Below are 136,405 nucleotides of genomic sequence, written 5' to 3'. Positions count from 1 at the left end.
CTGTTGTTGTAGTTCTTCCTGTAGTTGACACAGTTGCAGACAGTGCTGCTGTAGTTTGTGTAGCTGTTGTTGTAGTTCTTCCTGTAGTTGACACAGTTGCAGACAGTGTTGCTGTAGTTTGTGTAGCTGTTGTTGTAGTTCTTCCTATAGTTGACACAGTTGCAGACAGTGCTGCTGTAGTTTGTGTAGCTGTTGTTGTAGTTCTTCCTGTAGTTGACACAGTTGCAGACAGTGTTGCTGTAGTTTGTGTAGCTGTTGTTGTAGTTCTGTAGTTGTGTGCTAGTTTTTGTGACAGTGTTTGTCGTTTCTCGTCCACAGGGTCTGTGGAGAGTCCGTTTGAGCAGGGCGTCTCTCCAAACAATGTTCCCTACTACATCAAGTGAGTTTAGACCGGTTCTTCTCACGGTTCTGATCCGGTTCCTCTTCAAGCCTTTGGGATCCATTTTGTCAAAACAAACATTCAGAATTCTTCCCTACCTGTAAACGTTGCCCTCCAAACGGAGAGATGGCGTGAAATTGTGTCTTCCATTTTGGACTCGATGACATGATCAATAGTCGCCGGTCAGCTACGTTAGCAACTGCTAGCGCTCGTAAAATACATAACAACATCGTTTGTAAGAATTTAAAATGTTCATGCTAAGACAAAAAGGCCTGACTGACATTTAGACGTAAACTTCTGTGCATCACAGCACACCCACATGAAGAAAACGCGTCTCCCCACGGTGCATCCCTCCACCGTGGGGGTTAGTCCTTAAAAAACTATTTCCCCTCCAAATGCCCCCACCATTGGACAGATTTGGCCTTTGAGTTGATCTTGTATTATTTTCTCAGTAAATCCTAAAGTTTCTGCGGTGTGTATGGGTCAGAATTACAGACTCTTATTGTGAAAAGCTTAGGTCACATTAAAGTTAACTTCCTCTGATCCGGTCTCTGTCTGAACATGGGAGACGTTGTGCTCTCTGGGGGGCCACTGAGGGTCCCACAGTCCTCAGACCCCCGTGTGGATCTGTGTGGGGGAGCTTTGGGAGGTTTCTGACCCCCTCCTCCAGGAGGATCTTCATTCCAGGTTTTGCTGAGGCAGCAGCTCGTCCACCAATCAAAGCTGTCCGTCTGATTTACAAAGGGGGGAGGCCCCTCTCCAGACAGAAAACCGACTCCCCCCCTCTCTCCTCGGTGGAGTTGAGTGTAGGAATGCATCCTCCTTTTTCAGGGAGGGTGTTCTTTGAGCTTTCCTTCAAACAGGAGAAAGGAGGAGGAGGGGAGGAGGGGGATCTCTTTGGAAAGGAGGGACAGGAAACTGGGTCTGTGTCCTTTCAAAATAAGAGACACCTCTGAAATCCAAACCAACAAATAAATGAAGGTTTTGTTTTCTTTTTAAGCATCGACCCTTTGGAAATGAAGATGGTCAAATGTTAGAACAAAACCACAAAGGCCACGCCCCCTTTTGAATGAAAATTTTTGACCAAAGATCCCACCCACAGAAATCGGTAAAAAAAACGTTTGTCTCTGATCAGGGACATCAAAGAGAACAAAACGTTTTGGGACGCGCTCCCTGGTGACGTCACAGTCCTGTTTCCGGTGGATGAGCTCTGAGGTTAGAGGTTCTCATTCCCTAACCTACTCGATAGTGAGGTTCTAGAAGAACATGATGATGACATGAAGACCACCACGCCAGACGGCGGTCACGTGGGTCCGCTCCAAGCCTCCTCCATCGTCTGCGCACAGACGAGCTCTTATTTTGAAGGGGCAGCCGGAAGCCTCTTCCTCAGTTTCTGAAGGACAGAACTGATCCCGGTCTTCCTCTGCGGCCGTCTCGGCTCCCGGTGCACGGACACACGCGCCGTTGGTCGGTGAGGTTGCGCGCGCGCGCCGCTCCTCGTTGCAGAGGACAGCGGCAGCCCCGGAACGGCCGCTCCCACCCCCAGCCCACCCCACCCCGGACTCGACGCCCCCGGTGCGGGCTGAGCGCCGCCGCGATGCGGGAGCAGCTTCGGAAGTAAGTGGAGCGCTGCTACGCGCGCGCGTGCACGCGGGGGAAGCGGAGGATGCTGCTGTCAGGGCTGGAGCGAAGCCCCCCCTCTGCAGCGCGGACGGGGGTGGGGGGCACGCGTGCGTGTTTGGACACGCACATGCGTGGTGCTACATTCCTTCACAGCCCGACCTGGTGGGGTGCACGCGCTCACCATCTTCCCGGTCGGTGTAGCCACGTAAACACGGGGGGGGGGGGGTGTCTGTGCGTGCACGCGCCTGTTTTGGAAACGCGGTGGTGTGAGGCAAAGGTTGTGCGCGTGTGAACTTAAAGCGCAAGAACGTGACGTCATAACGAGCTGATCTTGAAGAGGTGACGCCACGAGGCCGAAAGGGTTCTGACGTCACGAGCTGAACGGACTCAGAGGACCGCGCTGGTCCTGACAGTGGCGTGGGTCAGGATGAGGACCTGGACCGAGCTGGTCCTGAGCCAGAATCTCTGAGTCTGTCCTGATGGACACCTGGGACAGGTGAACCCCCCAGGGGCCTCCTGGTGTTTCTGGTCCCTTAACCCCCCATGTTTATTCAAATGTAGCTTTATTCATCTCCTCCAGAACAGACAACAGGCTGGAGGGGGTGTCAGCGCGTGGAGGACCTGAACCCCCGTGGTGGTGGTGGGGGGGGGACTATTGCTCATCTACCCCTGAACCTCTGACGCTAACGTCCACACTGTGATCCAGACATACAGCAAAGGTTTTTTGTTGTAGTCAGAACTAACATAGCACGGCGGCTGGCTGGGGTGTAGTCACATGACCCGTCCAGGCTGTGGGGGCTTCTGGGTCCGTGGAGGGTCACAAAGACCTTTAGGGAGGTTCTTGCAGTTCCCGTGAAGCCTCCTCAGTGGACGTCATGAAATGGAACGTACCATTGAATGGACGTGTGACGTGAGGGGGACGCTGGCGTACGGCACCCGTTTGCCACTGCCGCCGCTACCACGGTGTGAGTACGGGCTGTTAGGGACCGCACACACATGCTGCACGTGCACGGGACATGGACGTGGCCGTAGGACGCCTGTGTCTGCCCCGCGTCCCGCCGGCTCCCCCTTATGTGTTGTAGAAGTATGACCTGGCCCCCCCAGCATGAACGTACAACATTTTCTCTCTGCGGGGTCTACCCCCCGACATTTGGTGGGGGTCACCTGCGTACACCGCTTGTCCCCTGCAGATGCCGTATCACAGTGAGGACGGTCACTACGGCGCCGTAACGCTCCTCTGTGATCTCGCCGTCGGGACTGTCCTGCAGACGTATCCGAGTCACATGACGGTGCATGTGATGACATGCCTTACTGAGCATGCTCAGAGGTGAAAGCTGTCAGCTTCAGGGGGAAGGGGTGGAGTCTGAGGCGGGCTCCTCTCCCATTGGTCAGGCGTTGTTGGAGGTTACCGATGGTGGATTAACGGCGGTGTTTCTCTGCAGCCATCAGACCCAGACCACATGCTGGGACCACCCCAGGATGGCGGAGCTGTACCAGTCTCTGGGTGAGTCAGACTCCTCCCCCTGCATGACGCCGTGGCCTTTAGAAGGATGGAGGGGGCGACCAGAGACCCCGCGGCGTAGCGAGACCGCCACCGGAGCCACCGGTGCCGGTCCAGCAGGAAGTGGGTTCCACCGACTGTAACGTTGTTCTGCTTTGTTCTCCAGCCGACCTAAACAACGTTCGGTTCTCGGCGTACCGCACGGCCATGAAGCTGCGGCGTCTGCAGAAGGCCCTGTGCCGTAAGTATGTCCCGTCTGCGGTCGGCGCCGGTGTCAGTGCGGTGCGCTCACCCGTCCGTGTGTGCGTGCAGTGGACCTGCTCAGCATGCAGGCGGCGTGCGAGCTGTTCGAGCAGCAGGCGCTGAAGCAGAACGAGCAGCTGCTGGACGTCCCCCAGCTGCTGTCCTGCCTGAGCGGCCTGTACCAGCGGCTGGAGCAAAGCCACGCCCACCTGGTCAACGTGCCGCTCTGCGTGGACATGTGCCTGAACTGGCTGCTGAACGTCTACGACACGTACGTGCGCACGCTCAGACCCGCAGAGCGGCGCGCCGCGGCCACTCTGACCCGGGCCTCCTCTGTTTCAGCGGGCGCTCCGGAAAGATCCGGACCCTGTCCTTCAAGACCGGAATCGTGTCTCTCTGCAAGGCCCACCTGGAGGACAAGTACCGATGTGAGTCGCTGCTCCTCACCTGAAGCCGCTCCCGCGTCTCGCCCTCCCCTCACCCTCCCCCTCCCCCGCAGTCTTGTTCCGGCAGGTCGCCAGCGCCACAGGCTTCTGCGACCAGCGGCGCCTTGGCCTCCTGCTCCACGACTCCATCCAGATTCCCCGGCAGCTCGGGGAGGTGGCGTCCTTCGGCGGCTCCAACATTGAACCGTCGGTGCGCAGCTGCTTCCAGTTTGTACGTGACGCCCCGACATGCCCCGCCCACTCAGTCTAGAGCTGCAGGTTCAGTGAGGCTGGTGGGGGTTTGTCCGCTGAAAGTCTCTCCTCCCCCTGAAGGCCAACAACAAGCCGGAGCTGGACGCCGCCATGTTCCTGGACTGGATGCGCCTGGAGCCCCAGTCCATGGTGTGGCTGCCCGTCCTCCACCGCGTGGCCGCCGCAGAGACCGCCAAGCACCAGGCCAAGTGCAACATCTGCAAGGAATGTCCCATCATCGGCTTCAGGTGAGGCCAAACTCTGCCTGCGGCGAGGAGGACGGCGCCGGTGTGGGGGGGTTCTGTGGGAAGCTGTCCTGCAGGGAGTTAATGTTCCTCCAGCAGGAAAACACAAACATAAATCCTCCTCCCCTCTAAGAGCTCCTCCATCCGCCCCCTCCCCCCACCCCCGTCTCCTTTGTAGGGTCCAGCTCCTAAATTACCCCTCTGTCTTTGCCCCCCCCACAGGTACCGGAGCCTGAAACACTTCAACTACGACATTTGCCAAAGCTGCTTCTTCTCCGGTCGGGTCGCCAAGGGTCACAAGATGCAATACCCCATGGTGGAGTACTGCACGCCGGTAGGAGGCTCCGCCCCATCCGGGCGCATCAGTTTGTGAATGAATGTTTCCATGGCGATCTGAGACGCAGAGGAAAGATCCGGCCGCCTGAGCGGAGGATTGCAGTGATCAGACGAGACAGAGGGTCCATCTTTAATGACGACCCTCCTTAAGCCTTTAACAACTGAGCTGTCAGCGGTGACGGCTAAATGACAAACGCTCTCTGAGCTCTTTTACTCAACCAGCACTAACCAGCTGATTCTGACATGGAGAAAAGCATCATGGGATGGTTTGGGTTGATTTACACTGGGAAAATCTTCCCTCTACGCGAGCACTGTTGCATAGCGACGCAGACCTGCTGAGTCAGAGTTAGCGGTTTGAGTGTGAATGCTAAACTACCGTAAAGAAAGATTTGCTCAGCCACAGAATCAGCTGGCTTACGTTGACGGTGTAAGGGCTTAAGGCTGTCAGGTATTGTCGGTGCAGAGCAGCTTTTGTCATGTTCAGAGTCCCTGTGATTTACGTAGATGACGTGAAAACGTCACGACTGTGGCGTAGCGTGTCGGTGTAAAGCTGCTCTTTTCTGCGTTAGAATCCGTTCAACCTGGTTACCTGTTCAGAGCTAGTTAACCCTTCAGGAATGGGTAACTGTTCAGGTCCATACCGGGAACCGGTCCCGACTAACCCTTCAGAGCCGTGTGGACCTGCCGACAGCTTCAGTGGGTCAGGGTTGGGTTCTGGTCAGGAAGGTTCTCAGGTTTTCCGGATCTTTCTCCAGACCACGTCAGGAGAAGACGTCCGGGATTTCGCCAAGGTGCTGAAGAACAAGTTCAGGACCAAACGCTACTTTGCCAAACACCCGCGCATGGGCTACCTGCCGGTGCAGACCATTCTGGAGGGAGACAACATGGAGACGTGAGGCTCCCACCCCCACTGACTGCACACCTCATTACCCACAATGCATTGTGCTAGGCTGTCACTCTGAAGTACAAATGTCATCCTCCATGGGGGTCTTCATCCAAACCTCCTCTGTCTTACAGTCCCATCACCCTCATCAACTTCTGGCCTGTAGACCACGCGTGAGTACACACACACACACACACACACACAATCATGCATGCACACACACATAATCATACATACACACACAATCATGCACACACGCACACAATCATCCACACACACACACACAATCATGCATGCACACACACAATCATGCACACACACACACAATTAAGCATACACACACACACATACCAAATGCACACACACACAATCATGCATGCACACACACACACCATAAACACACACACATACCACACACACACAATCATGCATGCACACACATAACATACATGCACACACACAAATCACATGCACACACACACCAGTGCGTGCACATACCCTGGGATCCCGTGGAAGATGTGCGTGCACATGCACTAACGCGGTGCCTATATGTGCCCCCCTCCCCCCAGGCCTGGCTCCTCCCCCCAGCTCTCCCACGATGACACCCACACCCGGATAGAGCACTACGCCAGCAGGTAACTCCGCCTCCACCGTGACTTCATGGTTTAATGAGGGAGGCATCTCCCCCCTCTGATATATAGGGGGCGCTGTGACCACACGGCTGCAGGACCACCATGCCCCCCCCCCCAGCTGACTGTGTGTGTTTCTGCATTAATCTGGTCGTTGTTGACTTTTCCCTGAGAACACGTGTGTACCGTCCCTCTCTAGCGAGTGCCTCCCCAGGGAAAAACTATTGGTTCCCCCCACTTTGGGGGTCCAGACCATCACAGACGTCCAGCAGCAGAGGCATGATGTGGGGGGGTTCTGCTTTGCACTAACCTCTGTGTTTCCCCCCTTCCAGGTTGGCAGAAATGGAGAACCGTAACGGCTCTTATCTGAATGACAGTGTCTCACCCAATGAGAGCATGTGAGCCACGCCCCCTGACTCACTGATTGGCTGACTGCGTGTCCTCTTTGTTCCCATTGACTGCTTGTAATTCATCTCCTTCTTCAGTCATTTCCTGTTCTTGAATCAGACCTTGTTGAGCGTCCTGACACCTGCTCCAGAACCCTCTTGGTCCTGCAGAGGTTGTTCTGGCCTTCATGGTCTTAGAACAGCAGCTGGTTCTTCTCAGAGCACCAACAGAACACCGAGGAGCCTCTGCTGTCAGAGTAGACTCACCTGGTGGATACCTGCAGTGTCATTTAGATAACATCAGAGCAGGTTTTGAGGACCAACCCCTCATTTTGAGAGCTTTGAAGTTCATTCACAGAAGCACCAAAGGTTCTCTGATTAGAACTTCAAGGCTAGTATCTCAGGAAAGATCCTCAGCTGTAAAACCTGTATTGTCGTGATGTGAGTCGAAGATCAGGAACAGGTTTTGGGCACAGGTGTGCTGCAGGTGTCCATAGAGGGTTAGGGTTAGTGACATGGGTGGGATAAAAGCATAGACACAGGTGTAAAGTTGTAACACATGCTAGACAGGTGTTTCAATAAATACACACAGGTGTGGAAAGGCTTTGATGTAGCACAGGTGTGACACCTGTGTCTATCTAAATACACACAGGTGTGGAAAGGCTGTGATATAACACAGGTGTGACACCTGTGTCTATCTAAATACACACAGGTGTGGAAAGGCTGTGATATAGCACAGGTGTGACACCTGTGTCTATCTAAATACACACAGGTGTGGAAAGGCTGTGATATAGCACAGGTGTGACACCTGTGTCTATCTAAATACACACAGGTGTGGAAAGGCTGTGATATAGCACAGGTGTGACACCTGTGTCTATCTAAATACACACAGGTGTGGAAAGGCTGTGATATAGCACAGGGGTGACACCTATGTCTATCTAAATACACACAGGTGTGGAAAGGCTGTGATATAGCACAGGTGTTATCCAGGTGAGACTAAACTGAAATCCTGCAGCTGAGGATTCACTACTGCAGCTCCTCAATGTTTCTTCTTTTTTCTTCCATCTGCCTGTTGGTTTTTCTTTTCCTCCATCTTGTGCATGTGACCATCTTCTGTTTGGCGTGCACGCACACACACACAGGTGTCTCTGCCTTCAGCCATGGGGCGTGCTTGATGTGTGTGTGTTGTGTGTCTACAGCGATGACGAGCACATGTTGATCCAGCACTACTGCCAATCTCTGAACCAAGGCTCTCCTCTCAGTCAGCCCCGCAGCCCCGCCCAGATCCTCATCTCCATGGAAACTGAGGAGAAGGGGGAGCTAGAGAGGGTCCTGGGTGACCTGGAGCAGGAGAACAGGTGAGGCTGGACAGCATCAGAGAGCACAGGTGATCAGCGTGCAGCCACGCGCTCATCCTCTGCTCCTCTGCAGGAAGTTACAGGCCGAGTACGAGCGCCTGAAAAGAGCCCACGACAGGAAGGGCCTGTCCCCGCTGCCGTCGCCCCCCGAGATGCTCCCCATGTCGCCGCAGAGCACGCGAGACGCCGAGCTCATCGCAGAGGCCAAGCTGCTGCGGCAGCACAAAGGCCGCCTGGAGGCGCGCATGCAGATCCTGGAGGACCACAACAAGCAGCTGGAGTCGCAGCTGCACCGCCTGAGGCAGCTGCTGGAGCAGGTGAGTTCAGACACCTGCAGGAGGGGCACACACACACCTGCAGCGGGTACACTCACACACCTGCAGGAGGGGTACACACACACCTGCAGGAGGGGTACACACACACCTGCAGGAGGGGTACACACACACCTGCAGGAGGGGTACACACACACATGGACCGGGTACACACACACACCTGCAGGAGGGGTACACACACACATGGACCGGGTACACACACACACCTGCAGGAGGGGTACACACACACATGGACCGGGTACACACACACACACACCTGCAGGAGGGGTACACACACACCTGCAGCGGGTACACTCACACACCTGCATGAGGGGTACACACACACCTGCAGCGGGTACTCACACACCTGGTGTTCCGTGTTGTGCGTCCGACATGGGTTCTCTGCACTGACCGTCTGTGGGGACAGAGTCTAGGCAACCACGCCCCCTGCTGGGTAAAGTGTGACTGTGCACACCGCTCTCATTTTTTCACCCTTAATTCAAAGTGCTAATAAATTCTTAATTGACATCTATTAGAAATATGATTGTTTAGTTAGAAAAAGCTTTTTGCAAATGACAATTGAATATTAGAATCATGTCAACAGCGCCCTCTCCTGGTGAAAAGCTACTTCATTTGCAGTCTCAGACTCATCAGGGCGGCGTCCAGTTAAGTCCCGCCTCCAAACCCTTACATCGATTTTTCAAGGGGAGTGGTCGCTTCAACGCGCGTTTCTGAGCCCGGTGTGAACGCACGGTGAAAACCACGCCCCATGAGGTTTACTGTTGTCATGGCGACAACAGAAGCGTCTGAAAGTGTCACCAAAACCACCAGATTGATGAACATCAACAACTCTGTGTGTGTTAGACGGACTCCAAGGTGAACGGTACGGCCCTGTCCTCGCCCTCCACCTCCTCCCAGCGCTCTGACTCCTCCCTGCCCGTCCTACGAGTGGCCGCCAGCCAGACCACCGACACCATGGGTGAGTGCCGCCATGGCGCAGCGGCGTTGTCACGATCAGCCGCCGGGAAAACGCCAAACATCTGTTGATGCTTTGCAGGTGATGATGATCTGTCCAGCCCTTCCCAGGATGCATCTGGTCTAAAAGAAGTGATGGAGCAGCTCAACAATACCTTTCCTCACAGCCAGGGTGCGCTGTCTCCACTCTCCTTACTGCTGAGGTGTTGGGTGTTTGATCAGCTGACGTTGTCTGGACGTTGAGTCGTGGCGTCTGGGCTGACTGATGACGCTAAGTCCAGACGCCACGACTCAACCTGTGGACTTTTAGGAACTTTTAAGCTACAAGAATTAGAAATGTAGCGTCAGAGGATCTTTGTTTTCAGTTCTGTTTCCTGCTGTGAACTCGTGTCAGCTGAGACTTTAACGGTGGAGCTCTAGCTGCATGTTGACGTTCTTTGAAATGTTTTAACCCTTTGACTGTCTACAGCAGGGGTCGGGAACCTTTTTGGCCAAGAGAGCCATAAATGCCACATAATGCCATACAATAATGTAGCGTCCCTTTCCCACACTGAGGCACAGAGACTTAACTTCTTTTGAGGTTCTTTATTCTGGTTACTGCAGACCGCAACAAACGCCGTACAATTAATTCAGCAACTCCTTATTCTCTCCCGCCTAGACGAGAGCGTAGGTGTAGATGTGAGACAGACATAGAGCCAAACACACACTCACACTGCAGTGAGTGACGGGCAGCGGGTTTACGTTTTTACCATCCCTGCTGCCTGTACCCAGGCACGGCAATTCAAAGGTTTCCAGTTGGTACAAACTCTGTGAAATAATAGATAATAGTAACTGATAGCGCTGGCGCAGATTTTTCTCTCCAAGCACCGCTACTACTGCGCGCCTCTGGCATGGCATCAAACCCGAGATGGACTGGTCTAATGAAAAAAAAAGTATAATTAAAGATTTGTCTGCGAGCAACATGTGACCATCAAAAGAGCCATATATGGCTCGCCAGCCATAGCTTCCTGACCCCTGGTCTACACGGTTAACTGAAGCAGAGAGAAACAGCTTTGTGCTGACAAACACAGCTGTTGTATATCTTTATGAATGACATAAACAATCATAGAGCTACAATGACTCTGTAAGTCTGATACGATTCTGTCAATCACCTAGACCTCCGTAGAGTTACAGTAATTCTGTGATAATCTGATCCTAACTATGATAGTTAATGTAACAGAATACCAACAGATAGTGATGCTAAGAACGGCAGCTTGGCTCTTTTTTCCTTTTGACTCATCAGCCCAAAGCCGTTTTCTTTGAATTAATCTAAAATGATCATAATGTTACGGTGAGTGAAAGGGTGTGTGATATTTAGGCGTAGCCGCTGACATCGCTGGAGCTAAAAGCTTAACTCTGGAAAACTGCCCAAAGTTACCCACTAGTTAAGCCTCAGGTTAGCTCAGTTAAAAGGCACATCTGTTTTATTGGGGTGGGTGTGGGGGGTTCTCTGTTCATCCTAGCACTGCTCTGATCTTCTTTCTTGCGCCTGCTCTTCCATGGTCCAGGAGGGAGAAGGGGACATCATCTTTGAGCGGTCAGTGCCTCACTCCCCATCATCCATTTTTATTGCAGTGTGTCCTCCTGACAGACAGGGGGCAGCACAGGAGCAGGCTCATTCATGAGAACGTGACATCGCTAACGTCTGCTCTCCTCCCCGTCAGGTCCCAGCACCCCCAGCCATCATGGAGTCGGCGGTCATCGCCATGACAGACGCGCAGGACGCCATGGGACAGCCCTTTTGAACTCTAGCCCCGCCCCCTACATAAAGCATGCTTTTCTAGTCGAAACAACTGGATTGAAGAGTTTACAAAGAAATTCTAACATCTATTTTTGTGAATGATGGTTGTTGTAACTTAGACTGAGTAGTTTCTTAACGCGTCCTGACGTCATTCTCTGGTTTTTAAACTTCTATGCAAAACTGTAAAAAAACGGAGAGGGACAGACCGGATCTCTTTCTATTGACGAGCAGCCCGAGCATTTCACACATTTCTATCAAAAAATGATTGTAATAATACGTTTTCTAAGAGGACGCCGCTTCTGACTGATGTGTGTTTGTGTGTGACTACTGCATACCAAGGGTAACTGGGCAGGTAGAGCCACGCCCCTTTGTTTGAATGGCTGTTGGAGCCAAACTATAGGTGTTTGTCACCATCGTGGTAACCTGACATGCTAAGTACAGGTGCAGTCTGTAACTAGAGGGCGGGGTTGGACTTACAGGTGCAGTTTGGTTCCTACACCCGCTGTCCTCGGTCTCTGCCGTACTGATGTTGGTTTACAGACCAGACTGACAGAAGAAGGAAAATAGAAACCAATGCAATACAAAAACAGCTAAAGTATCAGACCCAACCAGGAGGATCCAAGTCCACGACCTGAAACAAGAACAACCCGTCCAAAAACGCAGCCCAAAACGATTTGACTCATCCGGCCCAAGCTGAACAAGAGCCAGACCAGACTCCGCCCCTTCCTGGTCTGGAGGTGTGTGTTGTGTGGAAGTGAACATCCTCAGCAGCAGCATGACCCGATGGTTTGTGCGTGAATCAACAAACGTCTGTTCTTCACGACATATCAGACTCCACCAAATGTATGCCTTACTACTGTATTACGAAATGCTTTACTATGTATCAATAAAGCACGCAGTTATGTCCAGCTGCTGGCGCCGTGGTGTTTGTGAGGCTGACGACCAGGTCCACAGGTTGACGGCTGGACTCTGGACTTGGTCCTCTTTGGTACATTTGGACAAAAAGCTCCATTTCTCTGCTCATCAAAGCAGCCTGAAGCCAAGAACCGTCTGACTGTTCAGAAACAACTATTGAAGTAAACCTGGATGTTTGAAAAGACTGAAGATGATGAGGGGAGGGACCCGCCTAACCCCTTCAGAGTCACAGGAGCCGACCTGGTTCCTGTTAAGTGAGGTTAGAGTTCACCATGGATGGGTTACCAGTGGACAGACACACTGGGGCTTTGGGGCTGTTTGGGGTCCAATGGACCCAGGATGCATGTTGTTGTAGACCAGAGGACATGTCCTCCACACAGGTGTTGATGCATAGATCCTTGATGAGTTCTTCTGTTTTTGCCATTTCTGCTCACATCTCTAACAAACTGTTGTAACGTTTACCCCCCCTGCACTCACATGAAAGAAGGGGGTGGGGCTAACCTTCGATCTGACCCTTTGTGTCTGATCTCCAAGGACATTTGGACCTCTTTTGGGCTTCGGTACCAGGAGAAGGAGCTGCTGTGGGCCTGCAGGACCCTTTAAGGCTGTCTGGGAGAAGAGGTGCTGCACAAAGAGTCAGCAGATGATGGTTTCCATAGCAACAGGCTGTGGTTGCCAGGAAGGCACTCACAGGCCTGTCTTTTGTTGTTCAGAGCTGCTCGTCATCAGCATCCTCTTCATCACAGACTCACAGAGATGATGTTCTAAGTTGAAGGAAGGATGAGAAAGTCCTTCCTCTTTGCTGCTGCTTCATTTCCACCAAGAGTTCTTGATGCTTTCTTGTTTGATGGTTCCTGCTTTGGGACGCGCTTTGGATCCGGTTCTGGAACCTGTTCAGTTTGGTGTTCTATGTGCTGTTCCAGATCCTGCTCTGGATTCTGGTTCTTCTCTTTGCTTTTCAAAGATCATTGCCTGGTATTCTGAAGCCAAAATCTGCTTCAACTTGGTTTTTGTAGAAATCTGAGTGGACTCTGTCAGAACCAAGGGGTTCTGGTTAGCAGCAGGTCTGGAACCAAAAGATGAACCAGAACGCCACAGGGATAAGAAGGAGTAGAGGAAAAGGAGGTGGGACACAGAGACACAAAGAGGACTCTGAGCTGGTCTTCAATAAGCTAAAAGAACATTTGTGTCTATCTGCACCTGTCCAAACGAACCTCCACTTCTCTTTCCATATTTGACACAAACCTGGATGTAGCACATACTGCAGTTCCTCTGAAGACCTCTGGAGGCAGTGTCAGAGGGAGAACGTTCCCATTGACTATGTTAGTGCTACAAGAAAAGTGTTTAAAATAATCCAGAAACCAACTCATGGATAGACTTGGAACAGGCGTTATGTGGAAAGATCAACCTGTCAGATCTACCATTTATTAGCCAAACAGTTAAAAAACAGTATTCTTTCAAAAGTATTAATATAAACGCCATTGTAACCCTTGTGCTATCCTAGATGACCCCACCCTCACATTGACATGTTCTCCCTACCATGACAAAGGTGGATAAAGGTGGAAAGATTTCATGTAATCCATGGACACCAGTGAAGATCACAAATCATTGAAGAAAAAAGGTTCAGAGCACTGTCTAGTGGGTCTAGATGACCCAACTCCCAATGGTAAAGTGCCTAGGATAGAACAAGGGTTAACAGCCTGGTGGGAATTTCTCAAAATATCAAAATCATCAATTCCTTTTGTTTTTTTCTAACTTTTCCTGTCCAACAGCTGGGCAGGCAGATGAGAGCTGAGGGCCTCTTGTGTTGGACTTATTTTACTTTAACAAGAGGGGTTATTAATCTACAGACAAACCAAAGGTATGTCTGAATAAACTCCTTTTGGAATTGAGGCCAAACTTTATCAATTTCATTTATGATGGCTGTGTTTGGTTTTAATTCCTTTAATGCTCTCATTCTGTCTTATTGCTGCAGCTAGAGGCTCAATAAATATAGCAAAAAGAGAAGGAGAGAGTGGCCAACCCTGTCTGGTTCCTCTTCTGAGAAAAAGTTAGTTTATTAGTTCTCACTGACCGTCAGCTTCAGATCAACACAGCTGCTCCTAAAGCTCAAAGTCAGACTGTCCTGAAAATGGAACCAAGCTGGCCTGTTGGCTGAAAATAGCAGTCATGGAAAAACATGTGGTTCTCATTTCATTCAATATGGTTGTAGACAGACACTGACATCTGTCCAGAAACAGGCCTGAAGTTAGTCTGAAGCTGGTCTGAAGTTAGCCTGAAGCTGTTCTGAAGTCAGTCTGAAGCTGATCTGAAGTTAGTCTGAAGTTAGACTGAAGTTAGTCTGAAGTTAGTCTGAAGTTGGCCTGAAGCTGGTCTGAAGTTATCCTGAAGTTAGTGTGAAGTTAGCCTGAAGCTGGTCTGAAGTTAGTCTGAAGCTGGTCTGAAGTTAGCCTGAAGCTGTTCTGAAGTCAGTCTGAAGCTGATCTGAAGTTAGTCTGAAGTTAGACTGAAGTTAGTCTGAAGTTAGTCTGAAGTTGGCCTGAAGCTGGTCTGAAGTTATCCTGAAGTTAGTGTGAAGTTAGCCTGAAGCTGGTCTGAAGTTAGTCTGAAGCTGGTCTGAAGTTAGCCTGAAGCTGTTCTGAAGTCAGTCTGAAGCTGATCTGAAGTTAGTCTGAAGTTAGCCTGAAGTTAGTCTGAAATTAGCCTGAAGTTAGTCTGAAGTTGGCCTGAAGCTGGTCTGAAGTTATCCTGAAGTTAGTGTGAAGTTAACCTGAAGCAGATCTGAAGTTAGCCTGAAGCTGATCTGAAATTAGCCTGCAGCTGGTCTGAAGTTAGTCTGAAGCTGGTTTGAAGTTAGTCTGAAGTTAGCCTGAAGTTTGCCTGAAGCTGATCTTAAGTTAGCCTGATGTTAGGCTGAAGTTAACGTGAAGTTAGCCTGAAGCTGGTCTTTAGTTAGCCTGAAGATGATCTGAAGTTAGCCGAAGCTGGTCTGAAGTTAGCCTGAAGTTAGCGTGAAGTTAGCCTGAAGCTGGTCTGAAGTTAGCCTGAAGTTAGCCTGAAGCTGATCTGAAGTTAGCCTGAAGTTAGACTGAAATTAGCGTGAAGTTAGCCTGAAGTTGGTCTGAAGTTAGCCTGAAGTTAGTGTGAAGTTTGCCTGAAGATGATCTGAAGTTAGCCGAAGCTGGTCTGAAGTTAGCCTGAAGTTGGTCTGAAGTTAGCCTGAAGTTGATCTGAAGTTAGCCTGAAGCTGATCTGAAGTTAACCTGAAGTTAGCGTGAAGTTAGCCTGAAGCTGGTCTGAAGTTAGCCTGAAGTTAGTGTGAAGTTTGCCTGAAGATGATCTGAAGTTAGCCGAAGCTGGTCTGAAGTTAGCCTGAAGTTAGTGTGAAGTTAGCCTGAAGCTGATCTGAAGTAAGCCTGAAGTTAGCGTGAAGTTAGCTTGAAGCTGGTCTGAAGTTAGCCTGAAGTTAGTGTGAAGTTGGCCTGAAGCTGATCTAAAGTTAGCCTGAAGTTAGCATGAAGTTAGCCTGAAGCGGGTCTGAAGTTAGCCTGAAGTTAGTGTGAAGTTTGCCTGAAGATGATCTGAAGTTAGTCTGAAGTTTGCCTGAAGCTGATCTTAAGTTAGCCTGAAGTTAGTGTGAAGTTAGCCTGAAGCTGGTCTTTAGTTAGCCTGAAGATGATCTGAAGTTAGCCGAAGCTGGTCTGAAGTTAGCCTGAAGTTAGTGTGAAGTTAGCCTGAAGCTGGTCTGAGGTTAGCCTGAAGTTAGCCTGAAGCTGATCTGAAGTTAGCCTGAAGTTAGACTGAAGTTAGCGTGAAGTTAGCCTGAAGTTGGTCTGAAGTTAGCCTGAAGTTAGTGTGAAGTTAGCCTGAAGCTGATCTGAAGTTAGCCTGAAGCTAGTGTGAAGTTTGCCTGAAGATGATCTGAAGTTAGCTTGAAGCTGGTCTGAGTTTAGCCTGAAGTTAGCCTGAAGCTGATCTGAAGTTAGCCTGAAGTTAGACTGAAGTTAGCGTGAAGTTAGCCTGAAGTTGGTCTGAAGTTAGCCTGAAGTTAGTGTGAAGTTAGCCTGAAGCTGATCTGAAGTTAGCCTGAAGTTAGCGTGAAGTTAGCCTGAAGCTGATCTGAAGCTGAAGTTAGTGTGAAGTTAGCCTGAAGCTGATCTGAAGTTAGCCTGAAGCTAGTGTGAAGTTTGCCTGAAGATGATCTGAAGTTAGCCGAAGCTGGTCTGAAGTTAGTGTGAAGTTAGCCTGAAGCTGATCTGAAGTTAGCCTGAAGTTAGCGTGAAGTTAGCTTGAAGCTGGTCTGAAGTTAGCCTGAAGTTAGTGTGAAGTTAGCCTGAAGCTGATCTGAAGTTAGCCTGAAGTTAGTGTGAAGTTAGCCTGAAGCTGATCTGAAGTTAGCCTGAAGCTGGTCTGAAGTTAGCCTGAAGCTGGTCTGAAGTTAGCCTGAAGTTAGTGTGAAGTTAGCCTGAAGCTGATCTAAAGTTAGCCTGAAGTTAGCCTGTGCATTTGTTGAACAAAATATTTGCATTTTTTTTTCATGTTTGTATAACATTACAGTTGTGAAACAGTTTGTGTGTGTTTCTGATTATTGAGACTGAATTAACTCCATAGAAGCTGGACTGAATTGGATCTGAACTTAGCCTGAAGCTGATCTGAAGTTAGCCTGAAGTTAGCGTGAAGTTAGCCTGAAGCTGATCTGAAGCTGAAGTTAGTGTGAAGTTAGCCTGAAGCTGATCTGAAGTTAGCCTGAAGCTGGTCTGAAGTTAGCCTGAAGTTAGTGTGAAGTTAGCCTGAAGCTGATCTGAAGTTAGCCTGAAGTTAGCCTGTGCATTTGTTGAACAAAATATTTGCATTTTTTTCATGTTTGTATAACATTACAGTTGTGAAACAGTTTGTGTGCGTTTCTGATTATTGAGACTGAATTAACTCCATAGAAGCTGGACTGAATTGGATCTGAACTTAGCCTGAAGCTGGTCTGAAGTTAGCCTGAAGTTAGCGTGAAGTTAGCCTGAAGCTGGTCCGAAGCTCGTCTGAAGGCAGGACTGGGCGGAACGCCGCAAAGCAGAGGCGAACTTCTGCCAGCGGCGCTGATTGGGCGAGATCCGCTCACACACAGGAAGGCCCCGCCCACCCATCCTCATCCTCCTCGGCTCTGATGAAAACATCGGTCTGAGGCTGAAACGGAAGCCGCGGTCCCTCCCGCTCGCCGTCCGTGGATCAGATTCGGTGTTTCTCGCGTGTTTTCGGGGAGAACGGACCCCCCCCCCCCTCTATCAGCTCCGCCGGAGCTCATGCAGACGGAGCGGGGCGACGCCGGGCTGTGGCGGGGCTGCGGAGCCGCATATCCGGCCGGGAAGCTCAGGAAGGACCGGTGATGAGGATGAGGCCTCGCTGGAGATGAAAGCAGCGCGTGAACGCGCGCGTGGAGACGGTGAGAGGTGTTTCCTTGGGCGCGCAGGGTGGGGGGCATGCTCATGTTATGCTGTAACTTATGAGGCCCGAGGAGGTTCCTCTGGAGAACACCGACCCCCTCCGTGCATCCCAGAACCGGAAGTTCTGGATCTGTGGGTTGGATACCTGTGGTTCTGTGGGATTTTGGGGTGTAGGTTCTGGTTCCGGGTCAGTGCTGTGGATGCCCATCCTGACCCGCCTTCACCTCAGAGGTCTGGAGAAAACCGTCTGATGTACCGAGGACGGCGTTCATCAGATCACACCTGCAGCAGCGGTTGCAGGTTTGAAAGCCCTCATCCCTGCGTCCAGCTCCTGGTTGCCATGGTGATGGGGATTCTGGGAGAGGTGTTGTGAGGCCAGGACCTTCCCCAGGTTTCAGGGCGGGGTCACATGAACAGCTCCATCTGTACCAATGGATTTCCTTTGGGTTCTGGTCCACGCCGCTGACTGACTGAGTGACTCCGCCCCTCTGGCATTTCCAAACAGGAAGTGGCTTCAGCCAGAATCCCATAGACTTCTGTAGAGAAATAACCAGCTGTTGGTCATTCTATTGGTCAGAGTCTGGATGTGGAACCTTTTTCTGGATGATCCTATTTTTTTCTGTAGTTCAAGTTATTCAAGTTAGAAACCGACCAATCAGATGCCTCAGTAAAAGTAGGAGGAGCCTGCTGGCCCCCCAGTGCAGCATTCAAACCGATTGGCTGACAGATTTTGCAGAGCGTGCTTTGAAGGGGTAGGGGTGGGCCTTCCTACAAGCTCACTCCTGATTCGTCAGCCAGTCCAGTTCTCTGACAGTGAGCGGTTCGCACCGACAACAGGAGACCTGGATCAAAGCAGGTTTGATGAACTAGAACCAGAACCTTCTCTAAACGTTTCTTCTGCTGGACGGACTGTAGTCTGTGACAGACTGAGGAAGAGGAGAGGACGAAGAGGCCTCCTCAGAGGAATGTGAGCGTGTGGGGGGCAGGAAACTGTCTCCACCCCCTCATTGTTCTATTCCTGGATCAGCAGGAGCAGACCTGTGGCTGACCCCTCGGACAGGACATTCAGACCATGTGGGAACAAAACGGCATCATCTGCATAGCGGTTATGTCCGGTCTGAGGGCTGCTCCAGTGTGTCTCCAGTCTAAGCTTTACTGGGAGGGGTGGGGGGTGCTGGTCCCAGCAGCTCTTAAACTCTAGTACCATCGGTTGTTTATGGTTTTCTTCATTTAAAACAAACTGCACTTCATATTTCGTGCAGAGAAATAGAAATGATGTCGTCTTAAATCAATTTTTCTGGAAGATCAACCTTAAAAAAGTTTTCTTTTTAGGTTATTTTTTGTTTTGTTTGACTCAGGGGTCTGTGATTGGTTGTCTTGTCTTTTCTATTGACTGAAGGGTCTGTGATTGGTTGTCTTGTCTTTTCTATTGACTGAAGGGTCTGTGATTGGTTGTCTTGTCTTTTCTATTGACCCTAGGGTCTCTGATTGGTTGTTTTGTATTTCTATTGACTGAAGTCTCATTGGTTGTTTTATCTTTTGGTTTGACTGAAGGGTCTCTCATTGGTTGTCTTGTCTTTTCTATTGACCCTAGGGTCTGTGATTGGTTGTCTTGTCTTTTCTATTGACCCTAGGGTCTGTGATTGGTTGTCTTGTCTTTTCTATTGACTGAAGTCTCATTGGTTGTTTTATCTTTTGGTTTGACTGAAGGGTCTCTCATTGGTTGTTTTGTCTTTTCTATTGACTGAAGGGTCTCTGATTGGTTGTTCCATCTCTTGTGTTTCACAGTTGGAGGATGACCGTGGTCTCGGCCGCACATCTCCTCTTCCGTCTGGACTGATGCTGGTCCGGCACACCTGTCCCTCCGTAACCTCCTGCTCCGTTCGGCTGCAGACACGCCTCTGTTGGTGGAAGCTCGGTTGATGGGCGGACGGATGATGAACACTGCCTCGCTCAAGCGATGAGGACGCATGAGTACCGGCAGAGCTGCTCCATCTTTGTTCTAGTTCCTTTTCTGCTGGAGGACTGAAGACTTTCTTCCTCCATCATTTGCTGTTTCTTTCTTCTGCCCCCGTTTCACACCACCACTGCCAATACCCCCACCTGACAAAAAGTTTCCTCCCTTCAGCCATGGCAGCAGCTGCTATGGCTTCCTCCTCGGCCCCCCCATTATCATCTTCTCACAGTGATGGAGGTCGGGATCCCGTCCTGACGGAGCGCCGACGCGGCCTTCCCTCCCGGCCGTACACGATTGGCCCTGACGGCCTCCACACCCTGTCGGAACAGGAGGCCCCTTCCTCCTCCATGACAGCAGAAGGAATGGGGGCGGGGCTCCAGCGGGCCAACAGCGACACAGACCTGTTGACCTCGGAGGGCCGCTCATCGCTGACGGCGTCCACGTACCAGTTGACTCTGGGCCACGGGCAGCTGGTCATATCCTGGGACATCAAGGAGGAGGTGGACGCCACCGACTGGATTGGACTCTACCACATTGGTGAGCCCTTCCAGAACCTGCTGTGGGTTCACGCCCCTGTGATTATGTCAGCATGCCTGAATAGACCTAAGTTGGGTGTTGGGGGGTGGGAAGGGTTGTAGATGACCCGATTCATATGGACTATATAGTAGAGATGCATAAATCAAACCAAACACTGATCAGTCCGCCCAGACCTGGCCCCTGATAGGATCTGTCCTCTGAGAGGTCACTGACCCACTTTCTGATCAGCTCCTGACTGGCCCCCTGTTCTGCCCCCTAACCGTCCCATGACCTGCCGACAGTTGGTGGTCGATACGTCAATGGTTGAGTTGGGGTTGATACTCTCTTATGTATGGAAGTAGCGCCATGCTAACATGAAAAGCAGCAGAGGAAACATGAATTTGACAGCATTTCTATCAGCAAAGGCCAAACTGACACAATATTTCCATCAGACATTCCCGCTAAATATGACGTTCATACACAGAAATTAGGACATGTAAGTACACAGGTCGAGGTTTTAAGTAAACTGAAACGACACAGGGAATAAGTGTCGAACACAAGAGGATAAGAAGGCCCAAAATCCAGGAGATCCCTCTAATGTGTCAGTATTGAGAACCCCGCCCCGCGGCAGTGGCTCAGGCGGTTTAGTGGGTCGTCCAATGATCGAAGGGTCGGTGGTTCGATCCCCGCTCCCCCCAGCCAACTGTCGTTGTGTCCTTGGGCCAGACATTTCACCCTCCTTGCCTCCAGTGTGGCTCCACTGGTGTGTGAATGTGCATGAATGTCCCGGTGATGGTCAGAGGGGCTGTAGGCGCCAACTGCCAGCCACGCCTCTGTCAGTCTGCCCCAGGGCAGCTGTGGCTACAACCGTAGCTACCATCACCAAGTATGAATGAGGAGTGAATGAATAATGGACACAATGTAAGTGCTTTGAGCGTCTGGAAAAGCACAGATAAATCCAATCCATGATTATTATTATTATTATTAGTACTAATTGATTTCAGCTCCTTTAATCCTGATTGATGGATTTGTCATTTCTACTTAATAAGAATGCAAAGAACTCTCCCAAAATCTCTGTAATCTTATCGTTAGGGCACATCCTGATGGATGGTTAGAGACGTATTTCCTGAATGCTATATGGGCCGTAAGCTAGAAAAACCAAGAAAACCAATTTCACCTAAGGCTAGGGATGGCGAGTTTAGCTCAGGCTGTGTAGTTTAGCAAGTACCTCTGGTATTTTATGACTGATTCCCTGTACTTGTACAACAACTGGTATAAGCCCCATTTAGATGGCTATTGGGCTATAGAAATAAAATTGAACTGCAAACACAACAAACTGTAAGATCCGTGTCCGAGGAGTCCAAAGAATAGTTCTCCAAGAGCCAAGAATCCCTTCGGCAGACCTTGTGTCAGCAGGTGCCATATTTTAAGGTGCATTAAGGGAGACACAAGAGCAAAAGATAAGTCCGTCAGTTTGGAACACGCTACATGTTAGCCACGTTAGAGTATTCACATGACCTGTAACCTCCAATCTTCTTAGTAATACGTAACAAAAACACGGATTCACGTTAGTACTACAAAAAGCAGGTTGAGGCTCAGTTAAAGTTTGGACGATCATTTGGAGAAGTTTCTGGATTACTGGGAGACCAGAGGATGGTTACATGACTGACAGTCTACACACCATGTTTAGAGAAGAAATGGCACCCCCCACCCCATAACAGCATTCCAACAGTTAAGTTTGGGGGTGGAAGCATGGTGGTTTGGGGTTGCTTTCCAGTAAGGGGCACTTGCAGACTTCATGATGTTGAAGGAGAAATGTACCATGAAACCAGTGAATGGGTTCTACCCGAGCTTCTTCTCTGAACGGGTTATACTGTAGATTGTCGACATCTTTGTGTGACTGTAAGCTCTGACCAGGAGTCTTTGGTGAAACACTGTTGACGTTTGACAGACGAGACGTGTGTGGCAAACATGTGGGACTCCAAGAACCGCGGCGTCAACGGCACCCAGACAGGACACATCGTATGGAGGCTGGAGCCAGAACCCTACTTTACAGAACGTGAGTCTGTAATCTGCCAAAGGACCCCACACGCCTAATGTGGGTTTAAAACCAAGAGGGGAGGGGCTTCAGATGAGAAGGGACAGCCTAAAGTTGGTCTGTTGGTGATCCGGTATTGATCTGCCTGACGGTGGTCTGTAGGGACTAGTTTGTGTACAGCTGGGTTTCCTAATCAGACGATAGAAAGCTAACCTATGTTTGTCTCCGACAGCGGAAACAAAGATCTGCTTCAGGTACTACCACGGACTGAGTGGAGCTCTACGAGCGTCTACACCCTGCATCACCGTCCAGAATCCTGGAGTTCTGGTACGTATGTCTGCGGGCTGCTGTGTGTTTTTTTTGTTGTGTGTGTACATGTGTTTTCTGCTGTGTGTGTACATGTGTGTGTACACGCGTTGGATTCATCCATGTGTCAGAGGCCTCACTAACAGGCCAGTCGATACCAACCACTAGGGTTTGGTGAGAGGAGCTCTGCTGACGTTTATCAATCGTTCCAACATCCCAGCGTTTGGTTCGGTTCGTCTCCAGGTGAGGAGTGAAGGTGAACGGGAGGAGCCGTCGGGCGGGGAGCTCTGTCAGAGGCTGGTCACCTTCACCATTTCAGGTAAGGGGAAGCAGAAGACCGTGGAGTCTCTGAGGAACGACTCCTGAGGTTCTCCCTTTCAGACGTCAGAGCCGTGGGACTGAAGAAGGGGATGTTCTTCAACCCCGACCCCTACCTGAAGATGTCCATCCAGCCCGGCAGGAGGACTGGCCTCCCCAAGTTCACCCACCAGGGTCAGGAGAGGCGCTCCTCCATCGTCCTCAACACCACCAACCCCGCGTGGCACGGAGAGGTCAGTGTGGGTTCTGTGGCTCCGCCATGGTGGTGCCAAACCACCATGACGATGAAGAGTGTGTCTGTGCCGCAGAAGTTCACCTTCGTGGCGCTCCTGAGCGACGTGCTGGAGGTTGAGGTGAAGGACAAGTTCGCCAAGAGCCGGCCAATCATTAAGCGCTTCCTGGGTCAGCTGGTTGTTCCTGTTCAGAGACTCCTGGAAGGACAAACGCGCACGTGAGGGTCTGCGTGCACGTGTGTGTGTGTGCATGTGTGCTTACGTGAGGGTCTGCGTGCACGTGTGTGTGTGTGCATGTGTGCTTATGTGAGGGTCTGCGTGCACGTGTGTGCATGTGTGCTTATGTGAGGGTCTGCGTGCACGTGTGACCCGTTGGATCAGTGTGCGTTTTAGTGTTTGTGCATGTTAGTGAATATCTACAGTCAGGACCATCAATATTTGGACAGACACACATTCTGTCTAATGTAGTTTCTGTCCATTACCACAGTGAATTTGAAATAAAACAACTCAGATGCCATTGAAGTGCAGACTTTCAGCTTTTATTCCACGGGTTGAACAAAAAGATTGTATAAAAATGTGAAAAACTAAAACATTTTTTAAACACAATCCCTTCATTTCATGGGCTGGTAAGTCATTGGACAAATGAAGTAACTGCAAACCAAATGGTCATTCCTAATATTTGGTTGAAAAGCCTTTGTTGTCAATGACAGCCTGAAGTCTTGAACTCATGGACATCAGCAGATGCTGGTTTTCTCCTTCTGAATGCTCTGCCAGGCCTTTACTGCAGCAGCAAACAGTTGCTGTTTGTTTGTGGGCCTTTCTGTCTGAAGTTTAGTCTTCAACAAGTGAAATGCTGCTCAATGGGTTCAGATCAGGTGACTGACTTGGACATTCAAGAATATTCTACTTCTTTGCTTTAATAAACTCCTGAGTTGCTTTGGCTGCATTCACCTGGATATGCGCAGACAGTCTGTCTCTGAACACCTCAGAATTCATTGGGCTGCTTCTGTCCTGTGTCACGTCATCAATGAACACTAGTGTTCCAGTGCCACTAGCAGCCATGCAGGCCCAGACCATCACACTGCCTCCACCGTGTTTTACTGATGATGTAGTGTGCTTTGGATCAGGAGCTTCTCCACGCCTTCTCCATACTTTTCTCTTGCCATCATTCTGGTAGAGGTTGATTATGGTTTCATCTGTCCATAGAATGTTTTTCCAGAACTTTTTTAGATGCTTTTTATCAAAGTCCAGTCTAGCCTTCCTATTCTTGAGGCTTCTGAGTGGCTTGCATCTTGCAGTGTTCCCTCTGGATCTTCTTTCATGCAGTCTTCTTTTATGGTAGACTTGGATATTGATCCGCCTACCTCCTGGAGAGTGTTGTTCACTTGGTTGGCTGTTGTGAATGGGTTCCTCTTCACCATGAAATGATTCTGCCATCATCCACCACTGTTGTCTTCCGTGGACGTCCAGGTCTTTTGGCGTTGCTGAGTTCACCAGTGTTTTCTTTCTTTCTCAGCATGGACCACACTGTTGATTTAGCCACTCCTAATACTGTAGCAGTTTCTGGCATGTTTTTTTTTTCTGTTTTCTCAGCTTAATGATGGCTCCTTTCACCTGCATGGAGAGCTCCTTTGAACACATGTTGTCTGTTCACAGCAAAATCTTCCAAATGCAGCACGAGTCCTCTAACCAACTCCAGGCCTTTTATCTGCTTCACCCATAATGACATAACAAGGGAATTGCCCACACCTGCCCATGCAATAGCATGAAGTCAATTATCCAATTACTTACCAGCCCATGAAATGAAGGGATTGTGTTAAAAACGCTTTAGTTTTTCACATTTTTCTGCAATCTTTTTGTTCATCCCATGGAATAAGAGCTGAAAGTCTGCACTTCAATGGCATCTGAGTTGTTTTATTTCAAATTCACTGTGGTAATGTACAGAAACTAAAATAGAAAGGATGTCTCTCTGTCCAAATATTGATGGTCCTGACTGTATATGCATGTCTACAGTGAGGTCAATAAGTATTTGATGACTTGGGTTAAACAACTTGAATATTTGGTCCAAAAACCTTTGTTACCAGTTCCAGAGGTCAAACGGTTTCTGTAGTTCTTCTCTAGGTTTCTACACACTGCAGCAGGGATTTTGGCCCATTCCTCCATACAGATCTTCTCTAGATCAGTCAGGGTTCAGGGCTGTCACTGAGCAACACAGAGTTTCAGCTCCCTCCAAAGATTCTCTTGTGTGTGTGACTTTGTGTGTGTTTCTTAATGTCACTATGTGTATCTTTTTCTGTGTGTGTGTGTGTGTGTATCAGGGGTTGTGTTCCACAAAGCTCTCTCTCTTTGTCGTCTGCACAGCGACCACGAGCTCAGCTTCGGGCTGAGCCGCCGCCTCCCCACCGACCACGTGAGCGGCCAGCTCAGCTTCAGAGTCAGCCTCACCTCTCCTGGTTCTGAAGGTGGGTGGTCCTGAGCAGAACCTGCTGCAGAACCGTCTGCAGAACTCTGTGTCCGTGTTGTAGAGGAACGCTTACAATGCTTTCAGCAACACAAACACACACACCCCAACAGTCATGGCCAATCAGCTGAAGCTCTGGTGGTGGTTTCCATGGTGACGCCACGACTCGTTTACAAACGCTCCCTCCTTCTGCCGCCCGGCGCTGACCCGTCTTCATCATAAAGCCGTGACTCGTGATGATTCTGACGGGTCTGATGGTTCTGATGATTTTGACGTTCTCTGAGAACTCCTGGTCTCTCCGGGAGAACGATGTAGGTCAAAGTTCATCAGAGACCGACCCCGCCCCTCTCCCCTTACTGTGCAGAAGCAGCCGTGGATCTTGGAGCGACCGCGCTGGGGGGCGCTGAAACGCCGTCAGATGATGAAGACCTGCCGCACTCTTCCTCCCCTCATTGCGTGTTCGAGCCATCCCTGTCCGGTCCGGAAGTGGGCCGCCTGAACGGTTTCTACGGCGACGGCACCCTGTGGTGTGAAGCCAGAGAGAGGGGAGGGGCTTCAGGGCCCCACTGCCAGAGGCAGGTGTCCCTCAACGACTACCTGGACGCCATCGAAGCCCCTCCCAGCATGGGGGGGCGAGCGGCGCCTCTGCCAAGGCTCCGCTCCAGTTTCCCCACGGACACCCGGCTCAGCGCCATGCTGCACATCGACTCGGACGAGGAGGAGGACGCGGCGGGTCGGCGGCAGGAGGCGGAGCCACAGCAGAGCGCAGCCGCCGGGTCTGACGACCCTGAAGCCGGACCGGAGGCCGGTGTCTCAGGGACGGGCGGGTCTGCCGCAGAGCTGTCACAGGTCCAAACAGAACCGGGCTGTTGTGAGAATGATGGGGCCTCTGGCTCCTCCCACGGACCGCTGTCACCCATCCAGGTGGGTCCCTGCTTCCTCCTGTCTTTCAGGGGGGGCATCCGTGTCACGGATCTTCTCCCTTTCAGGAGGTGGATGCTGGGAAAGAAACGGCTCCAAAGGCAGAGGAAGAGGGGGCGGAGTCATCCAGCAGCGAGGCCACCGGGCCAGCCGGAGCGGCCCCCACCCCCAGCAGCAGCGCAGGGGTCACTGTGGGGGGTTCTGAGCCTGGTAAGGGGGCGGGGTTAGACTCCTGCCGGAAACCCCGACCGGACTGACAAACGTTTACATGCAGGAGCTGAGGGGGGCGGAGCCCCGGAGAAGGGAGGAGCCGTGTGGAGGAGGCTGTCTGAGGGGTTGGAGCAGAACCAGGACAAATCCAGAACCAGGAAGGATGAAGCCCGGACCAGGCCTGGGGAAGGAGAGACAGGTGAGTCCTACAGATGCCCCCTTCCTTTGGGGTACCAGCCCCCCTGGATGTCCCGCCCATCAAAAGAGGGACGCTCATACTCTGTAGTGAACACCACGGCCCAGGGAAGGTGCGGTCGACCTCTGGCCACAGGGTTACAGGTTTGAATCCCTGAGCCCCTCATTGCTCTCTGTGGCTTGGTTAGCACCTCAGATGGGAGCTGTGGCAGCATTGGTGCCGGCACAGGGGGGGTTTGTTTAAGTAAATAACAAGTATACATAGTCTGAACTACAAGTGTGTAAAGTCTTACTGTAGTTATTATATATTTTAAACCTAAAATGATTTAGTCTAAAGAAGTAATGAGTCAGTTTACTCCCTACACTACACGTACATAGTCTATATTATAGTTTCTGTATTTATACTCAAGTATACTTAATCTAATATGTATACTTTTATGGATTAAAAGAGATTTCATTTGCTCAAAAGTCACACTTTGTGTGCGCGCGTGTGTGTGGATGTGTGTGTGTGTGCGTGCGTGCATTTGTGTGTGCGTGTGCGTTTGGATGTGTGTGTGCGTGCATGTGTGTGTGGATGTGTGTGCGTGCGTGGATGTGTGTGTGTGTACGTGCGTGCATGTGCGTTTGGATGTGTGTGTGGATGTGTGTGTGTGGATGTGTGTGCGTGCGTGGATGTGTGTGTGTGTGCGTGCGTGCATTTGTGCATGTGCGTTTGGATGTGTGTGTGCGTGCGTGCATTTGTGCGTGCATGTGCGTTTGGGTGTGTGTGTGTGTGCGTGTGCCTGTGTGCATGTGTGTGTGTGTGCGTGCATTTGTGCGTGCATGTGCGTTTGGATATGTGTGTTTGTGCGTGCGTGTACCTGTGTGTGTGGATGTGTGTGTGCGTGCGTGCATTTGTGCGTGCATGTGTGTGGATGTGTGTGTGTGTGCGTGCATGTGCGTTTGGGTGTGTGCGTGTGTGTGTGGATGTGTGTGTGTGTGCGTGCGTGCATTTGTGCGTGCATGTGCGTTTGGATGTGTGCGTGTGCCCGCGTGTGTGTGGATGTGTGTGTGAATGTGTGTGTGCGTGCGTGCATGTGCGTTTGGATGTGTGCGTGTGCCCGCCTGTGTGTGGATGTGTGTGTGGATGTGTGTGTGTGGATGTGTGTGTGTGCGTGCGTGCATTTGTGCGTGCATGTGCGTTTGGATGTGTGTGTGTGTGCGTGCAGGCGCTGTGGCTGCCGGCGGCGGCCATCAGTCCGTCCGTTCTCTGCCATCGGTCCGTAATGATATCAGCCGCTACCAACGGGTGGATGAAGCGCTGCCTCCGGGTGAGTTGGGCTGCTTTCCTTGGTGTGTCTGCGTCACGCTCACTTTAACTGTGGCGCACGGAGGTGGGAGTATTATTTCACATAAGGGTGATCTGGCTAGAAGGGCTGATCAGACAAAGACAACCAAAGACAGAAAATGAGGCGGGAAGACATCCTGACCGTTGGTGACCCGGCGGTTCTGGACCGTCTCATCTGCTGCTTCCAGACTGGGAGGCTCGGGTCGACAGCCACGGCCGCATCTTCTACGTGGACCATGTCAACAGAACCACCACGTGGCAGCGGCCCACGGCGCCCCCCGCCCCACAGACCTTTCAGAGGTCCAGCTCCACCCAGCAGATGGAGCAGCTGATCCGCAGGTGAGAAGAACCAGAGTCCCGGTCCCAGCGGTGAGGTCTGTCAGGTGTGTCCTGAAGCAGAACTTCCCTTTGGTCAGGTACCAGAACATCCACAGGACCATGACCAACCACTGCAGAGCCGAGGAGCAGCCGGCAGCTGAGCTGCAGGGAGACGAGGTGGAGGCTCCGCCCCTCGTTTCAGGTTACACATGCAAACTACACATGCGTGTTATCAGTCCTGCTGTGTGCGTCCTTCACGCTCTGCTTCTGCCTCCAGACCTGCGCAGGGACAGTGGTCAGTCTGGGTCCAGGTCTCGAGTGTCCCTCCTCCAGTCCCCCAGCTGCAGGTTCCTCAGTAGTCCAGACTTTTTCACTGTGCTGCATTCAAACCCCGTAAGAAATGGTAGCTTCTCTCTGCTTGTGGTGTGAATGATCCATGTGGGACTGGTCTACATGTGTGGGGGTTCTCCTGGACTGAGGTCACACTGATGCTGAGTGATGGTTGCCTTACAAACGTGATGGTGTTGAGGAGCTGAAACGTTGGTCAGACCTGACTGAACGCTGCTCCAGTGGAAGGTGGTGGCATTTCTGTTCTAAGATGGAACCTTATCTCCTCAGAGTGCCTACCGCATGTTCTCCACCAACACGTGTCTGAAGCACATGGTCAGTAAGGTCCGCCGGGACGCACACCACTTTGAGCGGTACCAGCACAACCGCGACCTGGTGGCCTTCCTCAACATGTTTGCCAACAAGCAGCTGGAGCTGCCCAGAGGCTGGGAGATGAAGCACGACCACACGGGCAAGGTGGGTCCACACGCCAGCCAATCACAGCGAAGCAACGTCTGCTAGCATGAACGGGCATGAGTTCAGATACATGGGGTCCTCTCTAGGAGGATCAGCATTTACGCAACGACAGTCCTCGTTTAAGGCACCGTCCAAACCAGGAACCAGTGGCATCTCTTCATACCAGCAGGACTTTTGGCACAACACTGTTTTTGGTCTGCTGTCATAAAACTGACCACAGAAGAAAAACAAAATGGAGACCACCTCCTAAAATCTCCATGTTTCTTATCAGAAAGTCATGTGACCTGTGCCAACCTGCAGTGAAAAACCACAGTCCAAGATGGCGGTTTGCCTCCAAACAACCAAAACTATGGTTACGAAACTTCACAGCTATAGCTCTTGTTCTGCTGGTCACACACAGGGTTGTAAAGTGCGGGCTCCGCCTACTGTTGACCCCGACAACAATGTCCCAAACAAGCCATTATCATGAACCTCCCTTCACCATGCTGGCTGGCTCTGTCAAACGGTTGAACGAAAACCGGTTAACTGTGTTCCGTCTCCGTGTGTAGTCTTTCTTTGTAGATCACAACTGCCGCGCCACCACCTTCATCGACCCCCGCCTGCCAGTCCAGAGCGCCCGGCCCCCCAGTGTGCTGGCTCACCACCAACACTTGACACGGCAGCGCAGCCACAGCGCCGGAGAGGTTAGCCCCCGCAGACGGGTAAGACTCCACGGGGTCACCGTGCCTCGGGCTGCTGTTCAGAGGGGGGGTGTTGGTGTAGATGCTCACTGGACCTTCCTTTGCAGTGGAGGGAGGACTCCCGGCACGCCGGGCCGGCAGTGCTGCCGCGACCTTCAAGCACCTTGACCTCAGCCGGGCGGGGTCAGGTCCAGGAGGCGGTGCCAGCAGGTGAGTGGACACCTGCAGAAGAGATTTTCTCCATGCTGCAATGACCCCAGGGGCATTTGAAAATACCCTGCATGTTTTAAAAATGGCCTCCTCAGGGAATGACTTACAAACCAGCCACCCCCACAACTGCCCCCCTCAGGGGCAGATTTGAAACATCTCCCCTGTAGGGGCAAACATTTCAAAAGACGCCCCACTGTCCGGGGCATGTTTCAACCCCGCTTGCGGTGGATTGGGGCTGGACTCAAACTTTCGAGTCCTTCCACCAAAGATCACACTGGTTCCTCAGGGGGGGGGGGGGGGGGGGGGGGGGGGGACAGGGACCCCCTTATTATCAGGCCAGTCCAGGAGGACGGTCCTGGACCTGAGCCCCCACACCCACCCTAACCGCAGGCCTTCTCCAACCAACCAGGACGTTCTTGTGTCTGCAGCTTACAACGAGAAGATCGTGGCGTTCCTGCGTCAGGGGAACATCTGCGAGATTCTGCAGGAGAGACAACCCGACCTGAGCCGGAACCAGCTTCTCAGGTATGTGCACGGACACACCTGCAGGACCAGAGGAGCAGGGTTTGGAGTCATTCCTGCAGTGTTCCTGTCCCTTTTTGTCTCCTCGTTGCCATGACAACAGGGAAAAGGTCCAGCTGATCCGCTCAGACGGCGTGCCGGCCCTGAACCGGCTGTCCGGAGACGCAGACCTGGTCATGCTGCTCAGGTAAGCTCTTCATGACGTCACAGGAGCGTCCGTGTTGGACTCCGACCCTGTCTGTGTCTCTGCAGCTTGTTTGACGAGGACATCATGTCCTACGTGCCCCCCCACGCCTTACTGCACCCCAGCCACTGCCAGTCCCCCTGGGGGTCGCCTGCGTCCTCCCCCCAGAACTCGCCGGGTAGGGCCGACAGTCCTGATGAAGCCGCAGTGTCGACGAGTGGAACCTGACTGAAAATATGTGCCCCCCCCCCCACAGGCACTCAGAGGGCCAACGCCAGAGCCCCCGCCCCCTACAAAAGAGACTTTGAAGCCAAGCTACGCAACTTCTACCGAAAGCTGGAAACCAAAGGTTACGGCCAGGGTCCCGGGAAGCTGAAGTGAGTCCCCCCGCCCCGCCTGTGCTGTGGTGGAGTGTCCAGCATAGAGCTGTGACGGTGTCGGATTTTTGATCACCGCGGTGATGAACCACCAGGGGGCGCGGTTAACTGCAGCCCCCCCCCTAGGAAAAAAGAAATCCCCCGGTGGCTGCATTGGAGATAAACACAATTACAGCGTAGTATTCTTCATTAACAAATAACAGTAACAACTAACTACGGTACTACCTATCTAACTAATGAACTAACTATGTAGGTGTTGTAGATTGACTGTGACTGTGTGAGCGTGCTGCGTCTTGTGTGGGACTGGGAGGGAGGTGTGCACACGTCTGTTGGGGGTGTGTGTTGATTCTTCTGCTCTCTAGATGCACAGGAGTTTCACCTGTGCTCTCTGGTACAGAGATCTTCTCAGAATATTAAATGTTGTCCAGTAATAAACAGACTGTGGACACCTCGTCACCTTTCTGGTAGCCTTGAAGAAGGCGGGGCAGGAGGCTCCGCCTTTGTTTATACAGACATGTAACGTCACGCTGAACAAAATAGTTCCCAAACGAAACATGTAGTGATATTCATGGAAATCTAACAGCTAGGGTTGTGCCGATGGACGATATCATCGTCCATCGTGATGGGTGACTGACATCCCGATGGAGAGACCACCATCGTGATGCCACGCCCCCGCCACGTTGCGAGTCGACACCATAAGCCGCGGTTACATGTACAAAATATCTTGATGGGATCAATGGTCGGATTAGAATCCAACCGTGTTCATGGGCCCAGAAAAATGTTTTCAGAATATAAAAACGTTCACTAAGGTCACACTTTCCGTCGGAATAAATCATTCGCACATGCGCAGTAGGGTTTGAAAACCGGAAGGATATAGATTCCGCCGAGCGGCTTTTTTTTTCAAACTTTATTGAATGTAACAATTCAATACAAAACAATGTTAAACATATTGACATGTCAGCTCGGTAAAATACGAGACGATCTTCTAAACGTGCCTTTAATAATGTTACGGTTATTATGAAACACCTGTTCGCTCATCATTTGAATTTTAATCCGTGTGGTCAGTGCTTTTTCTGAACGAAGCCAGGATTAGCAGTATGCTAACACGGGCTAACAACATTAGCTTTGGGTGGTGCTGCTTGCTGGCTGCACGTAAACATGTAAGAATAACATCAGCCTTTATTTAGTCGGGACACGACTGGAAACACAAATCCGCGTGATTGTTTGACTGTTTTCTAAGGACTGAGCGACATTTCTGCTTTGAAGCTCAAACCGCTGTGTGTGCTGACGATCCGAGCTGTGCTCAGACACACACTTTTAGACCCGGTCCTGAGTTCGGTAGCTAGTACCCCTAGAGCTGCGGGACGGGTCGCAGTCTTAAATCTCCCACACATAACACTCATGTAAACCCCCCCCCCCCTTCCCATCAAACACAAAGCTGTAAGTCCGCACTCCGCCGGTCCACTTCACTAGTGAAGTGCGGGAGCGGACTACTTCTTTTCTATTTTGTTACTTTTTTTGTTAAAGTCACTTCCCTCCGTTTATACTGGATCATCGCGGATTAGTCATTAGTTGGGAAATAAAATGAAAAAAGCAAAAAAGCGAATAGCAGTTATATAAGAACGAAAAATGTAAAAATACCCCCACCCCCCACCCCCGACGATGCCATCGTCCATCCCGATGGTTGACGGCAAACATCGTCAACGGCCAATTTAAGGGACATCGCCCAACCCTACTAACAGCGCGCGTTCATGACTGAGAACAGGTGAATACCCCCCCCCCCCCCCCCCAACACAAAATCCTCCGGCGGGGGGCCGTGTCACGCACTTAAGAACCCACGCAGGTTGTAACGGAAATGAATAGGTAGAACGCAGTAAATTTGTCGTATTTCCTCACAAGACAGAAACCTATTTTGGTGGAATGAGGACGTGTGTGTGTTTGTTTCTGAAACAGCGCACGTGTGTGTGTGTGTGTAAGTGAAGTGAGCATGTGCCGCGTGCTTCTCTGAGACAGTGACAGCAGAGAGAAGGAGAAGAGTGATAAAAGGTTTCCCATAGAAACCCTTGAAGTCTGAACACAGGACTAGCAGACAAAGTAAATTATCAGCAAAGATGAACATGTTTAATGTGTTTATTATAGTTCCAATCACGCAGCATATGCAGAACTTTCAAAAAAAAAGTGCGGTCATCACTGCAGTGATGCAGTTATCGTCACAGCCCTAGTCCAGCATGCTCACCTTCCTGTGTGTCCCTCAGGCTCAGCATCCGGAGGGACCACCTGCTGGAAGACGCCTTCAACCAGATCATGTGCTACTCCAGGAAGGACCTGCAGCGCAGCAAGTTCTACGTCAGCTTTGTGGGGGAGGAGGGGTGAGTATTTGAGCAGGGGGGGTTGGGACACGAAGCTACTCAACCTAAGCCTTGACCCGTACGGTTTGGGGTTGTCCGGATCCCTGGAGGGTCATTTAGGGGAGCGCCGGTGTGGCGACCAGGTCTCATGAGGCTCGTACCACCACCTCAACATGACAGTGGAACGTACCATTGTCCAGAGTGTGGATGAGCAGTGGAACAGACCATTGTCTGGTGTGTGGATGAGCAGTGGAATGTACCATTGTCTGGTGTGTATGAGCAGTGGAACGTACCATTGCCTGGTGTGTGGAGGAGCAGTGGAACGTACCATTGTCTGGTGTGTATGAGCAGTGGAACGTACCATTGCCTGGTGTGTGGAGGAGCAGTGGAACGTACCATTGTCTGGTGTGTGGATGAGCAGTGGAATGTACCATTGTCTGGTGTGTGGATGAGCAGTGGAATGTACCATTGTCTGGTGTGTATGAGCAGTGGAACGTACCATTGCCTGGTGTGTGGAGGAGCAGTGGAATGTACCATTGTCCAGAGTGTGGATGAGCAGTGGAACGTACCATTGTCTGGTGTGTATGAGCAGTGGAACATACCATTGTCCAGTGTGTGGATGAGCAGTGGAACATACCATTGTCCAGTGTGTGGATGAGCAGTGGAACGTACCATTGTCCAGTGTGTGGATGAGCAGTGGAACGTACCATTGTCCAGAGTGTGGATGAGCAGTGGAACGTACCATTGTCTGGTGCGTGAATGAGCAGTGGAACGTACCATTGTCCAGAGTGTGAATGAGCAGTGGAACGTACCACTGTCCAGAGTGTGGATGAGCAGTGGAACGTACCATTGTCTGGTGCGTGAATGAGGAGTGGAACGTACCATTGTCCAGAGTGTGGATGAGCAGTGGAACGTACCATTGTCCAGAGTGTGGATGAGCAGTGGAACGTACCATTGTCCAGAGTGTGGATGAGCAGTGGAACGTACCATTGCCTGATGTGGAGGAGCAGTGGAACGTACCATTGTCCAGAGTGTGGATGAGCAGTGGAACGTACCATTGTCCAGAGTGTGGATGAGCAGTGGTACGTACCATTGTCCAGAGTGTGGATGAGCAGTGGAACGTACCATTGTGTGTGTGGATGAGCAGTGGAACGTACCATTGTCTGGTGCGTGAATGAGCAGTGGAACGTACCATTGTCCAGAGTGTGGATGAGCAGTGGAACGTACCATTGTCCAGAGTGTGGATGAGCAGTGGAACGTACCATTGTCCAGAGTGTGGATGAGCAGTGGAACGTACCATTGTCCAGAGTGTGAATGAGCAGTGGAACGTACCATTGTCTGGTGTGTGGATGAGCAGTGGAACGTACCATTGTCTGGTGTGTGGATGAGCAGTGGAACGTACCATTGTTTGGTGTGTGGATGAGCAGTGGAACGTAGCACCAAAGTGGAACAGTGGAACGTACCATTGTCTGGTGTGTGGATGAGCAGTGGAACGTAGCACCAAAGTGGAACAGTGGAACGTACCATTGTCCAGAGTGTGGATGAGCAGTGGAACGTACCATTGTCCAGAGTGTGGATGAGCAGTGGAATGTACCATTGTCTGGTGTGTGGATGAGCAGTGGAACGTACCATTGTCCAGAGTGTGGATGAGCAGTGGAACGTACCATTGTCTGGTGTGTGGATGAGCAGTGGAACGTACCATTGTCTGGTGTGTGGATGAGCAGTGGAACGTACCATTGTCTGGTGTGTGGATGAGCAGTGGAACGTACCATTGTCTGGTGTGTGGATGAGCAGTGGAACGTACCATTGTCCAGAGTGTGGATGAGCAGTGGAACGTACCATTGTCTGGTGTGTGGATGAGCAGTGGAACGTACCATTGTCTGGTGTGTGGATGAGCAGTGGAACGTACCATTGTCTGGTGTGTGGATGAGCAGTGGAACGTACCATTGTCCAGAGTGTGGATGAGCAGTGGAACGTACCATTGTCTGGTGTGTGGATGAGCAGTGGAACGTACCATTGTCTGGTGTGTGGATGAGCAGTGGAACGTAGCACCAAAGTGGAACAGTGGAACGTACCACCAACTACGTTTTTGTGCCAAAGGCTCCCATAGACATGGGGACATGTCCCATGGAGGTGTGTTTATGACACGTTCTGGTTTAGTTCATCTATTTCCAACAACAGATGAACGTCTCAGTGAGAACTAGACTCATTCTTTCCCAGTTTCACTGTTTTCTACGTCAGTGTTCTCCTTTGGGAACATTTGTTTGTCTAGAGGGCTCAGAGAACACACCTGCATTCATGTAGATACACAATCTGAGGGTCAAAGGTCACCATTGTCACACACTGGGTCTCCTGAAACACCTTTGTGTGTTTCCTTGTCTGTGTTACAGACTGGACTACAGCGGGCCTTCCAGGGAGTTCTTCTTCCTGGTTTCGAGGGAGCTCTTCAACCCTTATTATGGTCTGTTTGAGTACTCGGCCAACGACACCTACACGGTTCAGATCAGCCCCATGTCAGCCTTTGTGGACAACCATTATGAATGGTAATACACTCAGACACACACAGACTCACACAGACACGCTCACACACCACACACACACACGTGTCCTGGTTCTCTGGGTTCAGGTTCCGGTTCAGCGGCCGGATTCTGGGTCTGGCTCTCATCCATCAGTACCTGCTGGACGCCTTCTTCACCAGACCCTTCTACAAGGGTCTCCTGCGCATGTGAGTGCACGGGTGGTCAGAGGGCCTCCTGGGGTGGGACAGGAAGTAAGGTGTGTTCCTCCTGCAGCCCGTGCGACCTGACCGACCTGGAGTACCTGGACGAGGAGTTCCACCAGTCGCTGCAGTGGATGAAGGACAACGACATCGAGGGCATCCTGGAGCTGACCTTCACCGTCAACGAGGAGGTCTTCGGACAGGTACCCGTGCTCGCGGCGGGCCCCTGGGTGGGCCCATGGGGGGGCCCGCCTTCACCGGCTTCTGCTTGTAGATCACAGAGCGGGAGCTCAAGCCCGGAGGGGGGAACATCCCGGTGTCGGAGAGGAACAAGAAGGAGTACATCGAGCGGATGGTGAAATGGAGGATCGAAAGAGGAGTGGTCCAGCAGACCGAAAGCCTGGTCCGAGGGTTCTACGAGGTAAACGGCCATCCAGCCCCATCGCCACGGCGTGCTGGCACCGTCCTGACTCTCACGGCTCTCTGCAGGTGGTGGACGCCAGGCTGGTGTCCGTGTTCGATGCCAGAGAGCTGGAGCTGGTGATCGCTGGGACGGCAGAGATAGACCTGTCCGACTGGAGGAGCAACACGGAGTACCGAGGAGGTAAGCAGGGGGGCACAGTGGGGGGCCAAAGGCCAAGCTGCAGTGACCGTGTCGTCTTCAGGTTACCATGACAACCACATCGTGATCCGCTGGTTCTGGGCGGCGGTGGAGAGGTTCAACAACGAGCAGAGACTGCGGCTGCTGCAGGTGAGCTTGTTCTGATGGACCCTCGGCGGGCACGGTCAGGTGACTGACGGCTCCGCCCCCCCTCCCTCAGTTTGTGACCGGGACGTCCAGCATCCCGTACGAGGGCTTTGCCGCTCTGCGCGGCAGCAACGGACCCCGCAAGTTCTGCGTGGAGAAGTGGGGGAAGGTCACCTCCCTGCCGAGGTGAGGTCACGGTCCCCACCTTCAGCTGGAGCCCCCCCTGCAGGGCCCAGAGAGGGCTCCCCCATGGAGCACCAGCTGACACTCCTTTATTAGCACCTGAAGTCCTCCCTCTCTGTGGCCCCTCCCCCTCTCTCCCCTGCAGGGCCCACACCTGCTTCAACCGTCTGGACCTGCCCCCCTACCAGTCCTTCTCCATGCTGTTCGAGAAACTGCTGACGGCGGTGGAGGAGACCAGCACCTTCGGGCTGGAGTGAAGCAGACCTTCCTGGTCTTTTTGTAACAGGTGAACCACTTCCTGTCCGAGGAACCGACCCCGTGCAGGTGAACCACTTCCTGTCCGAGGAACCGACCCCGTGCAGGTGAACCACTTCCTGTCCGAGGAACCGACACCGTGCAAGTGAAACTCACCTGGGCCTTTTACTGCTCATCGTTTTTTGTATTTTGGAGCAAGAACAATCAAATAAAAGTCGCACACCAAACCTCCACAGAGTCCGGATGAGTTTCTGGTTCTGACCTGGGGGTTACATAACACAGAGTCCCACCTGTTCCTGGTGCAGAGGTAGAGCGGTCCACCCCTGGTGGGGAGATCGCAGGTTCGATTCCAGCCTTGTCTGCCTGAGCTGTGATCGGTAACACGTGTTCAAGCCACCACTTCCCACCTTTCGGGCTTCCGTGTTCCAAACTGGCGTACACTCTTTGCTACTGAAGTTTCTACCTCACTTTTTGGGCTTCACGTCCAAGAAAAGCATCCATCAAACACTGGTTGAAGGCTAAACATTAGAACATGCTACCGCCCCAGTGAATAAGAAACAGCTTAGAACAGGGGTCAGGAACCTTTTTTGCCGAGAGAGCCATAAACGCCACATATTTTTAAATGTAATTTCGAAAGAGCCATACAATAATGTAGTGTCCCTTCCCCACACTGAGGCACGGAGACTTAACATCATTTAAGGTTCTTTATTCTGGTTAATGTAGACCACAGCAAACGCCGTACAACTAATTCATCAACTCCTGAATCTCTCCCGTCGACACGAGAGCGCTTCTCCCAACTTTATATTCCCCCCCTCCCGCTCCAGCCCTCCCATTTCCCTTATTCGGCCCATAGCTGAACCCCATTGGTCCAAACTACCTAACAACAGGCTGAGCGACAGAACTGAGAGCCAATCAGATCTCTGCTTGATGCGTTCAATGAACTCCAGAACTTTAACGCGGCCCAACAGCTGCCCAGTTAAACTCAGTCCGCGACAATATGTTTAAAACTAAATATACAAGTGAATGTGTGCATTTGATGTAATTTCAACATTTCTAAAGTACAATAAGTCTGTGGATTCTTTTTAATAACATTGTTATGCTGTTGCTAATAAATGATGAGTATTTCTCGTGGTAGTTTTGCTGATGGTCTAGTCTGGTTGATCCGTGGTGAGTTTCTGCTTCATGCAGGCGTTGAGACTTTAAACGTGATCTTAGGTCTGAATGTTCTGTAGATGTGAGAAAAACTGCTCACATGCAGACATGGAACCAAACACACACTCACACGCCGCAGTGAGTGACGGGCAGTGGGTTTTACGTTTTTACAATCCCTGCGCGATTCACCTGCTGCCTGTCCCCACAACACCTCACCCCCCCCCCCCCCCCTGCTTTCTTCTTCTAACATCCCGTCCCCGCAACCGCGCGCTCTTTCTCAGAGACGGGGGCGCGCAGTTTTAGGCACGGCAATTCACAGGTTTCCGGGTGGTACAAACTCTTTGAAATAATAGATAATAGTAACTGATAGTGCTGGTGTAGATTTTTTTCTCCAAGCACCGCTACTACTGCGCGCCTCTGGCATCGCATCGCGCCCGAGAAGGACTGGTCTAATGAAAAAAAAAAAAAAAGTTAAAAAAATTAAAAGATTTGTCTGCGAGCCACATGTGACCATCAAAAGAGACATATATGGCTCGCGAGCCATAGCTTCCCGACCCCTGGCTTAGAAGAACCTTAACTGACCGTTCTGTGTCTGAGTTTAAACACACAGTTCAGCCAGTACTTAGTGATATTCTGAGAAAATACTCTGAGACCAGCTCCCATAGTATCAGTCCTAGTATAAATGACCACTTTGTTAATGATGCCTTACAAGCCCTCAGGAGTACACTCCATGTTGTTGCCCCCTTGAAACCTAAGTTCGTCAGACAAAACCGAGTAGCACCGTGGTTTAACGCTGAAACTCGTTCTCTTAAACAAGAAACCCGTAAGTTGGAAAGAGAATGGCGCCGCTCCGGTTCAGAGCAGTCTCTGGATATCTGGAAACATAGCCTATTAAATTATAAAAAAGCTCTGCGTAGAGCTAGAAGCCAGTACTATTCAACCTTAATATCAGAGAATGGAAATAATCCAAGATTTCTTTTTAGCACTATAGCTAAATTAACTCGCAGTCAGAGCTCAGTAGAACCACATGTTCCTGTTTCTCTCAGCTCTGATGATTTTCTTACATTTTTCGATAGTAAAATCTCAAATATTAGACATAAGTTAAATCAAGTTATTCCTACTATCAGCCCAGAACAGGCTGAAGCGGTAGAAGTGGAGGCATCCATAGAAACCTCTGTAACATTGGACTGCTTCACTGCTGTGGATCAAGTGGAAATAACATCAATTATTACATCCTCCAAATCCTCAACGTGTCTGTTAGACCAAATTCCCACTAGACTTTTTAAAGAAACTTTTCCCCTAATTAATGATCCCATATTAACAATGATAAATACCTCTCTGGAAACGGGTTACGTGCCACAGTCTTTTAAATATGCAGTTGTTAAACCTCTTCTGAAAAAGCCCAGTTTGGATCCTAGCATCTTGGCCAACTATAGACCGATATCAAACCTGCCCTTTATTTCTAAAATCCTAGAAAGAGTTGTAGTTAAGCAGCTTTACTGCCACCTACAGGACAACAGCCACTTTGAAGACTTTCAGTCGGGGTTTAGACCTCACCACAGTACGGAAACTGCACTAGTTAGAGTCTCTAATGACTTGTTATTGGCCTCAGAAAAGGATCTACTTTCTATTCTGGTCCTGTTGGACCTCAGTGCAGCCTTTGACATTATGCCTTTGACAACGCCTGCATCAGAGACATCAAGACCTGGACGACAATTAATGACCTCCTCTTGAACCCAGAAAAAACTGAGGTCATTATACTTGGTCCTAAAAACCTCAGAGATACTCTGTCTGCTCAGATAGTCTCCCTGGATGGCATAAGTATAGCCCCCAATTCCACAGTTAGAAACCTTGGGGTTTTACTTGACCAGGATTTATCATTTAAGGCTCACATATCTCAGGCGTGTAGAACTGCCTTTTTTCACCTGCGGAATATTGCTAAGATCAGAAATCTACTTTCTAAGAGTGATGCTGAAAAACTCCTCCATGCATTTGTTACGTCGAGGCTGGATTACTGTAACTCCTTGTTAGCAGCGTGTCCTAAGAGTTCCTTAAGAAGTCTCCACCTTGTTCAGAACGCAGCAGCTAGATTGTTAGCTGGAACTAGCAGAAGAGATCACATCACTCCTGTGTTAGTTTCACTTCACTGGATCCCAGTTGATCCTAGAATCAAGTTCAAGATCCTCCTGTTAACCTATAAGGCCTTACATGGAATGGCCCCGTCCTATATTAAGGACCTCATAGTCCCTTACCATCCAATCAGAACACTTCACTCACTAAATGCAGGACTGCTTGTGGTTCCTAGAATTAGTAAAAGTACGGTTGGAGGTAGAGCGTTTAGCCACCAAGCCCCTGTCTTATGGAATAAACTCCCAGCTCATATAAGAGAGGCCGACTCAGTTTCTACATTCAAAGCTAGACTGAAAACATTCCTCTGTGGACAGGCTTATTGTCAGACTAGTTAGTATTCAGAGACTATTTAACTTAATGTTAATGTGTTTAAATTAAACTTAATAATAACTATTTCTTTTAAAAGGCTGCTAGAAGTTGAAGCTGGGGTAACTATGGTGCTCCGGGGTTCTGTCCTCTTTTCTCTTCTACTTCTATCCTTCCTCTCCTCTATTCTTGATCATTATTCATCATTTAGTTCTCCATGCCTCTGTTTGGTGCAGTGATTCATGTATTGTCCCTCTTTTCCTCTCCCCTCCTGGGGAGTGGGAGTGCTTCCAGACTCCAGTTGGTTCATCCGTGCTCCAGTTCCTGACCGTTTACCTCGCCTTTGCTCCTGCTCCTACACCTGGCTGTGGTTCCTGTCTCCGGCTCGACTCGCCCCCCTGACTGTCCCCACAACCACGGCTGGATGAAGCTCGTCAGCTGGACTTTATATATGTAGTTGTAGATTTAGATAAGTTAATTCTTCTCTAAGAGTTCTGGTAAATCGCCTGTCCGTCCTGGGGGAGGATCCCTCCTTCATGTGGGCACCCCTGAGGTTTCTTCGTTTTTTCCGGAATCCGTTTTTTTGGGAGTTTTTCCTTACCGCGAAGGGGGGTCTAAGGGCAGGGATGCCAGTATAGTTTAGTCAGTTTGTTAGTTCATTTTAGTATTTTCCTATTGAACTCTTTGTATTCGTGATCCTTTTGATTTCATGTTTTACTTCGAAGCCCATCGAGACGACTGTTGTTGTGATTTTGGGCTATACAAATACAATTGAAGTGAATTGAATTAAACCAGGTGAACTTTGACCGATGAACTGATCGGTGGGTGACGTGTGGATGTTGGTGACGTGTTGATGAACCAACACGGACGGCCGTCGGTGCTCGACCTGAGCTTCATAGCTTCAGAAACTAAATGTATTTAGACTCCACCGTCCGTGTGGAGGCGGAGTCACAACACTCTCCGTTTGCAGGCTGTTTGGGGTCTGCAGAGACGCCATGTTGATGACATCACTCATGTTGATGACATCACTCACTGACACGTCACAACAGGACGCCAACCACAAGTGATGGAATCATCTGTCAAACTCTCAAAGAAAGATTTTCTGTTGTAGCAAAGCCTGAAAGGGTCCAATTCAAAATAAGAAACTTTATTGATCACAGACATCAAAGAGCGTCTTCTGATTGGTTCCCAGGCGTCAGTCAGCAGCTTCAGCTGGACCAGGGGTTCGTATGGACTCCGTCATGGGGGGTTCCGTTCTGAGGAACGGGGCTGAGAAACATCAGGGATGTGAGGAACCGTGACTAAGCTCCGCCCACCAGCATCTGAACATCTGCAGACGGTTCACCAACCAGGAGCGTCTGCTTGAAGGTCCATTTATCTAAAACCCACGGAGCCTGTGGTAAAATGTCAGGGCGAGGGTCCCCGTCAGCTGTGGGTCCCTACAGCCCCACCAGCTGGCAGCTCTTCTTCCACAGCTGCTCCTGCAGCTCGGGGTCGTAGGACGACTCAGAGGATCGGGTCTTCCGGCCGTTGTAGAGGTAGCAGCCGCCCACCCCCTCCATTTCTGCGGCTGCAGCGGCGTAGACGGAGATGGAGGCGCCCTCTGCTGGCGTCTAAGGGAAATTCAACTGAGATGAGTCAACACACAGACGTTGGACCTCTGAACCCAGGGAAACTTACCCTGAACAGAATCTTAGCCACCGGCCTCTTCAGCATCTGCGCCAGGGTCCACAGGTTGTCGTAGAGCGCCGTGTCCACCATGCCGGGGTCCACGGCGATGGCGGTGACGGGGAAGCCACCGGCACTGAGCTGCTCCTGCAGGTAGTAGGTGAAGAGGACCAGAGCCAGCTTGCTCTGGGCGTAAGCTCCATGGGAACTGTAGCAGATCCTGGAGGACAACCACAGCAGTTACTGGGTTTCCCGCCAAAGAACAACTAGATCCAAAGTCTTCCTCCAGAGACAGACGGCAGCACGCCGTCACTTCCTGTGCTGCTGAACGCCACTGTCATGGAGGGAAAACAGAGAACTGTGGAACGTGGAGAAGATCTCACAGGTTCTGACCTCGAAAACCGGATCTGACCTGCAAACCGGTTCTGACCTGTTAACTGGTTCTGACCTCCAAACTGGTTCAGACGTGCAAACCGGTTCTGATCTCCAAACTGGTTCTGACCATTGTAACTGGATCTGACCTCCAAAGTGGATCTGATCTCCAAACTGGTTCTGACCATCGAAACCGGATCTGACCTATATGTCCGACCATGGATGGACCATGTGACCGTTAGGTGGCGGGGTATTAACGAGGGTAGAAAATGTCGTAGACGTTCACACTGATGTGAAGCAGACCCACAAAAGTCTCTTAGGAACCACAAGGGTGGAGCTTAAGGACTGAAAATGCTGAATGTTGTTTCTCTTTTGGCTTTTCCCATCAGGGGTCGCCACAGCGAACGAGTCGCATGGTAAACTTGGCAATGTTTTACGCCGGATGCCCTTCCTGACGCAACCCTCTCAAAGCAACCGGGCTTGGGACCGGCATAGAAGTAGAGAAGGGAACAGGGAGAAGGCCGGAGTTGAACCTGGGTTTCATGGACGGAAGGCACCGCAAACCAGCACAAGCTAAACTGTCTCCCCACTGAAAATGCTGAATGTAATGACCTAAAACCAGAGGAGCCAATCGGAGCCCTTCCCCATGAGACGCAGACACGGCGACCGTCTGTCTGTAGCCGCTCAGTTTCTTTCAGGCCAGAGATGAACCCAAAACCAGCCAATCACAAACACCCGAGGACGTTCAGCTGCTTGGGGAGGAGCTACAGAGGACCTGGCTCAGAGCCAAAGACCAAAGTCCAGTACCTCCTGTTCAGGTCGTCCAGGTGGAGCTCCCCGGCGTAGTGCGTGGCGGAGGACATGTTGATGATCCGGGAGCAGCAGCCCCGCCCCCCTGAGCTCTTCAGCAGGTCCAGCAGCAGGTTGGTCAGCAGGAAGTGGCCGAGGTAGTTGAGGCTCCAGTGGAACTCAAAGCCGTCCTCCGTCCGTCTCTCTGGAACCAGCATGGTTCCGGCTGCAGAACAGATGAGGAAGGGGAGCTGAAGGTTGGTTGCTCACACGTGACGAAGGGGGAGGAGCCTACCTACCGTTATTGACCAGCACGTGGAGAGGTAGACCCGTGTCCCTGAAGGCCTGCGCGAAATGTCTCACCGACTTCAGAGACGTCAGGTCCACAAACATGAACTCAGCTGCAAGAACAGAACACATTAGAACCCGGTCAACAGAACCAGAATGGTGGACGTCACGCCGTCCAGAAAACCAAGAGGACAGCTGAGGGGAAGGTCAGGGGAGATGAGGCAGACGGGACGGGTAGACGGACGACCTTGTCCTTCACCGCTCTCCGCATTGATCGTCCTGATGGCCGCCGACCCCTCTTCTCTCTCGTTTCCAGCTGCAGGGGATTAAGAGAAAAGGTTGCTGACTCCGCCCCCTGGATGTGGCACGCCGTCACATTCCTCTGACGACGTTCTTTACAAACATTTGTGGTCAGAACCTTCAGGTTCAGGCGTGGAGCTGCTCAAAGTTCTCCAGACACATGAAGGTTCTTGAAGCTCCACCTACCGATGATCACACGCATGCCCAGACCTGCCAGGTGTCTCGCCGTCTCAAGGCCCATCCCTCTGGTGCCCCCCGTCACAATGGCCACCCTCCCCTTTTGTTGTGGCAGGACTGTGGGGGAGGAGGACAGACCAGAACGTCAGACTGTGCAGGTACCAGGCTGGAAAAGGCTCCAGACCCAGAGCGAACAACCGGACCTTTGTTCCAGGATCTGTCTGGAAATCCCAACCCCCCCCCCCCTTTTAGAAAGAGCCTTACCACCCCCACCCCAAGGCGGTGCATCACATGCCGAGGCTTACTGGATGAAAGGTCCCTCAGACACGCGTCCAACCAGACCAGAACTGAAATCTGGAGTTAAAGGAACATTTCACGACTTTGAGTCACATTTCAAGGATTTTACCCACAAAATTTCAATGAACCGCCCACCCATCCGGGCCGCCCGCTCAACCAGCCGCCCGCCCCGCGGGCCGCCCGCTCAACCAGCCAGGTTTCAGCCCAGAACCAGTTTAGACTGTTCCGGTTGAAAGAGGAGGTCCTTTAGGATGGTCTGGACTCAAACCCGGATCTCCTGGTTCTTCTGTCGGGCCGTGTGGAGCTGAAATTGGCGCACCAGGCCGTTCTGAAGAAGACGTGTGGAAAGGACGAGGTCTGTTCCACAAACACGGACCTGCAGAGGAATGTTAGCGTCGCTCATAAGAGTTCAAAACACGGACGGCGGTCATCCATGAGAACTTTGACGACCCCCCCTGAGTAGAACAAAGGAACTCTGAGTTTTGTTTGAGAACTTCAGGAAGACCTTCAGACCCCATATAGACCACAATGCATTGCATTTGGACAACATTTATTATATTTTATTTGTTATAATGTACCCACAGTCCTCATCAGTGGAACCGTCTTCATGAAATGTTCACATTTATTAGGTTTGTACTTTGGTAAATAGGTGACGTCATACCTTACGTGAAAAAAATAAAATAAAATAGAGAATATTTGAGAACGAGCGAGCCTGGTTGGTAACATTTAAATGAATATTTGTCTGGATTTGTCCGAACCAGACTCGAACGCATCCTCCAGGTCCAGCGCGCTGACAGGCTGACACTTTCCCCAGAAAACCGCTATTTATGCAGCTCTTTTTGTCCCTCTATGGCCTCCGTACCAGACCTTAACGCTTCAGCTGTCACCGCAGAGATGACGGCGCGAGGACAACACGGGAGACCTTTGATCCTCGAAAGCCGCGCCGAACGAAAAGCCCAGTTCTTACGGTCCAGCAGCGAAAAGGATCCCTTCCGAACCGCCGTCTGTGCAGTGTAAACCACGGAACCGCGTACAAATGCCGTTTTTACGGCGGAGGTTCCGGACGGAGGACCCACCCGGCAGCCGGAAGGAGCGGTGCCTCATCTGGTACCAGAGGACCTTCATCCCGCACAGGTACAGCCGCAACAGCGGAACCAGAACCGCCAGCAGCCACATAGTCCCGCTTCTCCAAAAGCGGTCCGGATCCGGAGCCGGGCCGCTTAAAGACCAACCGTGGCTCCGCCCCGTCATGGCGCGGAGCCGCCCCCCGGAAGTACCGCTGCGCGGGAAAATAAATAAATACACGTAATTAAAAAAAAAAGAATCTAAACATTATGGAGCAATAACTATTTTAAAGTTGGCTTCAAAACTATAAATGATTTACCTTTCAGCACGAAACACAATTTGTGTTTAGCAACAAGATTTGTGTTCATGTGTCCAAAACACACAAAAGAAGTGTAACCGAGAACATCATGGAGGCCAGAGGAGAAACCAGCCTGGATCCAGACTGTTTGCTGATTTCAATCCTTCATTTGCCTTTTTTTTTCAGGTTCCGGGTTCCGGTTCTAAGGTTCTGCTTGTGAACACCATGACGGACTTGGAGAAGTGTTTGATCACAGACGTCTGAACCAACATGCAGTGATAAACCAAAGAGCCAAATCATTTCTAGAAATATGACGCCTGGATTCATCACAGCAAAGCTCTGACCTGCAGACAACTTGACCTCAACTCTGAGGCGCCGCTGATATCAGCTGAAGAAGGATGTGGACCTGAATCTAATGTCTGCAGACATATTTCTTTATTTATTACACATTTTAAGAACATAGCCAGACTCCGCCCATTTCTCTGTCTTGCCAGCACAGAGGTGCTAATGATGCTTTTATTTCCAGCAGACTAGATTACTGTAATGCTCTGCTCTCTGGTCTCCCAAGAAGAACGGTATCAAACCTTCAACTGCTGCAAAATTCAGCAGCCCGCGTGTGGACGAGGACCAGCAATCCTAAAATGGCTGCATTGGCTCCCTGTGCCATTCAGAAATGATTTGAGTTCTTCTATTGGTTTACAAATGTTTTTATGGTCTCCGGCCTTCTGATTTATCACGGTTTGTCTTCTCATCTTGTTTTTAAATTTGATTGTATTTTATGCACAGCACTTTGAGTGACATATGTTGTTGTAAAAGTGCTATATAAATAAAGATTGATTTGATTTGATAATAAAAAATAAAATAAAAGATTAATCACTTATTGAAAATGGTTAAATTGATTGATTTCTAATGTTATTTCTTCACTTGCTCCAAAAATGGATAAATTGATTCATCATTTTTTCCTAATGTAACATTATTTTGCACATTTTTTTAACTTTTAATTCTTGATCAAGTTTTTTATACTATGAAGATTTTTTAAACAGTATTATGTCTATTCTACTGATATATTATTTTTTAATCTTAAGGATTTTTCTAAGTAACATAATCTGCAGATATTTTAGATAACTGATCTTCATTTGTCATGTTGATTTCTATAAGTTAATCTTTACATAATAATTTAAGTAATTCATCTTTGTCATGTGCTTTATTGATATTTCAGGATTCTTAATTCTGTCTGATAAAAGCTAGAAACCAGATATTGATAAATCATGTAATAAAACGGTTACGGTATAAAAGGGGGGGGGGGGATTATAGAAGTTCACTTCCTTCCACTCCCCTTCAAGCAATATTTATTACCCTTGTTCTATCCTAGTCACTTTATCATTGGGAGTTGGGTCATCTAGACCCACTAGACCAGGGGTCAAGCTATGGCTGGCGAGCCATATATGTCTCTTTTGATGGTCACATGTGGCTCGCAGACAAATCCTTAATTATACTTTTTTTTTTCATTAAACCAGTCCTTCTCGGGCGCAATGTGGGTGTGTGTTTGACTCCCCGTCTGCATGTGATCAGTCTGTCTCATCTACAGAACATTCAGACCTAAGATCACGTTAAAGTCTCAACGCCTGCATGAAGCAGAAACTCACCACATATAAACCAGACTAGACCATCAGCAAAACTACCACGAGAAATACTCATCATTTATTAGCAACAGAATAACAATGTTATTAAAAAGAATCCACAGACTTATTGTACTTTAAAAATGTTGAAATTAAATCAAATGCACACATTCACTTGTATATTTAGTTTTAAACATATTGTCGCGGACTGAGTTTAACTGGGCAGCTGTTGGGCCGCGTTAAAAGTTCTGGAGTTCATTGAACGCATCGATCATGCAGAGATCTGATTGGCCCTCAGTTCTGTCGCCCAGCCTGTTGTTAGGTAGTTCTTTTTGTCAGGAGTTGCTGAATTAATTGTACGGCGTTTGTTGTGGTCTGCAGTAACCAGAATAAAGAACCTTAAAAGAGGTAAAGTCTCAGTGTGGGAAAGGGACACTACATTATTGGATGGCTCTTTTGAAATTACATTTAAAAATATAGAGAGATACATAGATGACTTTATTAATATAAATTTAAAAAAATATACAGTATAAACTTTATAAATATGTGGTAAATATGTTCACTGGTGTCCATGGATTACATGCAATCTTTCCACCTTTATCCACCTTTGTCATGGTAGGGAGAACACCTCAATGGAAGGGGGGGGGGGGGGGGGGGGGTCATCTGGATCCCATAGGATAGCACAAGGGTTAACATGTCTAATTATCCTCAGTTTGATTAGTCATTGTATGAATGTATAACTGATGATTGTATTGCTTTTGTGTATTATTCTTATTTGATTACTTGAAATAAACCACTTCAAATCAAATCAAATCAAATCCAGTTTTTCTGCATCTCACAGCCAGCTGATGGTGTTTGGGTCTCTGATGGTCTCTGATATCAACATTATATCCAGGATGTTCCATAATACAGCTCATGATGAAGTGATGAGGCCCGAGGAGGCGTCTGTTATCAGAGATGAGTCCTGGTCGTTGTCCTGCTTATACCACAGTCGCTACTGAAAAAAGAAATAGTTCATCAAAACCAGAACTTTAAGTCACTAGAGCAGACTATTTGAAACATGTTGTCATGGTGACGGCTACTGACCCTGCGCTCACCTCGCTCCACAGCAGCAGAGATCTGCTGAATGTCATCATTTCAGAGGAAAGTTCACCTCTTCACGCGGGTTTGAGTCCGGATGATGAAGATAAAAGTTTGTGTCAGTAGTTTCTAGACTGAAGAAACATCCAGCCTGAACTCTCATGAAACAAACCGTTTCTGTCGTTAATTCATACTAAAATGGTTTATGAAGACATATTTACTCTGCATCCATCAATAAGGTAGAGAAGACAGAAAGAGAGCACTTCAGAGTCAAGTCCTCATTGGTGTTGGTAGTCAAAGGGACAGAGATCCGGTCATAGACACATTTTCTACTGTGGAATGACATCTGTCCACCTATGTTTCTGTTGCTACGGTTACCAACTGCTGCCTAGGCCAGAGCAGGAATATAGAACAATCAGGACTCCTGTTTTAGGTGTTCATTATCAGTGTTGAAGGGACACCCTACAGCCCATCAGAATGCAGTATTCAGCCAGAGTCTGTCAAATGTTCTGTACCGTCCTCCTTCTAAACCGCCTCAGGGTCTTTGGAACCTGTGGAAACACGGCTCCTGTTTTCAGGACACTCAGACTGAACTTTTCCGTCATTTCACGGTTTCGTTTTGATGATGAAGTGCTTTCACACTTGGATCTCTCCGCCTTCATCTGGAACAAGGACCGGCCTGTACTCCCCCCTCCAGGAAGAAGAAGACCATCCTTGTTCCATGAAATGGTTCCTCAGATTCAGAGGAGCAGCTGGAACATGACATTTGTTCTGTGGTTATCAGGCCTGGGGGGGGGGTTCAGAGTCACATGGAGCTCAGTCAGACTATTGGGGTTTGGGTCGTCTTTGGGGGGAATCTAGAGACCAGCTTCTACCTGGTGAAGCAGGAGGACCTGCAAGCCCCCTGGTTCTGGTTCTGGTTTGATCCAAACCAATCCAGATGAATAGTGCATGTAGTCATGGTGACTGCTTCTAGACCCTTGTCATCAACAAAATATGCTCTTTGTGTTTGAACAATGTTGTCTAATAGCTCCCATAGTCTCTGCACCTTCTTAGTCTTTTTATTTCTGTACTATTTCAGTTGGGTCATACCGTGGTCTAGCTGTGTTCTTGATTCTGATTGGCTGCAGGGATAATGCCCTGCCTGGTGTCTATCATCAGAAACTGAAGAACGGCGTGGTGGCGTAAACTGTCGGACGATTAGCATGACTTGGAGCTCTGCTCAGTCACCCTTGACCTTTGTTTTCTTTTTAAGGTGCATTTGTAAACCACTAGTTAACCAGGAACATCTGGCACTTTGTTCTCTAATGAAGGATTACATTACAATGAAAAAGTACTTTATTGATCCTGCAGTGAATGAAGGATCTTCAGTACAACCTAGAACAAGACACACAACACAGATACACACACAGCTGATGGTGACTACCCAACGAGGCGCTCCTCTCTTAGCATGGTGTGTAGATGGGTTACACACAAACAGTACATGAGGTGCACAGATGGGTAGGATGATGGGGGGGGCAGCCTTGGATTCATCCAGAGGGACATCTAAATGCACTCATGGTTGGACATAAACTCCTACTGTACATTTGCTGATTCACATTGATCGCGTTAACAAGTACGGTATGTCAGAGTGTGTGACATTTAGACGACTCTGGCCTTAAAGGGTTAAATGATCGGTAGTTTCTACAGCTAGGTCAGACATGAACTTCACAGTCGTGTTTGATAGTATGAAGAACGTTTGTATCAGACCCTGACCTTTCTCTTGGCTGTGAGTGAACGTGTCAGATGTTCATTGGTTGCTAACCAGGCTAGCATCTTCTGATACCAGGTTCTACCTCGGTTACCTGTGGGTGGATCCCTGCTGTGTCAGCGATGCATTGAACCCACCTGGCAGCCAGCATTTGGCTTCACGTAGACATCAATCTGTTGGTCAGTCGTGGTGTACACGTCTCTGATGTTTAGCGTGGTGCGCCGTGGTCAGCTGTGTTGCCGCGGTCACAACCAGAACTGTGCTGGCTTTCAAGGACTTTCCAGGAAGCATGACTTTGTCATTGATTCCTGGAGATTCTGCAGCGCTGATGTCATCTCTGATGTCATCTCTGATGCATCAGCAGATCAGACAAAGAGCTAATGACCATGAGCTCATGGCGAGGGAGGTTCTCCTCATCATCTGAGTCCAGTTCCAGTTTAGCAGCGGTTCTATCCTGTCACATGATGAGCTTCCTAAAACCTCAATGGACTGCTGGGCTCTGAGGTTCATTTGGAATGCTGAGGTCAAAGTTCAGGATGGTTCAAGAGAACCTCATTAATGAGGTCACACATGGAAACGGTGACTTTCTAACCACAGGGAGCAAAGCGGTTCTTCTACGCTGTAGAACGTTTGGTCTGCAGGTTAGAAAACGTTCCCGTCAGAACCTCGGCTCTGGTTCTGCTTTCACTGAGACCAACCTTCCTGCTGTCAGACACTGGTGTAGGAACACATCAGCACTGTACTGCCACCTGGTGGTTTGCAGCTGTACTGCGTCTGGAGGGCGTGGCAATAACCTTAACTGACACGCCCCCAGACGCAGTACATGTTAGAGACCGTCCCCCCCCCCATCTGGGATTGTGCAGACATGTGTCCTCAAGTCACCAGCTGGCCTTGGATCAGTGGAAACAAGAACCTTCAGACATGAACTTCCTGTTTCTGAGCACACAGTTGTGTGTCAGTGCTGCATTCACACGCAATCGGTGACTGGTATGCAGCGCTGACACACAACTACAGACACACAACCACAGAGCAGCAGTAACTGCAGCGTTCACACGCATGCAGAGGCTGGAATACTGCTGGTCATCACTAGAGGGCAGCACTGATTCTGGAAAACACTGCTGTGGTTGTGGGTCTGCAAAAATGAGTCTACATTTGTGTGTCAGCAGTTGTGTGTTTGTGTGTCTGCAATAAAGAATGTGTCCTTGTGAATCTTCTTTATATTTTTGTCACCATGATTGTATAAATGTGACATGAATGTTTGAGCCAACATGCGTTGTATTCTCCAGATCAAAGACACTGGTGACTCAGGAATGGGGGGGGGGGGGGGGGGGTCATCATCCTGTCCCACACTCTAACTCATGGTGCAGAAAGAAAGAGACACAAATGTTCAAACAGCTAGACAACACAACACATGGACAAAAACTGTCCAGATGGGCACAGAAAATGGTTTCCCAGAATTCCTTGCGCTGCCTTACGTTATGACGTCATGATGCATTGACCGCTTCACCAAAGTTACACCAACTTCATTGAATGAAGGCGATTGAAAGTAAAATAACTGTCAGACAACTACAGGTTATTCTGAAGTAGAATGAACTAAAAAAGGATTTATTTTCACCAAACTGAATAAATCAGTTAGATCAACGAAAAAAAGTTTACAGCCCAAAGACGCATTTTAGAGTCTGAGGTTGTGTGTCTGCAGTTGTGAGTCTGAGGTTGTGTGTCTGCAGTTGTGAGTCTGAGGTTGTGTGTCTGCAGTTGTGAGTCTGAGGTTGTGTGTCTGCAGTTGTGAGTCTGAGGTTGTGTGTCTGCAGTTGTGTGTCTGCAGTTGTGTCTCTAGTTGCGTGTCTTAGGTTGTGTGTCTCCAGTTGTGTAGTTGTGAATCTGTAGTTGTGTCTCCTCGTTGCTGCTGCAGTGACTCAGGCCGCCTCCACGCGCCCCCCCCCCGGTACCACACCCAGGCCGCTCCCCAGATGAGTCAGTCTGATACCGGACACCCGCAGAGGAACGCCCTCCCCGCCCCCAAACGCTCCGCGCGCAGATCCCGCAGGTCCCGCAGGTCCCGCAGAGCAGGAGCCGCCATGAAGAGCCTCCTGATCACCGCCTCGCTGCTGCTGCTCATCTCCGGAACCAGGACCCAAGGCGGTGAGTCCGACTGCGCTCAGTCCGGGCGGCGTGCTGGCCGCGTCAGGCCCGCTGGAGTTCGGACCGGAACCGGATCTGGGTTGGATCTGGTTCTGGACCCTGTCTGCGGTTCTGGACGGTCGGAATTCTTTAAGAAGGGTCCGTTCTTTAAAAACTAAATCAGAAAGTTTCCGTCACGTGACCAAACTTTACACAACAGACCGAGTGCGCAGGAGCAGCAGACGGGCCGACGCCCCGCCCTCTGGGTGGAAGCATGAGACTTTCCAGAACCGAGTCAGAACTCTGTGTTCCAGATGTCCGAACTGGTTCTGGTTCTGAGAGTCAATGGAGGTGTCTGAATGATGGTCTCAGATGTTTGCTTTAAAGCCAGAAGTGGTTCTGGTTCTGTTTGGTTGCTTCTGACCCAGAACATGAGTCCAGTGTGAGGCCCGTCAGCATGAAGGGTGGAGTTTCCTCAGGATCATCAGAACTCCCTCCTGACCCGTGAGCTGCAGAACCTTTCCTGTTCTGCAGTGAAGGTTCTGTCAGACTGTTGTCAGACGGGTCAGGACCCCAGAACTGTTCAGGTCAGAACCCCAGAACTGTTGTCAGACGGGTCAGAACCCCAGAACCGTTGTCAGACGGGTCAGAACCCCACAGAGCTGCAGAAGTCAGAACACAGTCAGAGCTGGAATCAGCTCCAGCTGCTGCTGCATGATTCAGACGTTAGTCATGGCGTGCGGCGCCGCAGCTCGCCTGCTTTGCCTGTGCGGTTTTGGTGAGGACCCAGAAGTTCTGGTCTTTGTTCCGTGGACTTGGGTTTCAGGAGTGGTTCTGGTTCCATCAGAAATGGTTCTGGTTGTAGACATTCCTGTGGAGTGACTCATCCCCTGCCTCACCTATCTCTGCAGGGTTCCACACGTTCTGGGTGCAGGAGGCGGGTTCTAATGTGTTCTGCCCTGTGGTTAGAGGACCTTAGAACGGTCCATCAGGGACCAGAACCAGAACCTGAGATCGGCCCGCTTGGTGAAAGCCGAGCGGCGCCACAGCTGCTGGCATGCCTTCACTTCCTGTTCAAAAGGAGAACATGCCGTTCGCTACGCCGTACCGGTTCTGTGGTTTTCTGCGAGTTGGCTGAAGAAGCTCCGCCCTTTCCTCTGTTGCCATGGCAGCAGGCATTCAGATAGGCCCTGCAGCTGTGTTACCGTGACAACGCCCTCTGTGTTTGTGAAGCTTCCTGCTGAACTCAAACCTTCCTCTGCCTGCAGGTTTTGACCTGAGCGACGCCTTGGACGGTGGGTAGTCTTCCTGTCATTCATGGTCGTGTGGGAGGAGCCACAGGACCATGTGACTCATGTTTCTTCTTTTAGATCATCCAACGGACGCTCCCAAACCCAAGGAGCCCACCAAGAGCCCGGAGAAACCCAAACCTGACAGTGAGTACCGGCACGGCCGAGGGGGGGTTGTGGGAGGAGCCAGATGCAGACAGGAACCATGCAGGAGAACCCAAACGGGGGCCATGGGGTCACGCCATCATCTAGAGGAGGGGTTGTGGGAGGAGCCAGCTGCAGACAGGGACCATGCAGGAGAACCCAAACGGGGGCCATGGGGTCACGCCATCATCTAGAGGAGGGGTTGTGGGAGGAGCCAGCTGCAGACAGGGACCATGCATGAGAACCCAAACGGGGGCCATGGGGTCACGCCATCATCTAGAGGGGGGGTTGTGGGAGGAGCCAGCTGCAGACAGGGACCATGCATGAGAACCCAAACGGGGGCCATGGGGTCACGCCATCATCTAGAGGGCGGGTTGTGGGAGGAGCCAGCTGCAGACAGGAACCATGCATGAGAACCCAAACGGGGGCCATGGGGTCACGCCATCATGTAGAGGGCGGGTTGTGGGAGGAGCCAGCTGCAGACAGGAACCATGCATGAGAACCCAAACGGGGGCCGTGGGGTCACGCCATAATCTAGAGGGGGGGTTGTGGGAGGAGCCAGATGCAGACAGGAACCATGCAGGAGGACCCAAACGGGGGCCATGGGGCACGCCATCATCTAGAGGGGGGGTTGTGGGAGGAGCCAGCTGCAGACAGGAACCATGCAGGAGGACCCAAACGGGCCAGCAGGAAGTGTTTTTGCTGAGGACGGGGAACGCGTTCTGGGAATAGAACGGGGAGGCTTTCCCCTTTTCTGTTCCGGTAAAGACGGACGATGGAAAGGGGAGGAGCTGCAGCAGAAATAGATGGAGATGATGGACAGAAGAGAAGTGTGGATGGATGGAGGAACCCAGGAGGAGGAGGAGTCTGAAGATGAAGGTCTGATGGTCCCATGCAGGAGAAGTTCTGGAGGGAGAGGCCAGGGGGGAGGTGATGGAGGACAGATACGTCCTACCAAACCAGTGGACAGAACCTCCTAGACCAGAACCTTTTACGCCTCGGCCTGATAGAACCAGCTGTCCAGAACCAGGACCTCATGATGCTTTGGTCTGCAGGTCCCAAAACCACCAAGAAGCCGAGCATCCCCAGTGGTGGTGGAGGAGGTGGAGGAGGTGAGCTCCTGCAGAACCTCCTTCCTGTCCTGGTGGTCCCGCCTTCTTTCTCAGTGCTTGTTGGTTTCAGGGTCGTTCAGCATAGATTTTTCTAGATTAGATTATTCTAGGTTAAACTAGATCCTTCTAGGGAGCCAGTTTAGCTCGTGCTGGTTTGCGGCGCCTTCCCTCCGTGAAACCAGGGTTCAAATCCGGGCTGGTCCCTGTTCCCTTCTCTGCCTCTGTGCCGGTCCCAAGCCCGGTTGATTTGAGAGGGTTGAGTAAGGAAGGGCATCCGGCGTAAAACATTGCCAAGTTTACCACGCGACTGTTTCGCTGTGGCGACCCCTGATGGGAAAAGCCGAAAGAGAAAGAAGAAACTAGATCCTTCTAGATGGAATTCTAGTAGATTATTGAAGGAGACAAGGAGGTGATGAAGAACAGAAACGTCCCCCTGAAAACCCTGAACTGGACCGACCCCACCGAGACTTTCAGACCAACCAGCAGACAGAACCTTGTAGACCAGAACTTCCTAGATCAGAACCTTGTAGACCGGACTGAACCTAGTAGACCAGAACCTTCTTGAACAGAACTTTCTAGACCGGGCTGAACCTTCTTTACCAGAGCCTTCTAGACCAGAACCTTCTAGACCGGGCTGAACCTAGTAGACCAGAACCTTCTTGAACAGAACCTTCTAGACCGGGCTGAACCTAGTAGACCAGAACCTTCTTGAACAGAACCTTCTAGACCGGGCTGAACCTTCTAGACCAGAGCCTTCTAGACCAGAACCTTCTAGACTGGACTGAACCTTCTAGACCAGAACCTTCTAGACCGGGCTGAACCTCGTAGACCAGAACCTTCTAGACCGGACTGAACCTCGTAGACCAGAACCTTCTAGACCAGCCTGAACCTCGTAGACCAGAACCTCGTAGACCAGAACCTCATAGACCAGGCTGAACCTCGTAGACCAGAACCTCATAGACCAGGCTGAACCTCGTAGACCAGAACCTCATAGACCAGAACCTTGTAGACCAGAACCTTTTAACCGAGCTGAACCTCGTAGACTCATGTCTTTCCTTTGTTCCACAGATGGCTTCGACCTGGGAGATGCCCTCCTTCCAGGTAAGACCGGTTCTCGGCCCGTTAGAACCAGCTGTCCAGAACCAGGGCCTCATGACGTTTTTGTCTGCAGATCCCAAAACCACCAAGAAGCCGAGTGTCCCCAGTGGAGGAGGAGGAGGAGGTGGAGGAGGTGAGCTCCTGCAGAACCTCCTTCCTGTCTTGGTGGTCCCGCCTTCTTTCTCACCGCTTGTTGGTTTCAGGGTCGTTCAGCGACGACGACCTGCTCAACACGCTGGACGACGGCTACAAGCCCGACAAGACCGGATCCAGAGGTGAGACGTCCAGGGAGACCAGATCTGATCCCAAAATTCAACTCATCTGGTCTACTATAGATCAATCTAGAATAGTCTGATGTGACCTGATCTACACTAAATGTTTATTGCAGGTTAATCTAATCTGATGTAATCTAATCTAATGTAATGTAATGTAAGTTGATGTAATTTGATCTAACATAATGTAAACGGTGAAAGTTCAACCAGGTGAAACTTTGACCAATCAGGGACTTGGATTTGGACTCGGTTCTGTGGAGTCTGTCAGAACCGGAGCAAAGCTGATAAATGGCGTATGGCGTTTACTTGTATAGCGTTTACTTTTCTAACTACAAGGCCCAAAGCGCTTTAGTCACACACACGCACACACCCACACACACAGTCACACACTGATGCCGGCTCCGCTGCCGAACACATCATGGCCGTGCAAGGCGGGAATCGAACCAACAATTTTACGATAATGGGTCGACCGCCCTACCGCTGCACCACGGCCGCCGCAGAAAGATCCTGGAGCGACCAGATTATCACGGCTATGACCTTCCCCAGCTTTAGCCAGTACACTGTAGAAGAAGAAGAGGCCCCGCCCACACTTGTCCAGTGTGAACAGGTTGTGTTCACTCTGGACAAGCGTGGGTGGGGCCTCGGTGTGTCCTTTGCTTCAGTGGTTCTGCAGCGCCGTGTCCGTCTGGGCGGACACGTGTTCCTAACTCTGCGTGTTCTCCGTTCTCCTGCAGGCCGCGCCGCAGACTCCAACTACGATGCTGCAGGTACGTATGGAAGGTCAGAGGTCACAGCATAGAGGAGCGTATGAACTCACCGTGAACGCCGTCTCTGTCTCCTCACAGGTGGAGCTGATCAGCCTCAAGGTGAGTCTCTGGAACCGGAGGGTCTGAACCCAGCAGAGGACTGAAGGTAGAACTGACGGTTGCCATGACAACTCTGGTGGGACGGCACGGCGTGGTTTACAGACCGCCGTGTGACGCCACCTCCACAAAGGCTTTCAGTGTTGGGACACGCCCCCTGCAGCTGTTCATTGGACAGTTCAGCCTTGTTTTCAAGAACACGACCATCGTCTTCGTCAAACATCAAACCAGAACCAAACGGAGGCGGACTTGGAGCCCCCTAGTGGTCGTCCTGTGAACTGCAGCGGGCTCTCTTCCTCCTGGTCTGGATCCCTCTGGACGGCCGGTTCCTCTCTGGTCCTGAAAGTTCCTGGGGAACATCGGTCTCTGCTGTGGACGCCGGACGGTCCTGGAGAACCCGCCCCCCTGTCTGCCGGACTCTAAAGCTCTGCTGCGGTTGTGTGTCGTTGCAGATCCGGACCTTCTGCTGGCCCAGCTCCTGAAGACTCTTTCTGCCCTTTTGCCCCAGGAGCTCTTGGAGTGGGTGTCTAATGTGAAGCGGGCCCTGGGGCCTCTGGTAGAGAGGGGCCTGGACCTCCTGCAGAATCTGGTTTAAGGGCTGGACTTTAGCACGGATCTTTTTCCAAAAGCTTTCCTCTGGCTTGGATGGAATCAGGAATACTGGGAATGCTGGGATGTCTGAGTTTAGCTTCCTTCTCCACTGTGGCACTTAGGTTTCTCTTGTGTTCGGGTCGGTGGGTCGGTGGTTCCGTGTCCCAGGCCCACTGCTCATGGGCGGTTTCCTTTGGCTCATTGGGTCAGGACTCCTGAGGATGACCTCACCAGAACCGCCGTGACCTGCTGTGGGATTGGTCGTTTGGTGTCCTGTGGGTTTTGTCGGTACCAAAGGACCTGAATAAAGCAGCCAAACCTGGTTCTGTCCCGTGTGATTTGGACTCTGAACCACAGAGGTGTCTCTCACACCCGTCCTCCTCAGTTCCTCGCCATGACGGCCGGCGTTCTGCCTCTTCACAATCTGGGCGTCGGCCTCTTGCTTCCTGTCTGGGTTTCATGTCTTTGTTCTCCACAGAACCAAACCTTTAGAAACGTCTGTCAAACACTCAGAGGTTGAGTTAGGCCACGCCCACATACGTTCCTGGTCAGACGGGTTCTTCCTGTTTTCTTGTGCATCCATCATTTACAGACAGAGACCGCCACCTGCTGTGGTTACGGCGTCCTCACCTTTACAAACTCAAGTTTCTTCAGGAAACTCAACCGTTTTTAGAGGACAAACTATATATATATATACACCTGTCCTCTCTCCATCTCTCTCTTTTCCTGGTGGTTGTCATGGTGATGCTGGAGCCTATCCCAGCCACTGAAGGGTGGAGTCAGGGTTCACTCTGGGCGGTTCTCCTGGTCGTTGCACAATAATAAAGACACACACACTAATACAAACAGGAAGCGCTCTCGTTACCGTCAACCTCTGCAGAAGAACCTGGAGAACGCACACAGACCGAAACCAGCTGGGATTTGAACCTGGGCTGACCGCTGCACCACCGTGCAGCAGAAGAAAAACTTGTAGTGAGTTGAATCAGAAAAATGGACCCTGGAGAGGAAGAACCAGAACTCTTTTTCTGTTCTGGACAACGTCGTCGGCATCCAAAGGATCTGGAGGAGGAGCCACTGAGAATGTGGGCGGAGTCTGTTACTGACTGATTTTATTAGAGCGATGAGCGTTCTGGTCAGGTTCTGGTCGGTGACATGCAGGTGTTCTCTCTGACTGTGTTGGCATGCTTGGTTCTGCTGCAGAGGCCGGTTCTGGTCCGATCGCAGGGATCATCAGCGCCATCGGCGTGGCTCTGGTGGGGGCGGCGTCCGGCTACTTTGCTTACCAGAAGAAGAAGCTGTGCTTCAAGCTGCAGGGAGGTCAGTGCTGCTCCTCCTCCTCCTCCTTCGTCTCTGCAGCCCGCTGACGCTCTGCTTCTGCAGGTACCGACCCGGAGAGCGGCAAAGGTCGCGCAGGAACGCAGGCGGAGCCTCAAGGTAGGAGCACGCTCAGTGTGGGGGTCCCCGCCCCCCCTGTCTGCTTCACCCCTCCTCCTGACTGCAGTGTGTTGATGGGGTGCCAACATTTCCCGCCACGACCCGGGTGGCTAAGTTAGCAGCTCGGACCCCCCCCCCCCCCCCCTCTCTTTCTTTTATTCTGCCCCCCCTCCTCTGTTAAAACAGGAAATGGTTGAATTCCTTCCTCTCTCTATGGAACGTTTTTTCTCACTTTCTACAATTCTAAATCCAGAGCCCTAGAAATTTCCCAGAAGTCTGCTCACCAGATTGACCAATATAGACCACAATGCATTGCGTCTGAACAATTTTTGTCAGAAATGTGTTTTTGGAACAAACCATCGACGTTTTCATCTTCAGAAGACGCTGGACTCATAAATACTCGTCATAAATCGCTCATATTCATTTTGAACTTAGTGAAATCGATGACATCATATCCACCGTTAAAGGAGTGAGCGTGAATCTGGACTAGGGTTCTACGTGGTGCCGGACTGTACGGTTATCTTAGGTGTTAGGGGGGGGTTCAGACCCTGCTGCTATGTAAATCAAATCAATAAAATACAGAAGGGGTTTATCCAAATATGCACCCTGGCTAGCTGAACAAACATAACTGTCCATCTGTTTGCTCGGCTGTTGGACAGAACTAGTGGACATAGAGACGCTCTGAGGAGGAAGCGTCCAGACGGAAGCAGGAAACTCCTCATTTGGACGTCCCTTTACCCTTTGATTGACAGAAGGCCTCATGAAAGTTTGAAGACGTTTAAAGACGTGAAATGATGTCAAATACCTTTAACTGTTGGGGTCCTTTCTGAGTATTTCAAAAGTTTCCCAACCCTTAAACCATAAATGTTCACATTTTTCTATTCATGTTTTAGACCAAAACAAACCATTTGTCCTGATAGAAATGTTCCTGAACCCTCTAGAGAACGCCGTGTTCTGTATCAACTAAAGTTCAACAGAACAGAACTAACATGTTGTTCTTTTGTCTGCAGTTCTCAGTAACCTCCTCCAGTCCAACTAGCGGGTCTCCTGGGGCCGGAGCGGGCGGGCATTGGCTCCGCCCCCATCCGCCTGTCCCCGCCTTCTTCTCAGGTTCTGCCACTTCTTGGGTTTAGATCTTCCTTTCAAAGACTGAACCTACAAGCACGGATGAAGGAGCTCCTCCCACCCAGAGACACGCCTCTTCCTCTGATGTCATCAGGCTGGGACTAACCTGCAGTCTTGTAGTTTTTGTGAAAGTCCTGACCGCCCGCTTTTTTATCCCTTTCTGAACGAATGGACCAGAACCAGAACTTTGACAGGTCTGGATGCTTTTTAGACCAGTCAGTCTCAAAGGAAATGTTTGTAAAATGCATTGAGAAGCTGAACCTGACCCAGAACCTAAACCCAGAACTAGAACCTGCACACCGGTTTGGGGCATCAGTTCAGCTAAAAGCCCTAAACCGTCACCCTTGTGGGATCTTAGATGACCCCCCCCCCTTCCATTGAGGTGTTCTCCCCACCATGACAAAGGTGGATAAAGGTGGAAAGATTCCATGTGGGTTCATAGTGGGTCTAGATGACCCCACTCCCAATGTTAACGTGCCTAGGATAGCACAAGGGTTACACACAGGGGGGGTGGGGGGCATTTGCTGTGTTTTTCCTGTTCTGACCTTAGCAGCTCCGGTTCTCCCTAGAACCTGGAGCTTCATCTCCTGCACTGATGCTGCCTGTCTGCCGATTGGATCCCGTCTGCAGAGAACCCGGAGCTTTCTTGGTTAACTGGCCGTTATCAGAACCTCTGAGGTTCTGTTCTGAAGTCTGTTACATGTGTTACACCAGGAAATTGAATGGGAATAAATGCTTGTACAGTTGGTTCTCTGTGTGGATTCGGTTCTTCAGACCGGTTGGAGGTTCTCATGGTGATGAACAGCACCTTGATACACAGGAAGCTGTGTATCAAGGTGCTGTGAACCTGCAGCTTTTCCTTTACTTCAGTTTGATCCAGGTTCTAGGTTCTGGACACAGCAGCAAACTGAAGAAAGGAACCGTGCTGCTGGTTTGGGTTCTACAGCTTTGAAACAAGTTTGTTACTGGCTGGAGCTCCGCCCACCTTATGAATGATCCAAGAATGCAGAGATTTTCAGACTCCGCCCAGTCAAAAAGACACGCCCCTAAAAACGAACAAATTACACAAACAAACGTTGATTTAGAGGAAAACTCTGAAAATGAAACAAAAACATCAAAAGCATTTCTGACGACAGGCTGTGAAAAAGGGGTGGAGCTTGGTCTCCTGCAGAGTAACAATGCAACTAAAACCTGATTTGTGTCATCAGCATAGAAACAAACCCCATGTGTCCAACTTGGATTCAGCTAAAAGAGCAGAGGCCCCAGGCCTGATCCTTGGGGAACACCTGTTCTCCAGTGGTTCTGAGGGTCCAGCGGGGACCTCTGAGGGGTCCGGTTTCACGGCCGGTCCTGCTGGCACCGGCAGAGCTGCCTGAAGGTGGAGCAGCAGGGCTGCAGCCAGGGCTTCCACATCAGCTTGTCTGCAGAGAACTGGCTCTCCACCGGCTGGACGGAGCGCCGGTGGGAGTCTGCCGCCTCCTCCATCGCCGCCAGGACGGCCCAGAAGGCCGGTTCGGTGTCCGCCGTCAGGGGCCGGCTCTCCGAGGGGTCCTTGGAGAGGTCGAAGAGCAGCGGGGGGTCGTGGTAGGTGACGTAGTCTGGGGTGCAGAAACAGACGTGGGTGTGGAAACACGCCGCTTTGCCTTCTGGGTAGAAGTTTGGGGTGAAGAAGAAGGCTTTCCACACGGAGGTGCCTGCAGGAACAAACGGGACCATCAGACCACCCCCATGCGGGTCAGGTAGCGGGTCAGGGGGTCGGCTTACTGTTGGGGGGGTGCCAGCGGACTGCGTTCAGGTAGGAGTTACAGTAGTGGAAGAGGAACTGGTGTTGGGACCGTTCCCGCCTCCTCTGCAGCAGGTCCATGAGGTCGTGACCGTCTATGACCCTACAGGTCAGACACACGGTTCAGAAACCCTCCAGAACCCAGGAAAGCTGCTGAAAGACCCGACCTGTCCTGAGGGACGCTGGCCCCGCTCAGTCGGACCACCGTGGGGAACAGGTCCATGTTGCTGACGGGTTCTGAGATCTCTCCTCCTGCTGGGATTGTCCCGGTCCAGCTCAGAATTCCAGGGACCCGGATCCCTCCTTCCCAGTTTGTGGACTTCCCAGCTGCTCAGAGGGAGAAAGGATCCTGATGAAGAGACCTGCACCGTTCTAGGGTTCTACAAAGTTCTGGGTCAGATCCACACGGTTCTGGATCCGAGTGTTTACAGTCACGCTGCCGCACACGATTAGCCGCACCGCCAAACAGGCGGCGAAGGCAATGACTGACCAGCGCTGAGCGTGATGGCAGGGAAGGGCCTCTGAACCAGAACTGGAACCAGCTTGGTGGAAAACGGACCTCCAGGCTGGTCAGAACTGGAACCACATCGGTTCAGCAGCAGACCACCAGGTGGCGTGTTACAACCGAGCCAGTGTTCACTGTGGCTGTGCAGGTTTTTGTGTTAAATCTGCCATAAAGGGGGCGTGGCCTGTTGATTGACAGTCAGTTTTTCAGTCAGAGTCAGCTCTGGAAAAGTCCCGCTCTGGAGAGAGAGGCAGCTTTAATGTGAGAACCGTAAACTAAGATCAAAGGGAGAACTGGTTAGTGACTGTGGTCCAATCACACGACTCCTTACTTCCAGACCGGACCTTGACTCTGAATCCTGGAATCTGGACTCATCCGGTCCAGGTGTTTCTGGTTGTTATTCCTACTGATCACACACTAACTACAGATCCCATGATGCAGTGCTTCAGCTGCCCTGAACCTGTGAACACGGGCGGGTCAGTGAGACCCGGCTGTAGCTGTCGCTTCCTGTTGGAACCTTAACAGCCTCCGTTCTCTGGGGCCACACCCGGCTCACCTTTGTAGACGCCGTTGGAGCCCCCGTGGACCTCCTCCTCCAGGTGAGCGCCCTGATCCGAGCTCAGGTAGACCAGCGTCTTCTCTCTCAGGCCCAGCCTGCCGAGGGTCTGCAGGATCTGACCTGAGAGACGGACCATCAGTGCTGGACCAACCCACCTGGAACAGAGGGGCGGAGCCTGAGCCCACAACGGAACCTCAGAGGCTCCTCCCTCTGTTCTAGGTGAACTTCACCAAAGCGTCAGAACCTCACCAACGCTCCAGTCCACCTCGTGGACGGCGTCCCCGTAGACGCTGTGGCGGCTGCTTCCTTTGAACGCCGCTGAGGCAAACATGGCGGTGTGGACTTGGAGGAAGGAGAAGAACAGCAGGAACGGCCGCGCCGAGTTCCTGCACAGACAAACCGGCAGGTTGGTTCCAGGAAGTTCAGGCCGGCACTCGCCGCGTCCTCGCCGCGTCCTCACCTCTCCATGAAGGCCACGGCTTCCCGGGTCATCCTCTGGGTCAGGTTCTCCGACCTGAAGGGCTGCTCCACGATGCTGCCGTCCCTGAACAGAACGCAGTTCAGGTACGGCACGGTCCACACGAAGCCCGCAGTCATGCCCGCCAGCACCAGAACCAGCACCGGCAGGCCCAGGAGAAGGCCCCTCCGGAGACGCCACGCCCCGCTGAGGTGCAGCGCGGCGGCGGACAGCAGCACCGCCCCCATCGTCCCGTACGGCAGGTATTTGTGGATCTGGAAGACGGTGCCGTGACCCGGCTGGCAGTCCCTCAGGTTGGTGAGCGGGACGCCGAAGAAGAAGGAGAAGCCGTGGGCGTGTGGGTGGTGGCAGTGGTCCTGGCTGCTGCCGCAGTTCAGACCCAGGTGCCACTTACCTGCAGACCAGAGGCCCACACGTTATCGACAAGCCCCTCCCACTTCTACAACAGGCCCCGCCCACACCACCTCAAGGTTCAGCACGGGACAAGCAACGCCCCTTTTGAGTGGTTACATCGTTCCAGTACGGCTAGATTGGGCAACGCCCCTAATCGACGTCCGGTAGACGCTTCCAAAAGGGGGAAGGGAGGAGCCTACAATGGCGTGGACCTGGTCCAATCCGTCCGTCTCCAGAGGGGAGGAGCCTACAGAAGCCCCTAAAGCTGCTGATGGCGTGGACCTGGTCCAATCCGTCCGTCTCCAGAGGGGAGGAGCCTACAGAAGCCTTTAAAGCTGCTGATGGCGTGGACCTGGTCCAACGCCGTCCGTCTCCAGAGGGGAGGAGCCTGCAGAAGCCCTTAAAGCTGCTGATGGCGTGGACCTGGTCCAACGCCGTCCGTCTCCAGAGGGGAGGAGCCTACAGAAGCCCCTAAAGCTGCTGATGGCGTGGACCTGGTCCAATCCGTCCGTCTCCAGACGGGAGGAGCCTACAGAAGCCCTTAAAGCTGCTGATGGCGTGGACCTGGTCCAACGCCGTCCGTCTCCAGAGGGGAGGAGCCTGCAGAAGCCCCTAAAGCTGCTGATGGCGTGGACCTGGTCCAATCCGTCCGTCTCCAGAGGGGAGGAGCCTGCAGAAGCCCCTAAAGCTGCTGATGGCGTGGACCTGGTCCAATCCGTCCGTCTCCAGAGGGGAGGAGCCTACAGAAGCCCTTAAAGCTGCTGATGGCGTGGACCTGGTCCAACGCCGTCCGTCTCCAGAGGGGAGGAGCCTGCAGAAGCCTCTAAAGCTGCTGATGGCGTGGACCTGGTCCAACGCCGTCCGTCTCCAGAGAGGAGGAGCCTACAGAAGCCTCTAAAGCTGCTGATGGCGTGGACCTGGTCCAACGCCGTCCGTCTCCAGAGGGGAGGAGCCTACAGAAGCCTCTAAAGCTGCTGATGGCGTGGACCTGGTCCAACGTCGTCCGTCTCCAGAGGGGAGGAGCCTGCAGAAGCCTCTAAAGCTGCTGATGGCGTGGACCTGGTCCAACGCCGTCTGTCTCCAGAGGGGAGGAGCCTACAGAAGCCTCTAAAGCTAGTGATGGCGTGGACCTGGTCCAATCCGTCCGTCTCCAGAGGGGAGGAGCCTACAGAAGCCCCTAAAGCTGCTGATGGCGTGGACCTGGTCCAATCCGTCCGTCTCCAGAGGGGAGGAGCCTACAGAAGCCTTTAAAGCTGCTGATGGCGTGGACCTGGTCCAACGCCGTCCGTCTCCAGAGGGGAGGAGCCTGCAGAAGCCCTTAAAGCTGCTGATGGCGTGGACCTGGTCCAACGCCGTCCGTCTCCAGAGGGGAGGAGCCTACAGAAGCCCCTAAAGCTGCTGATGGCGTGGACCTGGTCCAATCCGTCCGTCTCCAGAGGGGAGGAGCCTACAGAAGCCCTTAAAGCTGCTGATGGCGTGGACCTGGTCCAACGCCGTCCGTCTCCAGAGGGGAGGAGCCTGCAGAAGCCCTTAAAGCTGCTGATGGCGTGGACCTGGTCCAATCCGTCCGTCTCCAGAGGGGAGGAGCCTACAGAAGCCCTTAAAGCTGCTGATGGCGTGGACCTGGTCCAACGCCGTCCGTCTCCAGAGGGGAGGAGCCTACAGAAGCCCCTAAAGCTGCTGATGGCGTGGACCTGGTCCAATCCGTCCGTCTCCAGAGGGGAGGAGCCTACAGAAGCCCCTAAAGCTGCTGATGGCGTGGACCTGGTCCAACGCCGTCCGTCTCCAGAGGGGAGGAGCCTGCAGAAGCCTCTAAAGCTGCTGATGGCGTGGACCTGGTCCAACGCCGTCCGTCTCCAGAGGGGAGGAGCCTACAGAAGCCTCTAAAGCTGCTGATGGCGTGGACCTGGTCCAACGTCGTCCGTCTCCAGAGGGGAGGAGCCTGCAGAAGCCTCTAAAGCTGCTGATGGCGTGGACCTGGTCCAACGCCGTCTGTCTCCAGAGGGGAGGAGCCTACAGAAACCTCTAAAGCTAGTGATGGCGTGGACCTGGTCCAACGCCGTCCGTCTCCAGAGGGGAGGAGCCTACAGAAGCCTCTAAAGCTGCTGATGGCGTGGACCTGGTCCAACGTCGTCCGTCTCCAGAGGGGAGGAGCCTGCAGAAGCCTCTAAAGCTGCTGATGGCGTGGACCTGGTCCAACGCCGTCCGTCTCCAGAGGGGAGGAGCCTACAGAAGCCTCTAAAGCTGCTGATGGCGTGGACCTGGTCCAACGCCGTCCGTCTCCAGAGGGGAGGAGCCTACAGAAGCCTCTAAAGCTGCTGATGGCGTGGACCTGGTCCAACGCCGTCCGTCTCCAGAGGGGAGGAGCCTACAGAAGCCTCTAAAGCTGCTGATGGCGTGGACCTGGTCCAACGCCGTCCGTCTCCAGAGGGGAGGAGCCTGCAGAAGCCTCTAAAGCTGCTGATGGCGTGGACCTGGTCCAACGCCGTCCGTCTCCAGAGGGGAGGAGCCTACAGAAGCCTCTAAAGCTGCTGATGGCGTGGACCTGGTCCAACGCCGTCCGTCTCCAGAGGGGAGGAGCCTACAGAAGCCTTTAAAGCTGCTGATGGCGTGGACCTGGTCCAACGCCGTCCGTCTCCAGAGGGGAGGAGCCTGCAGAAGCCCTTAAAGCTGCTGATGGCGTGGACCTGGTCCAACGCCGTCCGTCTCCAGAGGGGAGGAGCCTACAGAAGCCCCTAAAGCTGCTGATGGCGTGGACCTGGTCCAATCCGTCCGTCTCCAGAGGGGAGGAGCCTACAGAAGCCCCTAAAGCTGCTGATGGCGTGGACCTGGTCCAACGCCGTCCGTCTCCAGAGGGGAGGAGCCTGCAGAAGCCTCTAAAGCTGCTGATGGCGTGGACCTGGTCCAACGCCGTCCGTCTCCAGAGGGGAGGAGCCTGCAGAAGCCTCTAAAGCTGCTGATGGCGTGGACCTGGTCCAACGCCGTCCGTCTCCAGAGGGGAGGAGCCTACAGAAGCCTCTAAAGCTGCTGATGGCGTAGACCTGGTCCAACGGCGTCTGTCTCCAGAGGGGAGGAGCCTACAGAAGCCTCTAAAGCTGCTGATGGCGTGGACCTGGTCCAACGCCGTCCGTCTCCAGAGGGGAGGAGCCTGCAGAAGCCTCTAAAGCTGCTGATGGCGTGGACCTGGTCCAACGCCGTCCGTCTCCAGAGGGGAGGAGCCTACAGAAGCCTCTAAAGCTGCTGATGGCGTGGACCTGGTCCAACGCCGTCCGTCTCCAGAGGGGAGGAGCCTACAGAAGCCCCTAAAGCTGCTGATGGCGTGGACCTGGTCCAACGCCGTCCGTCTCCAGAGGGGAGGAGCCTACAGAAGCCTCTAAAGCTGCTGATGGCGTGGACCTGGTCCAACGCCGTCCGTCTCCAGAGGGGAGGAGCCTGCAGAAGCCTCTAAAGCTGCTGATGGCGTGGACCTGGTCCAACGCCGTCCGTCTCCAGAGGGGAGGAGCCTACAGAAGCCTCTAAAGCTGCTGATGGCGTGGACCTGGTCCAACGGCGTCTGTCTCCAGAGGGGAGGAGCCTACAGAAGCCCCTAAAGCTGCTGATGGCGTGGACCTGGTCCAACGCCGTCCGTCTCCAGAGGGGAGGAGCCTACAGAAGCCCCTAAAGCTGCTGATGGCGTGGACCTGGTCCAACGCCGTCCGTCTCCAGAGGGGAAGAGCCTGCAGAAGCCTCTAAAGCTGCTGATGGCGTGGACCTGGTCCAACGCCGTCCGTCTCCAGAGGGGAGGAGCCTACAGAAGCCTCTAAAGCTGCTGATGGCGTGGACCTGGTCCAACGCCGTCCGTCTCCAGAGGGGAGGAGCCTGCAGAAGCCTCCAAACCTGCTGATGGCGTGGACCTGGTCCAACGCCGTCCGTCTCCAGAGGGGAGGAGCCTGCAGAAGCCTCTAAAGCTGCTGATGGCGTGGACCTGGTCCAACGCCGTCCGTCTCCAGAGGGGAGGAGCCTACAGAAGCCTCTAAAGCTGCTGATGGCGTAGACCTGGTCCAACGGCGTCTGTCTCCAGAGGGGAGGAGCCTACAGAAGCCTCTAAAGCTGCTGATGGCGTGGACCTGGTCCAACGCCGTCCGTCTCCAGAGGGGAGGAGCCTGCAGAAGCCTCTAAAGCTGCTGATGGCGTGGACCTGGTCCAACGCCGTCCGTCTCCAGAGGGGAGGAGCCTACAGAAGCCTCTAAAGCTGCTGATGGCGTGGACCTGGTCCAACGGCGTCTGTCTCCAGAGGGGAGGAGCCTACAGAAGCCTCTAAAGCTGCTGATGGCGTGGACCTGGTCCAACGCCGTCTGTCTCCAGAGGGGAGGAGCCTACAGAAGCCCCTAAAGCTGCTGATGGCGTGGACCTGGTCCAACGCCGTCCGTCTCCAGAGGGGAGGAGCCTGCAGAAGCCTCTAAAGCTGCTGATGGCGTGGACCTGGTCCAACGCCGTCCGTCTCCAGAGGGGAGGAGCCTACAGAAGCCTCTAAAGCTGCTGATGGCGTGGACCTGGTCCAACGCCGTCCGTCTCCAGGCATGCTGGAAAAGCTGAGCTTCTGGTGCGTGGCGGTCCTGAAACGGCGAGGACCTTCAGGAGCTGGGGGGGGGTTTGCTTCCGCTTACCGATCAGCGCCGTCTCGTAGCCGCGCTGCTTGGCGATCTTAGCGAAGGTGACCTCTCTGCGTGGAAGACCTCCGGAGGCGGCGGTGAACAGGAACACACCGGGTCTGGAGGACCCGGACATGCCTGCAGCAGAAGAAGAAACGTGAAGACCCCGCCCCCACGGAGACCCCGCCCCCATGGAGCCCCAAACCGGCCTGATCTGATGGGGTAGCGTCCTGTCAGGAACGCCGCCCGGCCTGGCGTGCAGAGGCTGGCTGCAGCGATGTGCTGGGTCAGCTTCACCCCCTCCTGCGCCAGCCGGTCGATGTTGGGGGTCCTGGGGGGCGGGAAGAGGAAGGGGGTGAGCAGACGATGGTGGAACAGACGTTCTAAACCACGTTCCTCACCTCAGACTGGTGTTCCCATAACAGCCAAGGTCTCCGATTCCCAGATCGTCCACCATCATCAGGACAAAGTTGGGTCTTTCCTGGAGGGAGTCGCCGCCCCACCCCAACAGCAGCAGCAGCAGCAGAGGGGGCAGAGTTTGAGAGGCCATGGCGTTTCCGCTCACCTACAGGGAAGAATCATATCTGACCTTCCTACCTTTGACCCCAGGAATCCAACCTGGCAGGACGGAGATGGTCTGACGCGTCATTGGTTTACGTGTGTGGGTCATGTGATCAATACGGGTGGAACAGGAAGTAAATGGTAAATGGCGTATACTTATATAGCGTTTTTCTTCCTACAAGGACAAAGCGCTTTACAGTCACACACACATTCACACACTGATGGCGGCTCCGCTGCCAAACACAGGCGCCCGCCTACCCCCAGAGGCAAGGTGGGGTTCAGTGTCTTGCCCAAGGACACTTCGACTCATGGGCGTGCAAAGCGGGAATCAAACCTGCAATTTTACGATCATGGGTCGACCGCCCTACCGCTGCACCACGGCCGCCCCTAAGTACCACGCCCCGCGGTGCGTTTAGGGGTTTGTGGGACATGTGATTAATACGGATGGAACAGGAAGTACCACGCCCCGCGGTGCGTTTAGGGGTTTGTGGGACATGTGATCAATACGGGCGGAACAGGAAGTACCACGCCCCGCGGTGCGTTTAGGGGTTTGTGGGACATGTGATCAATACGGGCGGAACAGGAAGCACCACGCCCCGCGGTGCGTTCAGGGGTTTGTGGGACATGTGATCAATACAGGCGGAACAGGAAGTACCACGCCCCGGGGTGCGTTTAGGGGTTGTGGGACATGTGATCAATACGGGCGGAACAGGAAGTACCACGCCCCGCGGTGCGTTTAGGGGTTGTGGGACATGTGATCAATACGGGCGGAACAGGAAGCACCACGCCCCACGGTGCGTTTAGGGGTTTGTGGGACATGTGATCAATACGGGCGGAACAGGAAGTACCACGTCCCGCGGTGCGTTAAGGGGTTGGTGGGACATGTGATCAATACGGGCGGAACAGGAAGTACCACGCCCCGCGGTGCGTTTAGGGGTTGTGGGACATGTGATCAATACGGGCGGAACAGGAAGCACCACGCCCCACGGTGCGTTTAGGGGTTTGTGGGACATGTGATCAATACGGGCGGAACAGGAAGTACCACGTCCCGCGGTGCGTTAAGGGGTTGGTGGGACATGTGATCAATACGGGCGGAACAGGAAGTACCACGCCCCGCGGTGCGTTTAGGGGTTGTGGGACATGTGATCAATACGGGCGGAACAGGAAGCACCACGCCCCACGGTGCGTTTAGGGGTTTGTGGGACATGTGATCAATACGGGCGGAACAGGAAGTACCACGTCCCGCGGTGCGTTAAGGGGTTGGTGGGACATGTGATCAATACGGGCGGAACAGGAAGTACCACGCCCCGCGGTGCGTTTAGGGGTTGTGGGACATGTGATCAATACGGGCGGAACAGGAAGCACCACGCCCCACGGTGCGTTTAGGGGTTTGTGGGACATGTGATCAATACAGACGGAACAGGAAGTACCACGCCCCGCGGTGCGTTTAGGGGTTGTGGGACATGTGATCAATACGGGCGGAACAGGAAGCACCATGCCCCGCGGTGCGTTTAGGGGTTGTGGGACATGTGATCAATACGGGCGGAACAGGAAGTACCACGTCCCGCGGTGCGTTAAGGGGTTGGTGGGACATTTTAAAACCTAACAGACGGATCACAGCAACATGAGAAGTGTTGAAGTGTGAACAGTAACATGTTTTATTTTGAAAGGCTTTCCTTTCCGGCATGACGGTGACACGGAGCCCCGCCCACTGACAACCCTGTCCTGATGTAAACAGGAAGAAGACTAAGATAAAAGTAGGACTCTTCCTCAGAACACGGGTCTCCTAAAAGTTCTGCACGTGTTCTGCTGTTCCTGACAGGAACCGGATCTGTGCTCGGAACCTTTCATTAAAACTCCTCCAAACCCAGAACAAACCCGAACTCTACCACGGGACCGAACCCGAAAAGAACCTGAACTCTGCCGAACACCTGCGTTCATAAACAGTGCGCGCGACCGGGATCCTGACCAGAACCGGAAGTGGTTGGACTAGCCGCGGTGGTCTGACATGTCAATCAAGCGTTTACCTGGACTCCCCTACAGCAGTTCCTGCAGAAGACCCGCCAACAGAACCGAGAGTTTGAGACCCTAAAGGAGGAGCCCCATCACGAACAACGACGGTTCTAAAGTTCACTGTCAAGGGGCGCGAGACACCTCCACTTCCTGTACTGCCTTTCAAAATAAAGCACTAAAAAACTTCAGCGGTTATAAAAACAAAAGAATAGAGCAAATCTAAATGTAAATAAAGACACTCTATGATAAATTAAATAAATAAAGCTTATAGACCAAAGAAAACCTCCACCTTTTGCTGCTTCAAAGTAGGTAAAGAGACCAAAACGTGTTGGAAAAGAGAAAATTAAACATTTTGACTGATCAAACCTCAAAGATCTTTTTATTTAAAGCCTTTGCATCAGTAAACATCAATAGCAGTTGTTTTCTTATTTTCATATGTTGTTATTTCCTTCATCATTCATGAATTTTAAACCTGCACATGTTCTTTAATCGCCTTTAGTTGATGAGTTTCATCCTAGGCGTGTCTAAAAATGTTAACATCCATGAGAATAAAATCCCAGCGGTATGGATTACATCAAAGAATAATCCATATTCATGTGGTCTATGAGTTTAAATGCTAAAAATCCAGCTCAGACCACCAAAAAGACCCCCCCCCCCCTCACATTTTATGATGCAACAATCCTCCACTATCAATAACAGCGGGTCACATTCTTTACGTCCTGTTAGAACAGGTGAAGGTGGAACACGGAAACCTAGATAATTCCTGATTGACGGGTTTTAGCTCCCAGCAGTGACAGATCAACCAAACCCCCCCCCAGTCTGCAGATGAAACCAGAACAGAAGCTCAGTGAAGTTCCACCTCTCACCAGTAGGTGGCAGTAGATCCTTTGCTTCAGCCTCATCTGTACGTTCACGTTCTCCTGCTTAGTTCTGACCTGCTGATGTTCCGGGATCTAGAACCACTTCTAGCTGATTTCACTGTCGATGGATTTATTTCTGGTGGTTTTTAGTCAATGTTTCTGTCATGTTGTTGTTGTTTGAGGTAGATGTTGACATGTTCCAGGTCATCGGGTCACTTTTGGTCAGGCATGAGTCTCAGTGCTGAATATAAGGACCTTCGGGTCAGATTTGTTGTTGGCAAACTTCAGAGTCTTATTGTGAAAAATGTGAGAAAACTTTTGAGTTCCAGCAGGAAATTGGGAATTCTTTGGTTCAATAATAAATTAACGGGAATCTTTCATTTTACAGTTAGCTTAACGTGTTTAAATTCCATTTGACAAAGGCCCATACATGTTTAGAAATGGAGGGGGGGTTAACCCTTGTGCTATCCTAGTCACTTTAACATGGGAGTGGGGTCATCTAGACCCACTAGACAGTGGGGTCATCTAGACCCACTAGACAGTGCTCTGAACCTTTTTTCTTCAATGATTTGTGATCTTCACTGGTGTCCATGGATTACATGAAATCTTTCCACCTTTATCCACCTTTATCATGGTAGGGAGAACACCTCAATGGAAGGGGGGGGGGGGGTTATAGGACAGCACAAGGGTTGAATGTGGAACCACACTTGAAGATTTGTTCTAAAGAAATGAAGGTGTAGGGTCGGTTTTTCACAATAAAAGCACTGACAGAGATGCTTAGAATGGATCTCCGTCCCAAAGGGATGCAGAACTTAACAAAGAGTTGAATGACAAAAACACAAAATGTTGCTTTATTAGCAGAAAACTAAAGTCAGGTATGAAACAAGTTGGACTGAAACAGGACAAATCTGTGAGTTTGCATCCATGAAAGTCTTTAGACGGCTGGAGGGGGTCTAAACGAAGCTTGTTTGTAGTCATTCTAGCTTCAAAGAAGGACCCTGAGACCTGAGACACACATGTGGTTCCAGGATCCAGTCTGAGACAAACCTGTGGTTCCAGGATCCAGAGTTCCAGCCAGAAGGCCGCTCTTTGCTACCTGAAGGGCGCCCCGCCCTGGTGAGTCCTCTTGTGAGACAACAAATGACAACTTCGTCTGAACCTTTTGCCGCACGTCTCACAGGAGTACGGTCGCTCGCCCGCGTGCGTCCCGGCGCGGCACGACACGTCCCTGCTGCAGCGGAACCGTATGCTGCAGGTTTGGCAGGTGTGCGGCTTTTGGCCGGTGTGAACTCTGCGGCAGTGGTCCAAGTCCCGGTTCTGACATGAAGTCTTCCTGCAGGTATCGCAGGAGTGCGGACTCATATCCAGGTGCATCCTCATGTGGGACAACAAATCCTTCCTCCAACGAAAGCCTTTTGCACAGGTGTCACAGGACTGAGGCCGCCCCTCTGTGGGGCTGGTCCCCTGTCCGCTCTGGTCACGGGACGCGCAGGAGTCCTGGCGGGTGTGAACCCTCATGTGCTTCTTCAGGTGGTAACTCTGGCCAAAGGTTTTCTGGCAGAAGCGGCAGGCGTGAGGCCTCTCCCCCGTGTGCGACCGGGCGTGGCGCAGCAGGCCGTACCGCTGGCTGAACCCCTTTCCACAGGCGTCACAGGAAAAGGGCTTCTCGCCCGTGTGGATCCTGCTATGGATCAACAAGCTGCTCTTCTGGTTGAAGCTCTTTCCACAGGCGTCACAGGTAAAGGGCCTCTCACCTGTGTGGATCCTCACGTGTGCTGTCAGAGAGCTGTGTTGGGTGAAACTCTTCCCACATTCTTTGCACCAGTGCGGCTTCCGGGCAGGTCTTCTACCAGAGGCTCTTTGGTTGGTGTGGTCGCTGACACCTGTGTCCGTAGAACGGGCGTCTGACAGGATCCGCCTCCTGTTAGGGGGTGGATCCTCAGGCTGATCCTGGCTAACGTCTGGAAGCAGAGGTCCAGGGGCTGGTTTGGCGTTACCAAAGGGATCTACCTCACAGGATTGAGGGGGCTGTGGGAAATCTGAAACAAAAGAACAGAAACGACCGATTGATAGAACCTGAAGTACTACCGTTACTGCTTTATCCTCCTGGACTTTAGATCAATTCCTTTCAGAAAGACAAAGACGGACTGGAGGTCAGAACTACTTCAACCACTACTCATCAGTAGTCATAATACTTATCAGTAGTCATAGTACTCATCAGAAGTCATAGTACTCATCCATAGTCATAATACTCATCCGTAGTCATAATACTCATCAGAAGTCATAGTACTCATTGGATTTTTCATCTTCTCAGTGAGGAGTACTATCATTTAAAATCATTAATAGAACCTGGGAAGGAGGGCTTGGAACCTCTCCACTTGCAACAGTGGTATTTTCCTAAATGTAAGGTGACATTAATGACATTTGAGAAAGAATCATCAATATTTTCCATAAACAGAAGGACATCAGAAATACCAAAAGGGGGAATGTTCAGTTTTAAATGAATCCAATTCCTGATGTGAGTCCAGAACTCCCTAAAGAACAAATGTTCCAGCGTTTCCACATTGGAGTAACACAAAGTACAAGATTCCACATCAAATTTAAATCTGCTTTGAAGAAAATCAGAGACAGGATAATATTCATTTATTATTTTGAAATGAGTTTCTGTTATTTTGGGCAGAAATGGCCATTTAATGCTTGAACTGTTGGAATAAGAGAATGAAGTAAAAGAGGCTCCATTATGGACATGGTAAATTCTTTCTTTTAAACTGTTTTTCAACAGATTATTTACTTTGAGATCTCAGAATTTACATCATTTATCTGTAATTTGGTAATGAGATCATTGTTCTATGAGTGAAAACAGCGTTCTTTATTAAATGAATCAGAGCAGCAGGAAATGCTCGACTGACTTTTATAAACTCTCTAAGGCTGCAGGTTTGATGGTATTTATCTATGAAAGAAGAAAAAGTCAATAAATTACAGTTAAATCTAGAATGTTCCTGTCAAACCAATCCTGTTTGAATAGAGATTTCTACCAACTAATACTGTTCTGTTATTCCATAATGTTGATCCATGAGGTAAAATTGGGATTAAATATCATTTTCCAAAACTGAAGAACCTGTTTATGGAAGTTGGACAAAATGAATGGAATGACTTCAAAAGGAAGTCTATGCCTCCTAAATGTTTAAAGATGGATGTTGGAATATGAAACCACATGGAGTTATTATCAACCAGAAGAGCTTTAAAACTGAATTCTGAAAGTACCGACCATAGCGTCTAAATCCAGAGCATTGATGCCACCGTCATCATAACCTTTGACCAGTTGGGAACGTTTGATAGAATGTGTTCTGTTTTTCCAAATGAACTGAACAATAATAGAGTTAACTCTCTTAATGTCTGGAGGGGATATTAGGGATAAATAATCTTAGAGACGCCTTCTGCTTTGGTTCACAGATTTCTCCCAAAGATAGTTAAATCTCTTGTCAACCAGCGACTCAAACTTTTCTTTATATCAAACAATCGGTTTGTAATGTTGACTTCTTCCCTCCTTATTGTGTTTTTAGACAATAACACACCCAGATATTTCACTTCCTGAACAACCCTAATGGCTTCAATAGTTTGCTGCTGACACGAGTGAATGGGGAGAATTTGACAGTTTGAATCCTGATGGAAAATAACTGAATCCTGCTTAGAGCTTTAACAACCTCTGCATCGTTTTTTAGAAGTAAAGCAGTATCGTCTGCAAACTGACTCATTTTGTGTTGCTTTTCAAAAATAGAAATACCTTGAATATCATGACTGTGTTTAATGAGGATGGTTAATAACTGAGTAGCTAATATAAACAGTTTGGGGGAGACGGGGCGACCGTGTCAGATTCCCCTTTTAATGACAAATCGGGGAGTAATTCCTGGATTTAAGGAAACTGAACTATAAATATCATTATACAACATTTTAATAATATTACATAATTTATCACCAAATCCCAAAAATGTCAAAGGAATGCTCCAATGTGTCAGATGCTTTATAAAAATCTAGAAATAATATCAGACTATGGGGGTCAACAACAAATCTACCACCAACCTGATGTGATTCTGGATATTTCTTCCAGTAATAAATGCTGACTTCAATGCTAGTGAATAAACTTCCACCTTCAGAATGATAGGACTTGTATAAATTGGAGTAAAATGTGTGTATTTCTTTGTTAATCTCCCTTTGGTCTTCATAAACAAAATTATTCACTGATAGTTTGTTCATTTGCTTTTTTAATTGCCTTTGCTTTTCAAGATTAAAAAAATATGAGGTATTTTTTTCTCCCTCTTCAATCCAGCAGATCAGGATCTAACAAATCCACCTTTAGCCTTTTCAATATACAAAATGTCTAACTCACTTTGTAATTTATTTATTTCTAATAATTCCTCAGTCGACAAATCCATCTTTTTACATAAGTCATTAATATTTCTTAAAACATTTTGTTGTTTTAGACGTTTTAATCTTAAGGCACTTTTACTAACTTCAATTACAAGACTTCTAATTCTAAACTTAAACTGTTCCCATTCACTCACAGGTGACATGTCCAAAGCATCAACTTCTGTTATTAGTGTCTAACCTTGTTGCAGAAACAGGAATTGTTGAATTTCCACATTTGAATTAAATCAGTTACTGACCGATTCCATTGAAGGGATCAAGAACAACCAGTGGTCTGTTAAGGTGAAGCAGAAATGGAACATTGATCAATATTCTATAAATCTGATGGGATCCACCCCGGTCCACTGGGCAGCAGTGTTTTAGCTGCCAACATCAGAGACTCTGTCCAGACATCACCGGCCCCCATCATGCCCCCATCATGCCCCCACCAGCCCAGACCTCCTCCTCATCCGTGCAGACATCAGTCTGTGGAAGTGACTGACTGGATGTGGTATCACCCCCCCCATCATTCCCCAACAAACAACTGCTTCAATCGACAGTGCTTCCTTGCCACGACCTGCTGCCCCCCCAGTCTATCCCATTAAGACCATTATTACAGACAGGTCTTCCATGGGGGGCGTGCTGGGAGAAAAGCAAACACTAACTGGCTTCATTCACTAAAGGAAGCACCAAAACCTGAGGAAGTAGCTTCAACAACCACTCCCCCCCCCCTCTTTTAACATGGCACTTTTTAACGTTCGATCGTTGTCCAACAAAACATTTACCATAAATGATTTTATCCATGATTATAATATTGATGGACTCTTTTTAACTGAAACATGGCTGAGCACGGATGCATCTACTGTTCTCACAGAGGCCTCTCCACCCAATTTTAGCTTTGTTTTTTCAACCAGGGAGGGCAAAAAGGGTGGGGGTACTGCATCTATAATGTCCAACTCCTTTGCAGTAAAGCAGATTGCATTAGATGAGAACCCCAGCTTTGAACATCATGCCTTTGTTTTTAACAGCCCTCCAGTTTTCTGCATCACAGTATACAGACCACCCAAACCAAGCTCTGTTTTTATTGAGGACTTTTCTGAGTTTCTAGCATCTGTCCACACTTCCTTTAACATGATTTTAATCACAGGTGATTTTAACCTGCATACAGACGGGAAATTGGACTATTGCACCACTCAGTTCTTGGACTTGCTCTCCTCTCTTGATTTGAAACAACATGTCATGCAGCGACTCACCACAGGGGGCGCACTCTTGACCTCGTCATCAGTCATGGTTTACCTACCAGTGTGTCCACTGTTGTGGATCTGGCTGTATCTGACCATTACTGTGTGCTTCTTAACATCACTGGTTTTAGAAAGCAGGAGACCTCTGTGAGAACGGTAAAGAAATGCTACTTGACTCCTGAGGTGGTCGAAAAGTTTATTACATCTGTTCGCTCCTACTCTCCACCTGTCTTACCAGCCCCCTGTGATCTACTTGTTGAAAATTTTAACAGTAAATTAAAATCCAGTCTTGCTCCTCTAAAATCTAAAAAGATAAGCATCAAAGCCACGCCTCCTTGGAGAACTGAGGAAATTAAACAATTGAAGAGACGTTGCAGATCTGCCGAACGACTTTGGAGAAAACACAAACTTGAAATAAACTATCAATTATACCAGAACCAACTAAAACTATATAATCAAACCGTAAAACAGACCAGAAATTCATATTTTGCGAACATCATTTCTGTAAATAAAAATAACCCCAGAGTCCTCTTCACCACAATTGAGTCTTTAATCAACTCAGATCTGAGCAAAAACCCAATGCCAGCCTCCGCCTCATTGTGTGAGGACTTTGCAGACCACTTCAGGAGCAAGATTGATTCTGTCAGATCTAACATCATAAAAGGACAGAAAAGCCTTTTTATTGGCAATGATGGCTTGATGTTACCTGAGGAAGCACTGGACAGTTTTGACCTGGTTGAAGCTGCAACACTTGGTCGAGTTTTCTCCCAAGTTAATCCAACAACTTGTTTTTTAGACCCCATCCCTACATCACTTTTTAAAGTAAGAAAAACTTGTTTTTATTCAGCTGAATGAGTTTCTCTTACAAAACAACATTTTTGAGATAAACCAGTCTGGCTTTAGGACGAACCACAGCACAGAGACAGCCTTGTTAAAAATTGTTAATGATCTCAGGTGTGCCTTGGATTCAGGTCAGATCTCAGTTCTAGTTCTACTAGATCTAAGTGCAGCTTTTGATACTGTTGATCACCTGATCCTTGTAAACAGACTAAAAAGTCTTGGCCTTTCAGGGACTGTTCTCAAGTGGTTCGATTCTTATCTCATGGAGAGAAACTTTATGGTAAGCATGGACACACACTTTTCTAGGGTCCATGAAATTAATTGTGGTGTGCCTCAAGGTTCCATCCTTGGCCCCTTGCTTTTTAACATTTACATGCTTCCTCTGGGGAATGTCATCAGGAGCCACAACATCAGTTTTCATAGCTATGCTGATGATACCCAGCTGTACATAGTCAAGGAATTTTATATTTTTGTGGTCCTTATTTCTCCTAGGCTTTTATCTTATCTTTATTTCATTGAAGGTTTTCTTTCAGGTTTACTGTGTGAGGTTCCTTTGAATTTCAAAGGGACTTCCTGGAAATTGCATATGTAAAGAGGTTTTGATGCTGCAGTTCCGAACTCAACCCCCATCAGGGGAAAAGAAAGGGATTCTTTGATCTTCTGAGGCCATTTGGTTGTAGGTCTGACATGGGCCATAAATTAACTATCTCTGGGACTGTAGCTATGGGAACCGCTTCAGACATCTGCTCACGTGTGGGGAAGAAAGGTTTATTATCTACTGGCTGATAGGAAGTTCTGGTCCCCTGTGGGGGACCACCTGGGGAGCCATTTGGTTGCGGGACCATGTCAGTCTGTGAGGAGACCACCTGGACAGCAGACGCGGGAAACAGATGCTGACTCCAAGTATGGACTAAGGAAGTAGGCAGGCTCCCTGCCGGCCTATCCGAGCGGCCAGAGGCGGAGATACAGCAGCCATCTTGGTTCCGGAGGAGGAGACTCTGACCACCTGTTTGAAAGTCTGCACTAAAGAAACTTTCTTTTGTTCTCAACAGGCTTGCACGTTAAGCCGTTGGTAATTTTGGCGCTGTGTAAGATCTGAAACTTTGAGAACCCAGATGATCTGTTTTATTTTGTTTTACTCTGTTTTTAGAAATATTGTTAGGGAATAAATTTGTTAAACTTAATTTCTTCTTCTCGACTTTTTTGAACATGCAACAAGGAAAGTAATCTCAAAGCGACGGATTATTTCCTACAATAGCTATGTCTCCTGATGACACAAGACCAATAGAAGCACTTTTTAACTGTATTTTAGATGTCAAATTATGGATGGCAAATAATTTTCTGCAGCTCAACCAGGAGAAAACTGAAATTTTAGTTATCGGTCCTGAAGCCAAGAGAGAGAAACAGTTTCTGAAGCTGCAGCAACTTTAAGTCATTCAGAAACAGTCAGAAACCTGGGTGTTATCTTTGACTCTAAGCTAACTTTTATCCCACAAATTAAACAGGTGGTTAAAACTGGTTTTTATCATCTCAGAAATTTGGCTAGGCTCCGCCCACTACTCTCTCTTGCTAATATAGAGATGCTAATGCATGCTTTCATCATGAGTAAAGTTGATTACTGTAACGCCCTGCTTGCTGGTCTTCCAAAAACTAACATTAGGAACCTTCAGCTTCTCCAGAACTCTGCTGCACGAGTTCTCACAAAGACCAGGAGGCGGGCTCACATCACCCCAATTTTAAAATCCCTGCATTGGCTCCCCATATGCTTCAGGATTGAGTTTAAGATACTTTTAACAGTTTCTAAATGTCTTAACGGTCTTGCGCCTTCTGATTTATCAGATCTTTTAGTAAGATATGAACCCTCGCGGACCCTGAGATCCTCTGGCTCTGGTCTGTTAACCATTCCGACTGTAAAAACTAAAACCTATGGAGAAGCTGCGTTTCAGCACTATGGCCCCCGTTTATGGAACAGTCTCCAGGTGGAACTGAGAGGCGCAGAGAGCATTAATGCTTTTAAGAAAAGGCTCAAGACCCATCTCTTTAACCTGGCTTTTAGCTAATGCTTTACTGCTTTTATATATTTATTCAGTTACTTATTTATATGTACTTTTTATTTTATTTATTTATTTATCCATTTTATCTTGTTTTATGAATTTGAACTAGATTTTTAACGTGTTATTTTAATTTACCTTATTTGAATGTTTTATTGTTTTTATCAATATTTTTACTTTTTTATTCTAATTTTTTATTCATTTTTATTTCCGGTGCTTCCTCAGCTGGAACCCCTCCCTCTGGGTCGGCTGCTGTTCAGCCACTGCGGCTCTGGATGGGGACCTGCATCACTGCTTAGCTGTGGTGGAGCGGTCCCCCCCTGTGATGCTGCATTTGGCTGGGGGAGGTTCCAATTACCAGCGTTTCCAGCATCCTGTTTTTGTGCTCAGCCTATCTCTTATTGTCCTTTGCCATCACTTAGGGGGTGGGAGGTGTGAAAGGAGTGGGGGGCTAGGTACGGGGAGGGGGGCCCTATTTATTTATCTATTTATTTATTTTTTTAGTCGTCATGCTTGTTTTTATATTTTGTTGTGTTTTAATGTAAAGCACTTTGTGTTATATTTTTATATGAGAAGTGCTTTATAAATAAAGTTTGATTTGATTTGAATATATTTGACTAATGATGTAGCGGTCATGCTCAGCCACCGCTTCCCTTAGCCGCTTGTTGTCTCCTGAAGTACAGCCACTCAGATGTTCTAGAACTCCTTTATTCCTTTATAGCTTTGCATGTCGACCTCCTCCGTCAGGGCGGCGCGGCTTCCATGATTCTTTCAAACATGCTTTCATCCTGAAAGTTCTGCTCCCTTTCTGTTGCTTTTTAGGATGAGGAGCTTGACTGCCTTTTCTTTGGACCCGTCTCCATCCCCTGCAGCGACTTCAACAGCTTCAACAGCTCATGTCGTGAATCTGGGACTGGGAATAATAGTCGTGCTCGTCCTATTGCATTCCGGTTAGCTTACTTTAGATGGTCAAAAGGAAGAAAAAAGGACTTTACAGTAGTCTGAGACTCCTCCCACAAACTTTAAATAGAAAAAGCTTGCAGTGTTCTTGGTTGTAGAAGGCAAAAAAACTCACAAACAAGGACAGAAAAACACTTTTACACCGGAGCCCACAAACTACGTTGGCTCATTCCGCCATCTTGCCTCCCTCTAACATCCTGGTATTCTGGGATGTTCTGATTGGCTGGACAGTCCTGAACCAGGTCATCAGGCATGAGTAGGACTTGGACATGTGGGAATCACCAGTTCCCCACCCCAGAGATCTGGTCCATCGTGTCTGAGGATCCCAGGAACCTTCACTGAGAACCTTCTAGACGTGTCTTTTAGACCAAGTGACTCATGGGTCAACTATGGTTTGGAGAACTTTCTTTGTGGCCAAGTATGAAAGTGAATCATCGGTGTGACCTCTGACCTCTGACAGGACCTCTTAAGTTCGCGGTCTCTGATGGACGGGTACCACGTTGACCCGAGACTCAAAGGCTCCGCCTGAGCTTTGACCTACAAATACCCGTTCATGGAGGAGAAGCTTGAACATTTATCCAAGTCCAGGTTGGTCCAGATCCATCCCTGATGATCCTCTCCTCTGAAGCCAAACGTGGCTCAGAACAAAAGTCCTTCAGGATCTTCAGAGGATGCTGCTCAGACTCCGCCTCCAGGGACAAACTGAGATATGGGCCACCATCCTGTGAGGGTCCCTGGAGACCCGTCAGTGGGGGCTCTGGTTTGCAGACGGAGAACTGAGCGGTTCTGCTGCACATCAACCCAAAACATGGCATTTCTCACATTCTAGAGCCGAGTCTGGATCAGAACCGTCTTCTGGAACCATCTGAGAATGAGGCAGACAAAGGGACCATTGTTCTCTGGAAGCTCTTCCAGAGAAACCTAGAACATCCAGAGCGTGTCACCGTTCTGCAACGGCAGCATCTGTGTGTTCTGACCAAGGAACCTCATGTGGGAACAAGAACCACTGAGCCTCCAACCCGTGATGTACGCAGAACTCTGGAGAACACGGGACAAGAACCACGGAGCATCCAACCCGTGATGTACGCAGAACTCTGGAGAACACGGGACAAGAACCACTGAGCCTCCAACCCGTGATGTACGCAGAACTCTGGAGAACACGGGACAAGAACCACGGAGCATCCAACCCGTGATGTACGCAGAACTCTGGAGAAAACGGGACAAGAACCACTGAGCATCCAACCCGTTATGTACGCAGAACTCTGGAGAACACGGGACAAGAACCACTGAGCATCCAACCCGTGATGTACGCAGAACTCTGGAGAACACGGGACAAGAACCACGGAGCATCCAACCCGTGATGTACGCAGAACTCTGGAGAACACGGGACAAGAACCACGGAGCATCCAACCCGTGATGTACGCAGAACTCTGGAGAAAACGGGACAAGAACCACTGAGCATCCAACCCGTGATGTACGCAGAACTCTGGAGAACACGGGACAAAAACCACTGAGCATCCAACCCGTTATGTACGCAGAACTCTGGAGAACACGGGACAAGAACCACTGAGCATCCAACCCGTGATGTACGCAGAACTCTGGAGAACACGGGACAAGAACCACTGAGCCTCCAACCCGTGATGTACGCAGAACTCTGGAGAACACGGGACAAGAACCACTGAGCCTCCAACCCGTGATGTACGCAGAACTCTGGAGAACACGGGACAAGAACCACTGAGCATCCAACCCGTGATGTACGCAGAACTCTGGAGAACACGGGACAAGAACCACTGAGCCTCCAACCCGTGATGTACGCAGAACTCTGGAGAACACGGGACAAGAACCACTGAGCATCCAACCCGTTATGTACGCAGAACTCTGGAGAACACGGGACAAGAACCACTGAGCATCCAACCCGTGATGTACGCAGAACTCTGGAGAACACGGGACAAGAACCACGGAGCCTCCAACCCGTGATGTACGCAGAACTCTGGAGAACACGGGACAAGAACCACTGAGCCTCCAACCCGTGATGTACGCAGAACTCTGGAGAACACGGGACAAGAACCACGGAGCCTCCAACCCGTGATGTACGCAGAACTCTGGAGAACACGGGACAAGAACCACTGAGCCTCCAACCCGTGATGTACGCAGAACTCTGGAGAACACGGGACAAGAACCACGGAGCCTCCAACCCGTGATGTACGCAGAACTCTGGAGAACACGGGACAAGAACCACTGAGCCTCCAACCCGTGATGTACGCAGAACTCTGGAGAACACGGGACAAGAACCACTGAGCATCCAACCCGTGATGTACGCAGAACTCTGGAGAACACGGGACAAGAACCACGGAGCCTCCAACCCGTGATGTACGCAGAACTCTGGAGAACACGGGACAAGAACCACTGAGCATCCAACCCGTGATGTACGCAGAACTCTGGAGAACACGGGACAAGAACCACTGAGCCTCCAACCCGTGATGTACGCAGAACTCTGGAGAACACGGGACAAGAACCACTGAGCATCCAACCCGTGATGTACGCAGAACTCTGGAGAACACGGGACAAGAACCACGGAGCCTCCAACCCGTGATGTACGCAGAACTCTGGAGAACACGGGACAAGAACCACTGAGCCTCCAACCCGTGATGTACGCAGAACTCTGGAGAACACGGGACAAGAACCACTGAGCATCCAACTCGTGATGTACGCAGAACTCTGGAGAACACGGGACAAGAACCACTGAGCCTCCAACCCGTGATGTACGCAGAACTCTGGAGAACACGGGACAAGAACCACGGAGCATCCAACTCGTGATGTACGCAGAACTCTGGAGAACACGGGACAAGAACCACTGAGCCTCCAACCCGTGATGTACGCAGAACTCTGGAGAACACGGGACAAGAACCACGGAGCATCCAACCCGTGATGTACGCAGAACTCTGGAGAACACGGGACAAGAACCACGGAGCATCCAACTCGTGATGTACGCAGAACTCTGGAGAACACGGGACAAGAACCACTGAGCATCCAACCCGTGATGTACGCAGAACTCTGGAGAACACGGGACAAGAACCACTGAGCCTCCAACCCGTGATGTACGCAGAACTCTGGAGAACACGGGACAAGAACCACGGAGCATCCAACTCGTGATGTACGCAGAACTCTGGAGAACACGGGACAAGAACCACTGAGCATCCAACCCGTGATGTACGCAGAACTCTGGAGAACACGGGACAAGAACCACTGAGCCTCCAACCCGTGATGTACGCAGAACTCTGGAGAACACGGGACAAGAACCACTGAGCCTCCAACCCGTGATGTACGCAGAACTCTGGAGAACACGGGACAAGAACCACTGAGCCTCCAACCCGTGATGTACGCAGAACTCTGGAGAACACGGGACAAGAACCACTGAGCATCCAACCCGTGATGTACGCAGAACTCTGGAGAACACGGGACAAGAACCACTGAGCATCCAACCCGTGATGTACGCAGAACTCTGGAGAACACGGGACAAGAACCACGGAGCATCCAACCCGTGATGTACGCAGAACTCTGGAGAACACGGGACAAGAACCACTGAGCATCCAACCCGTGATGTACGCAGAACTCTGGAGAACACGGGACAAGAACCACGGAGCATCCAACCCGTGATGTACGCAGAACTCTGGAGAACACGGGACAAGAACCACTGAGCCTCCAACCCGTGATGTACGCAGAACTCTGGAGAACACGGGAAAAGAACCACTGAGCATCCAACCCGTGATGTACGCAGAACTCTGGAGAACACGGGACAAGAACCACTGAGCCTCCAACCCGTGATGTACGCAGAACTCTGGAGAACACGGGACAAGAACCACTGAGCCTCCAACCCGTGATGTACGCAGAACTCTGGAGAACACGGGACAAGAACCACTGAGCATCCAACCCGTGATGTACGCAGAACTCTGGAGAACACGGGACAAGAACCACTGAGCCTCCAACCCGTGATGTACGCAGAACTCTGGAGAACACGGGACAAGAACCACTGAGCATCCAACCCGTGATGTACGCAGAACTCTGGAGAACACGGGACAAGAACCACGGAGCCTCCAACCCGTGATGTACGCAGAACTCTGGAGAACACGGGACAAGAACCACGGAGCCTCCAACCCGTGATGTACGCAGAACTCTGGAGAACACGGGACAAGAACCACTGAGCCTCCAACCCGTGATGTACGCAGAACTCTGGAGAACACGGGACAAGAACCACTGAGCCTCCAACCCGTGATGTACGCAGAACTCTGGAGAACACGGGACAAGAACCACTGAGCATCCAACCCGTGATGTACGCAGAACTCTGGAGAACACGGGACAAGAACCACTGAGCCTCCAACCCGTGATGTACGCAGAACTCTGGAGAACACGGGACAAGAACCACTGAGCATCCAACCCGTGATGTACGCAGAACTCTGGAGAACACGGGACAAGAACCACTGAGCCTCCAACCCGTGATGTACGCAGAACTCTGGAGAACACGGGACAAGAACCACTGAGCATCCAACCCGTGATGTACGCAGAACTCTGGAGAACACGGGACAAGAACCACTGAGCCTCCAACCCGTGATGTACGCAGAACTCTGGAGAACACGGGACAAGAACCACTGAGCATCCAACCCGTGATGTACGCAGAACTCTGGAGAACACGGGACAAGAACCACTGAGCCTCCAACCCGTGATGTACGCAGAACTCTGGAGAACACGGGACAAGAACCACTGAGCATCCAACTCGTGATGTACGCAGAACTCTGGAGAACACGGGACAAGAACCACTGAGCCTCCAACCCGTGATGTACGCAGAACTCTGGAGAACACGGGACAAGAACCACGGAGCATCCAACTCGTGATGTACGCAGAACTCTGGAGAACACGGGACAAGAACCACTGAGCCTCCAACCCGTGATGTACGCAGAACTCTGGAGAACACGGGACAAGAACCACGGAGCATCCAACCCGTGATGTACGCAGAACTCTGGAGAACACGGGACAAGAACCACGGAGCATCCAACTCGTGATGTACGCAGAACTCTGGAGAACACGGGACAAGAACCACTGAGCCTCCAACCCGTGATGTACGCAGAACTCTGGAGAACACGGGACAAGAACCACGGAGCATCCAACTCGTGATGTACGCAGAACTCTGGAGAACACGGGACAAGAACCACTGAGCATCCAACCCGTGATGTACGCAGAACTCTGGAGAACACGGGACAAGAACCACTGAGCCTCCAACCCGTGATGTACGCAGAACTCTGGAGAACACGGGACAAAAACCACTGAGCATCCAACCCGTGATGTACGCAGAACTCTGGAGAACACGGGACAAGAACCACTGAGCATCCAACCCGTGATGTACGCAGAACTCTGGAGAACACGGGACAAGAACCACTGAGCCTCCAACCCGTGATGTACGCAGAACTCTGGAGAACACGGGACAAGAACCACTGAGCCTCCAACCCGTGATGTACGCAGAACTCTGGAGAACACGGGACAAGAACCACGGAGCCTCCAACCCGTGATGTACGCAGAACTCTGGAGAACACGGGACAAGAACCACTGAGCATCCAACCCGTGATGTACGCAGAACTCTGGAGAACACGGGACAAGAACCACTGAGCATCCAACCCGTGATGTACGCAGAACTCTGGAGAACACGGGACAAGAACCACGGAGCATCCAACCCGTGATGTACGCAGAACTCTGGAGAACACGGGACAAGAACCACTGAGCATCCAACCCGTGATGTACGCAGAACTCTGGAGAACACGGGACAAGAACCACGGAGCATCCAACCCGTGATGTACGCAGAACTCTGGAGAACACGGGACAAGAACCACTGAGCCTCCAACCCGTGATGTACGCAGAACTCTGGAGAACACGGGACAAGAACCACTGAGCATCCAACCCGTGATGTACGCAGAACTCTGGAGAACACGGGACAAGAACCACTGAGCATCCAACCCGTGATGTACGCAGAACTCTGGAGAACACGGGACAAGAACCACTGAGCCTCCAACCCGTGATGTACGCAGAACTCTGGAGAACACGGGACAAGAACCACGGAGCCTCCAACCCGTGATGTACGCAGAACTCTGGAGAACACGGGACAAGAACCACTGAGCATCCAACTCGTGATGTACGCAGAACTCTGGAGAACACGGGACAAGAACCACTGAGCATCCAACCCGTGATGTACGCAGAACTCTGGAGAACACGGGACAAGAACCACTGAGCATCCAACCCGTGATGTACGCAGAACTCTGGAGAACACGGGACAAGAACCACGGAGCCTCCAACCCGTGATGTACGCAGAACTCTGGAGAACACGGGACAAGAACCACTGAGCCTCCAACCCGTGATGTACGCAGAACTCTGGAGAACACGGGACAAGAACCACTGAGCCTCCAACCCGTGATGTACGCAGAACTCTGGAGAACACGGGACAAGAACCACTGAGCCTCCAACCCGTGATGTACGCAGAACTCTGGAGAACACGGGACAAGAACCACTGAGCATCCAACCCGTGATGTACGCAGAACTCTGGAGAACACGGGACAAGAACCACTGAGCATCCAACCCGTGATGTACGCAGAACTCTGGAGAACACGGGACAAGAACCACTGAGCATCCAACCCGTGATGTACGCAGAACTCTGGAGAACACGGGACAAGAACCACGGAGCCTCCAACCCGTGATGTACGCAGAACTCTGGAGAACACGGGAACCTCACCAGTGTCACAGGAACCTCCAGGTTCCAGATCTCTGACCCCCCCCCCCATGTTCTACGTTCCACACTTACCTATTCTGTGTAACTTTATGACCAGCTGTCTGTTCAAGTCCAGACCAAGTAGACCCGCCTCCTCTTTCAGCCCGCCACCATCAGGGCCCCCAGGGACCCATGGAGGTTCTGGTTCTTCCTCCTTGATCCAGTTGAGGGTTTTCTCACGTCCAGCATGAGGAGAAGCTCTCTGAAGCCCACCACTGGTCAGGAACTCTAGAAACCAAAGCACAGGTCCAAACCCGACCAACAGAACCTGGAAGTTCTAAACACGTCTACCTTCTGGGGGGTCGCGGGACTCCAGCAGGGGGGGCTCCATCTCTTCTTCTTTAACCTGCAGAACATCTGGTTCTTCTTTAATGGCCGGGATCTCCAGTTCCTCCTTGACGTCCAGGGGTTCCTCCTGGTTCCACAGCAGCGGTTCTGCAGGAGCTTCTTCCTCCTTGAAGACCCGATTGAGGTCCTCTGTGGGAATGAGGGAGAGTGGAGATCAGAGAAGATGGGGGGACGGCCAGAGCGGACCTCCTGGTACGACTTGGTACCGGCAGGTTCCAGGAGCTGATGACGGATCATGAGTGGGAGGTTCTGTTCAGGTCACCAGCTAAACCACTAGAACCACCTGTTTACCAGCCACTAACTACATGAGTTGAACTTCCAGTCGCGCGGGAACCGGAAGTTCTGAGCGTCCAGAACCTCCAAACATCCGTTAATGAGGCAGAGTGGAGCATCACACACGCACGATCTCTGAAGCTCCCGAAGCTGCGGGCTGACGTCATTCACCGGGGGAGGGCGGGGCTCGTACCTGTGGGAGCTCGCGCGGACATGTCGCCGCTCCACAAAGCCTCGGTCCGGACGGGTCCAGAACCAACAGAACCTGACCCGGAACTTTGCAGCGCGGGAAAACACGCAGCTGTTGCTTAGAGACCGACCGGAACCGACAGAACCCGGACCGTGTCCGAACTGCAGCCATCCACACTCAGCACGGACTTCGCCATTTTGAGGGAGTGTCCTAACCAATCACAGGCGGCAGAGCCCCTCCCACCTTCCCATGAGCCTTAGCGAGCAGAAGTTAGAATGAAGAACTAAAACAACAACAGGAAAACAGAGAAGAAGACAGGAAAAGAGGAAGAACAGAGGGATGAAGCGGGAAAACCTCAACGGAGAAAGAAGAAAACAAAGACGAGTTCAAACTCATTTATAGGGCAGAAAAAAACATTTTAAAATAGTTTTTATTATTTAAGGGTTGTTTTTCTACAGAACATTCCAATGTGGTCTTTTTCTACGTTCTTTTTGGGTCACAATGTTCTGGTGGGACGATGTGGGACGGAACCACATCAGGAAGTCTGTTACTGTCACATAATCAAATCAAACTTTATTTATAAAAATACTTTCACAGCACGAAGCGCTTTAACATGTAGAACAAAAACAGACAAAAAACACACTGTATTGTAACAACCCCCCCTTCCCACTCCCCTCTGGTAAAGCATTGACCTATGACCCCACACACCATGGAAACTGTGAGGAGAACGTCTACAGCAGACTGAGGCTGGGCTCTGCTGTCAGGAGACGGTTCTGGGAATCCAGCTAGTTCTAAGGAGACGGACCGGTTCACTGTGGAGGAACCTAGGGGGGTGATGACATCATCACTCAGAAACCATAGCAGCACAAGCCAGTTTGAATCCTCCGTACGTCCACCAGTCCATCCGTCCATGCTTCCTCTTAACTCCTTGGACAGGTCACAGGGTCACTCTGACCCAGGGCCACTTTAGACACCAGCTCACACATCAAGCATGCTTTTGGACTGTGGGAGGAAGTCTGAGGACACCCCCACATGCACGGGGGACACACAAGAAACTCCACACAGAAGGGATTTGAACCACAGCCTGCTCACAGTGTGACAGGAGTGCTAACCACTACACCACCGTGCTCATTGCCTGAAGGCCTGCGCTGTGGGGCAGCGGTGGACCGGGTCACCCCCTTTCTGATAGACCCGTCAGACCTGAAAAAGGTCAACCGATAGATGACCTTTGACCCTCTTCTCTTCACCATGCCTGCACGAGAGAGAGGACGACCACCGGCTGGACCGGAGGATTCAGTTCTGGATTGGGGTCTGCAAACACCCTCATGTCCTCTGTGCAGCTGTGGAGAGTCGGTGGACCAGCCCCCCCTCCAACAGCAGGGGGAGGAGCCGCTGGGAAGGTCGCACTCGGCCGACCCCCCTCCCACTGCCGGTTGAACGACCAGCCGGCCCCCGACACGCTGAGTTCCAGACCGCGGTCCAGCCTCTGCAGCGTCCTGTTCTCCTGACCCCCCAGCAGACTGAGCCCCCCAGCTCTGACCGGGAAGACCTCAGGAATGCCTGGTAGGTGATGTTGAAGCTCCTTACAGGTGGGAGGGGGCCTTCAGGTGCTCAGCCCGCCCCCTCACGGTTCTGACAGGCTGTGGTTTGAGTCCTCCTGCCTCTTCCTGAAGTCTCATGTTCAGGTGCAGCTGAAAAAGCTGGGAGATCAAAGCAAAGCTGGACTATGACGCCTGCTGTGAGGTGGGGGGAGGGGGGCTGAATGGATACCAACAATTGATCATTTCTGTCTAAAACATGGTTGAACCTGTGACACATCAGGCAGGGGGCGGGGCTCCAGCGGGTTAGGCCGTACCATTGCTAATCCATGGAAAGTACCATTTCTGGTGGAACATGTTTGCTGCACAGGATGTCTTATTTTGAAAGGAACTCCCAATGAACTGGAATGTTCCATCTTCTGTATTTGTGTGTTTCTGTTGATGGAGAACTCTGACGTTCAGTTTAGACGTTTTAGTTTCTGAAACGGTCTCAGTTCTTCCTGGGTTCTGGTCAGACGGGGTCCAAATGGATCTTTTGGTGATGAAGGTGGCCTGTACTTTGGTGATGAAGGATCACAGAGATGAAGAGGGAGGAGCTTGCTCTCCTCGCCACGCTGCGGCTGTTGGATCTGCTGATGGAGGTTCTGTTAGGAGGTTCTTGCAGGAAGGAGAACAGAACCGGATAGAAATGTATGCTGGGAAATGGGATGGTGCCACCAATGCAGACCCCTCCCCTTCTATGAGACGAAGGCTGAGGGTCCTTCTAGGGGTTAGAGACGAAAAACGCGCTAAAGACAAGAGGAGCTGAGAGTCATGAAAAACAGGAACCCGAGAACAGAACCTTGTGGAACTCCGTTTTGTTTCTTTGTCCTTTCAGTTGAAAATCATTGATCGTGGTTCCACTGAAACCTCTGCACGGCCATGTTCCACATGTTTCTGTAGAACTTCTTTAGCTGTCACCCCCCAAACTAACTCCAGCATAGTTCCCTGAGTCGGTGCTGACGCTGATGCACAGCTGTCGGTTCAAATCCAGAACGTCTTCTGCCCTTCCTGCTGCAGCCGACGAGGCGTTTGTGACTCTGGTCACCTCAGACTCCTACTGCCAGGGCGCCGAAGTTGTGGCTCGCAGTTTACGGCGCCACGGTACGACGCGGCCCGTCGTTGTCATGGTTACCCCAAACGTCTCTGAGCAGCGGAGGTGGGTCTGCCGCCGGAACTTCACCGATCCTCCGTCCGTCTGAAGAGTCCTGACAGGTCGTCTCCTCCTCCAGGTTCTCCCTGCACTCCGACTTTGACGAGGTTGTCCTGGTGGACCCCCTCCCCAGCCAGAACCCCTCCCCGTCTCCATGGAGATGTCCCGAGCTCAGCCTCACCAAGATCCAGTGCTGGACCCTGACTCAGTTCAGGAAATGTGTCTTCCTGGAAGCAGACACGCTGGTGAGTTCAACAATTTCAGACAGAAAGGTCTCTGCGGTTTGACCCGTGAAGAACCGCCAGGTTCAGATAACCGGAACCAGGACTAGTTTGACCCGTCCTGGCACGGTCGTGATGATAAGTTACAGAAACGGGTACATCCTCGTCTGTCTAGACTCTGGTGATTCATGTGAAAACAGAAAAAGAGGTGGAAAGTCTTTATCAAAAAACAGTTCATGACCCTTGTTCTATCCATGGCACTTTAACGTTGGGAGTGGGGTCATCTAGACCCACTAGACAGTGGGTCATCTAGACCCACTAGACAGGGCTCTGAACCTTTTTTCTTCAATGATTTGTGATCTTCACTGGTGTCCATGATTACATGAAATCTTTCCACCTTTGTCATGGTAGGGAGAACACCTCAATGAAAGGATCGGGTCATCTTGACCCTATAGGATAGCACAAGGGTTAAGAGTACTACGTCAGGTATCTGCAGTTTTTGTCGTCCCATTGTAGGAATGTTGTAGCTCTTCATCTGGTATCTCTATCTATCAGAGTACGGACACGAGGTCGCTGTCAGTGTCCGACAGCCAAAAACCCGATTGATCCATTTCCAGGAAAAACGTAATCAAAGAGACAGAAGACGCCACGACGGAAGACGATGCTAACGCGGTGCTAGGAGTCAGTTCAGAGGGCGTTGGATGACTGATGTCATTCAGCCTATCTGAAATGGGCGGGACAAACCAGACTGACTGCTGTTGGGACACGCCCACTAAAGCAGCTCTACATGTAGGGTTCTAGACACAGACGTGAAGTCCAGGGACCGGTTCTAAGGAGGAGGAGACTGCAGAGGGACTCAGACTGCAGAAAGCAGCCTCTCTGTTCCATCCAAACTGAAACACGCTGACATTTGTAATCTAAACGTTGGATTTGACAGTTTTAGAGAAACCTCAGAAAGAACAAAGGCTGGTCAGCTCAGACGGACCTGAAGTTCTGTGGGTCAAAGGCCTTTTTAACTCGGGCCTCCAGTTTATTTTAGTCCAAATACGTTTTATTTTTAGCTGCCAGCTCAAAGCAGCTCCCTGAACTGTGAGGCCAGCAAATGTCAGTCAGTGGAAAAGATTTCAGAGGATGCCGATGCGCTGATGGAGGCGCCGCCTTCACTGAACACTCGGCTGCTCATTCTCCACTCTATGGTCGTTCAGTCAGACTGTGAACCAGAACTCTGGGTTCTGGTTGGTCAGTCAGACTGTGAACCAGAACTCTGGGTTCTGGTTGGTCAGTCAGACTGTGAACCAACCAGAACTCTGGGTTCTGGTTGGTTCACAGTCTGACTGACCGTGTGCAGGATCGGAATCGGTTAGGGGAAAGAACCGACCGTTCTGTTTGGGTCCTACGGTGGCTGGAGTCTGAAACCGGACCGCCTCTTCTATAGGGGACTCTGTTTACAGACCATAGTGCAGACGGCAGGTCTCATGCTGGGAGGGGGGCCCTCAGGGGCCTCTGTTATGCAGCTCCATCACTGGTTACCCTTGTTCTATCCTAGTCAGTTTAACATTGGGAGTTGGGTCATCTAGACCCACTAGACAGAGCTCTGAACCTTTTTTCTTCAATGATTTGTGATCTTCACTGGTGTCCATGGATTACATGAAATCTTTCCACCTTTATCCACCTTTGTCATGGTAGGGAGAACACCTCAATGGAAGGGGGGGGTCATCTAAGATAGCCCAAGGGTTAACAATGTTCTGATGCATTTGAACGGACCCTTGCTGAGTCCCTGAATGCATCACATGGCATTGGTCTGTTTTGTAGACAAACACGATAACTTGTGGGAACCGACACGGGTTTTCTACCATGATGGACGCAGTTGGTAACTTCCTTTCTAACCCTTCACAATAAAAGTGGGTTTTATTGCTGAAACTAAGACGACTAAGCTACGATGAAGGTCGCCATGAAAACACCCACTGAAGGTCAACAAAGGGCGGCCGACTCCCCTCAGGTCCACATGCTGACCCGTGAACCTGCTGGATCAGCACCACATGGTTCTGTGTCCTGCAGAAAACCAAGACCCCCCCCTCATGGTCTGACCCGCTGCTCCTCTCAGGTTCTGAGTAACGTGGACGAGCTTTTCCAGAGGGAGGAGCTATCGGCTGCTCCCGACCCCGCTTGGCCGGACTGCTTCAACTCCGGCGTGTTCGTCTTCACGCCGTCCCTCCACACCCACTCCAGGCTGCTGCAGCACGCCGAGCAGCACGCCGAGCAGCACGCCGGCGTGGACGGTTAGAGCAAAGGGCAGCACTTACACAAGACTGCTGTGTGTCTGTGTTAATGTATGTGCATGCACGTGTATGTGTGTGTGTGTTAATGTGTGTGCAGGTCTGGTCATTGTGTGTTAATGTGTGTGCATGCACGTGTATGTGTGTGTGTCTGTGTGTTAATGTGTGTGCAGGTCTGGTCATTGTGTGTTAATGTGTGTGCATGCACGCGTATGGGTGTGTGTGCATGCACGTGTATGTGTGTGAGGTCTATATGTTGTTTGTCTATATGTGTGCATGTGTGCATGCATGTTTGTGTTTGTGTGTGCAGTCCTGGACATTTTGTGTGTGTTTGTATGTATGTGTGTGCATGCATGTGTGTCTGTTTATATGCGTGTTTGTGTGTGCAGTCCTGGTCATTGTGTGTTTGTGTTTCCCTGTCATTGTGTGTGTGTGTGTGTGTTTCCCTGTCATTGTGTAACGGCGTCTCCTCTCAGGAGCAGACCAGGTTCTCCTGAACTCCTTCTTCTCCAGCTGGCCCCTGCAGAACCTCCACCACCGCCTGCCGTTCGTCTACAACCTGATCTCCAGCTGCTGCTACAGCTACCTGCCAGCCTTCACCCAGTGAGTCGCTCAGAACCTTGCTGCTATGGCCTCGGCTTCTAAAGGTTCTAAAGGTTCTGAATGAACAGATGAACAGCGGTTCAGACTCGTCAACTGCTGCAGGTTCGGCCACCATGCCAAGATAGTCCACTTCACAGGAGCCCTGAAGCCGTGGAGCCGGCAGAGGGAGGCCGCCCCCCCAGACCCCTTGGAGAGGTTCTGGTCCCTGTGGTGGAAGGAACATCTCAGCCGTTCTGCAGAGGGGCAGCCCGGCAGGAGAGCAGAGAACCAGCAGGTAGGAAGGAAGGACTTTCCTCCTGGTCCAGCAGCTTCAGGTGTGATGTGGAGCAGCAGGAGAACCCTAAGGACCTTTGGGGACCGTCCAAAGGCCCTTGGACGGTCCCAGTCCGAGGACCTAGTTCTGTAGAAGCTCCACTGGTTCTTCTCTTCTGCTTGGTTCTGTTGCAGATCCCGGAGCAGCGCGCTGAGGTTCCTGTCCAAGAACGCCTGGACACCTGCAGCTCTCTGCTGCCACACTTTACTGCCCCGCTCCAGAACCTGGACCCGGACCCCCAGTTGGTACGTTACCTGGTCTTCTGAGACGGACGTCCGGACCTTCTCCCGTCCTTCAGTCTAAGTCTGTGCTGCAGAGAACAGGTGAATAACAGAACCGTGTTGGTCCCAGACCCCCTCCACAGAGGCCCCCCAGCCACCAGAGGGGGCGGGATGCTCGGAGAGACCAGAGGATCCACCTCCAGCTGTGGAGGAAGCAGAAGATGGAGCTTCTCCGCCTGTAGGGAACCAGCAGCTTCTCTGAACGGAAAGCTTTTCTGAGACTGACGGAGTCTTCCTCCCAGCAGGGGGCAGCAGAGACGCAGGAGCTGCAGCACCGCAGGCGCTGGGAGGCCGGACAGGCCGACTACCTGGGCAGAGATGCCTTCCAGAACATCCAGAAGATGCTGGACCGCTTCCTGGACTAGAAGATCACGGATCGTCCCCAGATTCACCAACCGGTCCTGTTCTCCAGGCTGAAGCAGAGCAGACCAGACCAAACTAGACCAGATCAAACCAGACCAGACCAAACTAGACCGGATCAGACCAGACCAGATCAGACCAAACTGGACCACACCATAACAAACTAAACCAGATCAGACTAGACCAGAAAACACCACACCAAACTAGACCAGACCAGGCCGAACTAGACCAGAACAGAAAAAATTAGACCAGGCCAGACCAAACTAGACCAGATCAAACCAGACCAGATCAGACCGAACTGGACCACACCATAACAAACTGAACCAGATCAGACTAGACCAGAAAACACCACACCAAACTAGACCAGACCAGATCAGACCAAACTACACCAGACCAGAACAAACTAAACCAAACCCGTCTGATTGAGGTGCCTGGACCATAAAACACTGATAGCCCCTGAGGGGCAGCAGCCACAGCGCCCCCAGAGGCGGGTTTGGTTCCTACAGGTGGACGTCACGTCTTCTTCTGGCGTTTCCTGTTTGAAGAAGACACTCTGGAACCCCCCCTCCCCCACGCTGCCGTTCTGAGGTCCAGACCGTCACCCTCACTCCACATCTGCCCTGCATCAGCTGCACTCACACCCTGCTGTGGGGTAATTAAATGACTGAAGCATCAGCTGCTGTGTGTGTCTGTGTAAACTCAAGTACCTTTCAACCAATCAGAGTCCAGCAAAGACCAGCACAGAACCCTGAATGACAGCCAGGCCTGGTTAGAACCAGGGTCCTTGGATTCAGACCCTGAAAACGCCCTTTGACCTTCTGGAACTCTGTGACCGTGTGGGTCGGGTCTAAACTTTCTGCAGAAATGGTCGACCAATCAGGCTGCATCGTTTGGACCCTTATAATAGTAATAAATACAGATAAACTTTTGGAGAAAATGTTAATTTCTGTTACATTCCAGACAGATGGATGAAGACGTTTCTACCGGGCCGTCTTTTCCAGCGTCCTCTGCTTTCTCACGGAAGATTACCTGGACAGGTGTGTTCAGTCAGTCAGAGCCCAGAACCACATGGATATGGGTATAGAGGGGGAGGGGCTAGCGGAAAAACGAGCCGGATCAGGCGGTTCTGCTCCACCCAGACCCTGAGTTCCAGGTTTTCCAGCAGCAGAGCTGCTCCTCCCTGCAGCACAGAGGATCAGAAGTGATGTTCCAGATGTTTCTTCTCCGTGGAGAGGAGCGCGGCTCCGTTCCCAGAACCATCAGTCCTGGTCTGTTTGGACGGGTCGGCGTGGTGACCTACTTTCTCCATGCAGATGTTTTCCCTGCAGAAGACGCTCCATCACTCCACCGGAGGAAGGCCGCCTCCTCCTGCTCTGTGACAGACAGACGCTTCCACAGAGGAGGAGCTCCCAGGAGGCTCAGAGGAGGCAGACCTGAGGTCCTCAGAGATGCTGCAGACAAACCTCAGGACTTCTGGATCAATGAGAGTCCACACATGAAGAAGCTGGCAACACGGTGGGGGAGGGCTGACGATGTGGGTTTCTCTTGCAGCTGTTGACCCAGGCTGTGACCTGGGTCACATCAAACCAATGACGACCTTTGACCTTTAAAAGCACTTCAGCTGCGTTCACACCGTTGACAACACGGCTTCAAGCGGCTGCTTCCAGTGTTAAGTCTATGTTCACATGTGGACACGCGTCCTGAGCGTTCCTGAACACACATCCCATGTGAACACGGCAGTATGACTGCTCCTCTAGGGGGCACCAGACCAAAACGCCCATCTACCCTCTGGACCCCCTCACCCCCCAGGCCCCCTCACGTCCACGAACCTCCTCTGTGAAAAGGTCTTTCAGGCAGCGTCTGGGAATAACAAAGCTTTATTAGAAACATGGAGTCATCGACATAAAAAAAACAGAAAACAGACAGAACCAAAGAGTTCTGATAGAACCAGAACCTGAGATCCAAATGGTGAAGAATGCTGGTTTTTAAGATAAATATTAGCCTCAATAACTTAAAAAAGTCTATGGTCCCTCTAGCTGATCAGCTCGGTAGGGGTGGGGGAGGAGTTCCAAACCCCCCAGGATCATTTGCAGTGGCAGACATCAAACCCATTTGTCCATGGAGCTTTTCCATTTGCTTGGCAGCGCCGGTCCTCAGAACACGTTGAGAAACGTGGCTCTGGAGTCGGAGCCCAGGTTGTTCCTGGCGGTGCAGCGGTAGACGCCGGAGTCCCTGTGGGTGGGGCTCTGGATGACCAGGGAGCCTTGAGGGTGCAGATACTTGTTTCCAAACAGCCGGGGTTGGGCGCTGACAGCCAGCCGCATCTTATCGGGGGTTTCCCACGCCACCTCCGACTTGGGCATCCCGGTCGCAGCGCAGTTCAGCTGCACGGCCACGCCCTGTTTGGCGTACGTCACGGAGGGCGGGCCGCTGGTGATTCGCGGAGCGTGTCCGATCACGCTGACTGACACGGACAGCAGGGAGCTGCCGTGCTGGTTGGAACCTCTGCAGACGTAACGCCCCCGGTCGTGGACAGACACCTGCCGGATGGCGAGTGTGCCGTTGTCTAGAACGGCGTACCGACCCGCTCTCTGGAGCCTGTTCAGCATGACGGCGCTGGGGAGGGTCCAAACCAGTGTGACGTGGTCACCGGTGGTCTGACAGTGGAGCAGCAGTGTGTCCCCCGTCAGGACTCTGACCGGGGACTCGTACCTGCTGGTGATTTCTGGCTTCATCCTTGGGGACAGGGTGACCTCACGCTCCAGGAGCCCGGCAGGACTTTGGCCCAGACACCGGTATGTACCAGACTCTGCAGCTGATGGATTGCTGATGACCAAAGTGCCGTCATGCCGGTGAAAAAACTTGAAAAGACGAGCACCTCTGAGCAAAACTGTGCCGTCAGGTAAGATCCAAGTCAGCTGTGGGAGTGTGAGAGTGTCAAAGGAGCAGTTCAAAGACACGGTACTCCCCGGGGTTAGAGGTATGCTCTCTGCCATGGGACCGTTCGCTGGCGTCATCCTGGCAGCTTTCCTCACATCCAGGCTAAACACCATCCTGACCTCACCACCTTCCTTACGAGCAAAACAAACCAGCTGTCCCGAGTCGGACGTCTTCAGTGAACGCATTTCCAAGGTGCCGTTTGGATGAACCGTCAGTCCGTCGCTGTGGTACGGTGCAGGAAGGACCACATGTCCTGGCAGAATCCACAACACATGGGGCGCTGGAATTCCAAAGGGTGCACAGTCCACCACTTTCGATTGACCCTCAACTGCAGTCACTTTGATGATGTCAGCAGCTCCACCCACACCACCGGCTACATGGAACGGGGTAGAAACTTCCAGCCTGGTGACCTTATGGTCCTGTCCAGCACTGCTGCTGGCCTTGCAGGTGTAGTTCCCTTCATCCAAACTTTGGGCGTCTTGAACTACCAAGGATCCGTTCGACATGACGTAATATTTCTCCTTCCCTGGTTGGATCACTCTGTTGGATGGAGACCACCAGGTGATGGTGGGTACTGGGTTCCCATTGGCGATGCACCCAAGTGTAGCTGTTTCCCCATAGAGGACTCTGGCAGTGTTTGAGCCTTTGTCCTGGATTCGTGGCGGTGAAGCTCCATTGGTGACCCTCACCCTGACCTTCACCTCGTCTTTGCCAAGTAGGTTCTCTACATAGCAGGTGTAGATGCCTTCTTCATGTGGGCTCACGTGGTTGAGGTAAAGGGTCCCATTCTCAAACACCCCATACCTGAAAGTGATAACCAGGATTATTCCTTTGTGGGTGGAGTAGCACCAACATTTTAGACTTTCTACTGGCTTTTTTAAAGGGCTCATACCTGCGACTCTGTCCTGATCTAGCGGCATCTTTCGACAAGCCCGGGTTGACCATGGTGCCATCCGGCAGTGCCCAGCTGATCTGGGGAGGAGGGAGCCCTGAGGCCACACAGTCCACCGTCAGGTCTCCACCGTACACCACCTCCTGCTGGGATCTTGGTTGCTTCTGCTCTATCTTAGCCGGTCGCATCAGCACGTTGACCCGCAGCTGGACGTAGTCATCGCCCATCTTGTTCCGGGCCAAGCACAGGTAGTCCCCGGCGTCCCTCTCAGTCACAGACTGGACAGCGATTGTGCCGTTGGGGAAGACTCTGATCCGAGGGTCAAAACTGTACAAAGAAAAGCAGCAACACACAGATGTGGAACACAGTGATGCTTGTGTACCTGTGGGCCTCAGACTCACCTGTACTGAGCATCCACAAGCTTCTTAGAGGGAGTCCTCCAGAGAATCCGGGGCTCTGGATGTCCTGCCGCCACGCAGTCCAGCAGCAGTCGACCTCCGTAAGCCCAGTCTGTCCTCTGGGGGGAGGAGGTTGTAATGGTGGCCTTGGCCAGCGCTTGGTTCCTCTTCACGTTCACGGTCACAGTCCTCCAGCTGGATGCCAGAGCGTTGCTGGCGTAACACTTGTAGATACCAGAGCTTTGCGGTCCCAGTTTGGGAAGATAGAGGGTCCCGTTGGGGAAGATGAGGAGGTCTGGTCGGGTCAGCAGCTGTATGGCGGTAAACCTGACACCATCTGGTGTGATCCAGTGAATGACTGGTTGAGGCACACCTGTGGCGGTGCAGTGGATGAAGGTGGAGCTGCCCTCCGCCAGAGTCTGGTTCTCGTACTGCACCTGCTGGATGACGGGCGGTTCTGCTAGGACGTTTAGGTGCACAGAGACGGCACTGAGCCCGGCTTCAGTGACACACCTGTACATGCCTCTGTCTGAGAGATCCACCTGTTGTATTTGGAGGGTGCCGTCCTTATGGACGGCTACACGTCGCTGGGATGCCTCTGAACCTGCAGCCAAGCGCGCCTGACTGGGGAGGACCCACAGAACCAGAGACTCAGGACGCTCCTCCACTTCACACTCCAGATCCACGGTGCCACCAAACCGCACGGAAACATCTCTGTGCCGAGTCGCCAACGGGGGCTGGACCACAAAGTTCACCGCCGCCTCCTCCTTCAAACCGTGCTGGTTCTGAACTGTGCAGAAGTACTGACCGCTGTCCGTCATCTGGGTCTTCCTGATGGTCAGTGTGCCATTGGGGTGGACTTCAAACCTCCGCGTCCCGCTGCCCTGGGTGAACCTTTGTCCTAGAGGAGGACAAACTGGAGGTCACAGATGGTCTGCAGGTCACAGAACTGGACCCAACCCCACGTCTGCTAAGTGACCAGCACAGAAACCATGAATGGAGGCAGACGGACAACCACAGTCAAGACGTTCAACCGTAGAAAACACAACTTTACATTGGTGACCAGCAATCATTCACGTTTACAAGGTCCTTTCAAAATAAAATACATCCGTGTCAAATAGCCTCACAAGTGCAAGAAAGTCAAATAAACCTGGCAGAACCTTCAGCTGGAGCCGTGTTCAACCATCCAAACAAAGAACCCATCTACAGATGGTCAGTCACACATGGATGACGCAATCGGGGACTGGGGGGGGGGGGGTGTCTCAAATCGACTGTATCTGAGAACTGGATAGAAAATGGTTTATTCCGGTTCCAACCAAATAAAGTCAATTCAGTCACCATTTTCACAATACAAACGCCGCCATGTTGGAGCCAGACGTGGTCAGTAAGTCATTGTTACTATGCCAACCACTCTAGCCAATCAGAAGTGAGATGGTGGTAGGTCACACCCCTTCCACTAAATATGTCAATCAAACCATTTGACGGGCATGGGGGCCAGCAGGCTCCACCTAACTTTATGGACGCATCTGATTGGTCAGTTTATGACTTCAATATCAAGAAAACATTATCAAGATGTTAAAAGCTGTCAGATCCAGGACGGTTCTTCTGACCAATAGAATGAGTAACAGCTGTTTAGTTTTCCATAGACGTCTAAAGGATTTTGAGGTTACTTCCTGTTTGGAATGCCGCGAGGGACGGGGCCACTCAGTCCAGTTCTCAGATACAGTCAGGGATGAGGTGCAGTATAGTTTCTGTTGAAAAGCTTTTCTCACATGAACGTCTGACCTTGGTGTAACTGTCCCGTCACAGCCCTCACTTACCCAACCTCCCAGCTAACAGGAGCTGGGCCCGCCCCCTTTTCCCGTGAGGTCATGGAGAGCGGGGGTCTGAGTCATACATACCGGTAGCAGCTCTGGTCCATGACGGTGAGAGCGCGGCCAGGCCCCCACAGGGAAGCTGAGCATCTGCTTCTGCGTTCACGCTGACGGTCTGGAGGCGGCCCGGGGGGGTCCAGGGCTTCCCTCCTGGAGTGGGTCCAGCCCACCGGCTGTCCCAGGACTGGGTCTGGGGGCTGAGTGACAGCGTTTCTGTGGGCAGCTCAGACTGTGGTGGTTTTAACTGTGCAAGGGTGGGGCTGTCTCTGGTAGCAGACGGGGTGGGGGCAGGGCTGTACGGTGTGGTTCTGGAAGGTTGGACTGGGTCGGGCCGGGACGGGGCATCAGAGGATGCTGTGGACATTTTGACTACAGCTTCTTCTGGAGCAGAGGGGGTGTTTGCAGATCCTGCAGGTGGCGCTGTGGTCTCAGGGTTCTCTGCTGAGGTCCGGATCACCAGCAGTGACCCCCCCACGGAGCTCTCAGGGTCCAGCAGAGGGTCTGCAGGGACTGGTTCCTGCGGCGTGCCTGGAAGCTGGGAGGAACTCAGTGGAGACGATGGGAACGACGGACTCTCGGTTGTGGCTGGCGGGTTGTCATGAGCCGATCTCAGAGAGGGCGTGGCTGCTGAGGGGGGTTGGAGAGGGGGCGTGGCCAGCAGGAGGCTGTCCTCCACGTCATATGAATAGGCTAGTGTTGAGGAGGTTCTTGGATCAGGATCATGACTCACCTCGCTGAAGGACGGCGTTTGGCCATCGCTGAATTGAACAACGGTGGTGGTGGGGGCTACTTCTGATTGCTCTCTGTTTGTGGGGGCAGGGGTCCCGCTTGTGGGAGGAGCCTTCACAGCAGTGTGTTTCCTTCTGTTGGGTCTCTTCCTCCGCCCGCTGTTCCTTCTCCTGGAGGCAGGTTTGCGTGGGCGTGTCCGGGACTGTCTGGTGGGAGGGAGGGGTTTAGGGGTGGGGGCCACTGATGTCTGCATGAATCCAGACAGGGACAGGTCTGGAACCTGGGACTGGGTCTCAGTGACCTGCAAGTTTCCAGGCCTGGTGGCTGATCCATCAGGGTTACCTTTGCCAGGTCTGGTGTTTGGAGGAGAGGGGGTCCTGCTGTTGGGGGGGTTTGTGCTGCTCCACCGGGGCGTGGAGGTGTGGACTAGAGCGGTGGTGGTGAGTGGGTGGAGAACTCCTCCGCCTGTGGTTAGCTCATGGTTCCATGTCAGGCTGAGGGTGAAGGACTGCACTGGAACAGGCAGCAATGCAGTGTTGGGGGGCTGGTCTGTATTAGGGAAGGGGGTCACCACTTGGTCTGGACTCTTGTGTTTGGTGGTCTCTGGTTGTTCCTTCAGGACTCTCTGGTCTGGACTGGTGTGTTTGGTGGTCTCTGGTTGTTCCTTCAGGACTTTCTGGTCTGGACTCTTGTGTTTGGTGGTCTCTGGTTGTTCCTTCAGGACTCTCTGGTCTGGACTGGTGTGTTTGGTGGTCTCTGGTTGTTCCTTCAGGACTCTCTGGTCTGGACTGGTGTGTTTGGTGGTCTCTGGTTGTTCCTTCAGAACTTTCTGGTCTGGACTCTTGTGTTTGGTGGTCTCTGGTTGTTCCTTCAGGACTTTCTGGTCTGGACTCTTGTGTTTGGTGGTCTCTGGTTGTTCCTTCAGGACTCTCTGGTCTGGACTGGTGTGTTTGGTGGTCTCTGGTTGTTCCTTCAGGACTCTCTGGTCTGGACTCTTGTGTTTGGTGGTCTCTGGTTGTTCCTTCAGGACTTTCTGGTCTGGACTCTTGTGTTTGGTGGTCTCTGGTTGTTCCTTCAGGACTCTCTGGTCTGGACTGGTGTGTTTGGTGGTCTCTGGTTGTTCCTTAAGGACTCTCTGGTCTGGACTGGTGTGTTTGGTGGTCTCTGGTTGTTCCTTCAGGACTCTCTGGTCTGAACTGGTGTGTTTGGCGGTCTCTGGTTGTTCCTTCAGGACTCTCTGGTCGGGACCTGTGTGTTTGGTGGTCTCTGGTTGTTCCTTAAGGACTCTCTGGTCTGGACTGGTGTGTTTGGTGGTCTCTGGTTGTTCCTTCAGGACTCTCTGGTCGGGACCTGTGTGTTTGGTGGTCTCTGGTTGTTCCTTCAGGACTCTCTGGTCTGAACTGGTGTGTTTGGTGGTGTCTGGTTGTTCTTTCAGGACAGACATGGGGACTCTCTGGTCTAGACTTGTGCGGCTCTCGGACTGATTCTGAACAAGAAGTGACAATGTTTTATTTCGGTCCCTAATTTTAGCTAAAATGCTCGCCCACTTTCCAGGATCTATTCTGTTATTCGTCACATTTGTTGTTCTTCTCTCAACCAGGACTTTGTGGTCCATGGGTCCACTTGGATTCCGTAGTACTGAGTGGTTCTTCCTGGCGTTCCTGTGCGGGTGCCTCTTCCTGCCTAGAACCAGAGCTTCTGCTGGGATTTTTCTAACCGCATGGGGACGGCTTGTTGGTTCCTCCATCTGAGGAGCTCCTGACGCCTCCTCTGCTTCTCCAGCGAGGACATCCACCCGAGTGCTGACCCCTGCAGCAGGCTGAGGGCCTGTCTGAGGCTTCCTCGAGGGTCCCATCGGTCCTCTGCGCTTGAGCACGATGACCTTTGAAGCTGCTGTGTCCGTGCCTTGGTTGTTCATGGCGACACACCTGTAGTAGCCGGCGTCTGAGGCCTGGACCTTCTGAATCACCAGAGTCCCGTTGGAGAACACCTGAGCTCTGGAGGAGTTGGTTCGGAGGCCAACTATGCTGTTGTCGGGTAGAATCCAGCTGACGTCAGGTTCAGGGGAGCCAGACGCTGAACAATTCAAGGAGATGGGGCTTCCCGTAGGGGTCTCCGTGGAAACCATGGGTCCATCCCCCCCTGGGGGGGCACCGGAGGACTCGAACACTGCCAGATAAAAAGGGTGGACGGCAAAGTCTCCGTTGACTTTGGCGATGCAGTAGTACGCTCCCGTGTCAACATGCGTCACTGCTCCGATGAGCAGACGTCCGTCCTGGGTCACAGAGACCCGCCTGTCTGGACCCGGTGCTTCCATGATGGAGCCGTCCGGCAGTATCCACCGGACACCTGCTGGTTCCGAGCTGTGGGTGCTACAGGTCATCTGACTGGCACTCCCCAACACAGCGCTGTGAACTTCCTGTGAGGTGTTTGTGGACCAGATCAAGACCCAGGGTCTCCTCTGGCGGGGCAGCAGCTGAAGGTCCAGCGTCTCTGACAGTCGGGTTTTCAGGACCAGCCAGACCGTGTTCTGGGATGACTGGGCTCGGTCCAGTTGCAGGTCCAGTGATGGCTGCATCAGCCACGCCGGCCCGGTGGCCATGCTGACCCTCAGGCCGGTGTAGTACAGCGCGTCTGTGGCGGGGTTCTGGGTGTAAGCGTAGGCAGGGGGGCCGCCCCCGTTCAGGACAGCTCCTCGGTCCAGGTGAGCTGGAGCTCTGCTGTAGTACGCAATCAGCCTCCACAGCTGCTCGTACTTCCCTGACCCCACTGGACACTTCAGATCCACGGAGAAGCTGATGTTGACGGACAGCTGCAGCGGGGTCACCTGCTGCCAGGTGGTCTCTGCCAGGTCCCGTGGCGGGCCCACCCTGCACTCCAGGTCCACCTTGTTTCTGTGTTCGTCCTGCAGCTCCAGAGAGGCATTCCCCACAGGGTCCCTGAAGTCCTCTATGCTCAGACGTTCAGTGTTGGCGCCTTGGGGAGGGTCTTCGGTAGAGTCCAAGCTGATGACGGGGACGCTGCAGACCAGGTTCTCTGCGGCGTGGAGCTCCGTGCCGTGAAGATGCCTGGGGGAGGAGCAGATGGGGCACAGACGGCTGCTTGGAGGGACCTTCTTGCATTTCAGGATCCCTGTGGCAATAGAGGAGACTGCTTTACTTCAAGAGCTTCAGAAGCTTTAAAGGTTTCACAAGCTTTTGAGGCTTCAGGAGCTTAATAAGCTTCAGAAGCTTTAAATGCTTCAGAAGCTTTTGAGGCTTCAGGAGCTTAAAGAGCTTCAGAAGCTTTAGAGGCTTCAGGAGCTTCAGAAGCTTTTGAGGCTTCAGGACCTTCAGAAGCTTTAGAGGCTTCAGGAGCTTAAGAAGCTTCAGAGGCTTCAGAAGCTTTTGAGGCTTCAGGACCTTCAGAAGCATTTGAGGCTTCAGGACCTTCAGAAGCTTTACAGGCTTCAGGAGCTTCAGGAGCTTAAAAAGCTTCAGAAGCTTTAGAGGCTTCAGGAGCTTCAGAAGCTTTTGAGGCTTCAAGACCTTCAGAAGCTTTACAGGCTTCAGGAACTTAAAAAGCTTCAGAAGCTTTAGAGGCTTCAGGAGCTTCAGAAGCTTTTGAGGCTTCTGAAGCCTTTAAAGCTTCTGAAGCTCCTGAAGACTCAAAAGCTTCTGAAGGTCCTGAAGCCTCTAAAGCCTCTCAAGCTTTAAAGCTTCTGAAGGTCCTGAAGCCTCTAAAGCTTCAGAAGCTTTAGAGGCTTCAGGAGCCTAAAGAGCTTCAGAAGCTTTAGAGGCTTCAGGACCTTCAGAAGCTTTACAGGCTTCAGGAACTTAAAAAGCTTCAGGAGCTTTAGAGGCTTCAGGAGCTTCAGAAGCTTTTGAGGCTTCAGGACCTTCAGAAGCATTTGAGGCTTCTGAAGCCTTTAAAGCTTCTGAAGCTCCTGAAGCCTCTAAAGCCTCTCAAGCTTTAAAGCTTCTGAAGGTCCTGAAGCCTCTAAAGCTTCTGAAGCTTTAGAGGCTTCAGGAGCCTAAAGAGCTTCAGAAGCTTTAGAGGCTTCAGGACCTTCAGAAGCTTTAGAGGCTTCAGGAGCCCTGGAAGGCTTTCCTGCTTCGGAAGTCACACCTGGAAAGGTACTTTTCCAGTCCTGGAACCACCTCATGCTACAGTCACAGGTCCACGGGTTCCCGTGGAGGTACAGGTTCTCCAGCTGTGGCATGGTGTCCAGCAGCCGCGCCGGCAGGGACCTGAGTCCGTTTTCGGACAGGTAGAGGTGTCGCAGGGTGGAGACGTGGAGGAGGCCCCTGGCGGTGAAGGTGCAGAAGGTGTCCGGGTGCAGCTGCTGCAGGCGGTTGGCCTCCAGCTGCAGCAGCTTCAGGGAGGTGAGGCCCTGAAAGGCCTGCGGGTGGATGAACTCCAGCCGGTTGTGGTCCAGGTGCAGCCGCGCCAACGAGCGCAGACCCTGGAGGGTGTTCCTGCGCAACTCCTGCAGCTCGTTGTAGCTCATCTTCAGCATCTGAAACGACAGGCGGAGGACTTCAGGTCCGCCCTGAAGCAGGTGTGCAGAGATGGACAACATACCCCCCCTCCGACTGACTTCTTTTCTCTCCCCCTCTTCTCCAGCCACCCGGCTCGGACAAATTCATGAAAAAACAACAACACTGTTTTCAAAATGGCGGTTTTTCTGTTGGTATGTTTCCATAGCAACCATTCCGTGTTTTGGTTGCCTGAGCGTGACGAAAAGGTCGATGTAACTTTTAGAAAAAACGGCAAAAGTAAACGTTTGGATTTCCTTGGCAACAGGTTGTTTGTTAACCACGCCCTCATTTTATTTATAGTCGTATTTATATTGTTTTGTTCAGCTTGAACAAATGATTTACGGCTTACATTTTCACAATATTCCACTTCATAAAAGTGCGAGCAACAGGGAAACGCCCCTTTTTCAGTTCGCCATGCTAAAGCCATTCACCATTTGGAAAACTGACGCTGCTGCTGGACAGGATCCGGTCCTTCAGGCCAGGACTGAAAATATTCCATCTGCCCTTTCCTGTTTCCTGAGGAGTCCATATTTGTCCTCAGAGATTACCTGCAGAGCCCCGAGGTCCCTGAAGGCACCGTCAGACACAGAGCGGATGTTGTTCCCATGAAGCATCAGCAGCTCCAGCTGCCTCAGACCGCCCACAGACCCGTCTGGGATCCCGCTCAGTCTGTTGAACCTGGAACCGCAGACCCAAAGTCAGCTGAGCCGCTCCGCCCTCAGGGAAGTTAGCTTATGTTGTCTGTAGTTCAAGTCATAAACTGACAAATCAGCGGCTTAATCAAAGTAGGCGGGGCCTGTCGACCCCCATATCTAACATTTAAAAGCTTTGATTGACTGATTTCCTGTTGCTGGCTTTCAAGCTCAATCCTGATTGGCTAGAGTAGTTACCATAGAAACCATGAGTCAGATCCCAATTAGTGCTTAGTGACGACGTCTGGCTCCAACATGGCGGTGCCTGCATTAGGGAGAAATGCTGAAACGCCTTTCAATGGCTGACGTCTCGCGGTCTCTTGGACAGTGGACGGCTCGTTCAAAGGTTCCAGTTAACTTCAGGATTCTCTGCTCCACATCCGTTTATGACTGGTTCTCCCAGCCGCGTGTCTCAAGACTACATTTGCTGCTACTTTAGACCAGTGTTCCAATCGCTAAATGGAAACTTCTAAGCTAGCAAAGCTAAAAAAACACAACACTTACAAAGTTTTCTGTTTATTGTTATGTGTAGAAAACACCAGTCTTTGTTTTATTCTGTTCTACTTATCCCGTTTCATCTTAGAGTTCAGAAAAAGCCGAGGTTGGCGTCTGAATTTTAGCCTTCTTTTTAAAGGCTTCAGTTAAGGTTAGATGAATATGTAAAGCTAAGGGTCAAATTAAGGGATTATGTTAATGGTAATGTTAAGGTAAAAAAAAGAGTTTAGGTAAATATGTTTAAGCTAAGGGTAAAATTATGGGTAAAGTTAAGGGAAGAATTAGGGTTAAAAATAAGACATTAGGTTAATATGTTAAACTAAGGGTAAAATTTAGGGGTAAATTTAAGGGTAAAGTTAAGGAAGTTTAGGTGGATTTGTATAACTAAGGGTAAAATTAAGGGAATGTTAAGGTAAAAAAAAGAGTTTAGGAAATATGATGAGGCTAAGCATACAATTAATGGGTAAAGTTAAGGGAAGAATTGGGGTAAATATAAAAGTTTCTGTAAATAACTTAAACTAAGGGTAAAATTAAGGGGTAATGTTAAGGGATGTTAGGTAAATATGTATAACCAAGGGTTAAATAAAGGGATAAAGTTAAGAGGTAATGTTAAGGCAATGTTAAGGAAAAAAAGAGTGGGTAAATATGCTGAGGCAAAGTGTAAAATTCAAGGTAGATTTAAAATTTAATCTAAATTTAAAGGTAATGTTAAGGTTAAAAAAGTGTTTCTGTATAAATGTTAGGCTAAGGGTAAAATTAAGGGGGTAAAATTAGGGGTGAACCCAAGGGAATGTTAAAGTAAAAAAACACAAGAGTTTAGGTAAATATGTAAAGATAAGGGTAAATTTAAAGGTAATGTTAAGGGATGTTAGGTAAATATGCTGAGGCTAAGGGGGACATTAAAGGGTAAATTAAGGGGTACAGTTAAGGGCAGAGTTAGGGTAAAGTTAAGAGTTTATTTCTCATAGTCCAACAGCAAACAGAAGAGAGCTGAAGGCTGAACAGGTTTTACTAAAGAGTTCCAGTTATGTTTAAGTTAAGGGTTAAAGATAATGATAAAGGTCAAAGTTAAGGGGAATTTTCATGAATGGATCCTAAACACATCTAGAGTACAGAGAAAGTTCTAACAGCCGCAGATTTTTAGCTGACGGTGAAGATTTCATCTAATGAAGTTTCTCAGAATTTCCCCACAGCGAAGCTGAACGGAACCGATCAGAACGTGAGCCCAGGACCAGTCAGAGGTTCTGGTTCTACAGCCCGACATCCATCACAGTGGTTCTACAGTTCTACTAAGTGTCAGAATCTACTAGAACGTGCTTCTATGAGAACCCTTTGATCTGTTCCACTTGAAGGAACGTCATCATTCTGAAACACTACAGATCACATCAGAACCGGGTCACAGAACGGAACCTCATTGAATCTGGAACAGAAACTCCACCGGACCCCCCCGAACTGACCCCAGGTTGATGCGCCGCAGCTCCACCGGCAGCCCCCCCGGGACGGACAGCAGCGACCGGAAGGTGCAGTGCAACTCCTCCAGCTGGGGGCACGTGCACGGCCGGGGGCAGCGGGCGGGAGCCGCGCGGGGGAAAAGGAGCACGAGCGCCAGAAGGCAGCAGAGCGCGCCCATGGTCCCTCCGTCACTCAGCCGCTCCTCAGCTCCATCCAGGACGACAGGAAACGGCGGGAAAACGGCCTCCACTCCCGCCAGTCCAGCTCCGCCGGTCCTCCTCCAACTCTGAGCGCCTCCGCGGCTCCGCTCCGAGGAGACCCGAAGGGGCGCGGGGCGGGGGGAGCGAGCGAGCATGCGCGCTGCTGTCGGCCTGGACGGAGGAGCGGTGACTCCACGACTCTACCGAACCCGAACCTGGAGGAGATGAAACCAGAACCAGTAGAACCTAGAAAGACAGGTTCTCCTCTAAAGTCTGGAAGGAGGTTCTGCTGCAGGATCCGGCAGGAGTTCTGGATCTGTCACTGGGTTACAGAACCTCTGCAGGATCAGAAGTTCTAGCAGAACCTCTGCAGGATCAGAAGTTCTGGATCAGTCACTTTGCTCCAGAACCTCTGCAGGATCAGTAGTTCTAGCAGAACCTCTGCAGGATCAGAAGTTCTGGATCCGTCACTGGGTTACAGAACCTCTGCAGGATCAGAAGTTCTAGCAGAACCTCTGCAGGATCAGAAGTTGTGGATCCGTCACTTTGCTCCAGAACCTCTGCAGGATCAGAAGTTCTAGCAGAACCTCTGCAGGATCAGAAGTTCTGGATCCGTCACTGGGTTACAGAACCTCTGCAGGATCAGAAGTTCTAGCAGAACCTCTGCAGGATCAGAAGTTGTGGATCCGTCACTTTGCTCCAGAACCTCTGCAGGATCAGAAGTTCTAGCAGAACCTCTGCAGGATCAGAAGTTGTGGATCCCCTGCAGTCTGGACCTTGACAGAAACAGCTGGTCACTCAGGAGAAAAGCTGGGTCTTTCCTGGATCAGGTCCAGTCAGGTCCAGCGGTTCTTTTGGTCTCATGCAGCTGTGTGGGAGGGGCGGAGTCACAGGCTGCACTTTGGTGGCTCTTCAGAACCGCTGATGAAGGTCCAGACCAGCGTTGTGGCACTGTCTGTCTCTGCGGACCCATTGAAGAAGAACTTCCTCATCATCATCCTCATCAGGCTGAACAGCTGCCTCCGTCACACGGCTGATGGTCATGTGATCAGAGGCTCTCTAACTCCTCCGGGTCAGACCCGGTACCCCTGCAGACTGGCGGGACGGGAATGTGTCCCCTGCAGCGCAGAGGGGGGGGGGCAACGTTCCACCAGGAGAAGATCCATCACCTCCAGGGAGGAACGGGACTCTGTGAGACCCTCAAGACCTGCAGACCGGCTCAGACGTTACCGCGTGTCTGTTCTGCTGCAGGACTTTGACCACGCCCACTCCTGCCACGTCCTCCATGACCCCAGAGAAGTCTGACCCCCAACACATCTCACCCCCCTCCAGAGGCCACATGGTACAGTCCACACACCTGAACCTGGAGGATCAGATCTTCATCCCCGTAGAAGATTCTGACCCTCCAGCCTCAACGGTCCTGACCCGTTACCGAGGCTCAGGTAATGACGGTGTAAACGCAGCAGAACCCTGGTTCTGTGGAGAACCAGCTGTTCTACTGCAGCAGAACTCTGGAGCGGTTCACAGACAGACGGACGGATAGATAATTTGCTTCAAAGTCATTGTCTGTTACAATGACTTTGAAGCATCAGCATTTCAGTGCCAGAATGACAAAATAACGACATAAATACATCAGGATGTACGACACGAGACGTTTGGAGATGCATGCTGGGTAAAGGAGGAGCAGTGAGGACCTGAAGGAGTTTCTGTGAGAGGAACCAGAACCAGAGATGGTGCAAAAGAACAGTTCTGAGGGAACATCTGGGTTTGGAGCCAGGCTGGAACCACATGAGAACCTCTCTGCTCGTGGAAAGGTTCTGCAGAGGCAGCAGCTCAGAACCCGAGAGTTCTCCAGAGGACAGACGGGCCTTGTCCTCTGCAGAGGAGGGGTGGGGTGGACCCGCAGCTTCATCGTCACACATCGGCGCTACAGCGAGGAAACCGTCTGCCGCCTAGGTGTGATTGAGGAGGCTCCTCCCCCTTCATGCTGATGATGTAACCTGCTCCTCCGACAGCTTCCAGACCAAAGCCGAGGAACCCTCCAGTCTGACCCGCAGGCCGCCCAAAAACCAGAACCCCACACACGGTCCTCGGTGAGAAAGGAGGGTCCGACCCGGACCTGAGTTCTGGTTCATTTGATGTCAACTGAACCCAAAACCTTTGAGCAAAGCAGCTTCTACAGAGCCTCACAGATTTCCCAGCAGCCTCGTGTGTGGTTCAGCTGCCTCCCCTCCCCCCACCAGAGGAGAAACAGAGCCATAGGTGAGGTGGGGGGGCTGGTGGGTCTGTGTAGCAGATTGCAGGAATGGAGGTCTGGTCTCCACAGGTGATCTGTGGAGACCAGACCTCCATCCCTGAAATCTCTGTGAACCCTTGGAGCCCTGCAGCTGACATCTGGTTCTTATCAGGGAACACAGAGGAGAACGCGGCTGCTTCAGGGCCTCAGGCGGGAGGTGAGGAACCAGAGAACCGGCTCTGCAGAGGTCCGACACCTCCACATGTAGGTTGTTCTCCTATGGACGGTGCGCGGGTTTGATTCCTGCTCAGCTCCTTGCAGCCTTTGCTCCAAACTGTGGAGCGTATTTTCCAGCACATGAGTGTTTGTGGTGGTTTGTTTGGAAGTTGTCATGACAACGGATCCAGCTCGACAAAAGGGAATCTTCTCATTGCTGGACCTGGGTCAGAACCATCAGGTTCAGTGAGAACAAGTGGACATTCTGACCAAAAACAGTCAGTTCTATTGAGATCTACAGGGATGTACGGATCATCTGTGTGGATCTGTCAGGTTCTACAGGGATCTACGGATCATCTGTGTGGATCTGTCAGGTCCTACAGGGATCTACAGATCATCAGTGTGGATCTGTCAGGTTCTACAGGGATCTACGGATCATCTGTGTGGATCTGTCAGGTCCTACAGGGATCTACAGATCATCAGTGTGGATCTGTCAGGTTCTACAGGGATCTACGGATCATCAGTGTGGATCTGTCAGGTTCTACAGGGATCTACACATCATCAGTTTGGATGTGTCCGGTTCTATAGGGATCTACAGATCATCAGTGTGGATCTGTCAGGTTCTATAGGGATCTACAGTTCATCAGTGTGGATCTGTCAGGTTCTACAGGGATCTACAGATCATCAGTGTGGATCTGTCAGGTTCTACAGGGATCTACGGATCATCAGTGTGGATCTGTCAGGTTCTACAGGGATCTACACATCATCAGTTTGGATGTGTCCGGTTCTATAGGGATCTACAGTTCATCAGTGTAGATCTGTCAGGTTCTACAGGGATCTACGGATCATCAGTGTGGATCTGTCAGGTTCTACAGGGATCTACGGATCATCAGTGTGGATCTGTCAGGTTCTACAGGGATGTACGGATCATCTGTGTGGATCTGTCAGGTCCTACAGGGATCTACAGATCATCAGTGTGGATCTGTCAGGTTCTACAGGGATGTACGGATCATCTGTGTGGATCTGTCAGGTCCTACAGGGATCTACAGATCATCAGTGTGGATCTGTCAGGTTCTACAGGGATCTACGGATCATCTGTGTGGATCTGTCAGGTTCTACAGGGATCTACAGATTATCAGTGTGGATGTGTCCGGTTCTACAGGTCATGAGTGTGGACCTGTCAGGTTCTACAGGGATCTAGGGATCATCTGTGTGGATCTGTCAGGTCCTACAGGGATCTACAGATCATCAGTGTGGATCTGTCAGGTTCTACAGGGATCTACGGATCATCTGTGTGGATCTGTCAGGTTCTACAGGGATCTACAGATCATCAGTGTGGATGTGTCCGGTTCTACAGGTCATGAGTGTGGATCTGTCAGGTTCTACAAATCATCAGTGCAGATCTGTCAGGTTCTACAGGGATCTACGGATCATCAGTGTGGATGTGTCAGGTTCTACAGGGATCTACAGATCATCAGTTTGGATGTGTCCGGTTCTATAGGGATCTACAGTTCATCAGTGTGGATCTGTCAGGTTCTACAGGGATCTACGGATCATCAGTGTGGATCTGTCAGGTTCTATAGGGATCTACGGATCATCAGTGTGGATCTGTCAGGTTCTATAGGGATCTACAGATCATCTGTGTGGATCTGTCAGGTTCTACAGGGATCTACAGATCATCAGTGTGGATCTGTCAGGTTCTACAGGGATCTACAGATCATCAGTTTGGATGTGTCCGGTTCTATAGGGATCTACAGTTCATCAGTGTGGATCTGTCAGGTTCTACAGGGATCTACGGATCATCAGTGTGGATCTGTCAGGTTCTATAGGGATCTACAGATCATCAGTGTGGATCTGTCAGGTTCTACAGGGATCTACGGATCATCAGTGTGGATCTGTCAGGTTCTACAGGGATCTACAGATCATCAGTGTGGATGTGTCCGGTTCTACAGGTCATGAGTGTGGATCTGTCAGGTTCTACAAATCATCAGTGCAGATCTGTCAGGTTCTACAGGGATCTACGGATCATCAGTGTGGATCTGTCAGGTTCTATAGGGATCTACAGATCATCAGTGTGGATCTGTCAGGTTCTACAGGGATCTACGGATCATCAGTGTGGATCTGTCAGGTTCTACAGGGATCTACAGATCATCAGTGTGGATGTGTCAGGTTCTACAGGGATCTACAGATCATCAGTGTGGATGTGTCCGGTTCTACAGGTCATGAGTGTGGATCTGTCAGGTTCTACAAATCATCAGTGCAGATCTGTCAGGTTCTACAGGGATCTACGGATCATCAGTGTGGATCTGTCAGGTCCTACAGGGATCTACGGATCATCAGTGTGGATCTGTCAGGTCCTACAGGGATCTACGGATCATCAGTGTGGATCTGTCAGGTCCTACAGAGGGATCTTTAGAGGTTCTGCAGGTACAGAAACAGAGGAGTTTAGCTGCTGGGAGCAGAGAGGGGTTGGAGTGAAAACAGATCGTCTGCAGGAATGAGACAGTCAGCAGACAGTTATGCAGAAGACTAATGATGTGTAGCTGTGGTTCTGGGGGGAGGGGGGGGGACATCTGTTTCTGAGGATCTCTTTATGAGCTCCATTCCTGGAAGACCTCATCAGAGTCCGTGGGGACAGTGTGATGAACTCCAACCGCTGGGACCAGATCACCACAGACCCTCCAGGCTCCTGTTGGTTCCTTAGAGGTTCCTCCATCAGGAACCGGGCTTTTAAAGGCGGGTCAAGGGCCTCCAGTGGTTTTCCGGTGTGCGAGGGATCTGCTGTGCTCGTCTGTCTACATCAGGGATCTTTCTCCAGAGACAGATTCAGGTTCTGGAAAACAGGTCAAGTGAAACCGGGTAGGTGTCCGTTGGGTCCATCTGGGCCCAGAGTTCAGTAAGTTTGTCTGCTGGGATGAAGACAGATACCGGAACCATCTGAGCCCAAAAGCAGAACCAGAACTGATCCAGAACACATAGCTGAGTTCAGGCTGATGGAACAAGCGGAACCTCCTCAGTCTGAGATCAGGGCTGGGGGTGGGTGGGTTGAAACCCTGATCTGATCTAGAACCTCCTGCTGCTTCCAGACCACCGATGGTTTCATGGAGCGGAACAGGTCACCTGTCCGGGTTGATGCTGGGAGGTGAGTGATGACATCACGGTGAGCAGATCCAGCATGAAACCACCTTCTACTCACTCTCTGTTCCTGATCTCAGGAGCAACCAGAACCGTCCCACTGGAGGCTGGTGTTGGACCGCAGTGGTTCTCGTTGATTCCAAGGGTGCAGGGCTGGAACAACCAGAACACAGGTCTACAGCCGGAGCTTCCAGCACAGAAACCACTAGGATCCACAACAGGATCTGGCCCCTGATCCACAACAGGATCCAGACCAGGATCAGGTTTTGTCAGCACCCGCTGTGGAGGACCGAGGAGCAGTGATGGGTACGGGGGGGGGGGGGGGGGGGGGGGGGGACTGCAGGTGTAAAGAGTTTACCTGACGCCCGTGGTCCAGGTGCGTGTCGGTGCACATCCCGAGCCTTTCATCTTCTCTCACTGCCGTGTTTGGAGTCTGCAGACTGATGCTCACCTGTCATTAAATGCTCACTTAGCCACGCCCCCTGATTAGATGGGAGGAGCTTCAGCAGGTTAGAGCAGAGTTCAGGTGCAGTCCAGCATAATAAGGGGGAGGGGTGTCTTTAGAACATCTGAACTCTGTGGTGAAGAAGTCCAGATCTGCAAACCAAAGGACCAGATGGTTCTGTCCCGCAGCAGACGGTTCTGGTTCAGGACCCGACCCCTTTCCTTCTTTCTATCTTCACCTTTGAGCAAACATTAGAAACCCCCGTTCTCCAAAACTCACCAGAATCCCACATCAAGAACCAGGATCGGTTCTAGGACATAGTCAAAGAACCAAACCTGTGAGAAGTCAGAACCAGGCTGTGGAAAAGTCTCTTTAATGGTTCTAGAGTACAGCAGACATGAGGGCTGTGACAGAACAAGGTAATGACGGACAGCGGTCATGCAGGAACCACAAGAACAGATGGGACTACCACCAGGTTCTACCACCAGGTTCTACCACCAGGTTCTACCACCAGGTTCTACCATGCACTCTCACAAACACCACACGTTCTCATGGACACCAAACACTGCAGAACACCACAGAGAACACTGTCAGACGGGAGAACTAGGCTGCACGCTTCCTAACAGAACCCTCAGCTCGGGTTTGTGGTTCTGTGATGAGGCGTCTTAGGAACTGAGCGGACAGAACCTGCACCAGGAATGGTAGCAGTACGATGACGTAGAACACTGACATTTGAACAGAGAACAAGAAGAAGGTCTGATGATACCGACAACACGGTTCCACCAACAGGAACTGGGTCTGAGCTGGTTCCACAGACAGAGTGGCGTTGGCGCCGTGTCCCTGTAACTTAACGGACAGCGAGGGGGCTCATTTAAACGGGTTCTAGTGATCCGGTTGGTGGGATTGGCTCAAAGGATGAGCCACCCCCCCATGGAACCACCGGTCCAGTTCTAGGTCAGCAGCACGGCTTCAGAACAGGAGAACCTCTCTCGTCTGCTGTGACATCATCTGAGGAGAAGCGGGTCTTCAGGAGGTCCAGATGGCTGCAACGGTGCCACAAGAACCCACAAGAACCCATGATGACATCAGTGAAACTGAAGAACATCTGAAGCCGCTTCCTAAGGGTTCTGATGGTACACGGGTGGAACCAGACAGAGCCAGCTCCTGTGTGGTGGAGGTAATCCAGAGAAGGGGTTCCGACAGTGAACCCGACCCGTTTGGTGGAACCAGCGGCCCAGAGGAGCAGACTTGGGGCTCCTTCACGTCTACAGCTTTGATCAGGAAGCACAAACAGGAAGTTTATTGTGAAAATCCCAACGTTTGTTCAGTATTTTAACAGGACTGAGTCGTGAGGAAGGGGGGGCCTGTTCTAGAAAAGAGTGCTTTGGTTCTGGATCAAGAGGGACTACAAGGCGGTCCAGAGACAGGGGACCTCCTCGTCATCACAGCATGAAGTAAGGCACCAACCAGAAGCGCTCCGAGAAGAGCGTCTTCTGCAGCACCAGGGTCGAGAACCGACCACAAACCATAAAAACGGCGGTTCTCGTGGAACGTAACAGTCTTCAGGTGGTTTTTGCATCTGATCGGGCTCAGGAGGTCAACAGTCGGTTCAACGCGTCCATCCAGAACCGGACCCCGTCCAAAGCTTCTCCAACAGTTCTCAGAAGTTCTTGAAGATCTCCAGCTCCTTGGGAGGAACGGCGGGGTCTTTCTTCCAGTCGTCCTCGGGGTAAACGTCAAAGTTGGAGGTGTCGCCCTCGTGGGACACTTTGGGGTTGATGGGGGGCTGTGGACACAGACGGACTGTCAGTGGAACCATCACCCCGTCACCTGTGGGACCGTGGTACCTACCTTCAGCTTCCTCAGAGGAACCGCCTCCCAGTCCACCGTCTTGAACCAGCGGTGCTTCTTGACGTCGTCGGCTCCGTTCTGGAAGAGGGAGCAGCGGTTTTAGCGGCGTTCCGCGGTGAAGGTCGCTGAAGGTGCGGCGGACTCACCTTCATGTTCCCCAGCCGCCTGGCTCGGTCGATCACCAGGAGCTTCTTGATGAGGTCTCTGAGGGGGGAGAGGAGGTCTGAGGAGCTGCAGAGCAACTCACTAAGGTTCTCAGAGGTTCTCGTGGAACCAGCAAGACCACTTTGGTCAGAGGACCATAGTGGTCTTGCTGGTTCCATTAGAACCACTATGGTCAGAGGACCAAAGATCCTCACGAGGGGGAACGTCCCGCTCAGTCACAGGGAGACCCTTCCTCGACGTTCCTCATGTACAGAAACGGGGGTGGGGGTCGTCCCCATCGCCTGTAATCAGCACAGGTCTGCAGGGTGGATAGGTAGGCAGGTAATCTTGTGGTGGGGCGTGATGGGGGGGGCTGGAGAGACCACATCAGAGGAGCTTCCCTACAGCTGTCATTATGACAATGGTGGGGGGGGGGGGGGGGGGTCAGGCACGTTGCGTTTGTGATGACAGGGGCCTAAAACAACCCCTCCCTCCCCCTCGGGGGAGGCTGTCTTTGTGACCAGAGGTCAAAGGTGAGGGGGACAATCCCAGCCAATCCTGACATCAGTCTGTGTGTTGGAGCTCTAAGGCAACGTTGCCACGGCAACCTCTCATGTTGGAACAATGAAGGAGAAACCCTGAGGTCATGTGACTAGTTTGTTTCTTTCAGTTCCACCTTTTCAGGTGTCACATGGGCGGGGCAAACAGTCAGCTGGTGGAGCATGCAGTCATAAGGCCCCGCCCATCTGTGGGTAGTAACATGCTGCTGTGATGTCACGGAGCAAAGAACCAATGATGAAGGACCACACCTGACAGCTCCCTGTGCATGTTGCCATGGCAACGTCACAATCAGCTGTTACTTCCTTGACCTTTGACACCCTACTGTAGCAGAGGCCCCGCCCACAGTCAGTCACCAGCTTACTTCACGTAGAAGTCCAGGTGGCGCGGGAAGTCCAGCTTTCCAGACAGGATCTTCTGGTAGATCCCAAAGGGGTTGTCGTCAAAGAAGGGGGGGTACCTGTGGGCAAAGGAATGGTTGCCATGGTTACCACACTTAACCCCCAGAGGCCTGAGGACTCCTTCAGGTGTGACATAAAGGAGTACAGAGAACCCTTGGGCTGTGATGTTCTGCCGGCGCCACGGCGCCCTCTGCTGGTCATCCACTCACCCTGCCAGCATCTCAAAGACCAGGATGCCCAGAGCCCACCAGTCCACGGCGCGGCCATGGCCTTTGCTCTGGATCACCTCAGGGGCCAGGTACTCTGGAGTCCCACACAGAGTCCAGGTCCTGGGGGCGACACCACACACTGAGATCTTCCTGCATGCTCTCCGGTTACCTGCTCCCTCCACCGCCACTCACCTGTCAGACAGCTTCTTGGCGAAGCCAAAGTCCGTCAGGCGGATGTGGCCCTCGGCGTCCAGCAGGATGTTCTCGGGCTTCAGGTCTCTGTACACGATCAGCTTGGAGTGCAGGTACTCGATGGCGCAGACGATCTCCGACGTGTAGAAGAGGCCGGCGGCGTTGCTGAAGCGGCCGCGGCTGCGCAGGTAGCTGAAGAGCTCGCCGCCGGCCACAAAGTCCATGAGCATGTAGAGGAAGCGCTCGTCGTGGTGCGTCCAGAGGCTGCGGAGCAGAGCGGGCGGGACGTCAAGACGGAGCTGCAGAAGGCCACGCCCCCTACGGTTGAAGGCCTGCGGTTTAACCGCAGGGGGCGTGGCCTGTACCCCACTGCCCTGGCTCCAAACAGAATGAGGAGGAAGTGGGAGGAGCCTTTCTGAGCTCAGATCCAATCAGTGCACGGCTGAACGTTAGGTGTGACGCCACATTTGGCGTCGCGTGTCTGAGCAGCCACTTCCACTCTGTGGAAACACGTGTTTAGGGCTCAAAACGCTCGCGGTCACGCATCACTGCACATTTTTAACCTTACGCTATCCTATGGGGTCAAAATGACCCCCCACCATGACTAAGGAGGATAAAGGTGGAAAGATTTCATGTAATCCATGGACACCAGTGAAGATCACAAATCATTGAAGAAAAAAGGTTCAGAGCACTGTCTAGTGGGTCTAGACGACCCACTGTCTAGTGGGTCTAGACGACCCACTGTCTAGTGGGACTAGACGACCCACTGTCTAGTGGGTCTAGACGACCCACTGTCTAGTGGGTCTAGACGACCCACTGTCTAGTGGGACTAGACGACCCACTGTCTAGTGGGTCTAGACGACCCACTGTCTAGTGGGTCATCTAGACCAGTGTTTTTCAACATTTTTTGAGCCACGGCACACTTTAACCTTGACAAGACCCCGCGGCACACCAGCATCCAAAAAAAAAAAAAAACTCAGTCTGTATTGATTGACAGCCCCCCCTGCAAACTGACGTGCATTTTTGTGATAATTGTGGCAGAAAAAGCAGGAAGTTGCAGCTGTTTTTGTCTAAAAGATGAAATAAAAGTTAAGTTAGAAAATTCAAAAACGGGTTGATGTGTGTTTGTTGTGGTTCAAGACGTTTAACAGATCTCATTGTACGCTCAGACGCTGTCACTTTAACCCAATGCATCATGGGAGATGTCGTGATGGCAGACAGACTCTCTTCTCTGAGTTTCATTGTTTTGTTCACTTGTTCCACGGTCTGATACCGGATTCTGTGGAAAGCTACACCGCTAAAGACGAGCTTTAGCTGGTATTTCTGTTGGAACTGAGAGACTTTATGAGCAGAATCAGAACAAGGAAGTGAAGACTTTAACCACTTCTGATTGGTCAGACTGATGACATGTGATTAAGCCTCCAAGAATGATTGGTGGAGACAGTTAAAGGGGCGGGACTTTTCCAAAATACAGCCAAAGGTGCAGCTGAATCGCGGTACCGTCATTCTTATCAAAATGTCTTTAATAGAATCAAATAAACACAAAGAAAAAAGTAATTTTATGATCTTTCATATTCCTAACTACTCAGTGTTTTATCAGGATGTTTGGATGAACACAGAGCTGAAATCCTGGAGATGGAAATGTTTTTAGATCAGTGAATGAGGGTGATTTCCCACGGCACACTGGTTGAAAAACACTGGTCTAGATGACCCCACTGTCTAGGTTAGCTCACGGCGTTCTCAGGCTCTACCGTCAACCCCCGTGGCGGGACGAGGGACTCACAGGCGGATGAGGAAGGGGTGGTTGACCTCGCTCAGCACCTCCTTCTCGTTGTGGACGTGCTGCTCCTGCTTCAGCCGGATGACGTCTGCGATCTTCATCTGCTTCAGGGCGTAGAAGGCTTTGCTCTTCTGCTCTCTGACCAGGAAGACTCTGCCGAACGTCCCGGTGCCTGAGGAAGACCACACCGGTTCAGAACCAGAACCACCAGCCGTCTCCTGGAGGAGCCGGGGGACCTCCAAGCTGCAGCTCTGATCCAAGCAAAAACCAGCAGACCCAGTTTTTGTAAAACCTTTATTGACAACGGTCGACACAGAAAACCAAACGCTCAGGAAACAGAGAGAGTGGCATCAGGACCAGAGAGCATCCACGGTTCTGGGACGGCAGGTCCAGCAGATCCACCGTCCCGCTGCTGCACCTCACAGTAAACCTCTGTCCCAGGTCGACTGCTGTTGCCATGGCGACACGGGAGCAACAGCAGCAGCAGCAGCAAGCTGCAGCAGGCAGGAGAAACCTGCCCTGATGTTGAAACCATGAGATCAGTGCTGGCGGACAGCCAGGCTTTTATTTAGGCGGGGACTTCCTGCAGCAGCAGATTTGGGTTTTTAGGATTCAGTGGAACGGTTCCTGAATGACAGAGAGAACTTCAAAGCCTTCATCTCAGCTGATGCTGCGGTGGTGACTCGGCCCCTCCCACCACCAAACTCATCATAGATGCTGCAGGTGGAGGACGAACGCCCCCCCCCCTGGAAGAAGAAATACCGCTACTACTTTGTTCTGTTTCCTCTGAATCAGAACCACATCCACGGTTCTCTACTTCTACAGAAAAAGGAATGTTTCCGCTTTAGAACCGGGTCAGACTCAGGACTGTTTACCTGGACAGAACCCAGAAGAAATCTGGAACAAATGCTTCTCTGACGGCACATGTGCGCGCACACACACACACCTAACACACACCTAACACACACAGACACGCAGGGACACGCACACACACACCTAACGCACACACACACACACACACACACAGACCTAACGCACACACACACACACACACACAGACCTAACGCACACAGACACGCAGGGACACGCACAAACGCTGGGAGCTGGTGGAAGGTGAGCGATCGCATCATCAACACTCCACCGCCGTGCTTCACACACATCTTCACTAATGCTGGTCTTTATCTCCAAATTTCCTACATTTTCTTCAAAGTTCCTCAAAATAAATAGAAATTTCTATTATTTTAAGCAACGATGAAAACATTTTCAAATTCAGACTCCATCCAGAGACACAGCAGAGAGCTCTGTCTGAAGCCAGAGAAGATGAGATTCTGAAAATATTTACCCTTAATGAGATCTATTGCCCCTCCTGGAGGCAGGAAGTCCATGTGGAGTCCATGTGTGTGTCTGGAGGACCACTGGAGTCTGGAGCCGTCTGCTGGCCAGAGGCCTGCATGAGACGCTGGACCGCATGCTTTCATCCTCCTGATCATGGACTGTACATGAGAACTGGACTGAGTGGCCCCTCCCCTGGCGTTCCAAACAGGAAGTACCCGTAAAATCCCACAGCCTTCTGTAGAGAGCTGTTCCTCAGTCATTCAATTGGTCAGAAGAACCGTTCTGGATCTGATCCTTTTTTTAGCGTCTTCGTGATAATCCTGAAGTTCAAGTTATAAACTGCCTTAAAAAAGTAGGTGGAGCCTGTTGGCCCCACGTTCAAAACATCTGATGGACAGATTCAAGAGGAAGGGGTGTGACCTTCCAACAAGCTCACTCCTGATTTTGGTTGCCGTAGAAACAAAGACTCAATCTCTGCTGACTGACGACGTCTGGAACCAACATGGCGACGTCATATTGTGAAAAAATGGTGACCAGATGGACTTCAACTGACTGGAGCCAGAGGTAAACCGTTTCCTGTGTGGTTGTGTGTGTGTGTGTGGTTATGTGTGTGTTTGCGTGTGTGTCTTCACCACACTGACTCCAGTTCTCAGGTTCAGTCAATGATTCTGATCAGAACACACTTCAGACAGTAGCACCCCTGTCTTCACAGATGGTTCGGTCCACCTCAGTGGTTCTGAACGGTGGTTCTGACAGAAGCCAAACCAGATCGACTCGTTATCAGGACTCCATTGCCCCCCGTCCACAGGACTGTCCCAGACGGAGACAGAAACCATCAGGTGGGACAGAAGCCCATGAGGGGTCCAGACTCCAAGTTCTGGTCATGGACCTGGACCGTCCAGGAGGGTTTGGGCCCGCATGTTTGCAGACGATGACATGGTGTGCTGGCTGCAGCCTGTAGAACCCCCTGCACCTCTCTCTCTCTCTCTCTCTGTGTGGATCAGGACCTGAGGGGCCCCCGGAGTCCGGCTCGGTACTCACCGACCGTGGCCACCGTGTCGAGTTCCTCCAGGCTGTAGCTCCGGCTGTTGGCCGCAGCCTCCCCCGCAGGAGGAGCGCCGCCGGCGCCCTTCGCCTCCTTCAGGGGGCCGCTCTCCCCGAGGACCCCCGCCTTGGCCTTGGAGGAGGCCATCGCTTCGGGTCCGGTTCGGTCAGACGGGTCTTCGCGGGGGGAACCCGGAGGGGGCCCTCAGCATCTCCGGGCTCGTCTTTGTTGTGTCGGTGGCGGACGGCGCGAGGGCTCGGCTCCCCGGGCAGACCGGGAGCGGAGCCTGTGTGGCTGGGAGACAAAGAACGGGACGATGGCGGTTCGGGGAGGGCAGCACCGAACCGGACGGAGTCAGAACCGGATCCAAGACTCAGTGACCGGACGACAACTCCGGTAACGAGTCAACTTCAGGTATTTCCTCCATTAGCTGCTCGACAGACCAGCTGACCTCACCTAGCACCAGCCTCCGTCAAGCTGTGGGGAGGAAGTCTCTCCACTTCCGCTGTGGCCCTTCAAAATAAAAGCGAGTCTGAGGAAAACAGCATTTCGGTTAGCCCGCTTCAAGTCATTTAACACTGACATGTCACATATATAACACCATCAGATATCCTTTTACCAGTAAAAGTCTTCAGATTTCTGCTGTTTACACCAAAGTCACAGTAAAACCTTCTAACCACCGGTTCGCTGTCGTTCTCCTCTTACGTTGACAAGAACGGAAATGCATCTGGGTGTTGACAAACGGTGACCAATGAGGACGCAGCAGTCCCGGCACATTGACCAATCAGGTGAGAGGAACCGCGTGGAGACAAAGATAGTGGTGATGTCATCGCCGCTTGAATCCTGGACATGAAGACACATTAAATGAGGGAATATTGTGACTAAAGACCTGCTTTTCTACACTTTTATAGTGACATTCTTTCTATATTATCCATATAAGGGACTCATTAAACAAAAACGTGTTTGAAACGATCAATATATGTACTAGTTATGGTTTGTTTGTCTGTAAAATGGCTCAGTCCAAATGTGTTCTTTTATGGGCTACTGACTATTCTTTTTTTTCTAAAATTAAATAAATAAATGAACAGATGATTAAAGTATCGTGAGAAGAAAATACAACCAAAGGAAAATGTTTCCATGGCTACAGGTCTGTGTGGATTCATCAGACGTCGCAGACAGAGTCCAGTTTTCAGTCTACTCTCTGTTTACATCACGACACCACAACCACAAACCTACAGCCACACATGTGACACAAAGAACACAACTCCTCCACTACAATCCATGCCTCCACCCTCCATGAAGGGAGATCCGTCTTCACCAGAACCTTGTTGATGACCAGAGCCTTCAGAACCACTGCAGCCAAAACTGTTCTCCAGATGGACTTCCATGTGTGTCCCTGTCCCACACAGACTGGACTCTGGACTACTGTACTGACAGCAGAGAACCAAAAACTGAAACAGGACCAGACAACATGACCAGTTTTCATAAACCCCATGACAACATACATCGGAACAATTTTGTTTGTAAATGTATTTGAAGACAAGTTTATAATTACATTGTGGAAATGGACTTCCCCAATGAGCCGGACTCCAGCAGGGCTGTCCTTTATCACCGGTTCTGTTCACAGTCTTTGTGGGCAGAATTTGTAGGCTCAGCCAGGGACCGGATGGGGTCTGGGGACCACAGGATTTCCTCTCTGCACTTTGTAGATGATGTTGTCCTGTTGGCTTCATTGAGCCAGGACCTCCAGCACGCCTTAGGGCGGTTTGTGGCCGAGTGTGAAGGGATGAGGGTTAGCACAGCTAAATCTGAGCCATGGTTCTCGACCGGAGAAAGGTGGTTTCCCTCTCTGGGGGGTGGAGTGCTCCTTCCCAAGGTGGAAGATTTAAATATCTTGGGGTCTTGTCTGTGAGGGAGGAATGATTGGACCGTGAGATCAACAGCCGGTTTGGTGCAGCCACTGTCATGCGGTCGCTGTACCGGTCCGTTGTGGTGAAGAGAGAGCTGAGCCAGAAAGCAAAGCTCTCAATTTACCAGTTGATCTTTGTTCCAGTGGGCTGCACAGTGGTGCAGTGGTTAGCGCCCTTGCCCCACAGCAAGAAGGCCCCCGGTTCAAGTCTTGGCTGGGGGACCTCAAACAGAACATCAATGGGGGACCTTTCTGCATGTTCTCCCTGTGCATGCCTGGGTTCTCTCCGGGGTCTCTGTCTTCCTCTCACTGTCCAAAAACATGCTTCATAGGTCGAGTGTGAATGTGATTGCAGCCCTGCGACAGACTGGCGAACTGTCCAGGGTGTCCCCTGCCTTCGTCCACAAGTGGCTGGGGTAGGCTCCGGCAGCCCCGTAATAAAACGGCAGAAGATGAATGAATCTTTGTTCCAATGCTCACCTGTGGTCATGAGTCCTGGGTCATGGCCCAAACACAAGTGGATGAAATGAGCTTCCTCTGTGGGGGCCTGGACACTCCCTTAGAGATAGGGGGAGGAGCTCGATCACCCACTGAGAGCTTGGAGTAGAACCACTTCTCCTCCACATCCAGAGCAGCCAGTTGAGGTGGCTCGGCCATCTAGTCCGGATGCCTCCTGTATGCCTCCCTGGGTAGGTGTTCCAGGTATGTCCCACTGGGCGGAGACCCCGGGCATGACCCAGGACTATATATCTCGGCTGAACCGGGAACGTCTCGGGATCCCCCCAGAGGAGCTTCAGGAAGTGGCCAGAGAGAGGGAAGTCTGGGAATCTTTGCTCAGACTACTGCCCCCACGACCCGGTCCCGGATGAGCGGAAGAGGTCGGACGGACGGACCAACAGACGATACATATCATCATACTATCCAATCCCGGACTGAACGACACCAAACTTTCTGGAAAAATCCCACAGTTGGTTACTGTTCCCCAACCAAGAAGGAAACCTCATCAAAAACAAACAGGTTTCTGTGTTTTAATGAATGCAGCATAAGTTAGGCCTTTTCCATCTTTTTTCTGAGTCTGTATTCTCTGGACCCTAGAACCTGAATAGAAAATAAAGCAAATACAACCAGACTACATGCACAGTTATTGTAATGTGAAACCAAACCTGGCAATCCCTATATAGTTATTTCTGAAACCAGCTTCCAGTGGTCATTTCAGGAATTACACGTTTGATCCAATCAGAACTGGGAAAGGAAGGCAGAGGTTTGGGAACAGTTCTGTCTGTAAACATCATCATTTCACACGGATGTTGAGGAAGGCCTTTAGGCCCTCTATGCTAGTTGGATGTAGATGTCACAGAATGAACGTGTACAGACCTGATCGTCACATTACTCGGCTGTCATAAGCTGAGTAAGAGTCAGTTAACTGTCAGCTCTATATTTAACCGGGATATGCAGGCTGGGGGAAATAGGAGAGCAGACGTTGTCCTTAATGAACCACCCTGAGGCGTCTGCTTTCCTCACAGAGACCGGAAAAACCTGCTGGAAGATAGATCTCTCTGAATGGAATCATTCCCTCAAGTGTTTCAGTCATTGGAGGATAGAAAATGGTTTTAGACAACCAGAGATGATGTCTGCTGTTGTTCTGGGTTTACAGTAGAACCCAATAAAGGTTCTGGAAATCCCAGTGGCGCTGAATGTTTTCAGGAAACTGACACTCCTTCATTCTGTTGAGGACATCTGTGCTTTCCATCTGCAGGTGGGAAGAAACTGTAGGTCAGCTGGGACCACATGAACCCTGCAGGGCACTGCCTTTGGGGGCCTGTGTGAAAGGAGGGGGTTCCTTATGGTGAGGAGGATTCAGAGCATGACGGAGAGGAATGGTGTGTGGGGGGCAGTTCTTTTTAGGAGGGTTTACGTTTAGGAGGCTGTTCATTCAGGAGACTGTTCGTTCAGCAGGCTGTTCGTTCAGCAGGCTGTTCGTTCAGTAGACTGTTCGTTCAGTAAACTGTTCGTTCAGTAAACTGTTCGTTCAGTAAACTGTTCGTACAGTAGACTGTTCGTTCAGTAGACTGTTCGTTCAGTAGGTTGTTCGTTCAGTAAACTGTTAGTTCAGTAAACTGTTCGTTCAGCAGGCTGTTCGTTCAGTAGACTGTTCGTTCAGTAAACTGTTCGTTCAGTAAACTGTTCGTTCAGTAAACTGTTCGTACAGTAGACTGTTCGTTCAGTAGACTGTTCGTTCAGTAGGTTGTTCGTTCAGTAAACTGTTAGTTCAGTAGGCTTTTTGTTCAGTAGACTGTTCGTTCAGTAGACTTTTTGTTCAGTAGGCTGTTCGTTCAGTAAGCTTTTCGTTCAGTAAACTGTTCGTTCAGTAAACTGTTCGTTCAGTAAACTGTTCGTACAGTAGACTGTTCGTTCAGCAGGCTGTTCGTTCAGTAGACTGTTCGTTCAGTAGACTTTTTGTTCAGTAGACTGTTCGTTCAGTAAGCTTTTCGTTCAGTAAACTGTTCGTACAGTAGACTGTTCGTTCAGTAGACTGTTCGTTCAGTAGGTTGTTCGTTCAGTAAACTGTTCGTTCAGTAGGTTGTTCGTACAGTAGACTGTTAGTTCAGTAGGCTTTTTGTTCAGTAGACTGTTCGTTCAGTAGACTTTTTGTTCAGTAGGCTGTTCGTTCAGTAAGCTTTTCGTTCAGTAAACTGTTCGTTCAGTAAACTGTTCGTTCAGTAAACTGTTCGTACAGTAGACTGTTCGTTCAGTAAACTGTTCGTACAGTAGACTGTTCGTTCAGTAGACTGTTCGTTCAGTAGGTTGTTCGTTCAGTAAACTGTTAGTTCAGTAGGCTTTTTGTTCAGTAGACTGTTCGTTCAGTAGACTTTTTGTTCAGTAGGCTGTTCGTTCAGTAAGCTTTTCGTTCAGTAAACTGTTCGTTCAGTAAACTGTTCGTTCAGTAAACTGTTCGTACAGTAGACTGTTCGTTCAGTAGGCTGTTCGTTCAGTAAACTGTTCGTTCAGTAAACTGTTCGTACAGTAGACTGTTCGTTCAGTAGACTGTTCGTTCAGTAAACTGTTCGTTCAGTAGGTTGTTCGTACAGTAGACTGTTCGTTCAGTAAACTATTTGTTCAGTAGGCTGTTCATCCAGGAGACAGTTCATTTGGTAGACTTTTTGTTCAGCGGGGTGTTTGTTGAGCTGGTTGTTTGTTCAGTGGGGTGTTCACCAGTGGGAAACTCAATGTACTCCATTAGGGGTCACAGGGTCGCTGGAGCCTATCCCAGGTACTTTTGGGTAAAACCATTGTTCATGCTGAAGCGGTCACCAGTTTGTCACAATAAAACCTAAAGGATTATTTAGAGTCATGCCTCTATTTTTGAACGAGTAGGTGGGCTTTATTCAGATTTTGGCGGGGACACTCTTCACTGAGCGTGCTCAGATCCATGCAGTACGTCTTTGTGGACAGCAGAGGGTGCTGTGTGTATTTTTATGCATCACAGACAGAAACTTCCAGTCTGCTTCATGTTCAGAGTCCCAGAGCTGCAGCAGAGCATGCTGTTTGGAAGCAGCACAAACACAGACGTCTCTGACCTTCACGGCTCACCGTTTTATCACCACGCCGCTGCCATTAGCAGTCAGTGTGAAGCTGCAGAGCTGCTGATATGACACCATCATGGCCTTATCACACACCTGGAAGCGCCATCTGAGGAATGGGCGGAGCCTAGCTGCGGCGCAGCAGCACCATGTGGTCTCCATCACAGCAGACATTCACTTCCATCCTCCTTCTGTGCAGCAGCAGGAGGAGAAAACAGGAGTGGGTCACCAACCATGACTCCACCTGGAAGGATTTGGTTCCAGCTTTAACTGTTTCACTCGTGGACCTTCAGCGTTCTAGTCAGCTTCTGTTGGAGAACCGTTGAGGAACCACTTTAGCAGGATCTGCAGGCGGGACAGGAGAACATCAGAGACATTTGTCCATCAAGTCCTCCTTGATGCTGTAGACCGGAGATCTCCTTTGTCTGTTGAGGTTCTCCTCTCTTCTCCTCCGTTCACAGAGGTTCTCCTCTCTTCGTTCACAGAGGTTCTCCTCTCTCCTCCGTCCACAGAGGTTCTCCTCTCTCCTCCGTTTGCTGGAGTATTACTTACATGATCTCTGGGTAGAGGCCCTGACATACAGAGACTCCTTAGGTTTCTGCTCCGCAGACGATGGTCTTTTTCAGGTCTTGGATGTTGGAGCGTTCCTCCCACAGAGGAGGACCTCCTCCATCTTCCTCCCTCAGCCTTCTCCTTCAGTAGCAAAGACAGAAGCAGGCCTCTGAAGTAAACGCTCTGATTTGCTTTGGCTTCAGGACTTTTACCATCAGAACAGAAAAATGGTGAAGCTTTGGGCCAAAACAGACCATAATACTAAGAAGATCAAAGTGACCTGACCCCCTGTGATCTGCATCATCTGTGATCCCCCACATGGGGGCGCTGTGGGGCTGCACCTCCTGCATCAGAGAGGAGATGATCAACTCCTCAGCTCTGCTTCAGCGTGCTCCCCGCTGCCGGCGGGCCTTTGAGCACCGTGGCGGGCTGCGGCGGGCTGCGTGGCTGCAGCTACGGATGCTGAGGAAGACAGCGGCGTGAGGAGGATGAGGTCTCAGCACGGCGCTGGATCTGCTCTGCAGTTCAGCTGCATGGAGCACAGAGTGTCTTCAGAACACGTTTAATCCCAGATTAGAAAACAGATTATTCCAGAAAAATATAGATTTTCCTGGAAAAAAACAGGGATTTGTTGCTTGACTGCAGAAATTCTCATCGGTAGAATCGTTGAGTCAGCAAATCACACGTGATGGCGATGGAACGATACATCTTAAGGAGATCCATCCATGCAGTTTCTCATCCTAATCCCTTTGGAGGCCACGGGGATGCTGGAGCCTATCCCAGCGGCTGTCAGGCAAACCAGGTTCCCTCTGTTCTCCTGTCTTCACAGCGTCACACCGATCGGACCAGAACCATCCGTAGAAAGGCTTTGTCTGCGTGTGAAACGTGCACATACGAGCACGCGCACTGACCTACAATAGATCAATTAATCAGCCAATCAGCAGGCGGCCTTTCACTGTGAGCCAATCGGCGAGCTGCAACCAGAAGCATGATGTCTGTCTCAGGAACTGAGCGGCTCTTCCTTCTACAGGAAGTACAGACGCGGCGGAAGATCCGGAACTACTTGATGATGTATTTGATGACAACACAGACGGAAAATGAAGGAAGGTTACTGGTAGTTCCAGGAAGTCCTGATGGTATCTTCTGCCGTTTGGTCTGGTCTGCTTCCTGTAGAACCAGGACACTTTCTAACGTCCCAGTCTCCCATGGTTAGCGCTCTGCTGATGTTGTTTTCAAAAGGAGGAGGGGCAAAGAAAAGACGTTTTCTGTTCTCTCAGCCCGTTATGATGTCAAGATTCATGAAGGGGGGAGGAGACGGATGCTCTCCTCCATCCAGAGGGGAGCTGCTCTCCTGCTCCATCCAGAGGGAAGCTGCTCTCCTGCTCCATCCAGAGGGGAGCTGCTCTCCTCCTCCATCCAGAGGGGAGCTGCTCTCCTGCTCCATCCAGAGGGAAGCTGCTCTCCTGCTCCATCCAGAGGGGAGCTGCTCTCCTCCTCCATCCAGAGGGGAGCTGCTCTCCTCCTCCATCCAGAGGGAAACTGCTCTCCTCCTCCATCCAGAGGGGAGCTGCTCTCCTCCATCCAGAGGGGAGCTGCTCTCCTCCTCCATCCAGAGGGGAGCTGCTCTCCTCCTCCATCCAGAGGGGAGCTGCTCTCCTGCTCCATCCAGAAGGGAGCTGCTTTCCTCCATCCAGAGGGGAGCCGCTCTCCTCCTCCATCCAGAGGGGAGCTGCTCTCCTCCTCCATCCAGAGGGGAGCTGCTCTCCTGCTCCATCCAGAGGGGAGCTGCTCTCCTCACCATCCATTGCTCAGGAGTTTTTTAGCAGCTCCGTGGCCTCTCTGTGAACGGCGGTTATGACATCATCACGCTCAGGCCGGGCGGTGCCATTAATGCGGTCAGCCTCCGTGACCCCGTCCACCAACTGCCAGTCACTGTGGACCTCTGAGGGGTTCTGCTTCCATAGCGAGGCTGACGGCACGTCTGTCACGCCAGGAAGCCCCTTCCTCACCGGCCCCCGGTGACGCGACATGGCAGGTACAGTGGAGCGGAGAGGCAGTCGGAGGAGCCGTGAAGCAGGGAGGAAGGGTGAGGGGCTGAAACATTCCCTCTGCATGGGGGGAGACAGTGGGAGGTGTCAGTCAAAGGAGGACAGAGTGAAAGCCCATTAGAAAGCTGGAGCAGGTGAAGACGCCTGCAGAACGTGCGTTAGCAGAGCGTGCGTTAGCAGAGCGTGCGTTAGCAGAGCGTGCGTTAGCAGAGCGTGCGTTAGCAGAGCGTGCGTTAGCAGAACGTGCATTAGCAGAGCGTGCGTTAGCAGAACGTGCGTTAGCAGAGCGTGCGTTAGCAGAACGTGCGTTAGCAGAGCGTGCGTTAGCAGAGCGTGCGTTAGCAGAGCGTGCGTTAGCAGAGCGTGCGTTAGCAGAGCGTGCGTTAGCAGAACGTGCGTTAGCAGAGCGTGCGTTAGCAGAACGTGCGTTAGCAGAGCGCGCGTTAGCAGAGCGCGCGTTAGCAGAGCGCGCGTTAGCAGAGCGCGCGTTAGCAGAGCGCGCGTTAGCAGAGCGCGCGTTAGCAGAGCGCGCGTTAGCAGAACGCGCGTTAGCAGAGCGTGCGTTAGCAGAACGTGCGTAAGCAGAGCGCGCGTTAGCAGAGCGCGCGTTAGCAGAGCGCGCGTTAGCAGAGCGCGCGTTAGCAGAACGCGCGTTAGCAGAGCGCGCGTTAGCAGAGCGCGCGTTAGCAGAGCGTGCGTTAGCAGAAGCCTCAAGAGTGGAGATTAAAAAGGGAGCGGGGGGAACCTGGCAAGGTAATGTATCGCAGAAATGGGAAGAGGAGCTTTCCCAGCTCCACAGTCCTCAGTCACAGGCTGACTTCAGACGTGATAGAGTCTGAAAGGTTTATGTGAAAGTTTCACAGAACCACGGCAGGAATGCGAATAAACCAAAGAACATGTGAACAACATCAAAGCCAAAGCTGGCTCCAAATCTGATACAGCCTTCGTGATCTAAAGGTTACAAAACTGTGGTCTATGCGTGAAAAGTCCGTTAGACAAATGTGGAACGCTCCTGGAACGTATGCATGTGGCAAAAATCATGCACAGTTGCATAATTTCAAAATCATGCACAGTTGCATAATTGCACGTACATCTATAAGATGTACGTAAAAATACATAAAATTTGCATAAACTGTGTAATTCTGAACCGACCAAAACTGCTGAACATCTGGAAACTGAATTCACTTAAAGACCCGTCGGCCCAAACCTTCAATCTGACATCCGAACCCTGAGCACAGGAAACACCTTTGAACTAGAAGGAGCTGCATTTCCAGAAGAAAATGCAGGTTGAATGCTGCACTGCTGAATGAAAGCTGAATTTGCTGAAGAAATGGCTGAACTGTTGAAAATTTGAAGATTTGAAGGAACAAATGTGTTAGCGGAAAGGAATGAGCTGAACTGTTTAATAGTAGAGTGGTTAAAGTAGGTAAAAAACTGTAAAAGATGTTAAGCACAATGTATTTTAATTGAGCAAAAATCCTGGAATATCTTGAAGACTTAAAGGACCAAAAGTCATAGCAGGAATAAGCTGAAAACGTTGAATGTTGTAATAGTAGAATGGTTTAAATAGGTCAAAATTTGTAGGAGTTAAGCATCAAATTAAGCTGAAATTGTTGAAAAAATGGCTGAACTGTTGAAAATTTGAAGATGTTGCTAAAATGGCTAAAAGTGCTAGCACTGGAATCAGCATCATCAACTGACTCAAAAAAACTTTTTGTTTGAGAGTATCATATTGGTAAAAGCTACATGTTTTAAGTTGATAGAAAATCCACTTTTTTCAAAATGGCGGCTTTTCTATTGTTTTTATCTCCATAGCAACCATTTTATGTGTGGGTCGCCTGGGGATGACGAACAGATCGACGTCAGTTTCAGACAAATCGGAGAAATTAAACCTTTGGACGTCCTTAGCAACGAAGTTTGTTTGCTAACCACGCCCACATTCCTTATATGTCCAGATTCAGTGAATTTCAATATGTTCAGTTCCAGCCATGGCCAACAAACCGTAGGTTGTTTCGACATCCCATAATGGTTTCTAAACGTATTTTATAGTCCAAAGCCTTGTGAGCAGTTTAATGTTTAAATGGTGTTTCTAGCTAAAGACATGTTAAAGTTATAATGGTTGAAAGAAACAAAGGTTTCAAGGATTCTCCATGTATTTCAACGAAGCAAAATTCTTGGAAAATCCTAGAAAATCTTCAAAAGTTGAAGGACCAAAAGTCATGGCTGAAATAAGATGAAATAGTTAAACATTTTAATAGTTGAATGGTTTAAAAATTTGAAGTGTCCGAACCGGGTCTTGAACCGGCGACCTCATGCACCATAACTTCCCTGTATTTTACTAGGGGAAAAAATCCCGGAAAACCTGGAATATGTTAACAAGTTGAAGGATTAGAAAAACCAAAAGTAAGAGCTGAAATAAGCTGAAGGAGTTTATTAATAGTTGAATGGTTAACAGTAAAGTGCATACAAATATCTTTGAGGGAACAAAGAAATGAGTTGTTAGAGGACAGAAGGTGGTCATTTTTGAGGTCTTAGTTTGAGGCACTGGATAGTTTAGATCCTTGATGAGTAAAGAGAGTTTCAAGGTTCTACTGAGATTTGAACTCAGACTACTGGAGTCAGAGTCCAGCGTGCTAACCACTACACCATAGAACCCTATGTAGACTCACGTTCTTTTTATCCAACATGGCAGAGGTCAAATAAACCAGATGAGAGCTGAAAGCCTCTCATGCTGGACATATTTGAAAAGCCTAGTCTGTTTAGTTTAGTCTGTACCTTTTGAATGGATGCCATCATTTGTTTGGTTCTGAACCGCTCTTAGTCTGGCTCGTCACCTAGGACCGTCTGGCATGGGAGACCCTACCAGGGCCAGCTTAGGTCCTCGGATCACTCGAGCCCTCAAACCCCCCCACCACGATAAGGTGGCGGTTCACGGAGGGGAAAATTTGGGTTTTGGGTTTGATCAGTCACTATAAAATATTCCCTGATGTGACTTTATGTGAATTCAAAGTTCTTTGATTGGTTCCTAAGTGTTTTCATGGTCTCGGGCCGTCATGTTCATCTGATATGATTTTAAAGTAGGAGCCCCCGCAGACCCTGAGGTCCTCTGATTCCGGCCTTTTGGTTATCCCAAAAGTAACGGCGAGGCCTCATTCAGTTTTTCTGGAGCTCGCAGTGGAACGGCCTCCCAGCATGCCTCAGGGCTGCAGAGACTGTTCATGTTTCTAATGGAATCTCAAGACCTTTTTAAACTGCTTTTAGTTGAAATGTAGGAATTTGATATTTGAATCATTTATGTTCTCTTTTTACTCATTTGATATGTGTTTCTGTATATAAGTTCATATTTTCTGTTAAACATCTGTCTGTTAAGGTTTATTCATGTATTAATTTGGTTATTGATCTATTTGAATTCATATTTGTGACTCCAGTGTTTTCCTCAGAGGGATCCTCCACATCTTCTCAGTCAACGGGTCACTGCAGTCTGATCTCCCAGGTCTGGCTCTTAGACTTAGATCGGGGGGGGGTCCTGTGGTAGTTTATTGCGTGATCTTGAGTGGGGGGTCACTGACGTGGACATGTGCCCAAAATATTGTTTCCTCACTTCAGTAAATTTATTAAAAAAATAAACAAAATAAAATAAATCAAGGTAAAATAAACAAAATAAAATGAAAACAAATAAATGAACCCCTTTACCCCTCTTCTGTGGATGCATCATTGACCCCCGGGGGGCCAGGCCAAGCAACTGGCAAAACACCAGGCGAGGGGCAGCTGGCCCCAGAATCCCAAGCCCCTCCCACAACCCACGCCACAGCGGCCAGCCATCCAGCACGGCCACGGGCCGCCGTTCCCGGCCTTTCACCACCGCCCGCCCCTCACCCAGAGGGCGCCGACCCCGTAACCCCTGCCTCAATGCTGGCCTTGTCCAAATGTCTGCCAACAATCTCAAACTACGGAATCCGTTTTTTGGGAGTTTTTCCTTACCGCGAAGGGGGGTGTAAGGGGGGTCTAAGGGCAGGGATGCCAGTATAGCTTAGTCAGTTTGTTAGTTCAT

General features: G+C 51.1%; 9 protein-coding genes, 1 long non-coding RNA gene and 1 other non-coding gene across 30 annotated transcripts in view; 5 read left to right on the top strand and 6 right to left on the bottom strand.

Moving 5' to 3' along the window:
• dmd (dystrophin) overlaps positions 1-12,234 on the top strand; it is an 86,410-nt gene extending 74,176 nt beyond the window's left edge. For 3 of the 7 annotated variants that reach the window (XM_078942345.1, XM_078942330.1, XM_004086008.4), the window contains 18 exons: positions 319-379; positions 3,445-3,506; positions 3,670-3,744; positions 3,816-4,017; positions 4,089-4,174; positions 4,246-4,403; positions 4,505-4,671; positions 4,891-5,002; positions 5,760-5,896; positions 6,022-6,060; positions 6,457-6,522; positions 6,849-6,914; positions 8,102-8,260; positions 8,334-8,577; positions 9,436-9,550; positions 9,629-9,718; positions 11,094-11,122; positions 11,250-12,234. In XM_078942345.1, the coding sequence (XP_078798471.1) occupies positions 319-379; positions 3,445-3,506; positions 3,670-3,744; positions 3,816-4,017; positions 4,089-4,174; positions 4,246-4,403; positions 4,505-4,671; positions 4,891-5,002; positions 5,760-5,896; positions 6,022-6,060; positions 6,457-6,522; positions 6,849-6,914; positions 8,102-8,260; positions 8,334-8,577; positions 9,436-9,550; positions 9,629-9,718; positions 11,094-11,119 (1,865 nt within the window). In that variant the 3' untranslated portion in view covers positions 11,120-11,122; positions 11,250-12,234. The remainder of the gene's footprint in view (positions 1-318; positions 380-3,444; positions 3,507-3,669; positions 3,745-3,815; positions 4,018-4,088; positions 4,175-4,245; positions 4,404-4,504; positions 4,672-4,890; positions 5,003-5,759; positions 5,897-6,021; positions 6,061-6,456; positions 6,523-6,848; positions 6,915-8,101; positions 8,261-8,333; positions 8,578-9,435; positions 9,551-9,628; positions 9,719-11,093; positions 11,123-11,249) is intronic. The other 4 variants (XM_078942343.1, XM_078942340.1, XM_078942334.1 and 1 more) reach the window with 3 other exon arrangements.
• Positions 12,235-17,333: 5,099 nt separating this feature from the next.
• LOC101169094 (E3 ubiquitin-protein ligase HECW2-like) lies at positions 17,334-37,734 on the top strand. Of its 4 annotated transcripts, none has more exons than XR_013653930.1 (32): positions 17,334-17,672; positions 19,462-20,167; positions 22,098-22,205; positions 22,417-22,511; positions 22,734-22,809; positions 22,872-23,041; positions 23,117-23,259; positions 25,403-25,503; positions 25,867-26,426; positions 26,492-26,633; positions 26,698-26,832; positions 28,037-28,138; positions 28,344-28,494; positions 28,572-28,675; positions 28,751-28,866; positions 29,092-29,277; positions 29,826-29,978; positions 30,065-30,167; positions 30,596-30,692; positions 30,793-30,876; positions 30,942-31,051; positions 31,130-31,250; positions 33,506-33,619; positions 35,989-36,141; positions 36,225-36,323; positions 36,391-36,520; positions 36,592-36,738; positions 36,807-36,921; positions 36,983-37,068; positions 37,139-37,251; positions 37,394-37,572; positions 37,611-37,734. XR_013653930.1 is itself a non-coding variant. In XM_023963814.2 (32 exons), exons 2-31 carry the CDS (start codon positions 19,804-19,806, stop codon positions 37,503-37,505), a joined length of 4,290 nt encoding a protein of 1,429 aa, XP_023819582.1. In that variant the 5' UTR covers positions 17,334-17,672; positions 19,462-19,803; the 3' UTR covers positions 37,506-37,534; positions 37,611-37,734. The 4 variants fall into 4 exon arrangements, 3 of the variants coding, with proteins under 3 accessions (XP_023819582.1, XP_023819580.1, XP_078798492.1); XM_023963814.2 differs by having other exon boundaries at positions 37,394-37,534; XM_023963812.2 differs by having other exon boundaries at positions 37,394-37,734.
• Positions 37,735-42,222: 4,488 nt separating this feature from the next.
• On the bottom strand, positions 42,223-46,246 carry dhrsx (dehydrogenase/reductase (SDR family) X-linked). 2 transcript variants are annotated; one of them, XR_002874864.2, is made up of 8 exons: positions 46,059-46,246; positions 44,695-44,802; positions 44,456-44,524; positions 44,220-44,321; positions 43,939-44,146; positions 42,772-42,979; positions 42,441-42,704; positions 42,223-42,360 (listed from the first exon to the last, which is right to left on the bottom strand). XR_002874864.2 is itself a non-coding variant. In XM_004086009.5 (7 exons), exons 1-7 carry the CDS (start codon positions 46,231-46,233, stop codon positions 42,531-42,533), a joined length of 1,044 nt encoding a protein of 347 aa, XP_004086057.2. In that variant the 5' UTR covers positions 46,234-46,246; the 3' UTR covers positions 42,223-42,530. The 2 variants fall into 2 exon arrangements, 1 of the variants encoding a protein (XP_004086057.2); XM_004086009.5 differs by having other exon boundaries at positions 42,223-42,704.
• On the top strand, positions 45,873-47,232 carry LOC144990023 (uncharacterized). Its single transcript, XR_013653952.1, has 2 exons — positions 45,873-46,116; positions 46,532-47,232. It is a non-coding gene; the product is annotated as an uncharacterized LOC144990023 (long non-coding RNA).
• Positions 47,233-50,370: 3,138 nt separating this feature from the next.
• Positions 50,371-61,589, top strand: cd99 (CD99 molecule). 5 transcript variants are annotated; one of them, XM_004086010.4, is made up of 12 exons: positions 50,371-52,936; positions 54,184-54,210; positions 54,286-54,351; positions 55,404-55,460; positions 56,529-56,561; positions 56,632-56,691; positions 56,762-56,833; positions 57,565-57,597; positions 57,676-57,696; positions 59,485-59,601; positions 59,665-59,718; positions 60,729-61,589. In XM_004086010.4, exons 1-12 carry the CDS (start codon positions 52,765-52,767, stop codon positions 60,755-60,757), a joined length of 741 nt encoding a protein of 246 aa, XP_004086058.2. In that variant the 5' UTR covers positions 50,371-52,764; the 3' UTR covers positions 60,758-61,589. The 5 variants fall into 5 exon arrangements, with proteins under 5 accessions (XP_004086058.2, XP_011492775.1, XP_011492776.1 ...); XM_011494473.3 differs by lacking the exon at positions 55,404-55,460; XM_011494474.4 differs by lacking the exons at positions 56,529-56,561; positions 56,632-56,691.
• A 334-nt stretch (positions 61,590-61,923) lies between these two features.
• Positions 61,924-71,921, bottom strand: sts (steroid sulfatase (microsomal), isozyme S). Of its 4 annotated transcripts, XM_023963843.2 has the most exons (11): positions 71,781-71,880; positions 69,790-69,810; positions 69,594-69,673; positions 69,402-69,523; positions 69,208-69,330; positions 64,151-64,562; positions 63,940-64,076; positions 63,688-63,810; positions 62,794-62,953; positions 62,608-62,729; positions 61,924-62,537 (listed from the first exon to the last, which is right to left on the bottom strand). In XM_023963843.2, exons 3-11 carry the CDS (start codon positions 69,650-69,652, stop codon positions 62,182-62,184), a joined length of 1,614 nt encoding a protein of 537 aa, XP_023819611.1. In that variant the 5' UTR covers positions 69,653-69,673; positions 69,790-69,810; positions 71,781-71,880; the 3' UTR covers positions 61,924-62,181. The 4 variants fall into 4 exon arrangements, with proteins under 4 accessions (XP_023819611.1, XP_023819604.1, XP_078798509.1 ...); XM_023963836.2 differs by lacking the exon at positions 69,790-69,810 and having other exon boundaries at positions 69,594-69,757; positions 71,781-71,921; XM_078942383.1 differs by lacking the exons at positions 62,608-62,729; positions 62,794-62,953; positions 69,790-69,810 and having other exon boundaries at positions 69,594-69,757; positions 71,781-71,921.
• A 1,528-nt stretch (positions 71,922-73,449) lies between these two features.
• LOC101169340 (uncharacterized) lies at positions 73,450-89,979 on the bottom strand. The gene is made up of 4 exons (XM_023963901.2): positions 89,745-89,979; positions 89,222-89,407; positions 88,964-89,158; positions 73,450-74,665 (listed from the first exon to the last, which is right to left on the bottom strand). Exons 1-4 carry the CDS (start codon positions 89,764-89,766, stop codon positions 73,719-73,721), a joined length of 1,350 nt encoding a protein of 449 aa, XP_023819669.1. The 5' UTR covers positions 89,767-89,979; the 3' UTR covers positions 73,450-73,718.
• A 1,190-nt stretch (positions 89,980-91,169) lies between these two features.
• gyg2 (glycogenin 2) lies at positions 91,170-96,896 on the top strand. Of its 3 annotated transcripts, none has more exons than XM_011494476.4 (9): positions 91,170-91,304; positions 92,339-92,477; positions 92,551-92,716; positions 94,797-94,971; positions 95,445-95,571; positions 95,674-95,845; positions 96,019-96,129; positions 96,236-96,343; positions 96,408-96,896. In XM_011494476.4, the coding sequence occupies exons 1-9, from the start codon at positions 91,298-91,300 to the stop codon at positions 96,528-96,530; spliced, it is 1,128 nt and encodes a 375-aa protein (XP_011492778.1). In that variant the 5' UTR covers positions 91,170-91,297; the 3' UTR covers positions 96,531-96,896. The 3 variants fall into 3 exon arrangements, with proteins under 3 accessions (XP_011492778.1, XP_011492779.1, XP_011492781.1); XM_011494477.4 differs by having other exon boundaries at positions 96,411-96,742; XM_011494479.4 differs by lacking the exon at positions 96,408-96,896 and having other exon boundaries at positions 96,201-96,317.
• Positions 96,897-98,384: 1,488 nt separating this feature from the next.
• mxra5a (matrix-remodelling associated 5a) lies at positions 98,385-111,000 on the bottom strand. Its single transcript, XM_011494480.4, has 7 exons — positions 110,523-111,000; positions 108,427-108,556; positions 107,466-107,856; positions 102,657-106,490; positions 100,759-101,656; positions 100,358-100,684; positions 98,385-100,269 (listed from the first exon to the last, which is right to left on the bottom strand). The coding sequence occupies exons 1-7, from the start codon at positions 110,870-110,872 to the stop codon at positions 98,679-98,681; spliced, it is 7,521 nt and encodes a 2,506-aa protein (XP_011492782.3). The 5' UTR covers positions 110,873-111,000; the 3' UTR covers positions 98,385-98,678.
• A 6,106-nt stretch (positions 111,001-117,106) lies between these two features.
• On the bottom strand, positions 117,107-125,010 carry prkx (protein kinase X-linked). The gene is made up of 9 exons (XM_011494481.4): positions 124,884-125,010; positions 124,261-124,796; positions 121,888-122,056; positions 120,105-120,368; positions 119,913-120,032; positions 119,667-119,762; positions 118,747-118,804; positions 118,601-118,678; positions 117,107-118,535 (listed from the first exon to the last, which is right to left on the bottom strand). The coding sequence occupies exons 2-9, from the start codon at positions 124,409-124,411 to the stop codon at positions 118,410-118,412; spliced, it is 1,062 nt and encodes a 353-aa protein (XP_011492783.1). The 5' UTR covers positions 124,412-124,796; positions 124,884-125,010; the 3' UTR covers positions 117,107-118,409.
• A 9,927-nt stretch (positions 125,011-134,937) lies between these two features.
• Positions 134,938-135,009, bottom strand: trnaq-cug (transfer RNA glutamine (anticodon CUG)). The gene has a single exon. It is a non-coding gene; the product is annotated as a tRNA-Gln (tRNA).
• Between the last annotated feature and the right edge of the window lie 1,396 nt (positions 135,010-136,405).

This window comes from Oryzias latipes, chromosome 2 (assembly GCF_053564925.1).
Source record: "Oryzias latipes strain Hd-rR chromosome 2, Olatipes_Hd-rR_3.1".
Lineage (NCBI taxonomy): Eukaryota > Metazoa > Chordata > Actinopteri > Beloniformes > Adrianichthyidae > Oryzias > Oryzias latipes.
This window is presented reverse-complemented; position numbering and strand designations above follow the sequence as displayed.

Coding starts and splice junctions, on each gene's coding strand:
- sts (XM_023963836.2), bottom strand. CDS start 69,742: ATGGCCTCTCAAACTCTGCCCCCTCTGCTGCTGCTGCTGCTGTTGGGG. Junction 69,331..69,401: donor ACGCTACCCCATCAGATCAG/GCCGGTTTGGGG, acceptor CTTCTGCTGCAG/GCATGTCCGGGTCCTCCAGA. Junction 64,563..69,207: donor CTACGAGACGGCGCTGATCG/GTAAGCGGAAGC, acceptor TCTGGTCTGCAG/GTAAGTGGCACCTGGGTCTG.
- dhrsx (XM_004086009.5), bottom strand. CDS start 46,233: ATGACGGGGCGGAGCCACGGTTGGTCTTTAAGCGGCCCGGCTCCGGAT. Junction 44,525..44,694: donor GGGCATGCGTGTGATCATCG/GTAGGTGGAGCT, acceptor AATCCCCTGCAG/CTGGAAACGAGAGAGAAGAG. Junction 44,322..44,455: donor GGAGAGCGGTGAAGGACAAG/GTCGTCCGTCTA, acceptor CTGTTCTTGCAG/CTGAGTTCATGTTTGTGGAC.
- gyg2 (XM_011494476.4), top strand. Junction 95,572..95,673: donor TACCTGCCAGCCTTCACCCA/GTGAGTCGCTCA, acceptor CAACTGCTGCAG/GTTCGGCCACCATGCCAAGA. Junction 96,344..96,407: donor AAGATGGAGCTTCTCCGCCT/GTAGGGAACCAG, acceptor TCTTCCTCCCAG/CAGGGGGCAGCAGAGACGCA.
- prkx (XM_011494481.4), bottom strand. CDS start 124,411: ATGGCCTCCTCCAAGGCCAAGGCGGGGGTCCTCGGGGAGAGCGGCCCC. Junction 122,057..124,260: donor CGACACGGTGGCCACGGTCG/GTGAGTACCGAG, acceptor GGTCTTCCTCAG/GCACCGGGACGTTCGGCAGA. Junction 118,805..119,666: donor CACCTGGACTTCTACGTGAA/GTAAGCTGGTGA, acceptor CTCCCCCCTCAG/AGACCTCATCAAGAAGCTCC.
- LOC101169094 (XM_023963814.2), top strand. CDS start 19,804: ATGGCAGCAGCTGCTATGGCTTCCTCCTCGGCCCCCCCATTATCATCT. Junction 20,168..22,097: donor GATTGGACTCTACCACATTG/GTGAGCCCTTCC, acceptor GACGTTTGACAG/ACGAGACGTGTGTGGCAAAC. Junction 26,833..28,036: donor GCCTGGGGAAGGAGAGACAG/GTGAGTCCTACA, acceptor GTGTGCGTGCAG/GCGCTGTGGCTGCCGGCGGC.
- mxra5a (XM_011494480.4), bottom strand. CDS start 110,872: ATGCTCGCTCGCTCCCCCCGCCCCGCGCCCCTTCGGGTCTCCTCGGAG. Junction 108,557..110,522: donor CTGCGGCGCATCAACCTGGG/GTCAGTTCGGGG, acceptor CTGCGGTTCCAG/GTTCAACAGACTGAGCGGGA. Junction 107,857..108,426: donor GGGACCTCGGGGCTCTGCAG/GTAATCTCTGAG, acceptor CTGTCGTTTCAG/ATGCTGAAGATGAGCTACAA.
- LOC101169340 (XM_023963901.2), bottom strand. CDS start 89,766: ATGTCCGCGCGAGCTCCCACAG. Junction 89,408..89,744: donor GTCCGCGCGAGCTCCCACAG/GTACGAGCCCCG, acceptor TCATTCCCACAG/AGGACCTCAATCGGGTCTTC. Junction 74,666..88,963: donor CATAAAGTTACACAGAATAG/GTAAGTGTGGAA, acceptor CTTTTGTTTCAG/ATTTCCCACAGCCCCCTCAA.
- cd99 (XM_004086010.4), top strand. CDS start 52,765: ATGAGTCAGTCTGATACCGGACACCCGCAGAGGAACGCCCTCCCCGCC. Junction 55,461..56,528: donor TGGTGGAGGAGGTGGAGGAG/GTGAGCTCCTGC, acceptor TTTGTTCCACAG/ATGGCTTCGACCTGGGAGAT. Junction 59,602..59,664: donor GTGCTTCAAGCTGCAGGGAG/GTCAGTGCTGCT, acceptor CTGCTTCTGCAG/GTACCGACCCGGAGAGCGGC.